The sequence below is a fragment of the Dasypus novemcinctus genome, chromosome 12 (assembly GCF_030445035.2).
Source record: "Dasypus novemcinctus isolate mDasNov1 chromosome 12, mDasNov1.1.hap2, whole genome shotgun sequence".
NCBI classification, from domain to species: Eukaryota; Metazoa; Chordata; class Mammalia; order Cingulata; family Dasypodidae; genus Dasypus; species Dasypus novemcinctus.
The window spans coordinates 46,520,278-46,664,456 of NC_080684.1; the positions used below are offsets into that span (position 1 = coordinate 46,520,278).

At 38.5% G+C, this 144,179-nt stretch overlaps 1 protein-coding gene and 1 pseudogene across 1 annotated transcript; one reads left to right on the top strand and one right to left on the bottom strand.

Moving 5' to 3' along the window:
• Positions 1-40,747: 40,747 nt before the first annotated feature.
• Positions 40,748-105,461, bottom strand: WIF1 (WNT inhibitory factor 1). The gene is made up of 10 exons (XM_004449535.5): positions 104,915-105,461; positions 104,279-104,418; positions 67,385-67,493; positions 58,138-58,278; positions 54,131-54,226; positions 53,090-53,185; positions 50,735-50,830; positions 45,296-45,391; positions 44,665-44,760; positions 40,748-41,600 (listed from the first exon to the last, which is right to left on the bottom strand). The coding sequence occupies exons 1-10, from the start codon at positions 105,060-105,062 to the stop codon at positions 41,479-41,481; spliced, it is 1,140 nt and encodes a 379-aa protein (XP_004449592.2). The 5' UTR covers positions 105,063-105,461; the 3' UTR covers positions 40,748-41,478.
• Positions 84,710-84,809, top strand: LOC111760409 (U6 spliceosomal RNA; annotated as a pseudogene).
• Positions 105,462-144,179: the final 38,718 nt, after the last annotated feature.

A 144,179-nucleotide genomic window follows, 5' to 3' on the forward strand; every position in this document is an offset into this window, starting at 1 on the left:
GATTCATGCAACAATATGGAGGAACCTCGAAGACATTATGTTGAATAAATAATCCAAACTCTAAGGACAAATATTGTATGATTTCACTGCTCTAAAGCAATTAGAACAGGCGAACTCATAAGGTCAGAAACTATAATATATAGGACAAGGGTGGGGGTAGTGAATGGGAAATTAATGCTTAATTGGTACAGAGTTTCTTGTTGGGGTGATGGAAAAGTTTTGGTAATGGATGGTGGTGATGGTAGCACAACATTGTGAATATAATTAGCACCTCTGAATTGAATATTAATATTTGAATATGGTCAAAAAGAGAGATTTTAGGTTGTATATATATTACTAGAGTAAAAAATTAAAAAAAAAACAATCATAGAACTGTACAACCCTGTGAACCCTAATGTAAACTGTGAACTATAGTTAATAATATAATTATAATAATATTTCATCAGTTGTAATACAGTTTCCATCTAATGCAAAGTGTTAATAATAGGGAAAACTACATGAAAGGGGGTTATATGGGAATACTGTATTTTCTGTAAACCTAATACTCTCTAATAAAGAAATAAAACACTGATCAGACTGTAACAATCATTATTTGATGGGAAAGGAAACATTTTACAGGTTTGGTCTTAGTCCAAATATAAAGCACCTAGGTGATTAAAAATTTTTTTCAGGCACATTTAATCCATGGGAAGAAGAGAAAATTAATTTCTATATGGAGAAAGAGTGGCTTTTTATAAAAAGTCTAATGCAATTCTCAGTTGAACTCTAAAATTTAGTTTTATGAGGGCATGATTACAGGATTCAGGCTTAAGTCTGAAATTTAAATGTGAAATAAGCAGTCAACATTGGAAACTGCTTTTCCTGAGCTCTTTGGAGAGCAGAGCCACTTTGGGTAGTGTTCACCTTGCCAAGAGTGGTGGTTCTTGCCAAGGTCCACCCCAGGAGTCAGCCCATGGCCTACTCCTACTCCTAGATACTGCCCATGAGGTGCTGATGGGGTACCCCCGACCTGGGTAGGTGAGCCCTGCTCACACTTTTCTAAGGAGTATACTGTGCTAGCTTTAGAAAGAGGACGAATTGTATCCCATATCCCCTTGAACCCAACTTCCAAAAGCCATTTGGAATCATTCATGGAGAAGGTCCTTGGAGGAATTTTAGGGTCACTGTGTTTCTGGAATTGTAAGCTTACTAAATAGTGGTGTAGTGCTGTGAATCCTTCTGTGTTTATGTAGGTCACATTCCCTTAGCTTCTTCACATCAAATAAAATCTGACTCAGAAGCAACCTCTCCCCATCCCCACTGCCCCAATACCCTGGGCTGGCAGGAAATTTAGGATCAGCCAAGACTCCCACACAACTGCCCCAAGGCTGTACAAGAATTTGTGGATTTATGTGGTGCTCAGGAAATAGAAGACATTTTCCTAATCTTCAGTCTGGTGTTGCTACTGATGTCCTCACCCTGATGACCCCTTGAACATGATGACCCCTATGGCTATGGTACTGCTCTCCAGTGGCCATGCAGTCTTTTTTCTAGACCTTGTTTTCTCCTTGGGGCACCCTTGTGTGGAGGGTGCCCCTTATCACTCACCAGGCTGGCTGACCTCCCTTCTAACCATTCTCCCTTGAGACTCAGAGTCATGGAAATTGGGCCATGTCCTTAGAATGGGGATGTTCTAGTTTGGTAAGGCTCCTGATGCAAAAATACCAGAAATGGGCTGGCTTTTATAATGGGAACTTTATTTGGGGTAAAAGCTCAAAATTCTGAGGCTATGACAATGTCCAAATCAAGGCATCATCAGAGACGCCTTTTCACCAAAAGTCCGCTGCTGGTTGGATCCTGGACCCCTGCCATGGAGCAAGGCAGAACAGCAGGTCTCCATTTGGGTCTCTGCCCCCTCCTCCAGGTGGCTTCCTCTCTGAGCTCAGCTGTGGGCAATCAAGTACGTGCATGGCTTGTCTCTTCAGCTTTGAGTTGCTCTGTAGGTCTAGCTTCTTGGGGACCTCTTTCCATGCCCCTGTCCTCTGCTGATTAAGAGCATACACAGCCTCTGGCCCGTGGACCTCTCTCAGGCTCTCGAAGCTTCTTTGTCTTTCTGCGACTGCAGGTGATCCTCTCTTTCACATGGCGGGGTCAAAATGTTGATTGTTTTTCTTTGTGTGTTTCTGCTTTCAGTTCTCCACTTATATAAGACCCCAGCAAGAGGGCAGATTCCAATCGGGGTGTAGTCCAATCAAAGACCCTAAGGCGATGTAATCAAAGTGATCTTATTAAAGTTCCCTTAACTGAGTCTAATAAATAAAGGTCCCATCTACACTGAGTTTACAGACACAGGAATAGATTAGCTTAAGAACATAATTTTCTGGGGTTCACAAAAGATAAACCAACAAAGGCTATGGAAAAAAATGAAGGCAACAAAATACAAATTAGTATTCCAATAAGTTTTCCTGCCACAACTGGATGGATGAAGAAATGGAATCACTGTCTACCTTACCTGGTACTCCTGTTCTAAGTACTGTGCATGCATGAACTCATTTCAACCCTCACAAGAACTCTTTACAAAGTAGGTCTGTTAATATCATCTCCTCTTTGTATACGAGGAAAGGGATTCATAGAGAGGTTAAGTCTTGTCCAAGATTACACAGCTGGTAAGTGGCAGATGAAGGATCTGAATTAAAGCAGTTTGACCCCAGAGACCATATGGAATAAATTAGTTGATTCATTCTTTAAATTAACCACTTATCCAATCAACAAGGGTATCTGTCATCCACCACATTGCAGGTACTGTGCTAGATGCTAGAAGTACAACAGTGAACAAAATAGATACGGGTCTTTTATTTGTGGTGCTCGAAGTATGGCTGCAGAGAGAGACATAAGCAAATGCAGAATGGTTGAAATTTACACTTCACAACTCAAATGTGCAAAAATGAATTGAGTTTCCTTTATTTTTTATGATAGGTCTCATTCCTGCTTTATGGCGGAATAAAATTCCCTTAAAATTATCAGAAAAAGGAATTCATTCTTTAATGGTTTAAAATAACTACCTTTGGATTAACTCTGTCTCTTTTGAATGCTTGCATCATATTTCAGAGTTTCTCACTCCTTCCCTTTCTGCTTCCTTCCTGGCTGGAACAGAGGGAGCCCAAGAAGCATTGTGCGGCAGGGAGGGTAATTTCCCTGAGCTTTACCATTAGAATTGCCCTGGGATTTCTCTACCAGCCTTGCCGGGGTTCCTTTGGCCCTCAATTCCCTCTTTGCTGGGGTGTAAGCTGCTGAAAGAGAGCCAGGTCCTCCAGGCTGACCGCTTTGCCTTGTTTCCTTTCTTTCCCTCCACAGCTTTCCCCAGCACTGGAGGAGCTTATACTTTCTCTTGTTGGAAGAGACCTTCTAAGTCATATTCTCCCCTACTCTATTGTCATCCTTGACATGGCCTTCTCCTTCCTGGAACAGTTTATTTATTCAACAGATTTTATGGAACACCTACCACGTACCAGGCTCTATTCTACACACTTGAGACATACCAGGGAGCAAAACACACAGAGTCCTGCCTTTATGAAGTTTACTTTCTAGTGGGGGGAAGGAAAAAAGGACAATAGGCACAAATAAGTAAGAAATCACATGCTACGCATCTTAGTTTGCCAGGCTGCTATGCCAAATACCATGCAGGGGATTGGCTTAAATAGTGGGAATTTATTGGTTCACAGATTTGACGATAGGGGAAGTCCAGGACCAAGGTGTCAGCAAGGCTGTGCTTTCCCCCCCAAGCTGGTGACATTCTGGTGCTGGCTTCCAGCAGTCTGGGCTCCTTGGCTTCTGTAGTCCTGCCACGTGTCACATGGATGTATCCTCTATTCTCTTCTGGGTTCTGTTAACTTCCGGCTCCCGGCGTCCTGGCTTCTCCCTGGGGCTACCAGTGACTATTCTGCTTATAAAGGACTCCAGTATCGGGATTAAGGCCCATCCTCATTCTGCTGGGCCACATCTTAATCAAAAATAACATCTTCAAGAGACCCTATTTACAATGGATTCACACCCACAGGAATGTGGATTAAGATTAAGAACATGCCTTAAATTGGGGTATGTAATTCACCCTGCTACAGTAGGTTAGATCATAAATGTTAGCAAAAAAGAAAAATTTGAGCAGCGAAAGTCGGGTGGAGAGCTGGGGCTGGAAGTCATGTTACAAATTTAAATTGAGTGGTCAGGGTAATAAGGTTGAGATTGAACGGAGATTTGAAGCCAGGGTTTTGGACATGAGAGGGGTGAGGGGGACAGATGGGAGAGCAATTGCCCTAAAATGGGAGCATGACTGGCACACAGCAAAGGATCAACAAGGCTGGAACAGAGTGATACCGGGGATGGGAGTTAGGGGGTAAAGGAGAAAGGTAGAGGAATGAGGGGAGTAGTAGCAACTGCAGAAAGTAAGCTTATAGAAATGGAGCAGGATCATTTAATAGTACCATAATTGCTTTATTGAGCTCTTTTCCCCATCAAATTATTAGCTCGTTTAGTCAAGTTGGGTTTAATACTTCTTTACTTTTTTTTTCTTGCTGGGATGAAGGCACTTAATTACCAATTCATTTTCTTAAAATAAAATAAAAAATTGAGGGATTATTTGAGCATGGTTCTACCTAGGAACAAAGTGATGAGCTAAACTCTCTTTTGCATTTCCACATATCTGTAAATTCCCGACGAGTGTTACAATTAGTCCTGTGTTGTGGTGAAAGCTTTCTAGTTTATATTCAGGTCTACGCTTGTCCTGTTGGCAGAGCGTCAGTCGGTCAGGTTGGAGAAAGAAGATACCCATGCAACAGTGTGCCCTGATTCAATAAGACATTCGGGGGTAAATTTCCAGGGGAGAAAAAGATAGCAGGCTTACCAATGGCACTTAGCTCAGGAGCATAAAGGCACAGAGTTAACAGATGTTTTTGCCTAAAAAGAGACACTTTTAATTAATATTTAGGTAAAGTCACAGTGGTAAATGGTCATCCCTGGAAATTCATCCCAGGAATTTGGCTCGTCTGCCCTGTGGGGTCCCTTCAGTTCAGTAATATTTATCTTATTAACTTTGAAACTGAAGTTTTTGTCGTGACTCTCACAAGGCAAAACTTAACAGGTGCCACTCCTGCCCGATCAGTTAAAAATCCTCCGGCCACAAATGCCATATCATGTAGACTTTATTCAAGTAGAGATGACATGTTTTCTGAAGAGGAGTTGGATAAGAATGCAGGAGCTCGGCATCTAATAAGTTTCTTTTCTTGGTTTGAACAACTGAAGAAATGTGAGGAGCATGTTGGGAAAAGAGAGATTGTTCTTCAGTGTCTGTTAAGAATTAGCTATGTGTCTTTGTACTGCACACAAGTAAAATCTGTAAAATATCACATTCCTAGAAGGTGGATTAATGAAATTCCGAAACCATCTAAATATGATACACCTCTTGGACCATCTCACATATGTTAAAAATTGTTATAGCCATTTCCCCATCACTGCAACCCCAATTTGTGTGTGTGTGTGTGTGGAAAAAAAGAGAAAAAGAATTCATGAAATTAAAGTAAGTATTTCTCAACATGTGGCAAATCCATCACATACGTGATAAATCTTTTTCAGAGTGGCACTCAGAACAAGACTGCCTATTCTCCTGGGCTCTAATAACTCATTAGTCCAGTGTATAATTGAACTTTGCATCCGAACAAAGTTCCAAAGACCCCTAGTGAGCAGTTTGTTTCTTGCTGAGCACATTTTAAGGTGGCATTTTGGGTTGTTTGCTTTTCCTCTCCTTGAATGCCATGAAGCAGTTTACTAGAGCAGAATTGCTTTTATGTGTCCTTTTTCCTTTCATGTCCATTTCTGGCTGGCTCTTCAATAGTGCAGCCATTGGCACAAGCTGTAATGCTCCGGTAACTGGGCAAGCAATTAGTGGAGCCAGACAAATCTTCCTTCTTGCAGCAAGGCTTTCTTTGGCCTCTCCAAACACAGCAGGCCAAACAATGAAGACCATGAGAGGAGACCAAACAGCAAGTCCCTTTTTTTAAAAAAAAAATAAAAGAAACAAACTCAAAACATTATTAATAGTTACCATTTTGGAACTGAGGTCAAGATGCTTTTTGGGAACGTTGCTATGAGGATAATGGAGAAGGGATGGCTGGATGCCATTCTCACCCGGCTTTTTCTGTGCTTACCATCTTGTGTTTCCCTCCCTGCCTTGTAACACATCACCTTAGGGGCAAAGATTCAGATCCCAGATCAAAGCATGGCGAAGAGAAGAAGCCTGTGGAAATCTCTGACATGCAGAGAGCCCAGTTTGAGGGGTAAGAACTGAATGAGACACCTCTTCAAACAGCTTGGAAACAAATGACAGATTAGGGCTGGAGCTGTAATTGGAGCTTGAAACGAGATTTCTTCCATCCTGAAAACTAAACAAACTAGAGAAAAGAGAAACAAAACATCTAAATATAATTTATAGACACAAAGGAGCAATTGAATTAGGAAGAATAGGCAAGAGCTCAAAGGTAAATCTGAGCATGCATTTTGTAGGCACGGGATCAGAAGAAATATATTTTTTAAGCCGTTCAAAATTCTGAATCCTTCAGCTTTTGAAAAGCAGTTGAAGAAATGGAAAAGACGTGGCTGGAAGCACTATTGAAACCAGGGGTGTAGAAATTCTTAGGTCTAGCAGACTGAGCTCATCTCAGGGACAGGGAATGAGGGGCAAAAGGAGTTGTGTTCCCATATCGTCCCTGTGGAGTACACAAGAGCTGTAGTCCCTCCCTTCATCTTGGTAGACACCATATGGGATCAATCTTGGTGATGATGATAAGTCCTTGGTGACTGTGATATTTCCCTTTGAGATCCTTCAGACTTGACATGGAACTGGGGTGGGGTGGGAGGGTGGAGAAGGGGGAGGGAGAGCAAGGGATCTTAAGGGATAAAAGAGGATAATGAATTTCAAACAAACCACAAGGAGACAAAAAAGATTGGACTCCTCAGAGAAGTTTCAACACTTCCCAAACAAACGAGTTAGGGAAACTTTACTAAATGTGCTGCCTGTAATTTAAGGTAGTAAAGGAGAGGATTCCTTTGCATCATGCTTTTTGAAGGCTGGAATAAGTTCTGATGGATGCTCTTGCAAATTATACTGCAATTCCTAATTTCCCAACGTGCTACAGCTTGTCACTTAAGCAGGACACCTAGGATGAAGTTGGTTTGGGTGTTTTTTCAATTTGTAAAAACAATCAGGAGTGCTATATTGGGAGTGGGCAGATGTGGGTTCCTGGCTCCCCCCACCCCCCACCCCAGACACACTACTTTTGTTACCTTAAGCAAATCAGATAGTGTCTTCAGACCTGCATTCTAATGTGTAAAGTGAGGGGATTGGGTCAGATGACCTTTCAGAACCCTCTAAGAGCTGGAAATGCTCTCCATTTTTAACATTCTTTAGCTTTAAGTTTATCTTATTACTATCCCCATGGAAATAACTCAGAATCCTATCTTCTGGCAACTTCCTTTAAAATGCTCTCTAAAAGGAAAACTTCATAGAAAAGGTTTCCTTTGTAGCAATGTGTGTGTCTAGTTTTTATTTGCTAAAGGCATATAGTTTTCACTGCCATCCACACCAGCTTCTCCTCTTCTTTGCCGGTCTTCTCCTGTTCTTTCTGCTCCTCATCTGACTGTGAATGATGAGACCCAAGTGGAAACCTTAAAAACAGGAATAGAGCAAGAGGAGGAGGGAAGGAGGGAAAGGAGAAGAAAAGTGAGAGGACAGTCTAGCCAAAAGGAGAGGGCAATGAGAAGGGCGTGCGGAAAGAATGAGGGGTAGCCTTTCCTGGGTAGCCCTCAGGATGATTGGGTTTTGACAGTTCTGGGTTTAACAGCCCTTCAATGGCTCCAAATTTCTAACAAGAACTAGGAATGTTTGAGCTGGCTAGCTGAGACTATACATCTCCTTCCTCTTGAGATCACCGGGCTCTGTGCTACACTGATAACAGGGTAGTTTGGTCAGACATCCTGGGGCGGAAGTAGGATCTACAAGCATATAAACATTCCCAAGGGAATTCGGGGAAGCATTGAAAAGGTCTACTATTAAAGAAGCAGAGGCTGAACTCCTTTTGGGACACCTATGAATCATGCAAGCCCATGAATTGCCATCTGATCCACTGATAGAGCTCACTGCTCCTCTCCACTCATGTTTCCAACCCAAACTGTTCTCACATTCAGGGTTACCACTAGGCCTCCGTGTGAGATGGACACATTCTTTTGTCATGTTGCATCCGGTCTGACAAAAGGTGTCGGGCTGGATGTCAGCCCCTACTTGTCCTTACATCCGGGCACCCTGGAGCGGGGCCCTCTGGCTGGCAAACATATGCGTCAGCCTGCTCAACCTCATACGGGAATTGCTTCCAGGTCCATAGACCAGGCAAAGCTCCAATTGCCACCCATTAATCAGCACCTCCTAGCACCACAGAGAGGCAGAATTAGGTAACTACATAGGGAAATGATGGTAGTGCTGTGTGATCCTGGTGCCCCAGGAGGAGGTCAGTTCTGGAAAAGCCAGTACTTTAGTTTTTCTCCTTTAAGACTCCTTGAAAGGTGAACTGCTTTCAGCAAAACCAAACTTCGTAGTTAAAAGTCAGGAGAGTGGGGAAGCGGCTGTGGCTCAATCAGTTGGTCTCCCGTCTACCATATGGGAGGCCCTGGGTTCGCGTCCTGGGGTCTCCTTGTGAAGGCAGGCTCGCCCACAAGTGCCGCGGAGAGCCGCCCAGCCCACCAGTGCCTCAGAGAGTCAACTCACCAAGGTGATGCAACAGAAAAAGGAGACAAACAAACAAACAAACAAAAGAGCGCGCAGTGATTGGACACAGAGAGCAGACAACAAGCATGCCATGGGGGGGGGAGGGGAGATTAAATAAAATAAATACAGACACAGAAGAATACACAGTGAATGGACACAGAGAGCAGACAGCAAACAAAAAAGTCACAAAGGTGGGGGAGAAAAAAAAAGAAGAGAAAAAAAAGTCAGGAGAGTGGTTAACCTTGGCTGGGGGTCAGGGGTGGACGTGACAGGAAAGAACCATAGAGGGACTTTGGGTGCTGATAACATCCTCTTTCTTGATTTGTGTAGTGGTCACACAGGTGTACTTGGTTTATGAAAAGTCACTGTGTGGTACAATTAGGATTTGTATACTTTTGTGTATCTATATTATAGTTCAATAAAGAATGTTTCCTTAAAATATGCTCTTCTTGAGGAAAGAGATTGTGTTTTTCTTAATGACTCTTATCTCCTACATCAAAAACAATGTCTGGTTCATAACAAGTACACAATAAGTAGTTGTTGAATGAAAAAAAGGAGGGGAAGTGTTTTCCTCTAGTGTCCCAGCATCAACCATCTATCTGCCTTTCTTCAGAAGCTCTGACTATGGCAACCACACAGTTTACAGATGTCGGCTGGGGCAACATCTCAGAGCTACCCAGCAAGGAACTTGACAGACGGATGCCTGGTCTTCTGTGCTCAAGTTCTCTCAAGCATAGAATGGATTTTCAAGCCTGAAGAAACAATGCTAATAACAGATGCAAATCATTTGAAGCAAGAACTCCATGACAAAGAGAAAATTAGAACTTCAAATGGAAAGGTCAAAAGACCTGTTCCAGGAGGTTCTTTCTGACCTACTGTGGATAGAGAAACCAGACACCCTGAAATTTTCAGAAAAATCTTGAAGTTGGGTATTTCATTGTCATCATCGGACATATTTGTCCTGATTTTTAAAAAATGCTTAGGGAAGCAGATGTGGCTCAAGCTATTGAGCTCCCATCCACCACGTGGGAGGTCCAGGTTTGGTTCCCGGTGCTTCCAAAAGAAGATGAGCAAGACAGCGAGCTGACATGATGGGCTGGCACGGTGAGCTGATGCAACAAGATAACCCGAGAGACACATGGAGGAAAACATAATGAGAGACCCAACAAAGCAGGGTAGGGAGGTGGCTCAAGTGATTAGGTATCTCCCTCCCTTATGGGAGGTCCCAGTTTCGGTTCCTGGTGCCTCCTAAAAAAACAAACAAACAAAGGGAAGACCAGCACAGCAAATGTAAACAACAATCAATGAAGGTGAAGGAAGGGGTGAGGAGAAATAAATAAAAATAAATCTTATACAAAAATGCTTAACAATTTTTTCCAAGTAATCGCAAACCTATAGAATAGTTCAAGTATGATATAAAAACTTTTTTCCTGAACCTTTTGAGAGTAAGTTGCTGACCTGATGTCCCCTCATCCCTGGATACTTCACTGTGTATTGAGGACGTTAAGGAGATTCTCCTACGTAGTCATAGTAAAATCATCAAATTCAGGAAATTAACAGGGGCAAAACACTGCCACTTGAAACACAGGCTCCATTAAAGTTTCTTCACTGGTACCAATAATGCCCTTTTTGGCAACAAGGTGTAGTTCAGAATCATGCACTGCATTTAGTTGTCATGTCTCTTTGGTTTCTTTTAGTCTTCAACAGTTTTTAGCCTTTCCTTGACGTTTATGGCCTTAATTCTTTAAAAAATTACAGGGCAGTTATTTAGTTGAATGTTTGTCAGTTTGGGTTTCTCCACTGTTTCTTCGTGATTCAATTTTGGTTATTCAACTTAGGCAGGGATGTCACAGAAGTGAGGCTGTGTTCCTCTCATCAGGTGGCACATGGCTTTGATTTGTCCTGTTACTGCTAATGTTTGCTTTGATCACTTGATTAAGGCAGTGTGTGTGTCTGTTTTCTCCAGTGTGCAGCTACTCTTTTCCCCTTAAAATTATAAGTATTTTTTGGACAGGTACTTTGAAACTATGTAAATATACCATTCATCATCAAAATTTCAATTTATTCATTTGCTAATTCAGCCTTAATAGAATCATGGTTTTTCCTATTTTATTCATTGGGCTATAATTCATTGCCATCATTATTACTTTTTTTTTTTTTTAATTTTTTTATTTTTTATTGACTTTGTAATAATATTACATTAAAAATATATATGTGAGGTCCCATTCAACCCCATCCCCCCACTCCCCCTCTCCCCCCCCCAACAACACTCGTTCCCATCATCATGACACATCCATTGGATTTGGTAAGTACATCTTTGGGCACCTCTGCACCTCATATACATTGGTTCACATCATAGCCCATACTCTCCTCCATTCCATCCAGTGGGCCCTGTGAGGATTTACAATGTCCGGTGATTGCTTCTGAAGTACCATCCAGGGCAGCTCCATGTCCCAAAGATGCCTCCACCTGTCATCTCTTCCTGCCTTTCCCCATACCCTTCGTCCACTATGTCCACTTTTCCCATTCCAATGCCACCTCTTCTATGTGGACATTGGATTGGTTGTGTCCGTTGCACCTCTATGTCAAGAGGAGGCTCAGATTCCACATGGTTACTGGATGCAATCCTCCTGCTTTCAGTTGTAGGCACTCTAGGCTCCATGGTGTGGTGGTTGTCCTTCTTCAACTCCATCTTAGCTGAGTGAGGTGAGTCCAATAAATCAGATTGTAGGAGCTGGAGTCTGTTGAGGCTCAGGGCCTGGCTATCATATTGTCAGTAGAAAGATTCAATCCCCTAAATATATCTTAAACCCCAACATTAACTGTACCTCCAGCACATTGGCATGAAAGTCTTATGAAGGGAGATCCCATCTGAGTCCAGATTCATCACACATAAACACCATTTCCAAAGAGGGGCCATCTGCCCTGGTAGTTAACCCCATCGGCCATGACCATAACTCCCGATGGTCTCTTTAGCCCTCAAAGGAACCAATATCTGGGGGTTGTATCTGCTTTATCTGTCTCTCTGACTCTGCTCAGTTGTGCATGAGGGCAAACCTTCTGCCAGCCTCCAGACTCTTTTTTAGAAACTCGTAGCCATATAAACTCATTTCTCCTTTCCATTTCCCCCTTACTTTAGGTCAAACAGCATTTTAAAGTCATGGTATTTTATGTAGACATGGATATTCTGCTGATCCGCATTGAACCTTCCATATAAGGTCATTTTCCAGTTGCATCATCAGTTGGTAGTTGATAGTGGTCCCTCGTTGCCAGGGAGGCTCATCCCCGGGTGTCATGTCCCATGCTGGGGGGAAGGCATTGCATTTACATGCTGAGTTTGGCTTCGAGACTGGCCACATTTGAGTAACATGAAGGCTGACAGGAGGAAATTCCCAGGCACAAAGTTGTTCTAGGCCTTGTTCTTATTTTGGGTTTATCAGCTCACAAGCATAGTCATTAGCATCAGGGGCTCACTGTTGAACCCTCACTCCCTCCCGGTCCCCGTCACTGTACCTGGAAGACTGTCGCTGCTCCCCTAGGGACCACGACAGAGCACCACTGGCCAGGAACCCAGTATCCCCCCTACTGTGGTTTTTAATTGTTGCCACTATGAGTATATCCAAACATTACCATGCACCCTGGACATATGTTCTGTACAGCTCCCTGTCAGCCATATATCACCTGTCATTGGTACCCCATACCAGTATCCCTCCATTGCCATTGTTGAAACACTCTGTGATCCAGAACTCCCCGAAATTTGAAGCCCAATATAATTTCATGGTCCCTTGCTAGGGAATGGCATATAGCGATGAGCTTAAAGGATAGATAAAGAACTTGGATAAAGTTAGATAAAGAACTTAGATAAAGAATGTTGGCTTGAAAAAATTCCACATCCTATCTTTTTCTTTCCCCCCCCCCCCCCCAATTATTCAGCTTTTCTTCACAGGAGTCCTAGACCACAGCAATGTATATATATAATATACAGCACTCCCACACATCCACCAGAAAACCTTTTCCCTTCCACAGTGATACTCTTACGCCCTATTCATATCATATTTACTTAAAGTGATGTACAGAGTCTGAGACATTAGCTTTCTAACAAGGTGACATCTGTACTTACATTGTGGTGCATACTTTAGGATACACAGTTCTTTACATTTTTAGTTATCCTATGTTTTACATTATGGTTTACATTATCAGTCTGTCATCTCCTATATGTTATAGTGTAATATTACATGTTTTATATCCATCCTTGTGTACTCTCAAGAAACTCCTCTCTTACCCCCCATTTACTTTGGTTCCACACATTTAACGTCCATTTTCCCTTCCACCTTGGTGTCCTCAGTGATAGCCAACCTCCGTTTCCTGAGGAGCCACTTCCAGAGATAGATGGAATAGTGTTCAGGTCCTAACTTACTCAACTGCCCCAATGCCCTGGGAGCCACCCTTTCTCTCGAGGGATACAGTTCCCTCTATTTGATGGCATTAGTCCTCCCCAGGATGTGGGTCCACCCCCACTCTCACTACTTGGGTTTCTACCCCATGGTGTCACCCACTCTGGCAGAATGAGCATTTAGGCATTCCCCAGGAGCCCGTCCTGCATCAGACCCTCCCCTCCGAGCATTCTAAACAGGTAACCCTCTTTATTATATTTTGATATGATTTTCTCGGCATTTTACTCTCCACCAACACCTGACCCTCTCCTGGTTCGTATGCTACCCCTCCCTCCCCCCACTTTTGGGCAACGTTACCCATCCACCCTCAAACCCCAGCCACCCTCAAACCCGCAAAGCCCCAAGCAAAGGCAACCCCTTGCCCCCCTTTTATCTCTTCTTTGTGTTCATACTTACCACCATCTCGTCTTAAATTCGACCCCTGCAGACATCGGCTCATATCCTTCCTCCACCCTCCGATTTCCTGTAAGCCTATCGTTCAGTCTCTTGCTATCTAGGGCAGCTTGTTTATTTCATATCATTGAGGTCATGTAGTATTTGTCCTTCAATGTCTGGGTTGCTTCACTCAACATAAGGTTCTCAAGATTCATCCATGTTATCACATGTGTTTGTAGTGTGTTTGTTCTTACAGCCGAGTAGTATTCCATTGTGTGTATATACCACATTTTATTGATCCACTCATCTGTTGATGGGCATTTGGGTTGATTCCAACTTTTGGCAATAGTGAACAATGCTGCTATGAACATTGGTGTACATATATCGGTTTGTGTTCTTGTTTTCAGTTCTGCTGGGTATATACCCAGCAGTGGTATTGCTGGGTCATATGGCAAATCTATGGCTAGTTTTTTGAGAAACCGCCATACTGTCCTCCAGAATGGTTGGATCCTTCTGCATTCCCACCAGCAGTGGATGAGTGTTCCCCTTCCTTCACATCCTCTCCAGCACTTGTATTCTTCTGTTTTTTTCATAGCTGCCAATCTTATGGGTGTAAGATGGTATCTCATTGTAGTTTTGATTTGCATTTCCCTGATAGCTAGAGATTTGGAACATTTTTTCATGTGCTTTCTTGCCATTTGTATTTCTTCTTCGGAGAAGTGTCTGTTTAAGTCTTTTTCCCATTTTTTAAATGGGTTGTTTATCTTTTTATTTTCAAGATATAGGAGTTCTTTATATATGCAAGTTATAAGTTTCTTATCAGATATATGGTTGCCAAATATTTTCTCCCACTGTGTGGGCTCCCTTTTTACTTTCTTGATAAACTCCTTTGAGGTGCAGAAGGCTTTAATTTTGAGGAAGTCCCATTTATCTATTAGTTCTTTTGCTGCTCGTGCTTTTGGTGAGATATTCATAAATCCATTTCCTATTACAAGGTCCTGTAGATGTTTCCCTACACCGCTTTCTAAGATTTTTATGGTCTTGGCTCTTATATTTAGGTCTTTGATCCATCTTGAGTTGATCTTTGTATAAGGTGTGAGATGGTAATCCTCTTTCATTCTTCTACATATGGCTATCCAGTTCTCCAGACACCATTTGTTGAATAGGCCACTCTCTCCCAGTTGAGAGGGTTTGGTGGCTTTATCGAATATTATGTGGTTGTATATGTGAGGTTCTATATCAGAGCTTTCAATTCGATTCCATTGGTCTATATGTCTCTCCTTATGCCAATACCATGCTGTTTTCACCACCGTAGCTTTATAGTATGTTTTGAAGTCAGGTAGTGTGATTCCTCCAATTTCGTTTTTCTTTTTCAGTATGTCTTTGGCTATTCGGGGTCTCTTTCCTTTCCAAATAAATTTCATAGTTAGTTTTTCTAGTTCCTTAAAGAAGGCTGCATTGATTTTTATTGGGATTGCATTGAATGTGTAGATCAGTTTTGGTAGGATAGACATCTTAATAATGTTCAGTCTTCCTATCCATGAACAAGGAATAGTCTTCCATTTATTTAGGTCTTCTTTGATTTCCTTGAACAATCTTGTATAGTTCTCGGTGTATAAGTTCTTTACCTCTTTAGTTAAATTTATTCCTAAGTATTTGATTTTTTTATTTACTATTGTGAATGGTATTTGTTTCTTGATTTCCTCCTGATCTTGCTCATTATTGGTGTACAGAAATGCTACTGATTTTTGCGCATTGATCTTATAACCTGCGACTTTACTAAACTCATTTATGAGTTCTAGAATCTTCGTTGTAGATCTCTCAGGGTTTTCTATGTATAGGATCATGTCATCTGCAAATAATGAAATTTTGACTTCTTCCTTTCCAATTTGAATGCCTTTTATTTCTGGTTCTTGCCTCAGTGCTCGAGCAAGTACTTCTAAGACAATGTTAAATAGGAGCGGAGACAGTGGGCATCCTTGTCTTGTTCCTGAGTTTAGAGGGAAGGAGTCTAGGATTTCTCCATTGTAAACAATATTGGCTTTAGGTTTTTCATACATACTCTTTATCATGTTCAAAAATTTCCCTTGTATTCCAACCTTTTGGAGTGTTTTTATCAAGAAAGGGTGCTGTATTTTGTCAAATGCTTTTTCTGCATCAATAGATATAATCATGTGATTTTTTTCCTTCAATCTGTTTATATGGTGTATTACGTTGATTGATTTTCTTATGTTGAACCATCCTTGCATACCTGGGATGAATCCCACTTGGTCGTGGTGTATAATACGTTTAATGTGTTGTTGAATACGATTAGCAAGTATTTTGTTAAGTATTTTTGTGTCTAGGTTCATTAGAGAAATTGGTCTGTAATTTTCCTTTCTTGTGATGTCTTTGTTTGGCTTTGGTACTAGGGTAATGTTGGCATCATAGAAGGAGTTGGGTAACGTTCTTTCTGTTTCGATGTTTTGGAATAGTTTCAGCAGGATTGGTGTCAGTTCTTTCCGGAATGTTTTGTAGAATTCACCTGTGAAGCCATCTGGCCCTGGGCTCTTCTTAGTTGGGAGATTTTTAATAACTGATTCTATCTCTCTGCTTGTGATTGGTTTGTTAAGATCATCAATTTCTTCTTTTGTCAATATGGGCTGTTTATGTGTTTCTAGGAATTTGTCCATTTCCTCTAGATTGTCATTTTTGTTGGAATATAGTTTTTCAAAATATCCTCTTATGATAGTCTTTATTTCTGTGGGGTCAGTGGTGATATCGCCTTTCTCATTTCTTATTTTGTGTATTTGCATCTTCTCTCTTTTTTTCTTTGTTAGTGTTGCTAAAGGTTTGTCAATTTTGTTAATCTTCTCAAAAAACCAGCTCTTGGTCTTGTTTATCTGTTCAAGTGCTTTCTTATTTTCTATTTCATTTAGTTCTGCTCTTATCTTTGTTATTTCCTTCCTTCTTCTTCCTGTTGGATTGCTTTGTTATTGTTTTTCTAATTCCTTCAAATGTGCTGTTAGTTCTTCACTTTTTGCTCTTTCTTCTTTTTTGATATATGAATTTATGGCTATAAACTTCCCTCTCAGTACTGCTTTTGCTGCATCCCATAGATTTTGGTATGTTGTGTTATCATTATCATTTGTTTCAAGGTAGTCATTGATTTCTTTTGAGATTTCCTCTTTGACCCACTGTTTTTCTAAGAGTGTGCTGTTTAATTTCCAAATCGTGGTGTGAAATCTGGGCTTCTGTCCCTTGCAAATCTCCAGCTTGACTCCACTGTGGTCAGAGATAATGTTTTGTATGATTTCAATCTTTCTGAATTCGTTCAGCCTTTCTTTGTGGCCTAGCATATGATCTATCTTGGAGAATGATCCATGTGCACTTGAGAAAAATGTATATCCTGCTGTGTTTGGGTGTAGCGATCTATATATGTCTATTAGATCCAGCTCCTCTAATATACTATTCAGATGTTTTGTTTCTTTGGTGATTCTCTTTTGAGATGTTCTGTCCAGAGTTGATAGTGGTGTATTAAAATCCCCCACTATAATTGTAGATGTATCTATTCTTTCACTTAGTTTTTCCAGCGTTTGCCTGACGTATTTAGAGGCACCCTTGTTAGGGGCATAGATATTTATGATTGTTCGATCTTCTTGACAGATTTTCCCTTGGACTAAAATGTAGTATCCTTCTTTGTCTCTCACAATTGTTTCACATTTAAAGTCTATTTTGTCTGATATTAATATAGCTACTCCTGCCTTTTTTTGGTTATTGTTAGCTTGTATGATTGTTTTCCAGCCTTTCACTTTCAATCTCCATGCGTCTCTGGGTCTAAGATGTGTCTCTTGTAGACAGCATATGGATGGGTCATATTTCCTTATCCAATGTCCCAGTCTGAATCTTTTGATAGGTGAGTTTAATCCATTGACATTCAGTGTTATTACTATCAAGGAATTATTTGTGTTAGCCATACTTTGATTGGATTTGTGTTTGTCATATTTTGTTTGTATATTTTTTTTTGTCTTTTTTGTTGTTGTTGTTGGTCTTATACTCTCCTCCAACTTTGCCTTTCCTGTTTTTTCCTTTCTTCCTGCAGCACTCCCTTTAGAATTTCTTGAAGGGGAGGTTTCTTGTTGGTATACTCTTTCAGTTTCTGTTTGTCTGCGAATATTTTGAACTCTCCATCATATTTGAATGCTAGTTTAGCTGGATAAAGTATTCTTGGTTGGAAATTTCTTTCCTTTAGTACCTTGACTATATCATACCACTGTCTTCTTGCCTCCATGGTTTCAGAAGAGAAATCAGCACTTAATCTAATTGAGCTTCCCTTGTATGTGATGGTTTTCTTTTCTCTTGCTGCTTTTAGGATTTTCTCTTTGTCTTGAGCATTGGATAATTTGACAAGTATATGTCTTGGGGTGGGCCTGTTGGGGTTTATGACTTGTGGAGTGCGCTGTGCTTCTTGGATATGTACATCTGTCTCTTTCAGTATATTTGGGAAGTTTTCAGCCATTATTTCCTGCAACACTCTTTCTGACCCCTTTCCCTTCTCTTCACCTTCTGGAATGCCTATAATACGTATGTTTGAGTGTTTTGCATTGTCATTCAGGTCCCTAAATCCTAATTGGATTTTTTCTATCTTCTTATTGACCCCTTCTACTATCTGTTTGATTTCTGATGTACTGTCTTCCACATCACTAATTCTCTGCTCTGTCTCTTCTAGTCTGCTGATATTTGCTGCAAGTGTATTTTTGATTTCTTGAACTGTGGTGTTCATTCCCATCATATCTGTTATGTTTTTGCGTATGTCTGCAATTTCCCCTCCAAGTGATATCTTCATGTTGTTAACCTCTTTCATTACTGCATCAAATTTGTCAGTGATAAATGTTCTAAGATCTTTCATTGCTTGTGCCAAGTTTTGCTCCCCTTCGTGATTATTGGTTTGTTGATTGGATTCAGCCATGTTTTCCTGATTATTGGTTTGGTTTGTAGATTTTTGTTGCTTTCTGGTCATCTCTTTATTTTGACGAATTTAATCAGTTCCTTAGCTTCTTTGTCTGCTCTTGGAGGTTAATTAGTTGTTATTTTTGCATAGGTGTTATATCTTCTCTTTGTCAGATTTTTCTTCTTATTCTAGTTACTTGTTGTTGGTTAAGTTCACTTTAGAGGAAAGTATTAGTGTTGGGGAAAGGCAATTGTGTAAGCAAGGGAAAAGTGTAAAGTTGTATTGGTGATGTATGTTAACAAAGCAAGAATATGAGGTCTGGAAGGATGGAGGTTAGATTCATGTAGATTGTATAGAGTTATAGCTGTAGGTAGAGTACCTTTTATGAAGTAGATGACTGAATTTGGGAGGAATATGGTATGAACTACAAAGCTATTGTTTTCATGAGAGAGGGAGAAAGAAAGGAGAGGTAATAGTTTCAAGAGTGGATAATAGACAGAAAACAGAACAAAGGTATTAGAAATTAAGAGTTAGACACTTTGTGGATCAAAGAACGGGAGGTTGGGGGTGGAATATAGGAGAGATAGTAGATGATAGTGGATATCAAGATGCAGGGGAAGGGGGATAGTGTAGGTAGCCTAAATCAGTTCACACAGAAATGAGGCAGTGGAGGATTGGAAAACCCAGCAAATGTGAGGTGTTCCCTGTAGCACCTATTGTATACTTGAATTAAAATAAAAATAAGTGGAAGATGAGGGACAAGAGGGAAAGAGAAAACCGAAAAAAAAAAAACTAATTATAATAAAGAAAAAAGAAAGACAAGAAGAAAGGAAGAAAGAAAAAGAGGATGGGCAAACGGTGGGGAACGGATAGGGAGAAGAGAGATACAGGTATACACGTGTCACAATTGCAACACTATCTAAAAGAACAACTTCCCCCCGCTTTGCCCTAAAACCCCCCGTCTGTCTGCCCAAATGGGTCTGCAAGCACCTCCCTTCCCACAAACCCCCAATAGGCCGCCCAGGGCCCACGAACTCCCCAGTACTGCAGATGCTCCAAAAAAAAAATAAAATAAAATAAAATAAAGTAAAATAAATTAAAAAAAAAAAAAAAAAAAAAAAGAACAGAAACCCCTCCACAGGCCCGGCTCCGCCCGCCACCGCGGCCTGGACCGGCCCCGCCCGGCTCCGTAACCGCCGCGGCCTGACCCGGCTCCACCTGGCTCCGCTCTCTACAGCGGCCCGGCCCAGCTCCGGTGTCCGCCTCTCGCCACCGCGGCCTGCACCGGCCCCGCCTGGCTCCCCATTATTACTTTAGATGCACAAATTATCCCCAACTTGGTCAGTGGATTCCCTTCAGATTGGCTTCTGTCTCCTTTTGGAACATCGTCATTACTCTTTGAGCACTCCTTTGCTTTCTGGCATATGATATTCATCTTGTACTTTCTCTGTCTCTGTCCAAGGAGAAACATATGTTGAAAACCACGAGTCCACACCGATACTGATGATTCTAAGTTGACACCAGCCCAATGGAGTTTGTGTTTGTACCTTCCTTGTCTTTGCTCCCATTATCCCTGCATGATTTCTCTTCTCCACTGCCATCTCTCCCCCTGTATGGTCACCCTCCACACACTGCTTGCTCCTGTACTCCATATTGAGTCACCCCTTTGCATATCTTTTCCTTACCCTGTTGTGGCTATGAAATCCATGCTGGGCCTCTGCACATTGGCCCCCTCCCCTCCCCTGCCCCCCCTCTGCTGCTCGTCCCTTTCGTTGCTACCCTCCTCACCCTGCTTGGGCTCTGACACCCTGTTCTGGACCCTTGCAGCTCCCTCCCCTCTCCCTCTGCCAGTGTGGAAGCCCACCTTGGTCTGCCCCAGAGAATGGTTTCAGAACCGAATTCTTCAGGAAGCAAAGTGAAGGAAAGGGAAGAATTAGGAAGGGAAGAAAAAGGAAGGGGAAGGGGAAGACTGAAACTCTACCTGCCTACTCTTGTCCCTTGAAACTTTGGCATTCACTGTTATTTACTTCTAACCCCATCTTATCGTCTGCTTCTCAGAGAACCAGATGAGTGGTGAATCCCCTTTGCTAAAAAAAATTATGTAAATACAGTACTTAGAAAAACTATATCCAAAGTAGTTGAGTAATTATATTACTTACAATCAGGGTTGTACCAGAAAATTAGGAAGTACAATCACCCTATTTATGTTTTTCTCTGAAACTTCTCCCAAGGATAGACTGCAAATCTGATCATCCTTATCCCAATAGGAAGATATGAGACTGGGGTATAGAGCAGGTTGGAACTTGAGGATCAAGGCTTTGCCCTTGAAGTAAAGAAGAGAAAAGGGTGAAGGAGAGCTTTCTCCTAAATTTTAACCCAGAAAAATGTGTTCACAATAAATTGTTTTAAGACCTTTTATTCTGTTTAGATGGTTCACCCAAATCTATTGGTTTATGATTGAGAAAGAAGTAACCCTTTCAGGCCAGTAAGGAGAAATATCTGATTCTTTTTATTGTGGTTTCCAGAAAAATGTTTGCTACAACTTACTATGTAAGTCTTATTACTATTTCAAGTAACCCTGGCCAGTCCCGCTTGGTGAAAGATGATTAAAGATGTAACGATTGCAGTGATAACAGCAGAAGACCCTGCCTTTGATTCATAGCTCCCAACCGGGAGAAACATGGGGACTCTAATTTACTACCCTGCCTTTTTACAAAAGGGATCCTGTTCACACCCAAGAACTTGTCCTCATTGCTGCTGTGGGAATGAAGTTCTATCTCCCTAAATCCTCTCACTTCCTGCTTCTCCCAGGGTCTTTGATCTTTTCTTTTTTTTAAAAAGATTTATTTATTTATTTAATCCTCCCCCCCCCCCCCCGGTTGTCTGTTCTCTGTGTCTATTTGCTGTGTCTTGTTTCTTTGTCCACTTCTGTTGTCATCAGTGGCAGCAGGCTGCACTTTCTTTCGCGCTGGGCGGCTCTCCTCACGGGTGCACTCCTTGCACGTGGGGCTCCCCTACGCGGGGGACACCCCTGCGTGGCAGGACACTCCTTGCGCGCATCAGCACTGCGCATGGCCAGCTCCACACGGGTCAAGGAGGCCCGGGGTTTGAACCGCGGACCTCCCATGTGGTAGATGGACGCCCTAACCACTGGGCCAAGTCTGTTTCCCTCTTTGATCTTTTCTGATCTCAGAAACACCCTATCCACCTGAAAGCAGTCCCCAGGAGTTTGGGGTTAGCTTCTGAACTGCTCTCTATATTTGAGATGTTTAATCCAGTGTCCTAACACCAAACATCAGTTTCAATGTCATTACCAACACTTCTTCCAGAGGTCTTTCATGCCCACAGTTCTCCTCAAGCCTTGTCCTGGTAAGCCAGAGGATCCAGCTAACCCTCTGAAATCTTCCTTACACATAAAATCATTGGTAATATAAATCCTGGTTTTAAAAGATTTAGAAGCAATACAGCAAGGCATCTATTAAAAGTGATGGAAGAACACAGATAGTATAATAAGTTTATAGCTATGACCTGACCAGTATTTATTGGTTTCTTCCCCTTGCAAGTCTAGACATAAATAAAAATGGGATTCCTAACCATTTTTCTGGACTCCACTTAAACAATGCTGTGCATTGCCCTGTCAACAAGTTTAGACCGGGTCGATCACCTGGACTTTTGATTTGTAAAGCTTTACTCTGTTCATTGGTGAATTAGTCAGGCTCATTCCCCACTGTAACCACAGGACCTAGCTCAGAGTCTCGCACATAATCAATGATTTGTTGAATGAAGGAATAGTCTAATAATTTTGAGGCACCCATTATGATGTTATCAATCCTACACTGTTTAGTCCCCCAACAACCACTCTTATGGATTGGAAGAAAGACTCTGAGAAACTATGTAACCTATGCAAGGGTGCATGGATTGGAAAGGGTGGGCCCTGGATTCAAACCCATTTAGAAAAAGAATGACCTGTAGCAGATAAGAGCATGGGCTCCGAAGCCAGGCTGCCGAGATTCGGCAGTTTTATGGGCCACTGGAAGGACCAAACAAGTTCATGCAAGTAAAGCACCTATAACAGAGCCTGGCATGGAATCAGCACTCAGGAAACATCAGGGACTCATGTCCTTTATGCCCCACACCATCCTGTCACTAATCAACAGACCCTCTCATGCTCAAGTTCCCACTCATTAGCTAAGTGACTCATCAAACCCAGTAGACTTTAGCCTGTGAAAGAAAAACATATCAAAGTCTAAAGGCAAAGCCAAAAGGTGGAAGGAGCCTGGGTCCTTGAATCACCGTGTGGAGGAAAAGCACCCACCCATGAAGAACATTTGCCTTGGACTTCCATGTAAGTGAGAAATGAACTTCTTTTGGGTTAAGCTTCTAAACTTGCAAATTTGTTACAGCAGCTAGTCATATCCTGAATGATACATCTTTTTTGACTAAATAGCTGGGTGGTTCCACTAGCCACTGGGTGGCTTTGTAGATTGCTGTTTTCTGTCTGTTTCTCTCTCTCTCACTTTTTGTCACTCTATTCTTTGATTCTGTTTCTTTCTCCTAGAAATCACACTCGAACATTATTAGAGTTTGGAGACAACAGAAATAAAGCAGAAGATCCTATTTAAGCTTCCAAGTCTAAGCAATCCCTTTATCGAGATATCAGGGACTAGCATAGATTTTAATAAAATGGGCTTTTTATTTCAGTTTATCTATTATTTCTTACAAGTATAGTTTCATTGGAAATTTTGTGATGAGGAAGCTGGTGACCAGGGAAGGATTTGGCATTCATGGATCTCTAGCTGTAGTAGGGTTTTAATAGCACCAAAACTCACCTCTAATAAACCAAAAAAGATTTAAAAAAAAAAAAAAAACAAGGAAAAAAACCCTCACCTCTAATCTCTGCAGGAAGAAAATCTGTTGCTGTTTTGTTCAAAAAAGTGAATTTAATTAAAAGTTTGCCGCTTTCTATTTTAATTAGTTGCACCTATAAGATTCCTGGCTGCTTGAAAAAATAGTAAGATGATCATGTTTTCAGGATGGAAACCCAGATTAAGGCCTTTGTAGTTAAAGACTTATTACCTCAAACCAGTGGAACGCAAGAACCTCATGCCTAGCGTGCATTACCTTTATAATTAGAGGGAAAAACCACTTTCATAAAAGCAAAATAGCAATAACAGTAAAATCCAGCAGCAGCAGGCTTAGTTTCGGAATGTTTTATGTCAGCCACTACTAAAACTACCCTTATTGTTCCTTTCTCCACCTGTCTACTTGATTAGAAATTAACTTGAAGCAATTAGTGTAGAGCGGGAACTTGACCACTTCCCCCCACACCAGCTCAGGCGGGACTCAAATGCCTCTTCAATGTGTTCCCATACCACCCTCTACACACATGTGTCCCACGTATGCTAATGAGTTGTCTGCTTTCCCCCACACTATTCACTCCTTGATGCAGGAATTTATTCATCTTTACATTTGGCATATGGTAATAACTCAATAGATATCTCTTATGTGATTAAATAAACGAGCAGCAATTTAATTCTGCAGCCACCTTTGCTAAGTAAGACTTCGGATTTGGAAGATAGAATTGTACAAGAGAATCGCAGCTCCTCAGGAAATAGTGCACTTAGAACTTTCCCTTTAGGAAGGAAAAGCACGTTTCTGGGAGCTCTTCAGGTTCCTGGGTATCCATTTTGGCTTCCCTTAGGACTCTTTCGGTTCTCATCACACTCTATGCCTCATTGGGCCAAATTGCTACATTGTTCGGTAGTTCAACCTATTCCTGGTTACAGAAGGCTGAGATCCTGCTACAGATCAAGCCTTGCCAGAACGTAGAAGGAAATACTTCTCACCAGAAACCTGTCTTCCGGCATGTTTAAGTGAGACTCAGGCATTTGAAGACATAGGACCCAGACACCAAAGTGAAATTATTCAGAAGGAACTCCTAGGAGGGGATCAGGAGCCTCAGGTTCAAATGAGTGGTCAGGTGAGTCCAAGGAGGGTGCTAATGAGCTCTTTTACACAGTTCTGGCAAGCTTATCCTGCACCCATAAGTTTCCTCAAGGTATCGTTAAAATCAGATGATTCCCTTATTTTGGGTATCCATTTACACTGTAATTATTTCGGTCTTTTGTAGTGACTTTCGTGGTTAAATTAGGCAATTCTTCTCCTGCCTGTTGTAGATAATGTAATGACTTTTTAATCATTTGTTTTCTACTGGCCAAATTGTTTCCATGATCCCATTAGAAATTCTTCTGTAGTGATTCCAGTGAATTTATTGAAGTGCTGGTGACAGCCATACTGATGAACTGCAGGCTGCCTGCTGCTATATTCAGCAAATAAATATCAAATACCTTTCATTTTCCCTGGAACCCAGAAAGAAGCTAATAATTTTGATTGATGGACATATTTCCTAATATTCACAGTAGAAATCATAAAAAATACCATGTAGTTATGGTCGTTTTTTCATTGCATTTATTGTTTTGGACTAATTATAAAAGAAATACATTATTAATATACATATTCAGAAAAAATATGAAGAATACCATAATTAACACCTATAATTTCAACACTTACTTAAAACCATTTGGTGGGAAGCGGATGTGGTTCAAGTGGCTGGGCTCCCACCTAACACATGATAGCCCCTGGGTTTGGTTTCCAGTGCCTCCTAAAAAAAAAAAGATGAGCAAACAATGGGGGTAGTGGGGGGAAGAAATAAAATAATCTTTGGGAAAAAAACATTTAGTATCTGATGGCATTTCATTTTTTAATCTATTTCTCTTTATATTATCTATCTACCTATCCATTTATCTATCTATCATCTATCATCTATCATCTATCTATATCTACCTACCTACCTGTCAGTCTATCCAAAACTGGGGCCATAACTTACAATTTTGGAACAAGATTCTTTTCATTTACTATATACAATGAACATTTACCATATCACTGAATATTCATTGAAAGTTATAACTTTCAATGTTGCATAATATTCCATTGCATTCATTCATTCTCTAAATATTTTCTGAGATTCTACTATGAACAAGCACAGGACCTACTGTAATTTATATTGTTTTGGAACATTTAGGTCCTATAAATAGTCATATCATGTCACTCCTCTGCCCCAAATTCTGTAAGGACTTCTCATTTCCCTAAGAGTAAAAGTTTAAGTCTTTAATTTGGGCTTTGAGATCCTTCATGGTTGCCCCCAACCCTTAAATCTCTGTCTTCATCTCCTGCTCCTCCCTGCTGCTCACCACTCCATCCACAATGATTGCCTCACTGGTTTTCTAATTGCTAGACACATGAGTGACTCTGAGCCTTTGCCCCAGCTCTTCCTTCTGCCTAGAAGGCCCAAGGACCCCTACCAGATAGCTCACCTCCTTCAAATCTTTGATCACATCACCTTCTTAATGAAACAAACCGTTCCTCCACCTCAAACCTCCTGCCATTCCTGATCTCCCTTATCTTGCCCTGATTTTTCTTTTTTTGAAAGCATCTGTTACTTTCTCATGTACTATTTACTAAGTTTATTATTTACTTCCTCCATGATAACGTGAGTTCCATAAAAGAGGTTTCTGCCAGTTTTGTTGACCGAAGTATTGCCGGTACCCAGAACATGGCATGGCACATTCTAGGTACTCAATAAATATTTGCAGAATTAGTGGAGAAGAGTTTCTCATTTTGGGCTGTTCTGAATAATACTGTATTAATCTTAATCTTTGACTCAATCTCATTATTATATTAGGGTAGATTCTTAGGAGTGGAATTACTGAGTCAAAGGAACAAATTTTGAGGCTTTTTGATATCTATTGTTGAATAGCTTTTTAAAAAGTTTTTCTGATTTACGCTTCTACCAGCAGAGATTAAGTGTCCATCTCATTGTCTTAATACATGCATTAAGTTTTATTTTTAAAATATCTTTGCCAATTTGACTGATGAAAAATGCTGTCTAATTTTTTTTTTAATTTTTTTATTTTTTATTGACTTTGTAATAATATTACATTAAAAATATATATGTGAGGTCCCATTCAACCCCACCCCCCCACCCCCCCTCTCCCCCCCCCCCCAACAACACTCGTTCCCATCATCATGACACATCCATTGGATTTGGTAAGTACATCTTTGGGCACCTCTGCACCTCATATACATTGGTTCACATCATGGCCCATACTCTCCTCTATTCCATCAAGTGGGCCCTGTGAGGATTTACAATGTCCGGTGATTACCTCTGAAGCACCATCCAGGGCAGCTCCATGTCCCGAAGACGCCTCCACCTCTCATCTCTTCCTGCCTTTCCCCATACCCTTTGTCCATTATGTCCACTTTTCCCAATCCAATGCCACCTCTTCTATGTGGACATTGGATTGGTTGTGTCCATTGCACCTCAATGTCAAGAGGAGGCTCAGATTCCACCTGGATGCTGGATGCAATCCTCCCATTTTTCAGTTGTAATCACTCTAGGCTCCATGGTGTGGTGGTTGTCCTTCTTCAACTCCATCTTAGCTGAGTGTGGTAAGTCCAATAAATCAGATTGTAGGTGCTGGAGTCTGTTGAGGCTCAGGATCTGGCTATCACATTGTCAGTCCAGAGATTCAAATCCCCTAAATATATCTTAAACCCCAACATTAACTGCACCTCCAGCACATTAGCATGAAAGTCTTATGAAGGGAGATCCCATCTGAGTCCAGATTCATCACACATAAACACCAGTTCCAAAGAGGGGCCATCTGACCTGGTAGTTAACCCCATCGGCCATGACCATAACTCCCATGGGTCTCTTTAGCCCTCAAAGGAACCAATATCTGGGGGTTGTATCTGCTTTATCTGTCTCTCTGACTCTGCTCAGTTGTGCATGAGGGCAAACCTTCTGCCAGCCTCCAGACTCTTTTTTAGAAACTCGTAGCCATATAAACTCATTTCTCCTTTCCATTTCCCCCTTACTTTAGGTCAAACATGCTGTCTAATTTTTTTAAAATTTACACTGAAAAATTTCATAATTATTTGATTACTAGTAAAGTTGAAGATTTTAAAATCAGTTTATTAATCATTGATATTTCTTCCTTTAGAAATGAACTGATCACAAGTTCCTGATTTTTCTGTTTTGGGCATTAGGATTTTTTCCATTTTTATTTGGAATAATTGGCACATACAAGAATGTACATATATATAGAGAGAGCTAGAAAGAGAGAGAGAAAGAGAAATGAAGTGAACACCCATGAACCCACCATCCTGTTGAGAAACAAGACATTGCTGATTCTTGAAACCCCTGAATGAGCTCATTCCTCAGCATCCTGACAAAGAAACCACCATTTTTCTATGTGTCCCCAAATAGCATATTGCTTATTTTTGCTTGTTTTGATTTCTATAAAAATGCAATCATACTACACGTGGTCTTCTGCACTGTGTTTCTAGAATGCACCACTGATTTCCATAGTTGCAGTTCATTTGTTTTTACTGCTGTATAGTATTCTATCATGTATATGTATCACCATTTATTTACCTGGTATCCTGTTGATGTACAAGTGGGCTGGTTTCTAGCTTCTTGGTATTATAAAACACATGCAGCTAAGACACTTGCTCATGATTCCTGGGGCGTTATATACAAAAGTCTCTCTAGGCCAGGGGTTCTTAACCTTTTTTGTTCCACAGAATGCTTTGCCAGTCAGGGGAAATCCATGGGCCCCTTCCTAAGTCCACACTATACAGTGTGTTTATTTAATAACTATATCACACCTGCACCAACATGTCCCCACAAGAATAATGTTTTTTTGCATTCCAATTCAGGCTCATGGACCCCTGGTTAAGAATCCCTGCTCTATCTAGGCTATGTACCTGGGAATGGAATTGCTGCATCATTGAGGATGTACATGTAAAAATTTAAATAATGCCAGACTACTTTCCAAATTAGTTGTATCAATTTATACTCGCACCAGCAGTGAATCGGTGTTCCTTTTGTTTCATATTTTTTCCACTGTATTGGAGAGGCTGAAAAATGATATCCCATTGTCGACTGAGTTTGCAGTTATCTGATTACTAATGAGATTGAGTGTCCTTTCAGATGATCATTTGTCTTCCCTCTTCTTTTTTTTCCCTCTTCTTTTTGTAAATATCTAAAGAGTAACAATCATCATTATTATTATCATTTATTGGGTACCACTTTCTGTGTGCCTGCCCCTGAACATTGCATGCTGCCCCTCATCAACCTTATGAAGTAGTGAAGTAGTCACCATCATATTTTGTGGACTCCAGAGAGGTTATTATCAGAGCATATGTTAGAAACTATATTTCACCAAATGATGGCCTTCACATCTTTATAACATGGGACTTGAGACCCATACCTAGCCTGTAATCTTGTTAGACTGCAATTTCTGACAGTGTCTAATTTTTTAAAAAGATTTATTTATTATTTATTTCCACCACCACCCCTTGCAGCTTGCTTGCTGTCTGCTCTCTGTCCACTGACTGCATGTTCTTCTGTGTCTGTTTGTCTCCCTTTGTTGGGTCATCTTGATGCGCCAGCTCTCAACGGGCACATGGGCCGTCTGCTCTCCATAGGCACGGGCCAGAGCTACCTTCACAAGGAGGCCCTGGTATGCGAACCCAAGGCCTCCCATATGGTAGACGGGAGCCCAATGGATTGAGCCACAGCTGCTTCCTGACAGTGTCTTCTTTATAAAGTCTGTCCTAAGACCTTTCAGAGATTAAAAAAAAATACTAATAGTGTATGAAAGAAAAATTTCTAGAGTTTATCTCCTTGTTAGTTTAGCAGAAAGGCCAAAGTCACTGGCATTTTTGCTTATGTCTAGAGTGATATAAAAAAAATCCCTACTATGTGAAAGTCCCAGAGGAGCAAGGTAGACCCTTCCTCTCAGAGAGGCCGTCTCCTGAAGGAAGCTGATGTGATTTGTTCAATGAGTGATTCTTTATGTTTGACTCCCAAAAATGAGTTGGCTGGTGATTATTTGAATCTAGAATTTTAGAGCAAGGAAATGTGGTTACTGGTTCTTTCGAATCAATCCAACAAGCATTTATTTTGCATCTTCAGTGTATAAGACTATGACAGAGCTGGGAGAGAACGAGAAGCCATTATGCCTATCCTCACTGAGTTTCCTGTTTGGTTGGACAGTTTCAAGCTCTCAAGGATGGAGATTCAATCCTTTTTACTTGTCACAGCTAAATTTCCTGTCATTTATGTGTACTTATTGAGGTAAGGTTAGCGTGTCTGGTTGGCTCCTAAATACATGAAAAGCCATCATTTTGGGAAATATTTTCAAAAATGTTAATAGTACGTCAGAGCTAAACAACCAGTCCAGAGTGTTCTGTCAATCTCCTTGAAAGAAAAGCCATGGGAAAAATTGTGCACTGGACCTATAGGGTCATGGAGAGGTTTTATCACTCTGTTTTGCGGGGAAAGGATGACATTGTGGGACTCCCGACACCAGAGCAGAGCTGACCTTTCTGCATGCATCCCTGATGGGTCCTCCCTCCAACTGCACTTGTGTACCAGCCCAATAACACACTATGGCTGATGATTGTCTTTATTAGTCGAATTAAAATTATAGTATAATTTTAGATCTGACCAACACACACACATATATCGTCCCCTGAACCTTTGCCTGACTCACCCCTTAAAAGTAGCCTTGTGCTATTTACTTTTCCAAAAAAACAACTTTTATAGAGGTATAATTTGCATACTGCCTTAGTTTCCTAGGGCTGCTGTAACAAAGAACCACTACTGGGTGGCTTTAAACAACAGAAACATATTCTCTTCTGGTGCTAGAAGTCCAAAATCTAGGTATCAACAGGGCTACTGCCTCTAGGCCTCGGGAAGACCCCCTCCTTGCCTCCAGCCTTCATTGTGGCAGAGTAACTTCAGGCTCTGCCTCCATTTTCACATGACCATCTTCCCTCTGCGACTGTGTGCCTGTGTCTCTTCTTATACGGGAAACCTAGGAGATTGTATTAGGACACACCCTAGTCCAGTATTACCTAGTCTTGATGAATTGTATCTGCAAAGACCCTATTTCCAAACAAGGTCACATTCCTTGGTACTGGGGATTAGGACTTGAACACATCTTTCAGGGGGACACAATTCCACCCACAATACACAAGCTGAGACTCATTCACTCTTAGTGTACAATTCGATGAGTTTTAGTCAATTTACCAAATTGTGCACCATCACTAAAATCCAGTTCTGAAACATTTCCTTGCCCCAATAAGATTGCTCATGTCTGCTTGCAGCTGATCCCCACTTCCCACCCCCAGTCCCAGAAAATGCTAATCTGCTTTCTGTCTCTATAGATTTGTCTTTTCTGTGCACTTAATAAAATGGAGTCATAGAATATGGAGCCTTTTGTACCTGGCTTCTTTCACTTCCGCTAAGGTTCATATATGTTGTAGCGCTAACCGGTATCTTGTTTCTTTTTATTGCTGAATAGTATTTCACTCTTTGGATTTTTCACATTTTGCTTATACATTCCTGAGGTGAATGGACATTTATGCTGTTTATACTTTTTGCCTATTATGAATAAGGCTGGTTATTATGAGCATGTGTCTCTGTTTCTCTTGGGTATATACATAGAAGTGGAATTGCTAGGTCATATGGTAAGTCTATGTTTAACAATTTAGAAGCTGCCAAACTTTTCCAAAGTGGCCATACCATTTTTTCCCCATTTTTCACTTTTATGCATGAGTTCTGTCTCCTTTTAGCCTGGAAGCTTCTGGAGGCAGCAATTCTAACCGCAGCCCAGTGTAACACTAAGTCTCAGCACAGAATAGGTTTGTGGTCATTGATGATAATTGCTAAATAAAGAAGCCAACTGGACCAAGAGCAAAAGCTGAGACATTGTGTATCCTGGAGGTGGTGAACATACTCCTGGACCCAGGAGAGAGAGTGTGTGTTCCATTTCCTTTGGGGAATGCCTTTCTTATGAATAAAGTGCATTGATTTTCTTATTTGTTCATTCATTTTAAACTGCTTAAGTCCTAGTGGCTCTTTTGACTGCCCTTATTATATTATGGACATGTTTTTCTTTCCATTTGGAAAGAACATATGTATCTGCCATTTCTTAGATAAAAACCTTATTATCTTTTGCATCCAAACCATTGTCAATGCTTGTAATCATCAGGAGTACAAGATTCTGGAACCAGACTGCCTCTGATCAAATACTAGTTCTGCCACTAACTAACTGCGTAGCTCTGGGCATGTCACTTAACTTTTTTTGTGGATGAACCCCCTCATCTGTGTAAAAAATATTTGTACACAACTAGTTGTTGTGAGGATTAAACAGTGGTGTGCTGGTAAAGGTTTAACAACCAGTTGTCTGAAAAAAGATTTTAAAAAGAGCCTTGATTTGAAGCATTTGCTGGTTTCTGTGGTGTAAATAATTTTTCCTGTCATTGATGATTTCAGGCTATCAATGTAGCATCACTGGATGCAGAGTTGGGACACTCTGTAATATTTCCTCTATATAGAGACAGCAGATATAAATAACTCAAAAACATAGATAGTGGTAAAATGTCGTAAAATAACTAGGGAGAGATTAGTTTCGAGTATTTGTTATCCTTGTTTTTAATATAATTTATTTAACTGCCAACTTGTATATTTTACTCTTTAATAATGGCCAAGCTTAAAAATCAGCTCACAAATTTCCTAAAAATTTAACAATTGATTCTAATGAGCAGATATAAGCAGGCTCCAGCAAGTCTAAATTAATGAATGTGGAGTGCTTTGAACTTAGCCTAGCATACAGCGAATGCTATATAAGTATTAGCTAATTACCACTGCTACTCCTATTATTTTGACTAGTGAGCTCTATAAAGGCTGAAATTAGATATATTCCTTATTATCCAAGAAAAGCTCTGGCACTATCCTAGGACCACCTTGACTTGTCCCCAGGGATGATTAATCATTGTAAGAAGAGATCTGAATTGAAGGCTGTAGGCACCAAAGAACAGCAATAAATGGGTAGCAAAATGAAGAAAATGATAGCTTCTCCATCTCTTTACTGAAGTGCTTGATGAGTTCAGACCACTGTGGACTTGGAAGCCAATTATTAGGAATGAAGAAAGGGGCCAGAGATGAGGACATTTAGGACAACATCTGGCTTAAGATGTTCCATTCTGGGGATCTTGGGTAAGAACCATCATCTAGGGAGTTTAAGAATTGAAACTTGTATCTTCGGTCCCAGTCTACTTTCTTCCTGGTATGCCATGTTCCCTGTTAGTCCTTAAATATTGTCCTTTTGCTCTCTGCCAATCACCTCCATTTCTGATTTAAAGTTGAGTAATAGCGAAGAAGCAATGTGGAGATCAGGAATTGGTGAAATCTCCAAAAAAACAATCCAAAGGCAGCTGATTTAAAGAAATGCCTTAGCCTGATGAATCATATGGACTTCCTAAATATTGGATATTACTTAAATACCTAGAGAGTTTATTCATTATAAGGATAATTTATCCTTGTGTTGAAACTAATTTCATATTATTTAAACTTTTAGCTAAAGGTTAAAAACACTTTCAATAACTGAAATCTTTTTCAGTGTTCCTAGAAATGAGTTAAGCAAGAAGGAAGCAGATAAATTTATTCTGGAATATGGAGAGGAACAAAAAAAAAGTTATCTAAAACTAACTCATTTACAATCTAAACCAGAAGTTCTTTGTGTTATGAGCTACAAGTTACAGTTATTCTTGAATTAGCTTCAAATCCTTAGCATTAAAAATGCTGAGAAAAAAATAGAATAAAGACCCAACTTCAGGAACTTTAAAGTACTTCTTTCCATGGCTGTGCTTCCCAAAGTTTGCTGTGTGGTATTTTATTACTGGGAAAAGACCTAGAGAAAAAAGATGGTAAATGCTGCATGTCAGTCTGCTCTTAGAGATGTACAAGGCACAGTAGCCTTGTAAAGGCTCTGAGAAGCACTTCAGTAAAAAGCCCCTCCTGCCCTCCATCTCCTAGATTCATTTGACTCTGGAATCCTGTTTCCGTATTACTCCTTTTAACATCCTGATCAACCAGTGATCTCCAGGATGCAATTCAGAAGTTCTTGCACTAGGGTTATTGCACTATTAAGGGTTGTTGCACTAGGGATGTACAATTAAGGAATTGTTGCACTAGTTGCACTAGAGTTCTTATTCCTAAATTGTTTTGTGTTCTTTAGCAAACATTAAGCCTCTGTTTCTCCTCATAATTAATAACTCCCTTGCAGATATACTGTGAACTATAATTTCTCCGGAAAGTTTCTCTATAAAAGTTTGGAATGCTGTTTCTATGCTGGACTGGCACGCATTAGCGGAAAGCCACCGTATCAGTTCTCCTGTGACTCTGTTTTGCTAGGACTTGCAGCAACGCACAGCTGTGAAATGTCGGCTTCACAGTCTCTCACGTTGGCGCACATGCATGAGAAGCCATTGCTGTACACTTGGCAGAACCAATGAATCTACAACTTGCTTCAATTTCAACCTGATGGCCTGTTTCAAAGGTCATTTTGTTCTTCTAAAGGCGCAGCTGCCATAGTAATTTCCTTCGGTACATATTTAGCCACTTACATCGAGACAAGTTGTCATGGAATAACCTGTGTTCACATTGTCATTTCAAGGGTGACTTAAAAGTGGAGCCAGTGTGGCTGTGGCTTGAAGGCTCACCTTGGCTCGTTACTCTGAAGTTGACTCCTCTGTCTGGTTTTGGTTTAGAAGCAAGGTAGTGCCTAATCCAAATAAACAAGCCAGGGCAGTACATCCAAATGACGGAAAAGCAAAGCCGCTTGAAAACTTCAGTAGAATACTTGGGGTTTAGAGCTTGTGACACAATCTGAGTATTCATTATTCAACAAGATGCCGAGTGGACTTGGTGTCCATGACTGAGTTTGCTTCTAGAGGCAGTATTTACTTGTTCAGAAAATGTGTCGTGTTTTAGGCTCAAATGCGAAGGCTGAGCAGATACTCATCTTTACAAAGTAAAAAATCACAGATTTGCTCTTTTAGCTTTGGGCGTTTCCTTGAAGTGAAGCAAAATTGATTTGGACTGCAGGGGCATTTGTCTTTTGGGTTTCTGGAGAGTGTTACATGGCTCTTCATTGAATCAAGCTTCCATGGGTGGGGACGAATTTAATTTGTGTCACAAGGCTTAAGATCCCAGCTCCAGCCAGGTTTCTGTCTTTCTGTCTTCTAATAAAGAAAAGCAGTTATAAGTGGTAATAACCCAAGATTATCCTTTTGGTTAAAATGGAATGTTTACAGAATTCTGCAAAACATCTTCCCTTTGTGAGCTATAAATGTAAGGCTGCAAATACTTTTTTTTTTTTTTTCTTTAAGAAGGAACTAAAGTTCAAAGAACTTGCCTGGAACTGGATGAAATGTAAAACAGTAAATTTTTGTCCGCTTAATTTGTCCTCTACTTTCTTCCCTAATTTTGTGTTTGTAGTATTAATATGGAAGAGAGTCTGTAAATAAGTTCTGGCTTTACTGGTCTGATGGCTCATGACTCTTCCACTCTCAAACTTGGGTTCTAGCAGCCAGCCATGAAGCTGAGGTTGAGGTGGGGAGAGAGGGTACGAGGTGGGCAAGAGAAGCACTCACTTGGCCAATTCCAAAGGAGAGGAAGATAGTTTGCATTTTACTTCAACTTCTTCATACATGGGCTGTGGACCTGAGCACTTGCTTCTGGTCAGGACTGGTTTCATGGGTGTGTGGCCTGTGCAATTGCACAGGGCCCTACACTAAAAAGGGCCCCAGGCTTGATCTGAGGTTCTGCTGTCATCATCTTGAAATTCCGAATGTTTTTTGAATAAGGGGGCCCCACATTTTCATCTTGCTCTGGACCTCTCAAATTATGTAGCCGGTCCTGCTCCTGGAATACAGCTAGTTAAGGCTCTCTTCTCTCCTCTTGCTCTACTCCCAGCCACAGCTCTAGGTCCAACCTCAGAACCACAGTTGAGGCTGGACTGCCCATCGTCACATCTACTGGAAAAGGAAGCCAAGCATTCATCTTACGCTGAGTCAACTCACAATGATTCTCATGTGGATTTTATGAGACACTTATCTGAGTAGTTTTCTTCTATCACCCAGTGGACCCCAGTTAGTTTGGAGGCTTGCAAGAAATGCCACCCTGTCAATGAGACTTATCTTGGAATAGATGATAACCTATCCTTCCATTGTATCAGAGTTGGACTCACTTATAATTTTCCTGCTCATGGTTCTTATGCCCCTTTTATTTGAACCTATAATTAGCACTATATCCATTAAATATGTGTCCCAGAGACTTAAATCTTCCGGTTGTTCATATGCCAGTGAAGCCCCAACTCTCAGCAGAGTTGCAACCAACACTCATACTCTCTAGTTCGTCGAATTCATCCAAAACAACTGACAAAAGGATAATGATGAACAACGCCCATCCCAAAAAACAGAGTATCTACAACTGCAAACAAGACAGTTCCATTCCCCTGCCCCACGGGATCTAAGCCCTCTCTCAATCAGAAGCAGACTGGGCATCACCATTCCCAAATCCTCAAGACTGAGGAATGAACAAACATAAGGGGGGAATGCAACTATAGACTAAAGTAGACTTATTGTTATTCTAGTAATGGAAGAACTAACAATGATATAAAGGCAGTGGTCACCAGAGGTTCCCAGGGGAGGTAGAGGAAGAATAGGTGTAACATGGGGCATTTTTAGGGACATTGGAATTGTCCTGCATGACAGGCCATTACACATTTTGCCCAAACCTAAAAAATTGTGCAATACAAAGTATAAGCATAATGTAAACTTTAGACCACAGTTAGTAGCAATACTTCAATGTGTTCATCAATTGCAAAAACTGTACCACACTAATGAAAGAAGTTGTTAATGGGGAAAAGTGTGTGTGTGGGGTGGGGTATATGGAAATCCTTATATTTTCAATGTAATGTTTATGTAATCTAAAGCTTCTTTTAAAGTAAAATAAAAACTAGGAAAAAAAAACAAAAAACAAAACAAAATAAGATATGCAAGGTATTTTCAACAGTTGTAGAACCTAAACTTGATTAGGAAGGGAAATGTGTTGTTAAGAAAAATTCTGCAAAATGAATGAAATTATTTTTTGTTTGTAATTTTTATATCCTTATTGACAAATCAGTAAACAGGTGCAAAATCAATTTACATTTGGAATTTACATTAGAATTGATAAAAAATCTTACTGACCACCTGAAAACTTTGTTTTATGATGTCAGTTTCCTGTATATGGTTTCCATTTTTTATGTTGAGCCATATGGAGGACATTTATTCAATATGTTTATTAAATTTTTATATTTCTACCACTTGCATCAACTCCCCAAAAATTATGGTGATGAAACTCCTGTCTTTGGATAGTCAGTGGCTTTCTTTCCCTCTCTCCATCCCTCCCTCCCTTCATTCTTTCTACCCCTCCTTCCTTTCTTATTGCCTTAGGAAATTCTTCTGAAATGGCAACATTTCTCTTTTACCCTATTTAAAAATTGCTCACGTTACTATATCTGCTTCCTCCTTACCCTACCCATCCCTTGTTAGAAATGCTTTTATTAAACTATTCTTTATTGTGATGCTTTTATGCTTTCTTGAGGAACAAGGAAAGAAACACTCTGTTTATTATGCTGTTCAAATTATTGAGAGCATTCTATAGTACATGACACTCTGACCTCTTCACGAGAACTCATAGGAGACGTTTCTCTCTGCTCTCAATTAGAGTTGGCTTAAGGCATAGTTTATCTGGAGCTGTGCATGGTGTATCAAACTAAAATTGTTTTGTAAGGATCACTGGATATGGAATGAGATGGGGAAAACAAATCTAGTTACCAAAATCTGTGGGAGTAGTACTGTATGTGGCCGAAAGGAAACCCTTTGAGAATTCACCACTGGGGTGGTAGTAATTTTGAAGAACATGCTCACAGAAAAATTTGCTCAATAAACTTCCGTCAGAGTAGATTGGCTGGTCTTAATTGGAGACCTGTGTTTGGTGGGTGGGGTGTAGAATTTTAGCACGAGAGATAAACTGCCTAGTGGACGAGGAAGCTGAACGCTGCCAGCTGCCCTGCCTTTGCATCTCTTTTTCATGTAGCTCATTGGTAAATAAATGTGGAAGAGATATCTTAAAGACTGTTAGTTTGAAGGGATGTCCAAAATGAGCTTGCCCACAGACCTACATACATGTCTTGAGACAGCCTTACTCCAAGTACCCTTTGTAGTTTGCTTCTCTTGAAGTTTTATGTTTTTCTTTGAAAACTAGTTTTGTTGCTGTTGTTGTTTATGATCGTTGGAACTCTTATAACCAGCCATGTTTTCCTCCTGAAGTGGCTGGAGGAGCCCTTGGAGCTCAGGTGGCCCACCTCTCACATGTGCACAGGAGCTCATGCTGGCCTTTCGTCTTGACCCCGCTCCTGCACTATTTTGTTGTCTAATCTTTAGTTCCTTTTGCCTCCTTTGTCCTACTTATTTTTTATTTATCTTGCCAAACGGTCTACATATTCTTAGACTGCTTACTCCTTACTCCTTTCAAGTTTTAAACTATTGTTTAGAGGCATTGTACATAGATACTATTCTCCTCTTCCTCTACTCCTCCTACTCCTCCTACTCCTCCTACTCCTCCTACTCCTTTTTTTTTACAATTTTATGGTAATTTCCTAAGAGCAACAACAATTATTTCATAGCCCATAAAATAATAATTATTGGCTTTGGTTTCAAGAACTGGCCTCATTGTGGTCCTACATAAATTAACAAAGTAACCAAGGGTACATTTTAGTGAAGGCCCATAATACATATTGGGGTGTGTGTGTCTCATTTAATTTGTCAAATAGTAAAGATCATACTGGTATATAAATGAACATATACATAGATAGGTTGCAACATTAAATGTATATAGGACCTGAAAATACAACAAAGTGAAAGTGAGTCATAATGTACCTCATTAAATAAAGCTATGTGTTTTTATTAAAAGAAATTCAATATATAATTAGTATTATTCATTTGCAATTTGACTAATAATGAACAAATTATTGGCCTAAACTCCTAGCAGTATTTCCAAGTGCCCACCTGGCATTTCCACCAATATTTATCAAAGGTACTTTATGTTCATCACCTTCAAAGCTGAACTCCACATCTCTCACTCTTCTCCTGCCCCACACTTGCTCCTTGTTTCCCTGTCTTAAGGAATCCCTACATTTAATTGGTCATCTAGTCCCCTGCTTAGATCTGAAATCCCTCTTGAGTCCAAACTCTCCTCTCTGACCCTAAAGCCATTTCAGATCCTATCATTTCTCCCTTTGACATGAGCACTCCTATGGGGTATATGTGCACTTTAGGGCATACATAAAACTTTCCTATGGGTAAATAAAGAAAATATTATGAATTTTATTACATTTTATCTACTGCTTTTAACATTTATGGCTTTGTGCATATTTTATAATGCATATATATGTGTACACTAATCCATGCTGTGACAGTTTAAAGCTTCTTGTGAGTCCCGGAAAAGATAATGTTCTTGGCGTTAATCCATTCCTGTGGCTGTGAGACCCTTTGGGCTGAATTCAGTTGGAGGCCTTTGATGGGAGTACTTCAGTGAGGCCTGACCCAGGGTGGGTCTTGACCCTCTTGCTAGAGTCCTATATAAAGAGGTAAACATGCAGAGACACAGAGAGAGAGACACCATTCTATCCTATCAGGTGAGAGAGAACACCAGGATTGCCTGCAGGCCTGAGGTTGAGAGAAAGAGAGAGGGTCCAAAAGGCAGAGAGGAGTCAAACGCCAGACCGGCCACAATGGAGCTCAGGGAGAAAGTGAGCTTGACTGCATTTTGCCTTGCCACATGGCAGGAGTCCAGGATCACCTGCAGCCAACCTTTGGTAAGACAGCATCTCTTGATGGTACCTTGATTTGGACATTTTCACATCCTCAGCACTATAAGATTTTACTCTGATAAATTCCCATTATAAACGCTAATCTAGTTCTGGTATTTTTTATTGGCATCCCTTGGCAAATGAAAACAATGCAAATAAACAAATATAGGACTATGTGCTCAAAAATCTCTCACGAGCTATGTGCTAAAATGGTTCAGAGTTGACTGACCCTGTTCATATAGCTGTTTTTCACCCTGCCTTTATTCTAACTTCTCTGTCATTCTATTTTTCATCCATGAATGAATACAAGTGCTTAGAATAAATTAAGCACTATGTAAATGTCAGCTGTTATTATTATCCTACCACCAGACTTAACTTTCTGCAACCATCCTAGATCCTCATTATCATGCATCTGGACTTTTACTTTAAAATCTTAAGTAAATGAGTTCGTTCTCATTTTAGGATTCCAATGTTGACCCCCTGGCTCCTGGTCTGCTTTGCTAAGTCTGAGTGAACAGGAGGCTGACACCCTGGGCTCTGGTCAGTTAGAGGAGAAAGGATGCTTTGGTCCAGTACAGCAACCAAAGAGGCATTCATTCTGCTTCTAGCCTCTCTCTTGATCATTTCCCATAACACACTGTTCACCTCCCCAAATCATCTATCTGATCATGCTACTCTGCAAGCTAAGAAAACCTGCAGAGACTTTAGATTATTTATAGAATAAAGTTCACATTTCTTTGGGAGAATGATGAGGATAAAATATGCCAGAGCATTGCTACCTACGATTTGTGGAATTTTGTGTTCTGTTGTGTTGGCTGAGAAAAAGGAAGGCGGAAGAACAGCTTAGTGTTACGGCCTTGGAGTCAGACGACATGAGTTCAAACCCTGTCCCGATCATGTGTGTGATCTTGGGCAAATTACTTAATAACTCCAAGCCTTGGTTTTCTTACCTGTAAAAGGTAATAATACCCATCCCATAGGACTGTAAGATAAGACATATAAAGTACATAGGAAACAACAGATTTTTAATAAATGGTGGTTCTTTTCATTTGTAACATCTGGCAATTTGACACTTATTAAGTCTTCTGCTAATGGGATATTTAGTTTGAAAAGACTTCTTGAAAGAAAGGACCAGTAAGCTGAGACTTGATTTAAATAGGAGTGATCCTGGCAGTGACAACAGAGTGTAGAGTGATAATGCAAGAGCAGACAGAGAGCTGGGAGGGAGGGATGAGCCTGGAGAGCTAAGCAGGTCACAGAAGGGACGATCATCTTTTTCTATGTTACTGCAAAGTATTACCTACTACTGACAGGCTTTACTTTATTTCTCTAAGATACCACATGCAAAGACCACTCTGTACAACACTCAGAAAACTAAATCAGCACCTTTATTTTATACATACAAACAGTTAAAAATGTTTATTAGGTAAGAACTGTGTTCTGTTTACAATATATTATATTGCTTCAAGCCAATGCAAAAAGTCCATTCATTATATTCCCTATTTTATTGTGTTTACAATATATTATATTGTTTCAATGCCACTTCCACAGTGGATTTTTTGGGGGTATTTTTAATGCTGAATTCTCAGGAGTAATGTTAAGGTCAGGATAAATGTATTGAGAGTTAAAAAAAGAAGGACAATTAAAAATATGACAAACATCTAATACAATGACAATAAAATTTGAAACAGTATAATTTTAGCACTATTAACTGCTTCACGCAAACCCTCATGATTTATGCATTTTTGTTGCATTCATCCTCTGATGTTCCCCAGCCTGTCAACACCATGAATGCATTGTAATTTTGAAAATTATCTGCCAGCTACACACTGAAAAGGCAAAATTTTAACCTGATCGACTGACATAATATGAAATCTGCCTCAAAGCCGTGAAACAAGAAAAATCTATACCATCATGCTACATACGTACTTAGAAAACTTAAAAGGAAGAGTAAATATTAGCTCAGTGATTTATAATGAAGCTAATAAAATTCAGGCCAGTATTCTTAACTGTAATGAACATTATTTGAACATTCAACACATGAAAGGTTAACAAAGGCTATGAACTTGGTGTAACTTAAAACGTTTCAGATGTCGGAGTTCACCAGATATAATTGGATTCAGGTGGATCCTGCCGCTCCTCCGCCTTTTTAACTGAAGGTGTGTGCTGCCTCAGCCGGGCGCCTGCTGGCCTCAGGGCGGGCATGAGGCTGGCTCCGTACCCTACAAAATTATTCACAGCTTAAAAGAAAAGAAACTACAAAAACAGGCTCTTCAGATTCATTATTAACCATTCAACTGAAACCCATTTTCCCTTTCAACTCATGGTGAAAAACCAGTGACCACAAAACTGTACCTGAATGAAGAGATGTTACAGGATCAAGATCTCTGTTAAAAGAAACCCATTACACGACCTCCAAAAATGACTTCCACCAAGTCTCTGACTCTATGTAGTTCGGTCACGCAGAAACTCTGGAGGCAAAGTTTGGGTGAAAGTGATTGAACGGAGGGATATTTTTCAACCAAGGCTGGAAAGACTCTAGCATTAAGGTCTTGAATACAGTGGTACTTTTGCAGAGAATTTGATCATTGATCCTTTTCTCTGCATTGTAAACCCAACTTAGATATACCAATCCTGTTCAATATAACAATCCCCATTCTGCATATAGATCACACAGTCAAGTGTGGCTATGCACTTAGAGAAAATAGGAATTTTATAAGAATGAAGGCCAGCCATTGTACTTGTTTGAGAAAGGGTTATGATTTGAATTAACTCCTTATCAATGGGGATTTGTGTGTTTTGGTCAAGTTGGGCATCTATCTGTTTCCAGCTGGTTGTAAGTGGAGTATAACACGGATTTATACAATTTGAGGGCCACCGAAGACTCTTTTCCTCCTACTTGTGAACTTTTGAAGGTGCTTGGGGCACTAATTCAATTCTACTGATCCTAAAACTGATCGAAAACAGCAAATACATTCTAAAAGTTTGCCTCTATCTTCTTGTGCAAGAATGAGTCAATTTTGGCATTTCATTTGTTCCTTGTGGTTTTAAAATGCAAGCATGCCATTAACAGCTACTGGGAACAGAATACTTTGTCCCTGAATGTATTCCTTTGAATTGTCAGTATGTAGGCTAGCAGCTCCATGGAATGGCCCAAATGTGAGCCAACAGTGCACTGCAGTAAATCCCGGCCCTGTTGCTCTCTCTGCCACACATGAAGCCCAAACCTCCCTGCTGGCAAGGGTGAGCCTGAGCTGGGAAGTCTGTCTCCAGTATCTTCCTCCCCGCCAACGGGCCTGGATGTGGGATCTCCCAAAGTGTCAGTCCCACTGGGAGTCTGTTCTTAGAACTTTGTGCTTCACAGTTTCCTTGTCATCTCCTTCTAGTCAAAATAAACCCATTCAGTCAGCTTGATTCTCTCTCTAATGTGCAAAATGACTGAGTGGACCCTCCCAGAAAACAAATTTGCATTTTAATTAAACACTAGGGCATATTCTTGACATGAAATGCCTCGATCTGAAGGAGGTACACTGATGACAAAAGGTTTCAGTAGCAGTCTTTAAGGGGGGTGCTAGTTGGGCACTGGCAGATCTGTCAGAATTCTCATCTATACTGCACAAGGGCCCCCTACTTGCCTCTTTCCTGGAAGGGTGACTGGAGGCATCAGCAGTAACAGTATCGCTTACGCACCACTCACATCACTCTTGGTAGTCCCCAGGCCCCAAATGTGAGTTCCGGAAGACCACTGCATGGGATGTACTTTTGTCTGACCTCCGGTCATGCCCAGCCCAGAGGTCTTCTGGAAAGTTAGGCTGATTCAGAAATAAACATATGGGTTTGTATCCAGTTGAGAGTGGTGCAAATTATTTGGTTTACTCTTTTCCAAAATGACTCAAGAAATGGTTAGTCTCCAATGGAATTTTAAATCTAAAGACGGCGTCCCCCTAAGTGAGTCCTGAGGGAGATGGTGGTGCTAGTCAACCACTGCCCCCTGGGTAAAGAGCCAGTCTCCAGCTGGGTCCACTGAAGCCAATTCAATCAAATAGTCAGTTCAGTGTGGGGAGAAGAATCACATCAATGGCTTAGTGTAGCCTAGATCAGACACGAATCTATCTTAACATGAACAAATAAAATTCATGCTTACATATCAATTTATTATATATAAATGTATTACTGGAGTAATATAATGTGACCATTGTAAAACATGCACAAAAATGGGAAATTAGAAAGATGGAGACAAATAAATATAAATACTATACATTAAGTATATACAAATATTGTATTACAACGATTTCAAAACCAACATTTCACCTCAATACCCCAACTAATAGTTTCCATACCCACTGGGGTACATACCACCCTTTATCCAGAAAAACATCTGACATGTAAGAGACTTTTTCCATTTTTGTCCTTTATTTTGGAGTACGATAGACACAATCTTGGCTTTTGTTGTTAAAAGAGTGTTGAATGATTGAAGCCTTCCTTTCCTCAAAGGAAAGTGGGCAGTGGGCTTAGGAGACTGAGTTCTAGTGTCAGATCTATTGAAATGCACTGTTTACTTTGTTCACATGTTAACTGACTGCCCTTCCTACTAAAACCTGCACTCCTAAAGGAGGGGTCTTTTCTCTTGTTTACTATTGTGCCCCCCCAAACCTAGATTCAAGCTTTGCACAGAACAGGCATGAATCAATACTGAACAACTGAATTTAACAAATTTCATTTTGGGTGTGAAATAAGCCAGTTTACTCATACAGTTAGTCAGTTAATTTGAAAATAATGCAACTCAATTATAACATTCCTCTCATAAAAGTCTTCATAGATTGTTTCTTTTGCTCTAAAGAGCTCATTTAAAACATCCTGTAGCCAATGTAATGTAAAGATTTTAAAAAGCAAACCCTTCATGTTTTACATGCTAGGTTATACATCTTGAATGATAAAATCGGATCCAAGTAGCTACTGATTCTACATTTAATTAACAATCTTAATTTTACTTATCCTCTCTGTATTACCGAATCAACCTCTCTTACCAATTTAAACTAGACAATGTCTGGGATGATATTTTACACCATATCTGTGGTGATATCTTACAGTGATGAATTACTCTTTACACTCTAACACTTAGACTCTAAAACTTAGAGAGGTGGAGTGAGGGGAGATGAGAAAGAGAGGGAAAAAATGGTTTTAGTGGAATGGAAGGCAAGGCTGAGTTATGGGTTGTTTATTAACTTTTGGAGCCAAGAAAACAGAAATGGGAAAGATTGGCTCCCTCCATGGGCCCGTACTCACTTTTATTGCAGTGCCTTCCATGCCAGCCCTCTTGACATTGGCATTTGCTGGGTTCATGGCAGACTCCATGTACACCGCAGCCAGGCTCGCAGACAGCTACAATCAAAGGAGACAAAAGAATGCTTTCTGAGCTTCCATTTCTCAACAGAATTGTACAGCTGCTTTTCTTGCTGTTCATCAGGACATGTTAGTTTTAGCATCTCCCCAACCTACCTCCACTCACTGCCTTTTTTTTTTTTTTTTTTTCCCTTAGTTAATCTCTGGCTATAAGTTACTTTTGAACTTTTGGGAAAAACCCTGACGTGTTCTCAAACTAAGCATGATGTTTCACATGCACAGAAGAGGCTCAGTAGGGTTTTGAAACTGCTGGTCAATGGAAGTTTATTTCCCTTAAAGAAATTCCTACTGGTTAAACATTTTGAGTGTGGTGTGTGTGTGTGTGTGTGGGGGGGGAGGTGGTTTACATGCATGGATTTCATACACCTCCTTTGTATGAAACATATATGTCAGAGAAGAAAGGTTAACTGTGATGCCTGGCAACATTCGGTAGGCAAGGAGGTTATATAATAAAAGACTACTGCCAGTTTAATTATCCTGTAACCAAGATTGATCATGTGCACGGGGTACTTACGCTTTGAACAGAGGTCTCCTTGGTAACCCTTGGAACACTTACATTTGCTTTTACCAATGCATTTACCTCCATTTCGACAGGGTTGTGGGCATTTGCCTGAAATAGAAAAGAATGCAAATAAGCAAGGACTCAGTGCTTCATTCAGAAGTAATTACATATTTCAAAAGAATTTTAAGGGTTTGAGAAGATGTATGCTTTAAAATAGCAGTGATTTCCATTTATTTCAGATCTACTTGAGTTTTTATACTGAGTTACTTTTTGGAGGACAAAACAGGTTATCATTTTTGCTCATGGTTTTGGATATTTATCTTTTTCTATAATAAATGTGTTACTGATCCCTGTATTTATAGAGACAGACTAATTTAACTGATCTGTAAGTGCTCATAATCTAAAACATATCTTGCAAAAAGGTTAAGAAATGAAGGACTCTCTAACTGATCTTTTCTCAGGGTTCTGTTTTTTTAATGTCTCTTTTTCTTAAAGCAGGCCTACACTGTACCTGTGGGCATCTGTCTTAGCTTAAGAGTCTCCAGAAAGTAGGATTTGCATGCAGATAGTTTATTTGCGGAAGTGATCCAGGAAACGAGAATGGGGAGGGGGTGCTGGCAAGAGTGAAAGAGGGAAGAAAGAAAGCCAACATATATGTGTGTTTGTGGGTTGACATCACTATGGGCAACTGAGCTTGGTTCTGCTGGGCCCTTCCAAGGAGCCAGGAAGACTGCACCTTGGAATTGTCTGTCTGAGGGAAGGGAGAGGGCAGGATTTACTCATCAGCACCTGTCTCCCACTGGGCAAGGGTTGCCCCATGGGTTAACTCCCTGGTGCTTCCTAGCTGCGGTTATGTGAATGCAGGATGCATTTTTTTCAAGACTTAGTGAAGCCTCTGGGTGGAAGGCAAGAGAAGATGAGGTACCATCTGTGCATAAAGGGTTGCAGTAGTAATGGCTAGAGAGAAGGGCTGAAAAGATGTAAAGTGAGGCACATCTGGAATATCTTAGATCCTAATAATACACCTTTAAAAGAGGAATTTATTCTTTTTGTGCCAAATGAGTTTTGCTTTTGTTTTCACAGATCTTTAAATCACAGGATTTCATAGCTAGAAGGGGCTTCAAATTAATAATTTTCTTCTTTCTTACTCCAGAGTCTATTTATTCTCCATCTGCAGTCTAGAATTTGCCATCCTATGGCAGAAGTTTTCAAGGCAAAAGTGGATGATATAATACTGCTCATCTAGAACTAAAACCACATCCTGTGACTGGCATAATAGTACTTCAAAGAGAAAAAACAGCCATTCAGTTTTGGAGTGGAGAACACTGGATTTTTCTTTTTGCTGTCATGGTTGTTTTTTTTTTTCCCTCTTTAACAGAACACTCATTACAAAAGTTTCTGGGTTTATAAGGGGGAGAAATGGAATCTTTATGTTAAGCCAACCCAGCTTTCTTCTCTGAGCCCTTCTTTTTATGGCCAAAGGAAATGTTGAAAGACAGAAACTACTAAATATTTTAGCAACAAGCATAATTTCTGGCAAATATTAAGTCAATTCCAAAACAAAAATGATTTTACTAAAAATGCTTAACTTCCATTTTAACGGACCCAAAAGGACTCTCTTTTTATATAAATTGACCAAAGCAGCATTTAGTCATCGAGACAATATAGACCTAACATTATTGGAATGTGAGGGTCTCTCATTCCTGGAATGCCATTAACCTTTAGGTTTGTTTTGTTTTGCTTTGTTTTAGAATTGAACCCAGGACCTTGTACATGGGAAGCAGGCATTCAACCACTGAGCTACCCCTGCTCCCCAAACTTTAGGTTTTTCTGATGCGGGTGATGTTTCAGAAAAAGGTATTAAAACAAAAGAATTCCACCTTTTTATTGGCCATTAAAAACTAAAAGGGCCCCTTTTGCTAGGTTTGTATACAAAGAATAATCACTTGCTATTGAGTTCTTAAATAGTCAAGATGTCAACTCTCATCTAAAGGAAAGGAATATCTAGCTTCTTATTTCTATTTTTATCAGATAAACATCTTACCCCATCTTGTGCATAAAATTAAGTCATATCACAGTACTCTGCAATGCTCTAAGTTTTTTTCAAGTCACCAAGAGGTAGTATGATAATTATACAGCAGAAAAGACAGAGTGTTTATTGTGAAATACTTGGTGAGCTTGAATTTTCCCATGTTCTCTGAGGGGCTGAACTTTGTAACCGGGGATAATGCAGGAGTGATTGATGGAGAGAACCTTTTCATTGACTCCATGCGTGCTTTGGTTTTCTTGGCAAGAGGAAATGAGAACACTTAGGTTCATCAAGCCAGGAAGGAGGACTCTCTCTCCTGGTTATCACACAGGAGAAATGGTGGCTGCAGGTGACGAGTAGAGGCTATTGCTAGCTCAAGACAATGGAGATCTGATTATTTTTAAATTCAGAATCAAATGTGTCTTTATCACAACCAAACTTTAACCACTGGACAGTGGAAAACTGAGTCAACCTGAGAGACTGCACATTTTTTACCAACAAAGCAAAACAGTTTAGTTTTTACAGTTAACTTTATTTTTTTAAATTATAACCAGTAATTTCTTTGTCAATAAAGAAATTATACTTCCTCTGCACATCTGATTGTGGAAAAGCTGAAATTTGTGACTCTGGTTCACGTAGGAAAAAAAGATAGGGTTTGAAACAAATGCCAAAAACTGTCATCTCTGGGTTTTAGGATTTTGGATGATTTTATTTTTTATCCAATATTCTAAATTTTCTACAGATAACATGTATAATGGAGTTGCATAATAAAAATAACTCACATTTATTTTTAAAAACCTATTTGTAATACAGTATAAGTTTGTGTGGTCTTTTTAACTGAAAGCTCGTTATAGATTCTTGGGAAATCTATAACAAGATGAATGTATACACCATCCATCCAGATATCTCTAACTAGGATTTATTTGTTAACATCTGTAAGCACAACTCACAATCAACTCAAACTGAAGTTTGAGAAAGTATTAGTCCTGATAGTGGCCAGAAGAAATGAAAGAGCATATTTCGTTTTAAAAAAAAGAGTAACAAGTGTTGGCGAGAAGGTGGAGAAATTGGAACCCTTATACATATATTGCTGGCAAGAAAATAATTGGTGCGGCTACTTTGGAAAACAGTCTGGCAGTTCCAAGAAAAGTTAAATATAGAGTTACATTTGATCCAGCAATTCCACTTCTAGGTATGTATACAAGAGAAATGAAAACATATGCTCACACAAAAATGTGTACATGAATGTTCATAATAGCTCCAAAGTAGAAACAACCTAAATGTCCATCAGCTGAGGAATGGATAAAGAAAATGTTGCCTATCCATACAATGGAATATTATCTGAAAATAAAAAGGAATGAAGAACTGATACATGCTACAACATGGATGAACCTTCAACACATTATGATAAGTAAAAGAAGCCAGACACAACAGGACACATATTATATGATTTCATTTACACGAAATGTCCAGAATAGGCAAATTCATAGGACAGAAAGTAGATAAGTGGTTGTTGGGGATTGGAGGGTGTAGGGAATGATTCTTAATGGATACAGAGTATCTTTAGGGGGTGATGGAAATGTTCTGGAATTAAATAGTGGTGATTGTTGCACAACTTTGTGAATTTAGAATTGTATGCTTTAAAATGGTGAATTTTGTGGTATGTGAATTATATCTCAATTTTAAAAATACATAGTTCTACTTGTCTCTGATGGAAAAAATATAGGCACTTTTCAACTCAAGACCTATTTCCATATTTTCCTGGTGGTGTACGTTCTTTAATAGAAAAAGGAAATTTCCTAAAAGGATTTGAGGTATAGCTTTTGGTAGGGTCAATCAACAGCTTTTGAAGACCCACATATTTTGTGCAGTTAGGGAAAAAAAACCACATAGGAATAGAAAAGATTGTGCCTGCCAACAGAAAGTTCATAAAACTCAGGACATGAGAGGACATACTTAGAAGAAGAGAAATGAGCCCAAGAACAAAGATTCATAAACAACCAACTAGGTATGCAAAGTTCAAGAACAAGTACAGGAGAAAATTGAGGGGTGCTAGTTCAGCGATATCTTTATCAGGGAAGGGTAATTAATAAGAATAGAAACCACATTGCAAAATAATTGCATGGTTCTTCGGAAACCTCAGAGGTATTTCATTTGCACTCCATATAAAAAATGGTTACTTCATCTACTACTCATTAAAGTGTAAAAGCCCACAAATAAATTAGAGGTTGAAAGTTAACGTAAGAGGAAGTCAGAATTATTCCATTTTGAACCTCTACAATTTCAGAAACTATGACTGTACCAAACATAGTGGTGTTTCACTAGATACAATCCAGCTGGAAATGAGAACACTGACTAACAAATTCCCTTAAGACACATCCAAAAAGACAGGGTCACAGCACCCACAGCCCTCTCAATTTCCTTCTACCTCTTAGGCAGGGGCTTTAGAGACATCTGTCTTCTGGGTCATAAACCAATCTGGGATGGGGTTGGCTCATTTCCGAGTTTGATAGAGAGGTTAAATGACTTGCTGAGGGCTGCACAGCTGGTAGGTAGCAGCGCCAGGACACAAGAAGTCTGAGATCTTGGTTCCCAAAACAATGATTATCCACACATTCCACCCTTAAAATTCAAGTGAAGGTTTAAAGTGCACCAATCTTAAGTGTACAGCTCAACATTTTCTTTTAAAAAAACACCCATAAACACTCATGTGACACTTGTCTAATCAAGAGATGGGACATTTACAGCACCCTGAAAGTTTCATACCTTCAATCACTCTTCTAATTTCTACTGTTATCGATCAGTTTTACCTACTCTTGAACTTCATAAATATTGGAATGTGCAGTATGTACTCATTTGGGCCTGGCTCCTTTCACTCAAAAGAACATCTGTGGGGTTCATTCATGAATCTTCATTTTTATTGCCTCCACCACATGCCCTTTCATTCTCCTTTTTCTTGGGGTTGTCTTTATCTCTTAAATGGGTTTTTAAACTGTCTAACCTAGGATATCTGACAGCGAGTGGCAGGGGGAAAACCTTCTATGCCCACAGGTAGATAAACCACTTCTAAGGTTGAAACTTGGGCACTGCAACTGCATAGTGAAAATGGGACAAAAATGACTAAGGAGAAATAATGTAGCATGCAGAATATCCGGACCCAGATATAACTGAGTAAGAAAGTATTGCTCCAAGTCATCAGAGATGAGCCAGGTCACTCTTTTTCATAATCTTCAGTCAAAATGAGTGACAGTTGAATCTTATGAAAAGAATGCATTGGCTTAAGTGCTTAGACACAATTTTCATTCTTGGGTTCAGATTCTTCATTGACAATATGAATGGTTTAGCTGAAGTTTCTAAGGCCCCATTAAACCTGAACACTGTGTCTCCATGAAATAAGGGGGACACAGAAAGCCAATACTCACTAATTTCACACTGTTCTCCCTCTAATCCTGGAGGGCAAATACACTTTCCAGGGTAGAAGCAGGTCCCTCCATTAAAGCAGGTGGTTGAGCAGTTCACTGTAGGAATGAATAACAGAGTATTACATTAGACAGTCGATTAATAACAACCTCACTTAAAGTTAGGTAATACTCTTTAGATATCTGCTACTTGCTCATTTATAATAAAGTAAGATGCTTTACTGATATAAGAATTGTAACCAATTGCTTGTTCACTTGCAGATTCCAACAACATAATACAGGATCCCACACACATTATATAATTCGCACCCCTAGGAGTTTACATTTTTGTAAAACAAGGCAGGGTGTAAAAAAAAAGTGTCTTTTAAATTTTCTTTCATATGTCTATGCCTTTGAAAGAAGAACGTAATAAACACAGACAAGATATATTTTTAACATAAGGCTGGAAGAAGAAGGTAGAGCAAAAAGGAGAAAACTTACTTTGGATAGGTAAAAGGAGAGAAGCCATAAGTATCAGGATCCAACAGAGGAGAAAGCAGCTTTCTTTCAAAATAAGGTGAAAGAGATAGGAATTTTTTACAAAAGAAACTTTTATAAAGCAAGAATTCTCATTGTAAGAAGTCAAATAATTCAGAGAAAAAAAAAAGAAAAATGTAATAACCCTTCTTTCAACTCCATTTTCTTGCTGCTGAGATAACATACATCTTTCTCTAGATCATACAAAAATATGCATATATATGTACATACATACATGTATATTTTTATATGGAATATAAAAATGTAGCTCATACATAGATACATATGTGGGGTTTTAGTTTTCCATTTGTTAAACCTATTATTCTGTAATTTGTTCTTTCCACTTAACAATATATCATGGTCATGAATATTGTTTCCAAGGTCAATAATATAGATTTAATTTATTCTTTTTAATCATATCACTCTGTATATGATTTCACCTATGAATGAACATTCAATTGCCCCAGTTTTTTAGCCTCTATAAACAGTGTTGCAAAATTTCTTTTTTGCACAATAAATAAACAAACAAAATTTTATGACATTTGGAGGAAGAAGTATTTTATTCAGGAAAGACAGACCATGGACCTCCTGAGATCCCACAGGCAGGGTGTGGTGGCTGCAAGAGCTAGAGGGGTAAATTTCACTACTTATTGGTTCCTAAAATAGAGAAGTCAGAGGAATGGGGATAGGGGGAGCAAATATCCAAAATTAGACAATATGGCTCATTCTGTAAAGGAGATTAAAATTAGAGCTTGGATTTTCAGCAATTCCAATTATATGGCCTATTTGTTCTCGTTCTACTGATACCATTCTTTTTTAAGTTACAAGCTCTATGTTTAAAATTGTAAATATCTCCCAGCTCAAGGCAATACTGTGCTCACCATGTCAAAATCAAGACTCTTGACATAGAAGGCGGTATCTGCCTTTGGATTATAAGAACCAGCTCTCTGGCCTCCTCCTTGCTACTTGCTGCTAGTATTGCTAGGGCTGGACAGTTGTTTTCATGAGTGTGTCCTGTCTTCCCACTTGCTCCTTTTTCTCCTGGGAATAATAAGATGATATGGGAAAAGGCTGGGATAAGTGTTTGCTTGACCGGTGCCCTATGTACTCCTTCCCTCATTGATGTGAGGATTGAAATGAACCCAGTATCTTTACTCAAAGTGAGACAATTTGAAAAAGCTGGTTATATAATTTGACCAGACTCTCAGAACTTGTATAACATTTTGGGATCCTGACCAAGTTTCTCTATGTTTCTGCTGTGCAGTGATTCTTGATGAGGAAAATGAGCCAGAGACACCAAGTAACTTTAATGGGTGGAGAATGCATTAGGCCAGGGCTTAATTACCCAAGCCTTAAAGTTATGACCCAAGAGCCAATGAGAGTGATTCGTTAACGTTTCCTCAAATGTGTAGTGCTGAAGTCTAACTCCATGCCAGTAATTAAACCATTTTTCAGAAGCCCAATACTCCCTCCTGGATAATAAAAGCATCCTTTTGTTGAGATAGTGAAGAACATTATTTTTTTTTTTAATGTTCCCGGATTTCCAGTGAGACCAAGTGAAATTTCAACAGACTTTCCAAAAGAATTTTTTAAAAATTAATGGACTGTAATAACAGGAACATCTTTCATCTAAAAGACAAAGTATTTCAAAACATGAAAAGTACTGTGTCAAGTTACACTAAAATTGGGGGTTACAGTTATTACAGCAGCCAGCTATACCCTAAGTCATGCACCCTATTTACAGAGCTGTTGCGTGGAGAGATGATATATTAACTAGACTTAGTTTAATCAACATTTTAAAAAGTAAAAAGAACTTTGACCTTAAAGAAAAGAAACTGTTACCTTTATCACAATTGACTCCATAGAATCCAGGGGGGCAGATACAGAATCCAGGAGTAACACAAAGTCCACCATTCATACACCGTGGTGTGCAAAGAGCTGACAGGGAGAGAGAACCATGATAAAGGCCCAACAGGGTTGTGGAGGGGACCATTTTGGAAATGTCAGTAATACAACTGGTCTATATTTTCAAGCCTCACAGCTGACTCCAAAATGATCATTCTTCAGAGATCTAAGTTTGCCATCATAAAAATATTTTAATGGTGTATTTAGGCTATTTTTTTTTTACCTTGACCTCAGCTGATTGCACAGAAGAAAATTTTGGAATTGTTCCACTTGAATGCCTAATTAAATTTTGTCCAGAATCATTATTTTTACTGAAATGTGGTCTTCTTAAAACTGTGACTACTTGGCTCTCCTTTATTTCCTTGATCTTTCCATTCCAAAACAAATGCAAATAAGAAAATATTCTTATTTCTCGAAGATGAAAAACACTGTACTTTGGCCAAATAAGCTCATAGTGTTTAAACTTCTGATTCATACTCATTTTTTTGTTTACACTTTTTTTTTTCATAGAAATCTCTTAATAGAGATTTCCCTGAAATGGATGGCTTTATTATACAAATGATTTTCATCCTTTCCTTTGCCACATAACAACTTCATAACTAAAGTTTAGACTTCATAATTGTGAATCAAGCTACTTTTTATTGGAAAAGGTAATTTCATCAAATCACTAGGAATAATAGCTTTTTAAACCCACCTTAAGTAGGGCAAAAACCTCAAAATTGTCATGAGTATGCCAAAGTACAGTGTGTATAATAGTGAAATGGGGGGGGAGGCTGACTGTAAAGATTGTAGACCCTGCACCAAAGTTCTCCGCCCCTGTCACTTTTTAGAAATCCTAAAATATGTTTCAACAAGCCTTTTGTGGATTTTAAAAAGTTCACCAATCTTTATAACAACCAGAAAAAAATGTTCAGAGAATGTGTTTAAAATATAAGTGGAGCTCCATTTCACAGCCCCTGTGTGACACCCCGTACTCACCTTTCTCACAGTGAGGCCCATAGAATCCATCAGGACACTCGCAGACACGCCTGTCATTACAGAAGCCTCCATTTCGGCATCCTCCCGGGCATTCGGCTTTACCAAAGAGAAATAAATTACACTTGTTGGATGAATTACAGGTAATGTGAAGAGGCTAGTGGTCATTCTTTTTCCAGTGTACCAATTATCATATCATTTAATATTGATATTTTGACCTTTCCCTGTTGAATTCTCATTTCATTCCCTCTACCACTTGTACTTCCAAAAATCTTCTTCAAAGTAGAATGTTGCCTCCCTCAATCCAACTTCCAACAGTAGGGGCTCAGGGAAGAAGGCAAAGCGGGTTTCATGCTGCCTTCAGCCTTAATTAGTCTACTGTCCCTCTTTAAATTCACACTGTAATAGAATGAATGATATTGCCTGCAGTATTCACTTTCAGAGGAGTGCATGACTTTAGGCACATCTTTAGAGCTCTAAAAGCCTCCAGAGCTTAAATTCTGTGCTGGAGAAGCTTATTTCAGGATGGGGGTGGAGCCAGGTCTTCGTGTTTAAATGGGATCCGAGGTATGGCAGTGACGGGCTGCAGCCTTTGCCCAACAGGAATCCGTGGCATGTTGGTGGCACCCTGCCCTCCATGGAAGTCAGCAGCACTAACCTTTTGGCAGCAGATATAGGCAGCATTGCCTGTGGTGTCTGAAAGATGCTAGTGTGATGAGTAACCTTGCAATGAAGAATCAGAGCAAGAAAGGGCAGGAAATTCATGACTGTAGGTGAGATATCCCAGGGGACCCCCAAATATTGTATTGGGGGCAGGGAAGGAAAGAAGAAGGAGAGAGAACATTTTGAAGGAGTGTTAGCCTTCCTAAAATTACAAGTGAGATCAAAGCCAGAGATAGTCTGTCTTAGTATTCCTACTAAACCCTATGTTTTCCACCCCTCCCACTGGAGTAGTTACCGTTATACCACCTAACCACCAAAATACATGTATGTGTGTGTTTCTATATATGTATACGGAACCTTGAAATCACTCATTTATATGGGGTGAAATTAGCAGAAAAAATATGAGGATATTGATACAGCTTGTAGAAACTCCAGAAAACTAAAAATTACTACTCTGGGGGAAACAGCATTGAAACCTGGCCCTTCACCTTATACTCTTCCTGTGGCCATGCCCAGCACCCCAGTCCTCATCTCTTTTGTGTACAGCTTTTTGGTCTCTGCCATTTATTCATTCATGACAAATGTGTACTGATGCCACCACACATGAGGCTCAGTTCTAGTTCCTGGGTGAGCAAGGAAGGAAGACCTAGTCTCTGTCCTCATAGAGCTTAGGAGGAGCTCTCACAGAAAAGGCAGATATTAATCAAATAAATATGCAAATATATTCACAGTCAATGTGACATTGAAAAGACCATATTTAACCAAGCTTTATGTAGTTCTGGGTCTCCAGTAGATGGTAGGATTAACTTTTAGATTAGTTACTTTCTGGTGATATAAACTTTCATCAGCAAAGTTCTCTTGTATGATAGGTGTTTTCTAGAACTTCCAGAAAAGTTAATCCCATCCATACTATATGGCATATCAAGGTCTGGGGGCAACACTTACTGTCCTTGTCTCTTGGATTTACATGTTCCACTTGCCATTTCCCCTTGTTCAGCAAAGCTGTGAAAAGAACTCTGCTTTGTTGCCTTCTACAAGGTTGCAGATAATATAAGCAAAGCCCTGGCTTCTAGCTCAGCTGTGAGTTAGAATCCAACACCCTGCATGACATATTGGGATTTGTAATTCTTGTCATCATATATGTGCTAGTTTCAGACTGTATGTACCCCAGAAAAGATCATGCCCTTAGAAAGAATCCATTCCTGTGGGCGAGAACCTATTGTAGGTGGGACCTTTTGATTAAATCATTTTGGTTAAGAACCTTTGATAGAATTAGTTCAGTAAGGAATGACCCAGGATGGGATGTAATCCTCTTACTGTAGTCCTTTACAAGTGGGATGAATATGAAGACACACAAACAAAAAAGACTCAGTAGTTCAGAGAGAAACCCCCAGAAGCTGAGAGAGAAAGCCCCAGAAGCCAGAAGTTGAAATCAATAGAACCTGGGAGAGAGATAACCACAGGGGCAGAAAGAAAGCTGGAGGAAGCCAGAAGTTGAAAGCAATGAGACCTGGAGGAGAAGGGAGAGACAGCAGATGCTGCCATTGTGCCCTGCCACGTGACAGGAGTCCAGGATCACTTGTAGCCATCTCTTCCTGGAAAGAGCTTTGCCCGATGCCTTGCTTTGCACATTTTTCTCAGCCTCGGAACTGTAAGCTTATAAATTAATAAATTTCCATTGTAAATGCCAACCCATTTCTGGTATATTGCCTTAGCAGCCTTTAGTTAACTAAAGCATGTTTTAGAAATATAAGTTCAGAGATTGTTTTGGAGCTCTGACACTGACATCTCCCTATTTTCTTCCCATAAAATGTTTTTGTATACAAAAGAATGCTGTAGGATGGGACCTGGGCCTATGACTCCCAACAGTGTCTAGGTAACAGCTCCTATGGCACTTAGAGCAAAAGTGTGTGGAGGGGCTGAAGGTAAAGACTGAAAACTGCATTCATGCCTATGTATATATACTGTATTCTACTATATAGTTGTAAATCACATTTATAAGACTGAGGCAGAAGTGCACCAGATAAAGTGATGTGGTTACCAGCAATATCCAGATTATGTACAAAACTTCTCCAGCTGCATGTGTATAAGGCTGCTCTTAGAAGGACATGTTAACTTTCCAGAAAGTCTGATATGATCCTTCCTTATTCCGATTTTATCATGTCACTAATTTGTGTCTACTAGTGAAGATCTTGGGGTCTGGAAACTTGTATCTTTGCCTGTCCTGGGGAATAATGCCGATCTCTGCTATGTTTCTTGATAAAATTGACTGCCTTCTGTATCCTTTAGATAACTAAACCTTACTTGATTTACCCTAGACATACCTGTGTTTGGCCTTTTCATCTGTCTGAGTCGACTCTTAACATTTGTCAACAATAGTGCTCATGGACGTGAGCACTTCCGTGACGTGAGCTGGTGGCTCTGGTAATAGCTACCACATGATTTCCATGCCATCATGGAAGGCATAACACAATCTCAAAAATTTTAATCTTCCAGGAGTTTGAAAGACTCTAACTCTAAATTCTAAATCTAATCTAACTCTAAATCTATTTTTTTTTACAGAGGGAGTGGGGAAAGAGAAAGGGATTGATTCTATTCACCTGTTTTAATGGCTAAAGATTTAAATTTTAGATCCTTTACAAAAAAGCATTATTTGTTATTGAGTCAGGTTTCACACCAAAGGGAACACTTAAAATTTTTTTTTTTAATTGCGTGTTCAGAAGCACTATACATTAGCAACTAAAAGCTACTCTTTTGGGGTCAGATTGGCCTAGTTTGCATCTCAGCTTCCCTACTTACCAGCTGTGTGACCTTGGATAAGTTATTTCACCTCATCTGTAAACTAGAGTTGTTAATAGTAATATGTAACTTATAGGATTGCTGAGGAGAATGAAATGAGATGATGCATGTAAAGAGTATTGGTGGTGACTAGCACAAAGCTAGCGCTCAATGATTGTTAACTATTATGAAGTCAGTCAGTGGCAGAGATTTGACTGGGACACCTAACATTTCATTTAGTGAAAGCTGATAGAAAGGACTGAATAATATATTTAACACAGATGTGTTGAGCTCTTACTACGTGCCAAGCACTGTCCTAAGAGAATGTTACCTAAGATGCTACAAACGAGATGGGCAAGAGGATACGATTCCTGTTAATTGATTGGATTCATGGATTTCAGATAACTTAGAACATAAAACTCCTTAAAGAGAAAGTAAGTGACTATAGCTGCCTGGGCAAACCTAAAAATAATACCAATATGTGATACGAAGGGCATCCAGCTTCAGCTTTGCCCAAATCACACGTGGTAGCCTTATAAGTCTTTGCTTGGGTCACCATCCATGATTACCTTGTTGACATGTTTTAAAGAAGATAGCATTTTGAGGTGTATGGAGGATAGTGTTGCCTTCAGAATTCATTACAATCACATTCACTTCAAAAGCTGCCACTCCATCTTGTTTTCCAAGACATGGGAAGCCAACTTGAACAACTAAAAGAAAAAGAAAGTATAGAGAAACAGTTTATCTATTTTATTCTAGTTTTACAGGAATCTTGTGAAGAGAGGCAAAATACAAACCAAAAATGCTCACATTTTATTATGTGACATAAGAAAGATCTCTCCTGGAGTAGGTACTGTATTTTGATTGTCCAGGCATTCTCCACAGAACTTTACACATGTTGCTGGGTGGAAAAATAATGAGTGACTCTCATTAATTTGTACCCTGCTAATATGGAACTGGAAATACTTTGCTCTAGTCTGGGCTTGTACTATTTAAAAAAAGAAAAACACCTTTCCTCTAAAAGTGAAATGTGCAAATAGATGCAAAGACTGATTAATTTGGAGGAGAAACTTTCTGAGCACTTTCATTAGTCTCCATACAGTCCAAAGGAAGAGCTAAGAATCAACATTTTGTAACTTAGTAAATAAAGTTCTATGAGCAATATCCCAGTAGAGAGTTTATTTTGCCTTGTGTTCTTCAAAGTGACAAAATATATTCTTTGAAAATATTCTACAATTCAAACTTAATTCACACTGAACTCCAAACATGGATCGAGTTAATTAAGTTAATATTTCTTCAGGCTCTTTGTTAATATGAAGAAGTGTACATATTTTAGGAATCTAAGAGCATTTGACGTGATGAAATAATCTTGGGGAAAGGCTTAAAGAAGTGGTTTGGTTTTCTAAAAAGCAGCCACTTCTTTCTCGTAAGCCTAATAATCACTTGGTGTGTGGAGGGGTTGACAATGAAGCCACTGAGCAGGGAGTGGGGACTAAGGATGTTGCAGTACAGAGAGGGTGAGGCGGCCACCCAGGGTGAAATACTCATTTATGGGGTGAAAATGGGGCAAACCAGATGTGACTATTGGCCAAGAGACTGGTTATGTAAACTGCCAAGATCCACTGGATTACCATAATGGATCTACTGGGGAAGACTGATCTAGTTGGTTCACGAGACTCTAGTTTCTCCTATATTGCTAAGGGGTATATATGTGAAAGTTTGCAGGCTATGGTTTACTGCCAGGCTTGGGCAAATCATCAAGCCAAGACAAATCCTTTCCTTTTAGGGTTTTCACAAGCCCTTTTTACTTAAGTTTATAAAAAGAAATGAGCTGGAAATCAGTTTGCACTTTTCCATCAGGCATTGCACACAAGCTGGTCATACAACTGTCTTAACGTGTTTGGCAACTGAAAAACCCCTCTCAAGGCTTTGGCATCCTCAATGTTCATTACTGGGCCATTCCCAAAATAACATGGATTTCTAGTTCCCCTGAATCTAGAGATCTGAGCAGAGCAAATAGCCGACTAAATGTTTTGAAAAGAAAGAGGGTATTTTAACAGGAAAAAAAGAGGGGGAAATCAAAATTGTGTTTGAAGTTCCAAAATGAAATTTCCCCCATTGGAAACCTTGCGTTAAGGAAACCATATATATGAAAATTTCAATTTACAAAACAAAAAAATTCCATTGATAGAGAATTATTTTCAGAAGAAAGCAAAGCGGTTGACATTTAATTTCTTAAATTGTTAGCTCTCCCACTGCATTTACACTTTGATCAGTTATAATAGTTTATACCCATTCTTATGAATCTTTTGCATGGATGGACAGGTCAAAAATTGCCCTAAAGCATAAAAAGTGGAAGAATATTAAAAGATACTTAAATATAGAACTTTTAGAACGTTTTTCACCACATGCCATTATCCAAACTTTATTATTTTCAAGGTGTATCTTTTTTCCCTGTCCTTATTCAGTTTCCATTTGTAGTCACTTTTTTTTTTTAAAAAGCACTTCAGTTTTATTATAGCTTTCAGATACTTGGTATGGAAGAAAAGATGCTTACAAGTCAACTCCTCTCATTTCTGTTTAGCAGCATTGTTAAATTTGGAAACATTTCCTGAATGTCAAACATCAAAAAATGTTTCACTCTATAAGTGGGAAATTAAGTTCGGAGCAATTATTAGGTCCTACACCTCTTCAGATGTGCTAAAAACAGAACATATAGTTAAATTATGACTACATGTTCATGTGCTCCGTCATCAGGACGTGCTTCTAGAGAGTTTGGAGTGCTGTGTGCACACCCAGAAGAGTGTGATTTGCTAATATGATCTCTAGGCCAAGGGAAGTAAAGGCATGCCCAGAGATACTCTAGCCTTGTGATGATGCTAAAAGGTACGGCTTCAAGGATACACAACCCAATAGAAATTTCAACGAGGAAAAAATCTCATGAGTCATTTTCTTTAGTTTTCCAAGTGAACCTTTCCCTTTAAATGGCTACGTACAAATCTGAGTCAAGATATAAAGTTCACTCATTCAGTAAATATTGAGTGCTTACTACTTGCCTGTCACTGTTCTGAGCACTAGCGATGCTTTAGTGAAGAAATGAAATGAAAATGCCAGCCCTTGTGGAGCCTAAGTTTTAGCGAGGTACTTTGAAGATACTCTGTGATAGTTAAATATATTAACCATGCAAATATCTAGAAAAACAAAGTAAAAACTGATACATTTTAAAAGCCACAAATGAAAATTAAAAATTAAATTTGTTTTGGATCTGCAGTGACTGGGTTCTTTGCATTTTGCCTTTTATAATCTCTCTGCATCCACTTTGCCTATATAAATCTGGGAATACTGTCTCAGGTTTAGAACAAGGAAAATGTAGAGAATACATGACTTTGGGTAGTTTAGCTAAACTCTCTGGGGGTCAGTTTCCTCATTTGACCAGAGACTATTAACACTAATAAAAGATTTTTTAGCAAATTTATCTTAAAATTCGTTTTATCTGAAAGTTTATAGAAAGTTGTAATGTCATTTTCCATCAGATGTGTCATTCGTGTCAAAAAATTTTTTTTAATCAAAACAGTCACACATACAACCTAGTTATACCAAATTGTACTAAATGCAGGAGATAAACAGAGAGAAACACTTTTTAAAATTTTTGAATAGAAAAATTGCAAGCAATCTTGGCAGGTAACTAAAGATGAAGTATCTCCAATAAGTGAACCAATAGAAAAGATATCACTAAGAATTATTTTATTAATCTACACTAGTGTCACAATTACTGTTAATATGAAATATTTCCCTTCTTCCTTTCCCTTTTAAAGATCTAAAACACTCTTGGTATTTTATTTATATAGAATAATTTCAAACTGACAAATTCAGGTTCAGGTTAAAAATGAGCACATTAAAAATCCCTTCAACTCAGGTGGAACAGTTTTACCTATACATATCCATCTGTTTTGGAACAGGAGGCATGTAAGCCCTTCTATGATTTGAAAAGAACTAGGAAATACAAGTTTAGAAGTTAAGAGGTACCTAGTTTGTGAGTTTTAATGAATTAATTTTTAATGTAAAAGTAGAAATTAATGATGGATGTGTCAATTACATTAATAACATTTATCCATTTTTCAATTTTAATACATGAAGTAGAAATTTGACTTCCTCTTCTTACTCTCTTTTTTTTTCCAAGTGAAATAGTGACATTTATTTGGTATACAGGGAAATACAAAAGGAGACATAAGACGTGATTTTACTAATTCACACATGAGTTGCTAATGGGTGGACTAGAATGTCCTTCGAGGTCTCTTTGTCACAGGTCTTTGCCAGTGATACCTTCTTGATCTGCAGCAATATTTTAGGATGGTGACCTTGGAGGAAACTGATCTGTCATAGAAAGTGCACTCCCTTCTCCATAGTGAGGACCGGGTTCCCTATGAAATAGGTCACATTTCTTTTAGAATTTTAGTCCTCCATGATAGACATCTGCATATGACACAGGCCATTTCCTTCCGGTATTTATCTCAGAGGTAGTGCCAAATGCTGTCCTTGCCAGGTCCGTCCACTGAATCCCAGGCTCTTGTCCTCCTTTTCTCCCTACCTAAAATTTATCCTTAAGACCATTAAAATCACAAGAATTATAATTCCACACCTTTTACAAGTTTTCAAAATCTTTTACTTTAAAAAACCCTGACCTTGGGAAGTGGCTGTGGCTCATCAATTGGGCTCCTGTCTACCATACAGGAGGCCCTGGGTTCACGTCCCACGCCTCCTTGTGAAGGCAGGCTGGCCCACGTGCCATGGAGACCCGCACCGCGGAGAGCTGACGCAGCAAGATGATGCAACAAAGGGAGACGAGCAGACACATAAGAAAAACAACAACAATGCAGCAAATGGACACAGAGAACAGACAGCAAAAACAAGCCACCGGGGGTGAGGGGGTGGGGGGGGGTTAATAAATAAATAAATAAATCTTTTTTAAAACAACCAAACCCTGACCTCAGCCTCATCTCTAGTAACTGTCCTTTGTGAAATCCTGGGTCTCTCAGTTCCCCAAACCTTGGGTGTGTGTCCACAGTGCCGTGACTCTGCACACCCACTGTGACGCCAGGCATGGCCTTTCCCTCATTTCTGCCCAGTGCCCTCCCACTTACCCAAGACCAAAATTAAATGGCACTTTCTCCTGTAGTCTTCCCTAACACACCCTGCCCAAATCATTTCACTACATTTTACCTCTAGATATGATTTCATTGTACTGTCATGATTTAATTATGGCTCTGCATCCTTTGCTAAGGGTAAGATTTTCAAAGGCAAGGGCCCCATTTTATTTATTTTTGTGTCCTCAGCACTTAGCAGGGTGCCTGCTACAAATGAGACACTCCCATTAATCTGACAGACACAAAGATATACACTGTGGGAGACACCCACACACACTTGCACGTGCACACACACGTACGCATACACGAAAAGAGACAAATTCATCAGAGACAGCAGGCGACAAAGAAAACACCCCCAAAATTAACAATAGGCACTCAGAAATACACTTGCACAAAGAAAGAGATGTGGAAGGCAGAAAAAGCAGAGACTTTCTACTTCCAAAGAATAATAGAAATAAGTCATGTGCTTGTGTAAAAATAAGCATATGAAGGGAAAGCCACATTCACCAGATGTTTTGAATTTCAGTGCTTGTCTAGGTTGTATAATCTAAACCGAGGTGGATTAAACTAACTCAGAAAAACTCAAGCAGATTGAACATAATTCATGTGGAGTTCAAATACACACTTATGTACAAGTGCTTGCACATAAACTCTTAGGTAGTAATAAGTGAGCTCATTCTGATTGGATAGCCCTCCACGCTGAGGTGGGCAAGGTGCTCATACAGCCTCAGCTTGGGAGCACGGGCGGCACTGCTCCTACAACTAGGGAGAAGGAAGGCAGGTGAGAGTTCATCCTCAACGCCACATGATGATATATTTCTACAGGATCATAAATCATCCAACACAAATGGGCATCTATGTTCCACACTGCACTGACAGCCAATCATTTCCTCAGCAAATACTTACCGAGCACCTACTCTGGGTGTCACACATTGCGCTAAGAACTGGGGTCTCCAAGAAGAAAGTTGTCCCTCCAGCATTAGTACCTATTTAAAAATTTCTAGACACTGGATTCCTCAAAGTCTTAGTTAAGAAACAGCACTACTCTGTTGGTTTCATTGTATGACGAGACAGAGTGTTCAAAGAGGCAAAGCCTTCACTTGATGGAAAACTGTTTTTTGTTATACAACTCGGTAATTTCACTGAAACCACCCTGCAGTTTGTATTTCCTGTTTTTGTTCTCTTCAGATGCCAGAAGGCAGGCACTTCATAACTGTTAAAGATCAAGAGTATTTTTTTTTTTATTCATGCAATGTTTAGACATATAGGAGTCTGTGAGATAAAAGAACAGCTTAGCTGCTTGGGGGTATAAAATATCCCAGTAGAATAATGAAAGCTACCTGGATGCTTAGGAGCACAGACACACTGATTTGGTTACTTTTTAATAATTTGAAAAATTACACATGCTCCTACTGTGGGGATTGGGCTAATGAGGCTAATGAATAACTGCCCTGCAATGGGCTAACATTCCCATAAACTTTTTGCACCTGCATCTCCACGAACAAATTCTACATCTGCCTCCAAAAAGGGATGTATGTGGGGGTGGGGGAAGGAGTTTTATGTGTCAAGTGTGTGCATGTGTGTGTGTGCATGTGTGTACAAATACCTTAGCCCAGAGGAAAGCTTGTCCTTTTTATCTCACCTTGTTCAAAGCATCATCCACTTTTTCCTCTAAATTTCATTAGTAATAGAGATTCTAAAATATTAGAAAAAAATGTTTTCTAAACATGCTTTAGTAAAATATTCTCACCTCATATGTTCAAAATCTTACTTTCAATACCCTAAGAAATAGAATTTCAATAAAGTTTTCTATACTAGACGCATAAAGTGAATAAAGATGGGAAGCCTTAGAATGCAAACATTAAATTAGATATCCAAAGTTCTGCAGCCAAGCAGGTCTAACTGTGGAATTAATTTAATAAGTATATTAAATGGGTGACAATGAGCATGCATTCCTTTAATAATCAGAAAAAAGGGAAAAATCGAAAATACATAAAATGGGAATAGTCATGTATTTATTCCTGTGGACCATTGCTAAAAAAGAAGAGCAAAAAAAAACAAGAGAATTTTTATAGTATGTGATCTTTCACTACAAAGGAACACCATGTGAAGTGGCATGAGACTGAGTAATGACCGCAACCCAAGAACTGGTGGCCTGAGTGTCTTTCTTGTTATCTCCATGATGGTATAAAGCCCAGAGATACCATCCGAGTAGAATCAGGACCCCATGACTTTCTCGGGGCCACAAATTTCAGGCTGATTTATTCTCAGAAACCAAGGCTTCATTCCTTCACAGGAGCTTCTAAGAATCCCAAACCCTTCTAGATCAGAGGCCAATCTTCCCAGATAGCTGTTGTTCACACCTGCAGCACTGGGATGACCCAAGAGGAACCAAAATTCACACTCCCCCAATCTACATCCACATGGGTATTATGCCAGGAAATCAGAGAAGCTCTGTGCTTATAGGGTCCCCAAATCTACCAATGCTGGGAAATGATGACACAGGTCCATTAGAAGTGGTAGATAACCACAACCTGAAAATTGTCTTTGTAAATGTGCTAGTTTTCCTGATTATTTTATAGTTGTAAATGAGCTCCTTCTGGAACTGTCATTTGACATCTGACAAAATTATTTAGCATTCCTCTAGAAGAATGAGACCAAAAATTATAGAGAGCGTGAGAGGGAGAGAGTCATGCCACCAATTATTTTAAAACACTATAAAACTAAATATTAAAATAGTAGAACAAACAAAGCTTTAAAAAGAAAAAAAACCCTGCTATGTATAGAAGAATTTAAGGGAAACAAAGGACTTATCTTGAATCATTGAGGAAGGAGAACTAATTCAACGTCTCATATCAGAAAAATTGATGACTTGGAAGAAAATATCAGGTTAGAGCCCCACCCTCATACTATTGCCAAAACAAATTTTTATGACACATACTAGAATCATGTGTAAATTATCACTTAACTGTTCTCTGGAATAGAAATTTCCAAACATAAAAGCAATGGAAAAAAATTACAAAAGCAAAGACAGTTTTGACCATATAAAATTTTTAAATTTCTATGTGTCTAAAATAAATTAAAATGTAAGTGATGGCTTGAAAAACCTCTCAATGAACAGTAAATATACTTAATTTATACAGAGCTTTGAAAATCAATTAGAAGAGCACTATCATCTCAATATAAAAATGAGCATAGGACACTGACATTTTACACTGGCTAAGAGATACATGAAAATATGTTCTGCCTCAATGAAAAAAAACATGAATTAAAAGTGAAAAGTGCAACCAATTTCCACTTTTAATTTAGCAAGGCAGTAAACATGATTAATATTCTATGTTGAAGTTACAGTAAGCCAGGCTCTCTCCCACACAGCTGATCAAACAAACCAGCATAACCTTCATGGAATGTAATTTGGCATTTGGGCATTTTGTTCTAAGAGCCTTTAAAAAGTTCATAGTTCATGTCCTTTGACAGAATAACTCCACTTCTAAGAATCTATGTTGACAAAATAATGGAATGAGCACAAAGATATTGGTACAGACATTAATCCAACAAGTACTATCTAAGTATCTGTCTGGTGCTGGGTTCTGTGTTGGAGGCCATGGTGGATAAGTCAAAATGGCTCCTGCCCTCGTGGACGTTACCATCTATTCGTTTAAAAATGATGTTTAGTGTGTATTTCTAATACGCAAACTTTAAAAACAATCTAAATAACAAATGATAGAGAATGGGTAAATTACGTACGGTATATTCAAGAGGGAATTACAACTTCAGGAAAAATCTGTAATAAATGGGAAAATACCCATGTACAAATGTGAAAAGTAAAAAAAAAAAAGGTGCAAAATCAAATAAACAATTTTATCCCAATTATGTAAATATTATTCATAGAAGAAAAGACTAGAAGGAAATACGCGAACATTTTAATGCAGGTAATCTCTATTTATTTTTCTAAAAGTCAGTAAACCTGGGTTCTAGTTTTGGCTTCATCACTTATTACTAATATGTGGCTTTGGGCAAGTCAGTTAAACCTCATAATGTCAATATTACCTTTCTGGTACGTGAAAGGGAGCTGTAATTCTGGCCTTGCCCTCCTCCCAGTATTCAAACTAGATAATGCATGAGCAAGGAGTTTGTAAGCTGAAAGCTCTAAACAAATATCAAATATCAAATACTATTATTTTCTTAGCAAAGAAGGATGATTAGACCTGAAAGGCTGAAACTCTATCACTTTTCCAGGTCCCTTCTCTTCCTCATATTCCAATTTAATACAGTAGTCATTTGGGGGAAGATTTTCTCGACTGACCCCTTCTGCCCCAATCACTCACTCTGCATATTTGCCACATATATTTACTCTACTCTAATTTGTGCTTATTGGATAGATATATCTCACCTAACTTAAAAACAAAAACTGGAATCATTACTTACTGGATATAGGTTTGGGCTAACTTGAGTTTTTAGGAAATTATGAAACTTTCATTTCTTCACTCCCATCATAATCCTTTGCCTGAAGAATTTACAGTGGTAACAACTCGGCGGGCCCTAAAACCAACTGACATATTCAGGAAAACTTTCTATAATCCCTCTGATGGGTGACATCTGGATCTTTAATATTATTTCACAACCATTACATGTTATGTGTAAACCTTTTGCCCAAGTGGAGACCACCCACCTGATGCCTTATGAGGCACTGTTCCCAGCAGAGGGACGTTGACAGTTGGATCTGCCATGATGCCTTTATCCAGAGAGCGCAATGACAGGAATTCATAGAAGTATTCTGCCTACAACAAAAGGCATGGGCAATTAAAACCATGGAAACCACAGAGAAAGAGAAGGCATTTCTCAGCTCGTCATATGTCTGATGGAGGAGTGACATTTTTCACTCTGGAGCCCATGACGTCTAAGGTACTATGTATGCATAAATCACTCTCCTGGATTTTAGAACTATTAGAATGAGAGTCTCTGCTCAAGGGAAGTGACCCCTTAAAAACATTAATAGCATATATCAAAAATATGGACAGGGAAGTGGACTTGGCCCAGGGTTAGGGCGTCCGTCTACCACATGGGAGGTCCGCGGTTCAAACCCTGGGCCTCCTTGACCCGAGTGGAGCTGGCCCATGCGCAGTGCTGATGTGCGCAAGGAGTGCCCTGCTACACAGGGGTGTCCCCCGCGTAGGGGAGCCCCACGCGCAAGGAGTGCACCCATAAGGAGAGCCGCCCAGCACGAAGGAGGGAGCAGCCTGCCCAGGAATGGTGCCGCCCACACTTCCCGTGCTGCTGACGACAACAGAAGCGGACAAAGAAACAAGACGCAGCAAAAAGACACAGAAAACAGACAACCGGGGGAGGGGAGGGGAATTAAATAAATAAAAATAAATCTTTAAAAAAAAAATAAAATAAAATAAAGTCTAAAATGTAATGATTTTTGCTGTTAACATTTATTTTCCAGTCTCATTCACTTTGAAAGGTTTATATTTAAGGTCTCGATTTAATTATGGACAGAAACGTCTAAAAATGCAAAAACCACTCCTGCAATATGACAAGTCATAAAACTTTACATTGTAAATGTTTTCATTTTCCCACTTGATCTCTAGTTGAGAAAATGATATCTTCTACTCAAACAGCTATGAAATACAGAAAGTAGTATTATATTCTCCCACTCTAGAGTTTTGATGCTTAACTGATTCCCAACTACAATATTAAAAGGGTTTATGATGGAGACAACATGTTCTTGTTTTTTTTAAAAAAAAGTACAATCAATAAATAGTGCAAATGCTAAAATGAATGGTTTTGCAGAGATCTGGAGAGATATGAGTTTAAATATTTTCCCTAAAGTTATGGTAAATGGATGATGAAATAAAAGATAGATTTAGAATGTCACAATCCAACTTCTAGACAGGACTTTCTGTTTTTACTCTACTTAAAATGTAATAAAATATCCTTAGACCCAAATCTCTCCATTGGAAAAACTTATTTGGGGGCAAATAAAACTTTAAATTCTATGCCAAAAAGAACAGAGAGCTAGCTTTACAGTTTGAGAACAAGTTACACAAATGGTAGAGTTATTACTTAGATAAAAGAACTCAGAGCATGAAATGTAATAGGGAAGTGGTATATTGGAGAGCATGAGACCCTATTAAGAAAAAGTACATTTTGTTTCATTAAGTGACATTAGTGGAAACTCAGGTGGAGGCAAGTAAAGTGCTTATTTGGGAAACACATGAAAGGACTGCCCTGTATTCAAACAAAGAATGGGTCTATTCAGGAGAATAATTTACTTCTAAATTAAATTGCTGAAAAATTTTGTTGGCCTGGTTTGTCATGCAGTAAATTTTCTTTTCATAGACAAGCATAAAAGACACTCAAATATTATCTAGAGAAGAATGCAAGAGGCTTCCAAGTGTCTTGACTGAATATTAGGGCTGTTCCTTCCAGAAGAGATGAAGACATCATTTAAACAGTAAAGTAGGACAGCTTGTAAAAGGCCTGTGCTCTGGCACTTTTCTCTGGGTAGATCTGGAGAAAGAAAGCTGAGAATTGCATTAACCACTGGTAGGAATGGAAAGAATACAGTATTTTATTTTATTTTATACCTTTGACATTCTGGGTTTATCGTGTATACTTAATCTAATAAGCACAATAATTGCAAGAATCTCTGAGTTGAGAATCAAAGGTCTTCATAAAACCATAGCTCCAAACCTCTTTTCACTTGACATACCATGATGCTGACCTAAGTGATCACAGGAGAATACCAAAAAAATAAATAAGGGCATCTTCTTTGCCCCAAAGAAAATTTCAGGCATTTTATCGATACAAAATATACAGGAGTCATAAGATTTTAAAATGTACAAATAATATTTGTTGAGTGTTTACTATACTCTGGTTCATTTAATTCTCATAACAATCTAGTCTTTTATAATTGACAGTTTTAATAATTTATTCTTCAACCAATTGCTGACATCCTTCACCTAATTTTGAGCTAACTTCTATTTTATAGATGTCAATATATCCTATTTTATTTATTTTTACAAGCTTCTATTAAGACAGCACGCTAGTAAATGCAGATTAACGGGATACTGAATAGGAGAGGTACTAAAGGGATTTAAAATAGCTCTTACACTCCTTGTGAAGAGCAAGAAGAAATCTACTAAAATAAGCAAGAAGGCGAAAGAGTTCAAAGCTAAAGCCCGACAAGACAGTCATCTTAATGCTTCAATATCTAGACTCCAAATTTCCAGATCTCATTTCTTCTTCAGATTTCTTCTCATCATTTCTCTGCAAATTCCATTCTTCAAACTTAAAACTGCGTGTCCTTGGGTTCTGTGACACTCTGCTGCTTCTCCTCCCACTTCTCGATTTTCCTGTTTCCTCAGTGGCTTTATTCTCTCACCTCATAATAGTACAGAATCACTAAGGCGCTGTTCTCAGCTCCTATCTCTTTATTCTCTTTTAGAACACTCATGTTCTCATACAGGCTGAACTATTTCCTTTTAGGAAATGATGCTCAGCGTGGACCATTCACACCCTTGTCCCAAAGTGATGACTCCCTTCACCGTCTGCCACCTGGGAAGGCAAGCACGGATGGTCCAATGTGCCTTTATGTGGAGCCTCATTCATCATCTTCCAAAACTAGCTTCTCCCCATGGTTTCTTTGTATCTGTCAATGGTAGTATCATTTTCCCAGTACCAAAGTCATTATTGTTTCTTGACTCTATCTCATCGCCCCATGGCCAGACACCAAAATCTTATCCTTTCTCCTCTTATATTTTTACCCCGTCTCTTCCTTTTCTTTCCATTGCTTTCATCCTAACTCAGTTTTTATTTTCTCATAGTTGCATTATTATAACCATCTGAGAAATATCCTTCTTGTCTTACTCTCTAAAATATATGCCAAAATATAAGCCAATAATACGTCACTCTCCCCTTATCTCCTAGATGAGTTCTTTAGCCTGTTCCACATCCTCCACAGTCTTCCTTACCTCTTGTTACTCCCAACAGGGATCCTCTTCTGGATTTCAATTGGCCTAATCTATACATACCATAGCCATGTCTATGTTCCAATGATTTCACCTATACTGAACTTCTATAGGACTTAAACCAGATTGGTCTTTATATATTTACTACCATGTAACGTTAGCTTTTCACATGTGAATAGTGTATATTCTCATCTTATTTTTAGATGGGGTTATATACATATATCTATACACACACACACATACATATATAGATGCACTCTAGAGACTCACTCAGTATTGTGCACCAGCAAGACATTTAATAAATGTTTGCTGAATGAATGAATGACCCACTGAGAAGCATCTGGATGTTTAAATCCAGTGCAATGCAGAACACATTGTTGTGGTGAAGTGGCATTAGCCTCTGATTCCACTGACAGGCAGCAGTTTTTCTGTTTTGGCAATTGCTAAATTACTCTTATGGGTCAAAGGCTCTCTTTTACCTTGCTGTGTGGCTGGTTACCACAGCCCACATAGAGAACAGAGAAAACTTTTTTTTTTAAAGAGTAATCAAATGAACATTGACATTTGATATCCAGCCAATCTGTGTGTAGTTTGTAACTTTTTTATCCTAGCTCTGGGACAAAACTTTGGCAATGAGCTTCCCAGAAAGAATGTAAGCAGATAATGTAAACAAGGACCAGTTCTGAAACCTGACTTTGTCCAATGCTCTTCTGGTTCATATTTCCTACTTGGATCTCCAATCAGTTTGCCTTCTATAATCATAATATGCAACTGTAGTATCACTGGAAAGCTGTGAAAAATCAATGATTTTTCCCCTGCCTTCTTTTGGAACTGGCTCTAAGAAGAACTTGCTTCCAAAACAAAAAGAAAAAGCACTTTCTCAGGCAGAGTAGCTATTTAGTTATTTCACTGGCCTTGGGTTTAAATTAATGTTGCTTAAAGTGGGACTATCAATCCACTTCTGTTCTAGAAATGTTTTTTATATACACTAGACTATACCACAGTCAGTGAGCAGGGTTGAGGGAGTAAAGTAATTGGAATATAATGGTAAATATTACAGCTTAAAGTTTAAGTAAACACGTCCAGGTCCATGAGAGTTTTGTAAACTAAAACTGGCAAGAGATCACACGGTTTGGCTTCACATGAATCTGAACTTTTAAAGACATTTTCCTGTTTTTCCCTCCAAGGGTTTGGTCTCACCACTGCTCATACAAACCAGTAACAGACCTGGGTACCAGACAAATCATTGGCTATCCACTTGTTTTTAAGATTCCTAAAGATAGGAAAGCAATAGAGCACTATTATGCTATTTTGTATTAAAGCCCGAAGTATAGGTTTTCTATTTTTATTTTTTGAGTGAGGGGTAACAAGGGAGTAGGAAAGCAAAACATTGGGGAATGGAAAAGATTTTATTCAGTTCTACCAAATAAGCTAGGAAAAAAAAAAGGGTACAGGTATTAATAAAGTAGGCTCTAAATCAAATGTCCAGGGCACTACCTTTGCCGCAGATTGTCAACATTTCCAATGGGGAGGGCAAAGGGGGCTTTGCTTAGGAACATCACTGAAAGCTTCTATTCTCCTCTATCTCTCAGGGCTTCCAGGAGAAGTAACTCCTCCATAGAGTAGGCCAGCTCTGATTTAAGCCCTTGTGAAGTTTCGGGTAGATGCCAACCTGAAAACTGGGCACTGGGAGAAAGGACAGCATTGGGCAATAATGGATGGAGTAATGTAAGGAAGGGAAGAAAGAAAACTTTGTTACAAGAGGTGCAGTTGGCACTTTGGGAACCAAGGACAGCCCAAAGAGGTGTGGAAAAAGAAACAGTGTGGAGGAATTTGGGAGCATAGATACGAGTTTCTTCTAGATGCCAAGACAGAACAGTTGACTGTGACTACAACAGGGCTAATAAAGCAGCAGCATGACTGTCAGTGTTTTGGAGGAGGTGAGAGAGGGAGACGTGAGATCTGAAAAAGGGAATGGAGTCCCTTTCCGCCTGTGTGTGTGTGTGTGTGTGTTGTTTGTTGTGTGTTTCCCTCTTATCTCAAGACTTGGGTTTGAATTTTTTTCCTTAAAGCTTCAGAAGGAGTCATTATGTATTCACTGACATAGAAGAAGAAAAAGAGAATTGTACAAAAACTATTTCTTCAGTTTAAATAAAGAGCAATTACCCTTACACTTCATGCTGCACATTTATTCTTCATCAGTATATTGGTCCATTGTTTTCTCTTCTTTCATGGATTTCAAATGGCAGTGCATTTCAGCAATGTGATAATATTTCTTAGGATAGAATGACATTTACAAAATGTACAAATAAACTTGGATAGCACATATAAGTAGCTCAAAAAAAGGAAAAATGTTAATATTTTATTTCTTTCAGAGTTCTCTATGCCATATATTTATTTCATTTTGTTTATGAAAAAGTAGATGCCTGAAAAATTTTAACTGGTTCAGAAATGCTGGAAGATATTCTCAGTGATGGCCTTCAAAATATTTAATACTAGGTCACATTTTTCTTAGTTTTAGCTTCAGGTGGTTTTCTCAAATTATTATATATAGATGTATATATGGATAATATTTATTGAATCCTCATGGACAGTATTAACTTACTTCTTTGATAAAATTCAGAAGAAAACAAACTTTACCTCCTAGCTTAATGTTTGCCCTGGGGAGCAGATGTGGATAGGAGGTCCCGGGTTCAGTTCCCAGTGCCTCCTTAAAACAAAAACAAAAACAAACAAGAAGCAAACAAATGAACAAACCAACTCAGGGGAGCCGGTGTGGCTCAGTGGTTGAGTGCTGGCTTCCCACATACAAGGTCCCGGGTTCAATCCCTGACTCTGGTACCTCAACAAAAAAAAAAAAAAGAAAAGAAAAGAAAAAGATTACATTGCACTACTTTAGTAAATGTTATGCAATGTGCCTTAATTTGAATTTTCTCATGTGATTCCTACTTCGTATATTAGAATACTGTATTACAAAGTATCTTCCAAAGACCAGTTTGTTCTCTTCTCGTCTAAGAGCAAAAAAGAAAAAAAAAAGTTTAAAACTTCATTGTCACAGATTTTTTTTTTAAAGATTTATTTATTTATTTAATCCCCCGCCCCCCGGTTGTCTGTTCTCTGTGTCTATTTGCTGCATCTTGTTTCTTTGTCCGCTTCTGTTGTTGTCAGCGGCACAGGAAGTGTGGGCAGCGCCATTCCTGGGCAGGCTGCTCTTTCTTTTGCGCTGGGCGGCTTTCCTCACGGGCACACTCCTTGCGCGTGGGGCTCCCCTACGCGGGGGACACCCCTGTGTGGCACGGCACTCCTTGCGCGCATCAGCACTGCGCATGGCCAGCTCCACACGGGTCAAGGAGGCCCGGGGCTTGAACCGCGGACCTCCCATGTGGTAGACGGACGCCCTAACCACTGGGCCAAGTCCGTTTCCCTGTCACAGATTTTTAAGTCAAAAATTTAGGGGGCTAGTCTTACTAGCAGAAGATTCAAATAGTCAAGATTTTTGTGTATTTCAGAAAAAGCCATTGCCTAGAAGATACAATGTACTTTAATCTTCTAAGCTCCTCTAGACATTTGCTATTTTATTTGTTACTCTTTATGCATCGCTGGTCTCCTTTAAGAAAAAGAAACTGAAGCAGAACTGAAGTGATTCCCTGAGCAACTCTGATGATGAAAATTCACAATCTGAAAACTGTCTGAATGTATGTGGCCAACTTCACTTGCCCCCAACAATCTACAGCAATTCTTTTTTTTTTTTTTTAAAGATTTATTTATTTATTTAATTCCCCCCCCTCCCCTGGTTGTCTCTTCTTGGTGTCCATTTGCTGCGTCTTGTTTCTTTGTCCGCTTCTGTTGTCGTTAGCGGTGCGGGAAGTGTGGGCGGCGCCATTCCTGGGCAGGCTGCACTTTCTTTTTTCACGCTGGGCGGCTTTCCTCACGGGCGCACTCCTTGGGGGACACCCCCACGCGGGGGACACCCTTGCGTGGCGCGGCACTCCTTGCGCGCATCAGCACTGCGCATGGCCAGCTCCACACGGGTCAAGGAGGTCCGGGGTTTGAACCGCGGACCTCCCATGTGGTAGACGGACGCCCTAACCACTGGGCCAAAGTCCGTTTCCCCAGCAATTCTTTTTAAACATTTGTAGTCTCTTCCTTTTCCTACACACAATTACCATAGTTTGCCCAAAGTCCTCTGCCCCATTCCTGCCACTTCATTCAACTGATGACAAAGAAAACAGAAATGACCAACTACAAATTCTCTCATCTTTTCCCTCTGTCCACTATATATAGTCCATCCATTCCCAACCCTGCTTCCCTTCCATATGCCCTTGAGACAAACTCCACCAATGATCTCATCTTTCCTCATGTATATTAATGTGAAGAAGTAGTTAAAAACCCAACCCTGACTCTATGAGACTATCTTTCTTCCTTTGTCATTACACCGCTTCCAAAGGAGTCTACATTCACGGCCTCAGTTTTCTTGCCCATCAGTCCTCAGCTCACTATAGTATGATGTTGCCCCTTCATGGCTATTAAAATGTTCTCACAAAAGGTCACTGATGACTTCCAAGTTGTCAAATCCACTGAGCAATCTATCTTTATCCCTCTTGTCTTCTCTGAAATTTTTTATTGCAGTCCACTTCTCCTCTTCTTTTTTGACTTATATCAAGCTCTTTGACTTTTCCTTCCCCTTCTCTGATCACTTTTTTTTGAATCACCTTCACATGCTTCTCTCTCTAACTACACCTTAAAAAAGAATTCTGAATGTGATGTCAGGCAGTCTTAGAGAATGCGTAGTTTTTGTGTTTAAATGCAAATGACTATTTTTTTAAGGAGAAGAGACCCTAACTTTTATCACAATCTTAAAGGAGTCCATAACTCAAAAAAAGTTAAGAACCACTGCCTTAAATGTTGATGTTTCCAGGGAACAATTGATGGTCTGCTCTTTTTGTTCTGCTTTCTTCTTGGAGTATCTCATCCATTTTCATGACTTCAATTTATCCCTACATATCAGTTGGCCTCTAAATTTTTATCTTAGTTTCAACCTCTTTTCTGAGGTCTAGATTCAAGCTGACAACTGTCTATCAGACATCGGCCCTTGAACCAAGGGAACCATCTTGGAACCAAACTCATTATCCTCCCAACAAATGTGTTCATTGTATTTCTTAAGATAGCACCACATGCCTGATTACCTGAGATATAAACTTAGCAGTCTTTCTAGACAACTCACTTTTCTCTTACCAACCATCTCCACAAAGTTCCATTGATTTCTCAAATCTCTTCACTGTTTTTCCATGCCCCATCACTACCAAAATTCAGGCTCTTATCATTTCTCACCTATGCTCCTGCAATCACCCACTAATCTATATTCCTACCTTCAGGACTTTTTGCCTCCAATTTACACCATTATCCAGTTTCCTTACTAAAATGCCAATTGGATCACATCACTACACCACTTAAAATCTTAAATTCCTAAACCGATGGAAGAGTTTGGCCCATTTTATATCTGCCCCTGCCCATCCTTCCAGCCTCTGCTCCCACATCTCCCCTCACAAGTCTTTTGATCCAGTAGTAGCAAGCTTTGTGCCCACTGACCTGCCATGTTCTCTCAGGAACACACTGGTCTCTATGTCTGGAATGTACACTCCCTGCCCTTACCTGTTAGGCAAACTTTGACTGAGCTCTCAAGGCTCAGATGAAATGTCACCTCTTTGGTAAAATTTTCCCCGACCCAGATGTTCTCTCCCTGTACTCTCTTTCTCTTATCTTTACTACTGTACTGACTATAACAGTCTGTTTATTTGTCTTCCCCATTAAGCCATAAGTTCCTCTATGGAAAGGACTTTGTCTAGTATCATTTGAATCCCCAGGGACTAATGTATTTTTTGGTGACTCAGAAACTGTTTGGAAAAAATAAGAATGCAAACTCCGATTCAAATTAGTCATATCCTAAAAAAATAAGTAAATTACTTTTTACCATTTCCATCTGTGATGGTTTGAAGCTGTATGTACCACCGGAAAAATCCGTTCCTAAATCGAATCCACTCCTGTGTATGTGAACCCATCGTAAGTAGGACATTTTAATGAGGTTACTTCAGTTAAGGTGTGGCCCACCTCAATCAGGATGGTTCTTAATCCTATTACTGGAGTCGGTTACAAGTGGAGTGAAATTCAGACAGGCAGAGAAAAAGTCACAGGAAGCAAGAGGCTGGACGTTGATGGAATCCAGAAGAGAAGAGAGAGACCAAGAAAGAATGCCACGTGCTTTGCCATGTGACAGAGGAGCCAAAAGGATTGCCCGAAGTCAGCCCCAGAACACCATGGTCTTCGGGAAGAAGTATCGCCTTGATGTGCCTTGATTTGGATTCTCTTTTATCCTCAAAACTGTAAGCTAAGCAGTTCCCATTGTTTAAGCCAACCCATTTCATGGTATTTCCTTGAGAAGCCTAGGTAACTGAAACACATCCAAAATTATGAAATACTTAACTTGAAATGAGACAGAAACCCACATATGCTTGGGAAGCCATGACTGACTGAAAGAGGCAGAAACTAAGATCCTGATGACAAGTCAGCAGGGAATGGGCAATAAGATGAAACCAAGCACAAGGAGTCTAAGCTGGTCAGGGGCTGGCTCTCCAAGGGAGACAGCTGGTAATCCAAATAACAATATCCACGAGGCTGGGTGAAATCTGGGCTACAGTCAGGCCAACTTGGCTTGATTTCTAATCCCAGTATTTACTGGCTGGCCTTCAGCACAAGGCTTAGCCTCTCGTTCATTCAACACATATGTATTGAGTGTGCCAGGTACTAGGCATTCTGCATGCCTAGGAGGCCAAGGAAGGCTAAAAACAGACATAGGAGTTGTCCTTACAGAGCTTGCAATCTGGAAGGAAGTTAGTCATTAATCCAGTAAACCAAATAATCTTAGTAAAGCAAAACTAAGCCTGTGACAAAGGGCTTCAAAGGAGAGTTATGTAGTGCTTTGAGAATAGGTTGTCTTTGACTTAGCTTGAGGGTCAAGGAAGACTTGCCTGAGAAAGGATGACAGAAATGAGTGGAGGTTAAACAGATGAGGGAGAGAGCAGCATTGTCTTCAGAGGAAGCTGACGTGCATAAAGTCTGTCAGGAGGAAGTCTGGCAAGCTTGAAGGACCAAAAGGAGGTCAGGACTTACTTTACAGAGTTTTGCAAGGATTAAAATAATTAATGCTTGCAAAGTGGGTAGCACAATGTTGGCACATTGTAAGCACTCAGCAAATGTCAACCATTATTAATAGGACCAATATGTAAACTGCTTATTGGTGGGACAAGGCAGCAAGAATTTCCAGACATGGCAGTTCCAATAGATAGAAAGGGACAGTTTGGGGTTTCTGAGTGCTCGGGGCTGGGGGAGTGTGACTAAGGAGGTTCTCTCCAGTCCGGAAGCATATCAGTCATGTGTTTAAGGGCTGTGAAAATAGTCTAAAATAATCTTTTCCTTCGCTTACCCAAATGTGGTTTACAGTTTGGCTTCACATATAGAGGCAAATTTGAAATTATCTTACTTCTTTAGCTTTAAAATACACTAGAAATATTTTACCAAATTATCAACTTATAGGAAATTCAGAGAATAGACAACATGTTAAACTACACCACAAAGACCATGGAAAACTCTATAGGGCAAAAACTTATTATTCAACAAAAATTCAAAAGAATGAAAAAAGAGAGATTGATGGGACACCTATAGATTAAAAGAGGCCTATGGAAGCGGACTTGGCCAGTGGTTAGGGTGTCCGTCTACCACATGGGAGGTCCGCGGTTCAAACCCCGGGCCTCCTTGACCTGTGTGGAGCTGGCCCATGCGCAGTGCTCATGCGCGCAAGGAGTGCGGTGCCGCACAGGGGTGTCCCCCGCATAGGGGAGCCCCACGCGCAAGAGTGCGCCCTGTAAGGGGAGCCGCCCAACGCAAAAGAAAGACAGCCTGCCCAAGAATGGCACCACACACACGGAGAGCTGACACAGCAAGATGACACAACAAAAAGAAACACAGATTCCCGGTGCCGCTGATAAGGATAGAAACAGTCACAGAAGAACACAGCGAATGGACGCAGAGAGCAGACAACTGGGGGTGTGTGTGGGAGGGGGTTGGTGTGTGGGGGGAATAAATTAAGAAAAAAAGAATTGCATTCCTTTAAAAAAAAATAAAAAGACTCATCGACCACCATGCAAACCCTATTTGAATATCATTCTAACAAATAAATCTTTAAAAATGTATTACTTTCATGAGAAAGTTGGAACATTGAACACTTACTCTATATTTGATATATTAGGGAATTATTTTTTTTAACAGTGTTGAGGTTTTGTTTTTGAAGTTATCTTTTAGAGATACATATTGAAATATTTATGGATGAAATGATACTATATCTGAGATTGTTTCAAAATAATATGGGAGGGGAGAAATGGGTGGGAAGTAGAAAGGACTCAAGACTGACCAAGAATTAATAATTCTTGCATTTGGGTAATGGATAAATAAGGGTTTATTTTTCTACTCTGTCTACCTTTGTATATGTTTGAAATCTTCCATAATAAAAAGTTTTTTAAAAAATAAAAATGTCTCATATTGGCATCATTGTGAAATCAATAAGCTTCAATTCCTAAAGAATTTCACATCCCAAGTTATTTGATATTTCTAAGTTATTTACAAGTTTTCTAATTCTCATATTCACTTTCCTGTACTTATCTAATGGTAAAAAAAAATTTTTTTTTAATCCTTGGTTAAGTCAGTTGTATTAATTGCCTATTTTGTCTAACAGAATGGAACCAAAGGAAGGACAGTACAAAGCAAGGCAGGAACTACAGAAGAAGTCTTGGTCTGTCTTTGAGAAACTGTGATAACAATTGCACTCACATGAACTTAATTAAGGAATTAAGCATATTAGCTACTGTTAAAATGGAATTCATTGTTTTACCTCATTGTTTTAGTTAGCTAAAGACTGCCAAAGCAATATAGTAGAAATGGGTTGGGTTTTACAATGGAGATTTATAAATTTACAAGCTTACAGTTCTGAGGCTGTAAAAGTGTCCACATCAAGGTATCATAAGGAGATGCTTTCTCCACAAGCTGCAGCTGTGGGCAGTTGGGCACATGTCAGCATCTGCCAGTCTCAGCCTTTTCCTCCAGGCTCTACTGCTTTCAGCTTCTTGCTCTCACGGCTTTCTCTCTTAGCTTCTATGGGTTCCTCTCTGTCTCTGTGGTCTTTTCCTCTGTACATTCATACCTTTTTTGAAGGACTCCTGTATCAGGATTAAGACCTACCCTGGGCCACACTCTAGTGAAGTGATCTAATCAAAAGGAAGGTCCCACCTATGATAGGTTTATACTCACAGGAATGGATTAATTTAAGAACATAATTTTCTGGGGTCCACAAAAGACTCAAACTACCACGTCCATACAACCAATTTCTTGTATCACAGTTTGAATTGAATGGAAAGATATCATACCTGATTTCTTTATTGTGCTTACATTGTAATATGTTTATATTTCTTAAAATATATTCAATTTTAATAGATAAATTTCAGCTAATAGCTCTGATCATGGCAATGCTTTACTTCAATTAATAATAAAAACCTTTCCAAATTGAACCACAAACAAGAATAAGTCATCATATTTAGCTGGTCTTTCTTTCTTCATTCTTTCATTCATTAAATACTTATTGAGCACTTTTTGGTAGGCCAGGCATTCTTCTCTAGGTGCTGAGGATGCAGAGTGAACAAAAGAGGGCAAGACCTTATGGAGCTTACACTCCATGTGGTGGAGACATAAAATAAAAAATATGCTTAAATGGACATATAATATTTCAAGGGATGATAAGTACCATTGGAAAAATAAAGTGGGAAAGAGGATAGAGGATAAATGTGCGTGAGGGAAGGGTGAGATTGCTTTTTCAGAGAGAATAGACAGAGGGATGCTTAGATAAAGTGACCAGAATAAAGTAAGGGAGCAAGCTGTGTAGATACATGGGGAAAGAGCATCTTGGTGGAGGGAATAGTTAGCATCAAATCCCTCAGATGAGAATATACCTGGCATGCTCAGGGAACAACAAGGAGACCAGTGAGGCTACATCAGAGAGAGTGGGGCAAAGTGACTGTGAGCATCCAGCCTGAGGGGAAGCACGAAGGCATTACAAGTACAGCACAGTTTCTCCCACCTGGGGACTCCTTGAGAACTCAGGAATGATCCCATAACAAGGGGATCAACCCTTTATACACTCTGGGGCAGAAGAAACACTGGCAGGTGGAGTCACAACCCTGCCTCTTAGTTCTGGTCTCTCTTTTCCACGCCTACCACACTAGCTGCCCCCTTCCAATCCTGCATCTGGGGGAGGGGAGGAGCCTTAGCTTTGAACAAAGGTCAGAACTTCAACAATTACATGGTAGTCAATATTCTAATTACAGAAATGAGAATAATCTGGACACTAAAGTAATTGGAGGGTACTTTATTATCTCAGGGTGACAAGAGAAATTCCAGGATCTGCCTGAGGATTCATCAAAAAGCCCAGGAAGAAAGTAGCTGACATTTTAGGTCTGCAGGGACTGGTAGGAGAAAGGGTAGATTATATATGATGTTGTTTCATGTATTCATTGTAATCGTTTTAAGCTCTTAGATTCCTATATTCTGATTTTAAGAGCCAAAGAGGGGGCAGCAGATTTTCCATTTATAATATCAGTCAAACTCATAGTCTTTCTCTTTTGCCCACTTAAAATGTGCCAGAATACTGGGACAAATCTGAAACCAGCTTTATTACTTTCTACTTGCTAAGTCACACATTAGCTTTCTCACATCTCAGAATTATTTTCTGTAAATTCTTGCAATTCTTGTATTTGCAATTCTTGTTCACGGATGTATACCTAGTTCATGATAATCACTCTTTCCTAAAGGCATGGTGAATGTCACTGCTTTCCAGTTTTAAAAGAATGGTTATGAGGCAGGTGTGAACAGACACCATAGTTATTCAAGCTGATTCACTTTTTTAAAAAGGCACTTTAAAGCTGATTCAACTGTCATCTTTTAGTGATGACTGCTGATCTGATGTGATGAGAGAAAGTTCATGCACGTGGATAGGTTGATTCAGCTCCCGGATGGCCTGGGACATCGTTAACTCATACAGACTGATTCTGGCCCCGATTCAAACTTCTAAGCCTTTGTTCTTGGGGCTCCGAGGACGGCTTTGAAGTTCAGGATAAAGCTCCTCTAACACACCATTACCAAAGAATAACCTTTTGATTATGATCTCATGAAAGTATAATCAATAACTTACATAAGTTAAAACCGTGGCAAACAGTGAAGGTCCTGTAATTGGACCTTTATGAATTCCATATGTTACAATATCTGCATTAGCTAGCAGTCTGCATAATACATATAGTGCTTCCTCAAACATAGCCGTTGAACTTTCTTAAAAGGCTATGAAACTTTTCACACCTACTGTCAGTCTTGAACTCTTCAGGCCCCTAAGCTTGGATGTGGGTACCAAAAGGAAAGCTGAAAAGGGTAAATAACTATTTCCCCCAATTCCAATGGATAGTCATTTGGGTAAAGGATTTCAGTCAAAGCCAGAAATTTTCTACTTAATTGTATGGCTTGTGTGCTTTTAAAAATATATAGCAGGGGAAAAAAGGCTTTTCCAATAAATCAATGTTAAAAATATACGTGAAAAAAAAAATACTGTTTTAGCAAGGGCAAGCAATCTGTGAAGTTCTCAAATAACTGGAACTGGGCTAGGAAGCCAGTATGCCATTATCTACATTATTTATGATTTATATCTACTTTGTCTCCTTTTTGTTGTTAAGTTAAATTCCATTGTTATGAAATAAAAAATGTGAGTGTTTAGAAGAGCTTAATTGCCTTCACTTAGGGAGGAAAGGCAATAAGCACGCAAGAAAAGATTTGGGAAGAATAATAATTAACCCAGGGGCAGAGCAGGAAAAAATAAAACCAAGCGTGTTTTCTGATTTGTCTAAGAGAACATAGAACTCTGAACTGAAGAACACTTAAGGGCAGAGTAAAAGATACCCCAAAAAAGATTAGTCCCATCTTTTTGGATTAATTATCAGATTTTAAAGAAAGGTGAGTATGTGTAAAACTAAAGGCAATAAATAAAGAGGGGACACAGCAAAGGAGTTCCTTTGCATCTTGAACTCCTCCCCCACAATAACTATTACTCCCTCCCCTCCCCACCCCACAGTCACTTTATTCAGTTTTGTTATCAGTTATTATGCCCTCCCCCCTTTTGGGGAATATATTTGAAAGTTGCAAAACCTAATTTCAAGCAAATCTGTATACCTCTAGATTCCTCAGTTTGAAATACCACCACTAAAGTAATCTTTGTGACTCTCCTGCCACTATACAGACGTTCCCCACTTGTGAATATGTTATTAGATTTCAAAATAAATTTGAATTACTGACCCACAATGAATTCCCATGTACTCATTTATATAGAAATGTGATATTTGGCTCCATATCTCCTCTATTTGAGTACAATTTCCAGGGCAGGAGCTATAACTCCTTGCTAATCTATTTTCTATTGTCCAGTTTTATTTTCTAAAGTAATTTCAAATGTCTTGCACAAAAAAAAGAAAGGATGATCAAGGAAGACCGGTAATAACAAAGGGAAAAAGGATCAGGCTTTTAGTATCTTCAGCTTGACAGTTTTTAAAGAAAATATCATAGAGTAGAAAAAAAAAAAAGAAAGAAAATATCAGTGAGCTGGTTTGATGTGACAGAAGGATAACAGGCCACAGAAAGAGGAAAAAAAGAGACCAGTAGAAAAGCTGGATGTATTCAAACCAGCAGGCTGATATACTTTGAGCCAAGGTTTATGTGGATGCATAGAAACTAAAAGATTCTGAGAAACTAGGTCTCTTGTATTCACCTTTTCCATTATTTTTTAAAGGGATGGTCCTAGAAATTATAGATGGGTCGGCATCCATACCTGTTATTGCTCTTTGAGTACCTAGAAGAACAACCTAGAAATCAACAGAAAGTCACAAGGGGCAAACAGTGCCATACTAAACTCCTTCCTCAAAAGAAAGGACAGGAAGTGATAGAGCTTACCTCTATTTCCAAATGTCTATTGATTTCTTTTGACAAGGCACACTTACTGAACAAAATGGGAAGTCTATCCTTCTTACCATTCTATGAGATTAAACAATTGACTTAAACCATGCCCAAAACATGAACCTATGTCAGCTTGGTGTACATTCTGGGTGGTGTTTCATTCAGGTTAGTTTTGAAAACCAATAAGCTAAATATTTGATTAGTGCCTTTGATGAATGAAATATGAAGGAGCTTGCAAAAGCTACAGACTCTCTAAAATTAAGTAGGTTTTAAGACTGTAGAAGGCAGAAGTATCCAAATGTTCTTGACCAATTAAAATACGACACCATTAAAACTAGAATAAAATCTGCTGTGATAAGAAGACTGTGGTATACATAGGGACAAAAAGCCAGGCACTGAAGTATAATGGAGCAACTTGAACTAGGCAAATCAGAGTTAGAAAATCATAGTTTACCACAAACTGAACATGAATTAAGAATTTTATGCTATGTGGAAAAAGTCCAACTTGATTATGAAACTTATCATGTATAAAATTTGGAACAAAATTCTTCCTTCATGCTATGAATTAGATACAATACCAGTATCCATATTAAGTGAAATGATAATCAGAAGGATTCAGAAAAGCAAATAAAAAGAAAAGTTAAATATTGAAATATTGACATATATTGATTACTTTTTTCAAGTTAATAGCTGTTTCTACCTTCTGATGGGCTTCTTTTTTGTACATATGAATCTTGAAACAAGTCTTACTTTATATAAACAAATTTCTGTGAAATGGCTATTATTCTTACGTCCTTAATGATACAACAAAAAGAAATGAGATTTAATTGTAGTAAGGAAAATCATGGATGGACATAATGTGTGGGCCATGATGGGAGGTGAGAGAACCAAAGATGATGGTTGAGTTTGTACAGAAAGTAAAGATCTGCCCCTCTCTGCTCGCTCCGGCAGCAAGTATACTGAAATTGGAACAATACGAAGAAGATTAGCATGTGAAAGGATGACCCACAAATTCGCGAAGTGTTCCATATTTTCAAATGTTATTTTAATAATCCCTTAAATTTCATCTGCTGCTATTACCTCTTGAAATATGATTTATTTAGGTTGTTAATCCCACTCATTCAGGAAATGCCAGGAGATGTTCTATGAACAATTTACTGTGTAAATTTTCTTCTTTACCTTTGCAAATATTATTGCAGAATTTTTCTTATCCCTTTTGAGGCAGTTGTTGCCTGAGTTCTTCATCCTTACAATCCTGCCCTATGGTATTTAATATTAAAAAAGATCTTCCCGTACGCGTCCTGTCAGAGGCTGAGATTCCTTGCAGCTCCATGGCTGACTTTAAAAGACTTGCATTTACAAGTCGGCCTCTTGCTCAACATGGTCAATATACCTTCCCCACTCCTGCTCTAACCAGATAAAACGCCTGCTTCTTTTTTCTACTTTGAGCACTTCCAAGTCTTTTCATTTGTTCATGCTCTTATATATTATCTCGCTTCCAAAGAGTTAATCTTTCCACAGAATGCTTCCTGTTGGCCTTTTTAAGAATCATCTTGGCATTATCTCTTATTTATTAGTTTTTAGTGTTTTCCCTCAATTGTCTTTGGTTTTGCCATATCACTTTGGATGATATTATTATGGAAATTAACATAATAGCCATTCTAGTATCATGTCTGTGGTAGTTTGAATTGAAACTGTATGTACCCCAGAAAAATCATGTTCTTAAAACGCTAATCCATTTCCCCAGTTGAAAACCAATTGTAAATAAGACCTTTTGAAGAGGTTACTTAAGCTATGGTGTGGCTCAGGGTGGGTCTTAATCTTCTTGCTGGAGTCCTTCATAAATGGGATGAATACAGAGAGATAAAGTCATGGAAGTAAGAAGCTGAAAGCAATGAATCCTGGAAGAGAAGGGAGAGCGCGGCACATGCTGCCATGTGCCTTGCCACGTGGCAGAGAAGCCCAGGATCACAGGCAGCCAGTCTTTGGGAAGAAAGCATTGCCTTGATGATGCCTTGATTTGGACATACTTAAACTTGTGGAGCTAATAAATTCCCCTTGCTAAAAGCCAACCCCTTCTATGGTACTGCTTTGAGCAGCTTAGCAAACTAAAATAATGGGATGGGAGAAGGATGTGTCTGCTGAACTCAAGCAGGAAGAAAATAGAGGAGAGATAAGTGGAATCTGGGGGAAAGAACTCATGTCCAAGAAAGAGCTAAAATCTAAAACAAATTAAGAGGAAAACAAAAAAACATAAGGGTCAGTACAAATTGTGCTAACATAACATCTTTCTCCATAGACAGTGGATAAAAGACAAAGCCTATCTATGAAAACAGGCTTTTGGAAACAGATTAGCACATCAGGCCAACTTTTCAAAGACACGTAAAAACAGTGCTATTTTTCAAGATATATATTATCTGACTATTAAACACATTTCGACCCTGGTTGAAAAATTTGTATCTTTTGATGTTGTTGGAATTTCCACAAAAAGGGATCTCAGAGAACTCTGTAAACAAGTCAGCCTTCACAAAGTCCCTCTGAGGTAAAATTGCAGAACACAACATTTTCGAGCTGAAAAATCCTAGGAAATCATGTGGGTCATGATTTCACACATAGGGAAACTAAAGGCCAGGGAGGTTAACTTATATTTCCAAGGCCCATCCAGTCAGGTCTGGCTCAGCATGCTCTTCATGATACCATACTTCCTCCCTACCAACCATTTCCATTATGCCAATTTTGAAATTAAAGGGGAAAAAACAATACTGACATTATTCCCAGATTTGGGACACTACCACTGTTAAATACCTACCAGGTTCTGGGCACTACAAGGGAAAAATGTATCATGATCAGAACCAAATAATGCCTATAACCAACCCAGCCAACCATTGCCACACAATTGGACACTTCTTTTTTTTTTGTCTTTATTAGAATGAATAACAGAAACAGAAGAAGTAAATTCCCCATACTCCATGCTGAGAAAAAAACTGAGGTAATTTTTTATGGGACCCTTAACCTCTGATGTGATGACATCTCATTTTCTCACAGCCTAAAGTTTCAGACTGCAACAAGGGGGAAGTTTTGCTCTGCCTGTCAGAAGATGTGTGCTCTTGCGCCAGCCCTGGTGCTAACTCTGTGTGCTCCTAGGAAAGTCGGTTATCCTCTCTGGATATTGGTTTCTTCACCTGAAAAATAAGGTGGTTGAACTAATAATCTAAGATCCTTCCCTTCCAAGAGTTTCTGATCATAAGTGGAGGCAGCCCTCGACAAATTCTTCCCAGGTTTGACATAGATTCCTGAACATTTGGGAATGATATGGTTCATTCTGCATGATATCTAGATAGAGATTTGATAGGTTCAAATAAAGGGTTACTTCTTTATGTTAACACAAAGTCTCAGTGTACCCCAGTTGTGTGCTCTTAATCTAAGATCAAACAAGTAACCCTCCCAGAAGCACATGCAAACCTGGAAATTTGATGCATAAATATCCTTAGAGGCAGTCTTTTGCCTTTATTGATTTCTGACGTTTTCAAAATGTAAAGATACAGCTTGATAACCAATTGATGAGATTATTTAGAGTGACTAAGAATGATTTTCCTCCATCAGACTTCCTCATTTCCTTTCTGTCTGTCCCGGGTTCACTGCAGGGGCTTGTGCGTAGAGAAGCACACGACGGCTCCTGCCTTTGAAGTGGCTCCAGAAGGTATTCTGGAGCAAAGAGAAGTCAGCAGTTTATAAACAAGAATTCTTGTCTACCCACCGAGCTTTTCAGCCCTTCATGGAGAGCAAACTCAGCAGAAGTTAACAGACACTCCAAAACATAAAATGCAGAGTATTTACTGGGATACCGATTTGCTGACTGAAGTGAAACTAACTCTTTGGGTGCCTGAGTAATATCTCTAAAGGACCCCCTTTCCTGTTTTTCCCTCTTTCTCTCCTCATTCCTCTTTTTCCTCTTGGACATATAGCTTCAGAGCTCTGATTAGCAAATTAATTTGTCTTCCCTTTTATGGAATACCTATTTAATTCCTCAAGAGTTCTCTCATTTTAATAAAATGTAGCAAATATACCACTCCTTTTAGAAAATGTTCTAGCCACTGATGATAACAACTCTCCAGACTCTGAAGTTGATCATCCTCTGCCTTGACCTTATGAAAATGTTGGGAGAATAAATTACTTCATATATATATTTTTAAAGTACTTTAAATTGTATATATGCAAAGATAAATGTGTCAATGTTATTTCCTAATATTCATGGATATATGTACGTACATATGCATATGAACATGCAGAAAGAAACTCATATAAATGCTTGCTCATACGCATTTAAAATTAGTAGAAAATGAGCTTCCTTGCTATGTTAAAAATGAATGACCTGTTTTTACCTTTAGAAATCACCCATAGTTTGGCATTTGTAGACAAGAAATATAATTTTAATTTGATATCTATCTGAAAGGTCCCATGTTCATGATTAACAATCATCCTAGCAGAGCCTTTTACCTTGATGTACCTTATCAGCCTTGAGGTACATTGTCACTTACTGATCCCCCACTGCCACCTACAGTATGAAATTTCCACTGATATTTCTTTGTCCTAATTGAACAAAATGCAGGCACAAATCAACAACCCTTAACATCACTTGAAAAGTTTCATTTGAAGATTAAAAGAAAAAGTCACAGAAGAATACTAAAAAGGACATTCTTGTACAAGTATGGAAGTATGGAGTAACCATTCCAAAGCTATTTGGCAATAACATATGTGCCAATAACTTCACAACGATATGGCACTTTAACTCAGAAATTCCACTTCTGAAACTCAGTCATGAGGAAATAATCCTAATATGGAAAAATTTTTATGTGTGAAGTTGCTCTTTGTAGTGTTGCTTATAGTAGTAAAAAAAGAAATAATCTACATAAGAGAATGTTTAAAATAAATCAAAGAATATTGTAGACCCATTTAAAAATCATGTTTACAGAATATGTAATAACAGGGGAAACTGTCCCACTGTCCTTAAGGGAAAAAAAAGACACAAAATTGAAAAACACTGGATGGAAAAAACACCAAAATATTAATACTTTTTTAAGTGAGATAACTGTAAAGACCCCTGCTCCCCATCCCCACCCATTCTCTTTTTTTTCTTTTCTGTATTTTCCAAAAATTTTTAGAGAGTGTGCTAGTTTATGGTGGAAAAAAGTAATGAACTGAAAATAAAGCTCTGTAAGACTCCATAGGGTATATTTAATTCCTCAAGAGTTCTGTAAGGATTCATTAAAAAAAAGTTATACCAAGGAAATTAAGTACTGTAAACTCTATTGAAGTCCTGTGTATGTTCCTGAATGAATAATGGATTTTGAAAGTTATAATTACTACAAAAAACAACTCGAATGTAAAATTTTCAATCTGTCACAGAGAAACAAACTTTCAGGGTTGATTTCTCAGTTCTTTTCTTTAAAAAGCCACATCTGGAATAGATGTTATAAATATCATAAAAGGAGTTACCATTTGAATAAGATCTTAGTAAATATGAGATAGATAGCTGTCATATCTGCTTCAGTTTAACATTAAAATCAGTTAATTAATCAAATTGAATGAACCAAAACCAAGCTAATAGGAAAATCAGATAAAAATTGCTTAAAATCGATTTTGGTAGATTTTCCTAGCATTATTCAGGTAAGCAACATTTTGAAAAGTTAAGTCTGCTCAAAGAGTGTTTTATTTTTGTTACAATTAATCATATCAGCCAAGCTATTTTTCTTACTGTGATGTGAATTCAAAGGGAAAACTAAGAACAATGTGGCAATGATAATGACTAATAATAAATCACAGCCATTTTAGACCTGAATGGAACCCCTTTATTTTACATATGAGAAAGAAAATGAAATACTTGTCTGGGGTCCCAGATAGTTGGTGTGGGAGGCAGGCCGGAAGCCAGGTCTCCTGAGGCCAGCTCAGTGTGACACTCTGAGTTCAGAGAGTGGGACCCCACTACGGGGAGTGGAATTTGGGCACTCTGCCAACACACTTCCCAGCTCTGGGTCTGGCGGAGTCCCTTTCTTTGGCCTCATGACTCCCCCTAGCACTAACAGCTCATTAATACAAAGAGAAGAAAAGATCCTCCTTTTTCAGTGTCTACTATGTGTCAACTATTGTGTACACATTATGCAGCCCCATTCTGCTGCTACTGTAAAAGGTAAATTATTTCCTTTTGGTATTTGAAGAAACCAAGGGTCCAACCGTTGAAGTTGATCCAGATTTGACCCATGTTGCATTTGGCTGTCTTTCAGAGTAACTTGTCCCACTCTTAGGCAACTAAGAGAACACATGGTGATCTCTCCATTACACTTGGAGTACAGCATTTTGGGAAGCACTACCCCCTAGGCTCGCACAAGAACCCTGGGCCCCTCGCTTGCCTTATCCTGGTCCTGGCTCTGTGTCCCACACAAAAGGGTAGATACAATCACCTGTCTTAATCTGAAAAGTTTCATATCAGGGAAGCAACTTTCTACAATCATGTAAATTACCATTCCAGAAAAGCCTTGATGTGCAGAGTTTCTAAAAGAATTGATAGCTCCAATAAGAGAGAAAGAGTGTTATTTATAATTTTTTTCATCTTACTGCAAAAAAAAAAAAATCTGAAATACCAGGTATGCAAACAGATGAAGATGAATTGTTTCTATGTTTACTATGGAATGGAATAAAAATCCGCTTATATTATCCATTGAAAATGTTTCATTATCATTCCAATAACATTAATTGAATGGGTTCTTATTTACTTTAATTGAAAGGCAAAAGCATTTCTATAAAATCACAAACATGCAAATCTTTTGTGCATTATAGAAAAATGCATGGCTATTAAAGATCAGGCTTAAATTAATTTACTTTTAGCCAAAGGCAACTTCCCACAAATAATCATAGTTATTTCTTATATTTAGTCATCTAGTTTCATTAAGCATGCTTTTTCACAGTTATTGGGAGGACTCAGTGAACCTTATGAAATAATATAAATGAAAGCACTTTATACACTAATAAGTGCAAAATAAATGAAAGGTGTTGCTCCTATTAGGAGAACAGTAGAACTGCCCCTTGCCTCAATTCAGGACAGCTATACCAATTTACACATTTCCCCTCAGTTTATGAGTGAATGCTTCCTCAAACTCTAGACAAAACAAGACATGCAATGATAACTCTCCAAACACAATCCTGCAGATATCCAGGAAATCAAATAAGTCTAATGCACAGTCTTTAGAAATCAAAGACTTTCAGGCTATCTGAAGCCAAGTTGATTTTGTACTAGTCTATTGGTGCTGACTTCCAAACTAGATCTTGACTTATTTTATAGTTGCCTTGGAAAGGAGGAATCTCCAAATGAAACTGCCTCTTTCAAAAGCTGTTAATGAAAATTTCTTAGTACAATGACAGGCATATAAAACACACTTAAGAAATGCCAGGGAAGGAGATATGGCTCAAGTGATAGAGCTTCCACCTACCATATGGGAGGGCCTGGGTTTGATCCCTGGGGCCTCCTGGTGAAAGGAAGAAAAGAAAGCATGCCGGCACAGCAAGCCAGTGCCTGGGCGAGTGCCCACGTGGTAGCCAGTGCCTATGCAAGTGAATCACACAGCAAGATGATGACGCATCAAAAGAGAGACAATGGGAGAGTCAAGGTGAAGCACAGTAGAAACCAGGAACTGAGGTGGCACAAATGACAGGGAATCTCTCTCTCTATCAGAGGTCTCCAGGATCGAATCCTGGTGAATTCTAGAGGAGAGAAAATGAGAAGAGAAGAAAACACAAACATCAGGGCAAGAGGAGGGAAAGGGAGGGAAATAGATAAATAAATCTTTAAAAAAAAAAAAAGAAATGCCAGCTACTTTCTTTTTCCTCCTCCTCCTCCTTTTACTCTCTTTCTGTCCTCTTCCTTTTTCTTCTTTAGTTTATAGCACAAGGTTTATAGACCAAAAGATGATTTCACAATTCTATAAGTAAGAATGTTAATCTTCAGTTCTAGCAATGAACTCTTTTCTCATCAGAGTTTAAAGAGCAGACTACCAGTAGATTGCACCTGTGAAGATATTACACTTCTGGTAAGTATTTAGGACTCAGGTTTGAGAGTTTACCTCTGGAGCATTGGCTCTTTTAGAAAGAAGATCCAGAATGGTGGACAAATGCAAAACTGCTTATGTGATGTAGCTGAAGAAATTGGGGATGTTTGGCATGGAGAAAAGAAGAATGGAGGAGCGCTGAGCTGTCCTCAAATGACAGCTGTTTCCAGAGGTCAGGAAAAGGATTAAGGCGAGGAATTATGATATGATCAGGTATCCCAGTGGAGCCTCAATTGGGATGTGGAGTTCTGCTCTCTGGTGGCTGTGGTACTCTCTAGCAGACATGGAATTCAGGGAACCTGTTAGTGGGGAGTTTGTTTATATAGTTGCCTGGAGAATAAGGTGCCTGGGAAGTAGAGGCACACAATGAATTGTACACAAATATTCTAAGTTCTGACCCTAAAAACCAGGTGTAACTTCTATGGGACCAAGAGATGCAGGAAATTAACAGTGGACTTCAGTTGGGGTCAGCGTGTTAAGACATGCTGTTCTACATCCCAAGAGACAAAGCTCAATTTTGAACTGAGGAAAAGGGTAGAATTCCCATTTCTGGACAAAACACCAAGTTGCTCCAAGGCCTTAAGGCCTGTGAAAAATAACACCCAATTATGGCTCCTTGAGTGTTTATAGCACAGGGAGCAGGGAGGGGCTGCACCTGGACCTGAAAAGCAGTCTTCTCACCAGGGCTACTACGGTAGCAGCAGACGTTAAGACAAGGCTCCTTCCAGCATGGCATGCCCCTCCTAGGAACTCACACAAATTTTCCAATGAAAGGGAATAGTTAGCAAACTTTAGGGTCCATAGACTGGCAGCATCTGGGGATACCCAAGTTACACAGAGAAGGCAGGTTTTGGAACATTATGAAGAACAACTTTCTATAATCAACACAATCTAAAAAATGCAAAAGAATGCCTTAATGGGTCCCTGCCTCTGGGCATATTCAACCAGAGGCTGGGAGATCTCAGTTCAAGGTAGTTTTGGGGAAGATGGACCTGGATGAGCTCTGGGATCTCTTCAACTCTGCTCTTCTGTGACTTCTGAAAATGCAGCCAGGGAAGGCAAAGAAGAAACTGGATGACTGTGGAGAGACAGCCCATAACTTCACTCCTGCCTGAATTTGAGTAACTGTTTAAAAGGAAGAAATATGCAATCAGTGTATAAGGAAATGATAGACAAATTTATATTGTTTAGGATGAGTTCTCAAATTCATGAGTTTTAATGCATTCAGTGGCACTGGATTTGAGTTTATTTCATAACTTTCTGAATATATTAATAGCTTATTGAAAATGAATTAAAAACAAAGATCACAGGATCCTCACAAATGGTGCCTATGTTAGAGAATATCTGCAGTCTTAAAAAATGCTGGGGTGGAAAATTTCCCAAAAAAGCAACCTTTACATTGCCATCTGCTGGCTATTACTGTAAGTGACGGCAATACAAAAAAGAAAATCTCAAGTCCTAATCAAGTGTCATTTGCAAAAAGGAATATTGATTGAACTTTCAAATGACGGAAATCAAGCAATTTCACTAAGAACTCAAAAGTCAAATAGCAGAGTAATACTGCAAGCCGTTTGGGGGCTCCAGCTGTTACTGTCTTAAATAAGAGATGTCCTGCACTGACCTGACTTCAGATATAAGCCCTCCCACTGGCACAACTAAATGTGATACTGAAATAGACCTTGGAAACAACGCATCCTACCAAGACCTACAGAGTAAATGTATTCAGGGCCATTTTCAGTGCCCACTACTCCTCAAGAGTAGTTCTAGAATTTTCTTTTGGGAGAGCTTACTTGCTCTTTGGTGATATTTGTCATATACATTTCCAAAAAAACGAATGGCAAGTATAAGCATTAATACAGTTGGCCCAAGTATCTCAAGTACATAAAAGTCTTCCCTTCAAGTCAAGCAGAGCAAAGGTGGTTCCAAATGTGTATATCTTAGTTTTGCAGGTCTCATGGCATGCCCTGAAAATACCAGGAACTCTATGCAGATACTTCACTCTTCTCCCAACAGAGTTGAAGTTCCCCCATCAGTCCTGTGTTCGTACTGCAGTTATAACACATTTAATAGTGTGTTAAGGTTGTTTTGGTTATCTTTACCCATATTAGACTGTGATTTCCTTGAGGGCAAGGTTTACATTTGTCTTTTCAGCATTCAGCTTAAGCTCTGGCTTTTGGGGTCAAAAAAGGAAGAAAGGGAGAGATCCAAAGTCTCCTAAATCAATATCTCTATTCTGTACTTCATATATTAACAACAAACTCAAATTTTCAACTGTTTACCAGACTTTGCCATCTCGGTGTTCAGCAGAAACTTGTGTTCAGCAAGTTCCAAATGGAACCCACTGTCTTTGTACCCCAAACTCTTCTACTCTTGCTCACATAATTAATTTCTCAGTTGAGACATCATTACCCACCCTCACATCTCAGAGTCATCCTCTATTCCCCAATTTCAGTTAGCACCCACATTCAGTAAGACTGAGAGATCTCTCTGGAGTCTGCACCTTCCTCTCTCTCCCCACTGCCTGTTTTGGTTCAGGACATCCTCACCTCTTGTGGTACCTTAAAGAAATTCCTAATTGGCTTCTAGTATTATTATCAGTCCTATTATGCTATTATCTATTTTTGAACTTTCACCGGCTCCCCATTATCTATAAGACAAAGCACACTATGGCATACATAGATCATCATAATCTTTCCCAAACTTACTTTTTTAGACCCATATTCCTCTGTTTTGTTTCATAAGCCCTAACCATTTAGAACTAATTATTGTTTACCTATACCAATGATTCTCAATCCTGTGCACCTCCCTATGGGCTACTCTACATACCAGAATGCCCCTTGGCCACTCTCTGCCTCCTGAACAGCTTTCATGACCCACCTTCAATGTTACCTTTTCTGTGATGTCTTCTCTGGCACATAGTAATTGCAAATTTACCTTATCAAAGGAAAATCCCCTGGCTTTATGCTCCCATAGCATTTTCTTAGGGCATTTATGGAGGCCACAGCTAGCCCCTATGAAATCCTTGTGGTAAAAGTTCCCCTCTGGGCAGAAGCAGCTCTGTGTCAGGGTATAAGACTTGATTAGTGAAGCATGGGCTGATTTCAGCTCCCACTTGCCCCTTTGGTCAGGTTTCCATGTGCAATGAAAAATATTATACAAACTTTACATGTTGGCTCTGAGAAGTTATCACAATTATTGTGATTGCCTTATTGATGGAGCAGTCTTTTCTCTTAGCTGGTCACTTCCTAGGAGGCAGTTAGGTCAATTAAAATTTGTATTTAAGACGTAGTAAGCATTGATAAATTGTTACTTTTTTTTTTTGAATGAGTAGATATTCCAAACATTAACAAAGCAGGTCTGAGGAAAATCTCTGAAATACATAAATGTTCTTACCTGTGAGGTCTTGGGCAAGTAACTTTCCTATGCCCTAGTTTCCTCATCTATAAAGTGGTGATAATAATAATGCCTGCCTTGGGGGTTTTGTGAGAATTCAGTGAGATAATATCTGTACAAGGTGTAGAAGAGCCACCACAGAGTAAGTGCTATGCAAGTGTTGGCTATTATTATTAACGGGATAAATAAGGGGTATTCTGAGGTGGATGTGTTTATAATTTCACAACAGGTAAGACAATTTTGGAGAAAAGAATCTTGTTGTCCTGGTTTTTTATTTATTTATTTATTTATTTTAGAGGTACCAGGACCGGCGATTGAACCCCAGACCTTGTATGTGGGAAGCTGGTGCTCAACCACTGAGCCACATCAAGTCCCCTGAGTTGTTCTTTTCATTTGTTTGCTCATTACTTGTTTCCCAGACCCCACTTTTACAACACCTTTGCCTTTGTCTGTGAAATCCCCTCCTCCCATCTCAGCTGGCTGAACAGTTTGTTTGTCGCATCTTCTCCTCTAGGGCCTTCCCCAACTCCCCCAGACGAAATTAGCTGCTTCCTCCTCTGTGTACCCACAGCACTGAGCTCATCCTTCTAGCGAGCGTGGATCAGAGTGAGGGCTCTGCATCCTGACTGTGTAGGTTCAAATCCCAGCTCTGCCACTTACTAGCTGTACAACCTTTGCTCCTCTGTGCCTGGATGGCCTTATCTGTGAAATGGGAATGAGAATGGGACCTGCCTTATTTACTCATTCATGCAACTAATATTTATCAACTGCCTGCTATGTGTCAGGAGCTGTTCCAGGACCTGGAGATATGTGGGTGGATGGGACAAAGTCCTTGCTCTCATGAGCCTACATTCAAGTGCAAGAGTCAAGCAATTATAGCCAAATATAATGAGGTACTATCAATTTTTCCAAGTGCCAGTGAAGAAATATACAGCAGAGGAGATTTAGAGTGATGGGATAGGAAATGTCTATCTTAGAGAGGGAAATCAGGGAGGGCCTCTCAGAGGAAGTTTAATCAGAGACATGGAGGAAGCCCAGAAGTAAGCCACACAGGAATCCAGCAGCTGCGCCTTCTACACAGAGGCAATGGCCCCAAGACAGGAGGGAGCTTAGGGGAGGAGGAGCAGAAAGGCTAACAGGGCTATTGCCAAGTTAGTGAGGCAGAGAGGGGAGGAAATAAGAAACCCTTATTCTTACCACCAAGATTTTGTCTCCCAAACATTCTCTAACCCATATATCCCTCCCTCTTCAAACCTCATCTCCATTTTCATCATCCCTGATCTTTCTCCCTGCAGTTGAGTTCCCATCAAAGCTATGCGCCCCTCTGGTGACAGGATGACCTGAAAATGTAACTCTGATGTGTTGTCCTCTGCCTTACACCTTTCCACTGACCAACTCTCCATTGCCTACCGAATAAGTCTCAGATGTCTTACTGAGATGGACAAAGCCCTCTAGGATCTAGCCCCTGCCAACCTCTCCATTTCTCACCTTGCACAGTATACTCCAGCTACATCAAATTATTTCTTGTCTCTGTGCCTTGTCTCAAACTGCTTCCCATCTCGAAAAACCATCTTCTCTTCTACCTTTTGGCTTTGCTAACGCATAGTCAGACAACCGTGGAGTTACTCTCCTTTGAGCTTTCATTATAACTTGGGAATAACGAAGTACTCTACAATACCACTTATCGAAAATTATTAAAATGATCTGTTGATATGTGTGTCTCGACAGTTAGCTCCTAATTTTCTCAAGGGCAAGAATTAGTCTTTACTCATTTTTTACTCCCAGGGCATGATAAGAGTTCTGGCAAAGAGTAGCCAAGCAAGGGCTGTGTCCATCTCCTCTTTCATGTTGTCAGCTAAGAAGTCATTCCCTAAGCCATCCCTCTGTCCTATGCCCATAGGCATAGCTGCTATGCGAGATTTTGTTCAGGTAAAGGGTTTCCAAAAGAACAAACTGGCAATTTCTGAGATTCTTTTATCACTTATCCTAAAGTCTAAAAAGACAACAAAGTGTACAGCTGAGAACAGTAGATATCTAGATGTGTATCTGGGAAAAAGAGGGAACACAAACTGTTGTGTGATTTTAGAGTTTTAGCTAATAACATTTTAAAGAAAAGAAAATACTTGAAGAAGCAAGCTTATTTTAGACAAATACATTTCAAATATTCGGCCCTCATTATTTAAGGTAAAGATCGCCTGCCAAGTTTAATTTCCATACATTTATTGTTCTTTTTCTAATACTTAAAAAGGCATTTAGGAGTTGAGAAAAGATACTAAATCTAATCCTTTTAAAGTAGCATACTATGTTCCTCATCTAAGTGCCCTTTTACACTAAGTAAAAGATTCTAAATTCCATTAGAAAAGTAAGTTTTAACAGCTTTTTTTAGTTCTATGTACTCACAAAAAGGAATTTTTTTTTATAGTTTCATGTGCTAATCATCTAAAATAAAAACAACCCAGAACTGAGAATAACCATCTCGAACTCTCCAGAAGTTTAGTAAGAAAGAAGAACTGAGTGAAGGTTGTAGAAAAACTTCTGTCCACTCATCACATAACCAAAGATTCACCGAATGCATCCCTGGGACAAACCTGCAAGATTTTGAGTCCAATCTCTCCACAGAAGAGGAGAGAGACACGTCCCTGGGTTGTTTCTACCTTCTTTTCCTCCCCTGGAACTCTTCTCCACTATTTGACCCTGACCTCCCCGTCTTTGGGTTTCCATCACCTTCCAGATGAGATACCTCACAATCCCTCAAGGACCCTCCTGACCACCTAGACCAGGCCTTTCCCTCTAAGACTTCTATACTGAACATCCTGTGGGCTCTGGTCTGGTGAAAGCTTACTCCTCCTTCAAGACGTAATTCAAACATCACCTGCCCTGTGAGTTCAGTGAAGTCTTCCTGGCTCCTCCTTCCCCCAAACACAGAAAAGAGTGGCCTCCTTTATTCTCTCAGTCAATCCCGTACATTTAAACTCACTTGGATGAGTCTGATGAATATTTTAGCTGAGGACAGGAATCGTGTTTAGTCCTTTTTGAATGCTCAGTGTCTGTGATTGTTAATTGAGTACTTAAGTCAGAGAGAAAAGCTGAATGGGAGACCAACTCCTTATTCACCAAAGGCACATTCTCAGAGTGGTGAGTGTGTCAAGTTGGCTAAATTACTGTGGCAAGAGAAGCTCTGCTCTGACAAGGCCTCATTCAGACAGCTGGTTACAGGACACAGGACATTTTTTATTAAACTCTTAATCCCTAAAGTTTTCCCCTCCAACACCCACCATATTCATCAGGGACATTTAAGGTAACTGAGTTTAACCCAAAGCAAAATCTTTTATTGAATATCATTTTTCCCCTCTTCACCACAACAATTAATTTTTTTTTTTTTTGCACAAGCAATTTAAAGTCAAGAATAAACACAGAGGATACCAGAGAAGGGTGTGTTTACGCGCCTTTACACCACCATGTAAAGAAGACATGGTGGAGTTTACATTTATGCCATGTAAATCGCTATAGAACCAGATGTGGCTTACAAGGTGCCTTGTAACTCATCTCCTCTAAGCAATAAAGCCGCTTTATTTTCCTGGCAAAAGTTTGAGAAACTTACTGCTGTTTTCTATCAGCAGATACAACAGATGGCTGGCACATGCCTGCTTTGCTAAATGAAATGGGCTCTCTGCAGAATTACTCTTTGATCCCTAGTGGCATGTCCACAACACCACAACGCAAAGCTACCACAGCATAACAGAATCTAAACATGAAAGGTTTAAAGCTGTGCTTTTGATATGAGTACCTCCTTTAAAAAAAAAAAAAGCATGCCCACAGTATGTAAACATAGTCACATTCCCACTTTGAAATTATGGATCAGGGGTCAGAAAACGAGGCATTTCCTTCATTTGGTGACATAAAACCACCACAAAGGTATGGCTGTGGAACCCAGGAGTGCAAAGGTATGAAACTGCTTGGGTTGTAACTTCCAAAACAATCATAACTCCATTGGGAACAAATGTGGACGGTACACAATAAGGGATCTAAATAATAATAAGTGTTACCATACTTAGGGGTTGGAAGGCGTGTAAGGGGTTTGGCCCCTTTGAAGGGGGAGAGGAAGAACTTGAATTAAAATTCACCCCCTTGCTTTTCTCTGATTTTTGTCAAGAGGAAAAAGGAAGGAAAAAAAATCTAAGTTCAGGTCTTCTTAACTCAACCAGGAAATTTGAGACTGCAAACTGCAGCCAATTTAACGAGACCCGGTTTATGTAATATCAAACACCAGCTTGAAAAAACAAGCTATCTGGGGCTTTAGGGGCATTTTAATGATGAAATTGGATTATCCAGTTGATATTACAGAAACATGTCAGTAGACTGATTCTTTTTTTTTTTAATTAGCAAAAATGTGGGTTTGTTGTCAGGGAAATGGCCTGTTTCAGATTTCCCTTCTGTCCAATGGTACTGTCTTCACTTTAAAGCTGAATTTAAAGTGCTACTGATTGGAATCATTCACAAAGGCACGACTATCCCAGTGAAGTTCTCTAGCTTTGCACATACTTGTTATTATTATTTTTATTTTTTCTCGCATTTTTCAATAAATCAAGAAGTTTTCTTTTAATTACTAGGGAACTAAAAAGGGTTATGGACTCATTTATAATGACCATTACATGCTGGAAGATGTTTCCCTTGCTGTCCTGTATCTAGAGCATACCTAATATTTTCTGTCATATACAAAAAACATAAAGGAACATGTTTTTGTGGTTTAACCTGATAGTCAATTATTTCACAACAGACAATGATTTTCTACCTCCCACAGGGCAGCAGCCAAAATTTTTGTCATCCTTTCCGATATCCACAGCAACTCTTTAAGTTTTGTTTTCAAACATCTTGAAGTTGAGAAAAAGGAAGCTACACCACTGACTTCTAGTGGTTGTAAGAATTCTGCACACACTGAACCCAATAAAAAACTTACTCTAAGATTAGGACCCACTGGTACAGATGGCTAGAGCTTGCTTAGTAATCCAAGGGGTGGGTCTGACGCTAATACTGGCTGGTTATCTTCACCCAGTGACACAAATTTCACCCCAGTTCTTGCCAACCATCTCATAAATCCAGGCCTTTGGTCACAAGGAGGTTGGAAAACTAGTGCAGACAGTTTAGCATAAATCCATCACCATTGCTAAATGTCAACATAAGAAGAGATGGCCGATTAACTAGACACTTGATTCATAGAACCTTAGCTTCAACATTACTAAAGAAGTAATCTTGTAGTCATTAAGATTATGCCTATGTGATGGCAAGATATATAAATACAATGTTTTTAGCTGTTTAACAAATTGGTTCATATGGAAATCAGTAATGGTGTCCAATAGTTAAAATTTAGATTTAAATTTAAATTTAAAGCTTCTCATCAATTTTTTATTTGCAAGTCATTGCGTTTAGAAAGAGTTATTTTCCAAATAAAATGTATAATTGATGCCTAGTTTAGAAGGCCAAATGGTTGCTCATGGTCCCTGCCTAAATATAATACCTCAAGTTTAGGGAAAAATTAGAAGAAGACATGCCTCACTGGAAAATATCAACTATTAAAAAGCCGTAAACAATTATAAAGAGGGCTTTCCCTTAATTACAAAATATCCTTAAGTCTCTTTAGTTTTCTCTTTAGTGGAAACCCTTCTCACGTCTTAAAGTCTTGAAAAGGGGCATGTCGGAAAATGAGTATTTTACATTGCAAGATAAAGTGGAAGCAAGGTTTTCCAGGGAAAATAAGAACTGCAGGGCGAGAGAGGTCAGGAAAATTATTTCAGGCAGAAAAGCCTTCCAAAGCCAATTTTTGGAAACTGGTAAATGAGAATCAGATAAACAGTAGTGACTTCTTTGGGCACCATAGTTATGATAAGTCCATGAAAACCATTTGTTTTGCCATTTTGTTGAGTGAGGGGTAGTGTAAAAGTGATACCAGGTAATTAAATATATATATATATATAAAATATATAGAACATTACACAAATTTAAACTCTAAATAGAACATCACACAAATTTAAACTCTAAAGCACAATTTTTCACACATATTTAATGTAAATTAGTTTTTAAAATTACAAGTCAATATACATTCATTGGAGAAAGAGTAATACAAGCAGATGTCACTTATGTTAACACCTTAGTGGATATGTTATCAGATGTTTGTTCTATGTCTGCCTACATATTTTGCAATGGAATCAAACAGAATATACTATGTTATAATAGACTATTCTACTTAATTTGTCATGAGCATCTTTCCATGGCATAAAACCAATAGATGCCTATAAAATCCTTATTGCTGATTCTCCGTGTTCTAGTGTGTAAGTCACTATGGCTGGATCCCTATGTTGTATCCAGCTTTTTACTTTTATAATCATCACAATGAGGAACATTCTTATTCCTAAATTTTTATACATACCCATGATTATTTCCTTAGGATGAATTTCTGAAAATAAATTTCCCCCAAGGATCTACATCTAGCCTTTTTGCCATCAGAGTCAAATTGCCCTGCAAAAAGGGTGCATATGCACCAGCAGCATATAAACATGCATGTATGTCCACATACTGAAAACATTTTTTTTTAATTTGGCCAACTTAAAGTGAGGGAATGAATTTTGCTATAATTTTGATTTGCATTTGTTTGAAGTGGAATATGAAATGTATTTTAAACATGCCCCAAACACCTTGGGTTACTGGAGTAACCATTTATTAGAAGTAAGAGAACACCTTACTTTCCCCACTGGCTTTTTGATTCTAAAGTTATTTTGACTTTGTCCATGTGTTGCCAAAACATTTAAACGTAAAGTTCAAAATTTAATTAAGCAACAACATGTTTTGCTTAGGTACTGTTGAAACACCCAAATATTTGATATCATTTGGGTGAAATAACAGAATAATGGAATGAAATTTTCCATGTTTTGGTGTGGTTCAGTTTTAGCCATAGATGGCTTGCAAAATATTTAATTGATACTGAAGTCATTATTATTTCCAGCTTCAAAATTTCCATGCATTTTAAAAATTATGATGCTGCTGGAATCACATAACTCTATCGAGTTAAATTAATCACACTGAAATGATATTTAAAACATCTTGCTGTTTGGCATTATGTGATCCTCCTTTCTCCCCAACAAACAAGCAAACAAAAAGCAGACACCAGATTTTATGTCACTACCTTTGGAAACCTATCCAGAACAGACAGAGCTGAGAGAGAGCAAGGTATCTTAACTGAGGTGTTAACATTCCTCTGCATAATGAGATAATCGATATGGGTAACCAGAACCTAAGCAGGAGAGAAAAAGATGCTGAGTCTTCATTTCCATGGCAGTTCCACAATCTTCCCTAATCCCTTTAAAGAAATATCCCTGAGATTGTCTGATATATCAATCCATGTTGATGGTTAACAATATGCCAGTGCTTGTAAACATGCACCAAGCTATAAAGCAAACAGGAGAGATGAAATGGAATAAAGTGAAGGATATGTTTCAAATTCCAATCTCTAGAAAACACTCTAATACTTACATTTATATATGAGCTTTGACATTTCCCCTTCTACTACAGTCACCAAACTCTTTCAGCTAAGGGGTGCAATTCAAGCTAACGGTTCTTTCATAAGATCAAAAAGTTCTTTTTAAAAATACAGAATTATTACTGAGGCCATCTGACTAGTGGTCAAACCACAAGTAAATAAATTCAGGTGGAAAAAAAAGGAGGTAATAAATGGCTAATTAAATTATTTATTATTGATTCCAAACTCAACTTTACTTAAAGTGCCTAAGAATATACTTCATAGAGAAAAGGAATAAGCCTGCTATATACCAAGCAAAACCTCAGTAACTTACTTCTCTGTGAAATGGGGGTATTAGAATACATGCCCTTCCTTTTACAAACTTTGGTGGATCTAAAATGTTTCTTTTTTAATGACAAAGCAATGGAAATGTTTAAGCATCTATATCTGATCTATTTTAGAAGGGAATAAAAGAACACAGATGGGGGAAAAAAAAGATTGAGTTAAAATGACCATGCCCATTCTATAATAGGTAATTAGAGGGAACCAAAGTGGTTTCTCAATTCAAAATAGTTACTTTACATAAAGTATTTTCTGGACCACATTCTCCATGAATATAGCCAGTTAAGTAATTTTAGAATAAAAAGGGCCTTGTGAAAATGTGATTTTAATTATATTACAATGATTTTCATAGTAGACATATTTTATTGAACAGAAGAATTTATTACTTACCAGTTGTCCTCTAGAGTAATTTCTCCAATTGCACAAAAGAAATTAAACTCACACAAACATTTTGTTCTCCCTTTCTTTCCAAAATATCGGGCATTTATATTATACTGAAAGTATACAAAAGGTATCATAAAAAATGCTAGTGTGCTATGTGAAAATAGGAATGCTCTTTCATAAAAAGTAATTGCTATTTTCTTTTCCACATGAAAGTAGTTAAACTGGTACCTTTAAAATAATCAATAGCCTGCAATAGTTTACAAATTTTCTTTTGAGTATATGAAGTTCTACCAGACATATATAGTGTCACGTTTCAGTGAATAACATTCAATATACAAAAAAAGAAATTTTAATGCATAATGTCAAAAACACTTACGTAGTTTAAAATTTGTTGAAAAGTATAAATAATACCATAAGTCAGGAGTACACAGTATGGAAAGAGTCTTTTAAGCATTCTGTTAAATTTTAATGTCAGTGATCACAGAAACCAGTAAATTGGTATCTAAGGTCTTTATATTTCCTGCAGCCTGAAGACACTGAGTCTTAGCAAAATAGTGAGTTTAGGCACATTACTTAATCTTTTCTTTTGGCATCTTTAATTTATGTGACAACTCTAAATACATGGGAATTAATTCTTCATTTGCTTTGGAGATCAGATGAGAAATTATTCTTAAAAATGATAAAATGTACCAGACTACTCACGATGTTTTTACCTGCCACCAGCTGTGAAAATGTTAAAGACTAATTTCTCCACCTTTTCTGCTATCAGAACTTACCTGTCCTGCAGCTTGCCAGGTAAAATTCATAGAATGTATATTCACAGGAATAGCAGGCATTCTCTGTTGTGCTTTTCTGAAATCGTGTGTAAAAGGGGCCATTTTCCCCTCTGAAACAATCAGGATATCTTCTTCAAATCCTGTTTTTAAAAGTTAAACAAAATTGTCTAAATGAGTGAATTTGAGGATCCAAACCAGAAGTTGCACGTAAAAAGGGAAACCGAATAATTAACACGGGTCATTTCTTTTCACAAAGCACCTGCCTTTGGCACCAGAACTCTACTCAAGATTATTTTTCCTCTGCATGCGGTAAGAATGAGGCCGATAGACACATACTTTCAGGGGGAAAGGTAGACATGGAGTTAACTGATGCAAACAAATACTGGGTCCACCTAAAAAGGAAGGGTTGTAAAAACTAGAAACAACGTGATCAGAAAACTAGCTTAGAGTTAGTTTCTTGGAGAGAATTCTAGGTTTTCAGATGGAAAATATCTTATTGAAAGAAAATAAAAGTAATCTCCCTTGAAATTAAGTTTTAAAAGCATAACCAATGCATGCATCCCTCCTTCTTTACTGGAATAGCGGAGAGAGGGAAGACAGCGACAGGGAAGGCTGGGGGTGGGGACGGAGCCTTACCTATGAGCACTCTCGCCTGGTGAGCGTCAATCCACAGGTACAGGCTCTCCTCCTGCGGCTGCCCGGCCTCTGCCCGCAGCGCGAGCAGGCACGGGAGGATGCTCCAGAGCCGGAGCGCGGCTGCAGGGAGGGCGCTTCTCCAGGCCATGCTGCTCCGGACCTCCTCGCTGGCGGTGCGCGCCGCTGAAACGCCTTCTGTCGCACCTACCCAACCTGTGGCCGGTGTGTCCTCGGGCTCGGCTTCAGCTCCCTCAGCCCGAGCTGGTTCCCACTTAGACGGCGGGGCGAGTAGCCTCCCGGCGGGGATGGGGATGAGCCTGGGAGAGCCGAGGGGGGAGGGAAGAGGGAAGGATGAGCGGCCGCAAGCCGGGTAAGAGGAGGGGACGAGGGAGGGATACGGGAAGGCAATTACAGACGGCTGGCAAAGGCGAAAGCGAGACTGAGCAGGAAATGCCAGCACGAGCCGCGAGGCCAGAAGTCCGAGGGTTAAATACCGAGAGAGGAAGAGCGGGAAGGGCTGACCGGAGCCCGGGGAGACGGAAGGGGGCGCGCGAGGCCGAGCCGGGCGCCACTGGGAGGCGCTGTGGAGCCGCGCAGGGGCGGGGCCCGCGGCGACCGCGGGAGGCCGCGGACACCTCCCGCTGAGCGGGAGCCTCCAAGGGACCCCTGGGACGTCACTCACCTCCCACCTCCGGCCGGGGGAGGCGTGGGAGGAGAAAGATGTGGCGAAAGACAAAAGCAGGGCTTTTGAGTGATGATGATAGTGACGATGATGGTGATGATGTTGATAGTAATTCCTGTTTCGACGCCGGCGCTCACTGAAGCTCCTTTTCCTCTTTTCCAGTACCATTCCTCTTACTCTGCGAACAATACCCTGTCTGCTCCTCGCTCCAACTTTGTGCGTTCCCGTCCAGTTAAAACGAGCCTGCACGGTCCAGTGGTCTCCTAATCGCGGGCGCTGCGCTTGGCTCGCGGCGCGGGACTTTTAAACCTTTGCACCTGCCCGCGCGGTGCGGGCGGGTGCTTGAACACTGGGGGCCAGTCTCCCAGCTAAGCACACAGCTCCTGGAGGATTTCCCGGGGAGCTGGGGGACAGGCATACCTGAACCCCTGGAATCGTCGTATTTGCTAGTGTCTCAAGAAACTTGGAGGCGTGTCCAGGTATGAAATCACAGAGCGCTTGGGACTGAAACCAAGGACCTGCCCTTGTCTGTGTGGGAAGAGTATTTGGCTGGTAGGGAGTACAGAATAACCCATGCACCCAAACCCAACGAAAAGAAGTTAATCTTGTTTCCTTCCTAATTCCTTGGATGAACAAAGAAAACTGAAGCAAAAGATTTCTCAAAAATTTAGGAGTTTTCTGGTTCAGAAAGGTTTTGTTTACTTCTTTTTTATTCTTTATCACTAAACTCTGCGACAAAAGCCCCAGGGATCCCAGGGATCGAGGTCTGGGTTAGGCGTGGTGTTTCATTCAGCCCTTTGTGGACTAGCGGACACCTCAAGATGGAAAAATAAACAGAAAGCTGCACGTGTGCATTAAGTTAAATAAGTGTTAGGCCCTAAGCTGCTAGAAAGAACAGAATGTGTGTTTCTAATTATGAAATCTCTTCCGCTATAGAGACAATGATCTTTAGTAGGAATTAGAGAAGTCTGTTTAATTATGACTGATTCGAATTTGCAGTGTCTTCATTTTTCGTGTATTTTAAAGTACTTATTTAATCTTCACAACTATTTTAAGTAGATGCTATTATTATTTCCCATTTTACTGATGAGGAAACAAGACCCAAAAGGTCAAATAACTTGATGTGGGTACACAGCTACTAAGCTGCAGAGCTAAATGCCAGGCACTCTGATTTCAAAGCCCATTCTCTTAGTCAATATACCTCATACTGATAATGAAATCATAATTAAATCTGTTTGCATACAGCACTTAATAGCTACTCTTACTTTAAAACAAAAATGTTCACTTTTTTTCAAACATTTCATTATTTTATGTATTAAAAAATATTAAGCAAACGTTAAAGCACTTTGACATTGTATCCTCAGTTTTCCTCCGGTTAAAAAAATAATTTCATAACAGACATTTTTTCTGACTCCATAAGTGTGGCTTTAATTGAAGTTTTTTTTCCCCTTACTATTATTGAAACCTCTGTGGCTCTTGGTGCAAGGTCGCCCTCTATAGGTTGTTCAGATCAAATACTAGTTAAAAAATACTTAGATAAAATTTACTTTTTGATGAAGAGGAACTAAATTTCCTCCTAATTCAACTTCCTCAGAGTCAGGGTCTTCTGCCGCAGTTGAATTTGGTGTTGACAATAATGGTAATCTATGATGCTGGAAGGATAAATTTTTCCCCAGAATGGTTGTCTTTGGTTCACTTCTCACCAGCAGTAGACACTTAGAAAAATTGTATCTTATTCTATATAGAGAAAAATTCTATTATTTAGTATGACTACTGTTGAAAAAGATTTTCCATTTTCTGCCTCATAAAATTATGAGTGGCTTATTGTTATCTGCTATAATTCATTCCAATAAGATGTGAAGAATTCCCAAATAGGAATTTGATTATCCAGAAAGAATTATGGCTTAAATGGAAATTAAATAACTAGTCCAATAATTTATTTCATTCTTAGAGATTATTATGTCCAATAGAGCTGTAATCTAAAAATTAGAATTATGCTTTAAACATTTTCTATTATATTAGAATTATTATTTTTATTTATAAATATTTATTGCCATAATATCCATTTCTTAGAAATGATTATAGTAAATCTAACCTGGCCTCGCACTCTTTTTTAAAATTTGTAATTTCTTGCAATCTATTTTGCTATTTATTTTACAGCTTTATAATTAAGGTCTTTTAACAGCTAAAAAATAGGCAATTGATGATACACTTTCGATAGATCATATTGTATGTGAATATATCTCAGTAAAACTGATTAATAAACAAATAATTATGCAAGAATAGCCAGAAATAGTGGCTATGTACAGCAAGGGAAACAGTGATTGAGAGGGGAGAAATTTCCTTGTTTGTCTATTTTTTGTTTACCGATAGCATCCTTGGGATAAATTGTATGCTTTATTAATATGTATCAAGGAAATTGATTTGTTTTTTTTTAATTGGATGGATTGGGGGAAAATACACCAAATGTAAGATATGGACTATAGTTAGTAGTCATATTTTGACCATGCTCTTGCATAGTTTGTAATAAATGCATCACTACAATGCAAGGTGTTGGTGGAGGGGTCATGTATGGGACCCCTGTATAATGTTATGCATGTTTATTTTGTAAGTTCACAACTTTCACTATACATTTATTTTGTATGTATGTACATGTATGAATGATATACTTTAATAAAATATTTTTTAAAATCAGTAACACTTAGAAAAAATGTGTTTTATTATATAGAGAAAAATTCTATTAAAAAAACTTGTATTTGGACTCATTTTGTTTTTAAAGGAGAGAGCGAGAATACATTTTATTATATACCAGTCAGCTATTTTCAAGAGTATCTTTTGGGGAAAAGGTCCATTTAAGAGCTGAATCACACTTTATTCTCCTTTCTGTTGTTACAGACTAGTCAGAGTGGTTGTTTTCTAAATTTAGAATAGATCTTTTAAGAACATTTTCTACTCAAATGAAAATGTGCCAATATTTATTTGTACCTGATTTTAAAAGTTGGAAATAATGTGCTATAAAATAATAAGTCAACTTCATTTAGTTTGAAAAATCTGCCATTTATTTTCCAGTCCATTATGTATCCTTTCTCTGTGAGATTCACTCTTACCAATTACGTTTGCAGGCAACTTCATGTATTTGTTCATTCATCTATTCATTCAACAAAGATTTATTGCCACCTATTGTGTGCAAAACACTTTCTTAAAACTACAGGGAAAACAAGGTGGTTAAAAATATGAAGCAACATGGAAAACAAAAACATGATGCCAGTCCCCAAAGAGCATCGGAGCTATTAAAATGAGTAAGACAATATCACAAGTAACTGTAATAGAAAGGCAGAATATGACAATTGTTGACAAGACATAAAGACTGGAGATATGGGAAGGCTTTCAGAAGTAGGGGGTACTTGAGCAGTGTTGAAGGTCAAGGGCAAATTGAGCATGGAAGAGAGGAAGACCAGAAATGTCCATGCACAGAGCTGTAATAGCTAGGTCCAAGAGGCAAGAGAAAGAACGGCATGCTCCAGGATCTGCAGGTACTGATCTACAGTGGGATAAACCTGGAGAGGGAGAGGAAGGGAGCAGCTAGGGATGAAACCAAGAGTAGGCAGGAACTGGTTCTGGAAGAAGGTATTGTGGTTCCATCAGCACTGTTAAAATAAAATATCACCAACAAAAGAAATTTAGATAAATTGGAAATCATCAAAATAAAAAAAACTTTTGTGTTTCAAAGTGCCATCAAGAAAGTAGAATACAACCAACAGAGTGGGAGAAATTTTTTTGCACATAATACATTAATATCTGATAAAGGATATTATCAGATCTAGATATAAAAATTATTGTATACCTCAATAATAAAAAAGACAAGTAACTGAATTTTAAAATGGGCAAAAGATCCGAATAGACATTTCTCCAAAGAAGACATACAAATAGCCAATATGCATATGAAAAGATGCACAACACTATTAGCCATCATGGAAACACAAATCAAGACCACAATGAGATGTAGCTTCACACCTGCAAGGATAGCTATAACTAAAAAGACAGATAATAACACGTGTGGATGAGGATGGGTAGAAATCGGAATCCTCATATAGTACTACTCATAAACTGCTGGTAGGGATGTAAAAAGGTGAACTTTGGAAAACAGACTGACAGTTCCTCAAATGGTTAAACATAGAGTTACCATATGATCTAGCAATTCCACTCCTAGATAAATGCTCAAGAGAAATTGAAACAAATGATCACACAAAACTTGTACAAGAATGTTCATTGCAGCCTTATTCATAATAGCTCAAAAATGGAAATGATCCAAATGTCCATCAATGAATGAATGGATTAAAAAAATATGACATATCCATTCATTAGAATATTATTCAGCAATAAAAAGGAATGAAGAAGTGACATGGACTTCAATATGGGTGAACCTGGGAAACATTATGTTAAGTGAAAGAAGCCAAGTCAGCAAAACCACATATTTCATGATTCCATTTATATGAAATGTCCAGAATAGGCTACCTGTAGGGACAGAAAGTATACTAGTGATTGCCTAGGGCAGAGTGAATAGGGAGATAGAAAGTGATGGTTAAAGGTAGGGGGTTTCTTTTTGAGATGATGAAAATGTTTAAATATTGACTGTGGTAATGACTACAAAATTCTGTGAATATACTAAAAGCTATTGAATTGTACCCTTTAAATGTATGGTATATGAGTTATAGCTCAATAAAGTTGTTGAAAAATAAATAAGCTGCAACATATCAGAAAAAATATTAATACTATTGACCCAGTTTTTCTCCTCCCAGGAACCAAGGTAAACAAGAAGTTCATCATACAACCCCCAGATATTGGTTCCTTTGAGGGCTAAAGAGACCCATGGGAGTTATGGTCATGGCCGATGGGGTTAACTACCAGGGCAGATGGCCCCTCTTTGGAAATGGTGTTTATGTGTGATGAATCTGGACTCAGATGGGATCTCCCTTCATAAGACTTTCATGCTAATGTGCTGGAGGTGCAGTTAATGTTGGGGTTTAAGATATATTTAGGGGATTTGAATCTCTGGACTGACAATGTGATAGCCAGATCCTGAGCCTCAACAGACTCCAGCACCTACAATCTGATTTATTGGACTTACCACACTCAGCTAAGATGGAGGTGAAGAAGGACAACCACCACACCATGGAGCCTAGAGTGATTACAACTGAAAATGGGAGGATTGCATCCAGCATCCAGGTGGAATCTGAGCCTCCTCTTGACATAAAGGTGCAATGGACACAACCAATCCAGTGTCCACATAGAAGAGGTGGCATTGGATTGGGAAAAGTGGACATAATGGACAAAGGGTATGGGGAAAGGCAGGAAGAGATGAGAGGTGGAGGCGTCTTCGGGACATGGAGCTGCCCTGGATGGTGCTTCAGAGATAATCACCGGACATTGTAAATCCTCACAGGGCCTACATGATGGAATAGAGGAGAGTATGGGCCATGATGTGAACCAATGTATATGAGGTGCAGAGGTGCCCAAAGATGTACTTACCAAATCCAATGGATGTGTCATGATGATGGGAACGAGTGTTGTTGGGGGGGGGAGAGGGGGGGTGGGGGGGTGGGGTTGAATGGGACCTCACATATATATTTTTAATGTAATATTATTACAAAGTCAATAAAAAATAAAAAAATTAAAAAAAAAAAAAAGAAGTTCATCATATCGATCAAGCTGAGGACCTTGCAGCAATTAGTAGGTTTCCCATAGAGTTTAAATACCCCCACACAGTTTCAATGCGTTCTTGTATCTGCAGTTCATGCTACAATTCAACCGTCAGTGTCCCCTTATCAACGCTCACTGATCCGTTATTTTATAAATCAACTGCAGTTTTAGAGAAGATTTAGGTAACTGAAAAATTATATCAAAAGTATAAGGGATTCCCGTATAATCTACTCTCCCCCTCCCTCATTTTCCCCTATTAATAACATATTACACTAGTGTGATACATTTGTTACAATTGATGAACCCATACTGAAGCATTACTACTAGCCAAGGTATATAGTTTACATCATAATTTACACTTTGCACTGTACAGTTTTATAAGTTTTGATAAAAAGTTTAATATCCTGTATCCGCCATTGTAATACTATGCACAACAATGTCAATGCCCTAAAAATGCCCCATGTTCCACCTATTCTTCTCTCTTCCTCCCCTCAGAACTTCTGAGGCAAGAACATCTTTATATCAATGTTGCAAGTTCTTCCATTACTAGAATAATAATAAATCTATTTTGGTCAGTGGTTGCATTCCACCCTTATATTTGTTCATTCCTCAATTTTGAGGTTTTTGAGATGATATTGCCTACTCTGCTTCAGATTGGGAGGGATTTTAGATCTTATGGGACAGATGAGAGGAACTCTTTTGCTTGCAGTTGTAGATACATTTGTGTTTTTTTTGGATTGGAATTGTCCATTATCATCATTTTGTTAGTTGTCCTGGGTGAGTCTGATGGAGTAGGTATTGGCTGCAACTCTGATAAGATTCAGGGCTCAACTGGCATATGGTCAGACAGAAGGTTTATGTCTGTGGAACATTTATGTAATGGGTATAGTGCTAAGTACAGGTTCAAATAAAAGGAGTAAAAGAATCACAATATATATTGTGATATATATATATATATCCCCATATAGGGAAATTATAAATGAGTCTAACTCTCTTACAATGGGAAAACAGATTATTGTATATTCAAGAATAAAGCCCACAGATGCACTGCTGATTTCATGAGGCTGTGTGCTTTGACTGTAGTCAAATGTAGTCCAGATGTTTCTAGAACCTTCAGGAGCACCCCATTTGAGGTTTTGTTTACTTTGGCAGTTAGTGAAATCTGCCTGAGTCATACCATACAACTTCTGAAATGACCTCCCAACTCACTTTGAAATCTCTTAGCCATAAAAACTCTTTTGTATTTATTGTTTCCCCCTTTTGCTCAAGATCTTTGTCAAAATACATTGCTGGTTGATGCTTGGCAGTAATTCCACAGGGCCAGGAAGGCTCATCCCTGGCAGTTATGACCCATGTTGGGGGGAAGGTAGTAAGTTTATTTGCTGATTTTGGTTTAGAGAGAGGCCACATTTGAGTAACAAGGAGATTTTCATGAGGTAACTTTTACGCATTAGTTATTAAACTAAATTTCACTTTCACAAGATAAGTTTTATAAGGACAAGCATTACCCACTGATCCCTTATTGCCTACTTATAGGAGATTCTTGGGGAAATCTTTTGTTTGGCTTACAAATCTCTGATATCCTCATGTAACAATTTTTCCATTCTTATTGTAAACAGACAGGACTAACAAACCATGGTTAATTTCTAATTTTCTCATGTAAGTCATATGGAAAGCCATACATCTTTCTTAGAAAATAGTCTGACTTTATATTACAACAGGGACAATATATCTAATGCTTGGAAATCCCGTTTGCCTAAAAAATCAAGCTTTCTTTTCTTGGCAAACCTATAATGGTTTTGTTTAACACACATAATATTTGTAAATGAGCTGTCCATTAATTTTCTTTTCTGCACAGCCAGGCATTGGCTTTGGTGACTCTGATGACCAACTGGGCTGCTTTTTCCACTATAGCTTTGAGGTTCTTGGAAGAAACTTTGTGACCAATCTCTGCACAGTAAAATTTGTTACACATCAGCAAGACTTCCAGCTCCTGGACATTGTGGACCAGGAACTTTCAGAAGCCACTGGTCAGCGTGTGCTTTATTTTCTTGTTGTTCTCATAACCAGTGTTGGTCATTGAGATCTGGTCTTGATCTTCTCAGCACCCTGCTGTCAGTGCCTCTGGGTTTCTGCCAGTTATGCTTAATTTTGACATATGAGACTAACTGGTGCAGAAAGAACTTCTTGGTCCTCTCTTTTTTTTTTACCATCTCAGGCTTCTTGAGGAGTCTGAGGGCAGCCATGATGCTGGGTAGGAGATGGCTGCCACCTCCATAGACAGTAACAAGAAAGGGAGCTTGAGCTTGCTTTGTTAAGCTTCAATTAGAATTTAGAGAAAAGTGTGCCCATCACATTTCCATATTAGAAAGAGATATGATTGAATTTCACTACTGGTCACAATTTGTTAATATCCTCAAACAAAGGTTTTCAAATGAGCTTGAATGTTGCCCTGCTCTGTAATATTTGCCTGCCAGACCTCCTAAGACTTGCTGCAAGACTTGAGCACTTCTTAATCCTTCATCCCCAGATTAGGTTCTGGGATCCTTTGACCAACTGGACAATTGAAGAACTTCACCTTCAGAAGAAAATCTGGAAGCAGGGAATCATCTGGATATTGCATGTGTCTACTTTTGTTAGATAAAGATGGGCACAAACTTGGTGTCCTGATGTCTGTCTTAAACTACTGAAAAGACTTCAAGTATGTCCAGACCCTGAGAGGAGTCATTTCTATTTGGGGGCATCCTCAGACACCACCTCCTGAGCCCCTCCTCTGCAAGCCCTCAAACTCTTTCCCCTCCCTTTGTACCACCCACTTCCCAGCCTCAGTCTCCATCCAGTAGTCCCCCAGCCTACCTCTTCCCTAAAACACCTCCATCCTTACCTCAGCTGCTCTCATATGCCTCCTGTAGCCTACCTAGCCTCACATCCTTTGATATGATATGCTGGGAATGGCATTTTACTCCTGTAGTCTTCCTCTCCCAAGCCCATAGCCCCTGTTTAATTATGAGAAAAATATCAGAAAACCCTAAATGAGGGACTTTCTAAAAAATACTTGACAAATACTCCTAAAAATGTCAAGGTCATCAAAAACAGCATCTGAGAACAGCCAAGGGAGACCTACAGAGAAATGATGACTACATGGAATATAGTAGCTGCATGGAATCCTTGAGCAGAAAAAAGACATTAGGTAAAAACTAATAAGAAAACTAATAAAATATTAATTAGGTATGGACTTCAGTTAATAATCATATATTGATATCAATTCACCAATTATAACAAAAGGTACCTGTTATGGATTGAATTCTGTACCCCCACAAAAAGAAGTTCAAGTCTTAACCTCTGGTCCTATGGAGGTGAACCCATTTGTAAAGGCTCTTTAAAGATGTTATTAGTTATGGAGAGGCCAAACTGAATCAGGGTGAACCTTAATCCAATATGACTGGAGTCCTAATAAGTAGAGGAAATTTGAACACTGATGACTGTTGCAGAATCAGAGATAGCCATGTGATGGAGGCAGAGATTGAGTTTTATTATGGATTACTGGCAAGCTGCCACCAGAATCCTACAGACTTCAGAAAAAGGATGATCCTGCCAATATCTTGATTTTGGACTTCTAATCTCCAAAAATATGAAACAATAAATTCCTGTTGTTTAAGCCAACCAGACTGGGTATTGCCCTGCAAACTAGGACAGGATCAAACTATTGAAGGTATTAGTAATAGGGGAAATAGGTGTAGCATATATAGTAACTCTCTGTACAATCTTTGGCATTATTTTATAAGTCTAAACTTGTTCTAAAAATGGAATTTATTTTTAAAAGTAAAATAAAGGGTAAAGACCTAGACACATTTTTAAAAAGTTACCTGCCAGCATCTAGAAATCAGACTTTCAGTTTCTCTTGAAAATTTAGGGATCTGGCAATACTCTTTCTTACGAGGGGATAATCATGTGGGTAGTGGCTGCCCCTGAAGCAGGGCTGGCACTCTCTAGTTCTTAAAGTTTCATCACTCTTCTACCTAGCCAGCTTCACTCATTTGTCTGATCCACTGGGTCTATGTAGGCTTCCAGGTTTGCTTCCCATTGTCTGAAGGAGAGGCGACTGGATTGGGAGGGAGACCAGTCCTCATTTGGAAGGGCAGTTGTGTGAGAACAAGGGCAGAGACTTCTGTGATGGAGATCTTGTCAGTGCCCAGCAACCCACTCACCCCCGCATGCTGTCCATCTGCTGGCCTCTCTGCCTCGTGGTCTCAGCAAGAGTTGTCTTGGTGACAAAAGGTGTTGGGCCTGAGACTGGGGCTTATCAGCTGCACCCTGGGTGGTAGCAGGGAAAGTAGGGTAGCAGACACCTATGTAGCATACTGTGTATGGAAAAGTAGCCACAGGGTAGCAAGTGAAAAGAGCAAGTTGCCAAGCAGTATGTTTAAAGCAATCCTCTTTTTTAGAAGTGTGTCTGTGAGTTTGTGTGTGTGTGTGTAGAAGGAGGGAGAGGGAGAGGAAGAGGGAGACTAGACATACAAATGTCTAAAAGGCTACACACCAAAGTATTTTCAGTGATTATCTATGGGAGTGGAACTGGAGATAAGAAATGATTTCAACTTTCTACACATATATGCTCTGACTTTTCAAAAAAGGAGCAGACACCCATAATTTTTAAGAAGAGAAAAAGGTCATTTCCTTCCTGTTTCAGCTATATTTTCCCAGAGGAGGCAGCTGTCAACGACCTAGGCCAGCATCTCTTGCTACACTACTTACATATCTTATCGCTTACATACAGGTCACAGGACTGTGCATCACAGCATATCACAGCCCATTACTGAAACACAGCGCAGTACAAGTATTCCGAGTCATTCCAGGCGATATTCTTGTCCTTCTTTCCTCACATTCTGGCATTGCCAACCAACCTCCCATTCTTGTTTTCCACATACCACATATATTATTATCTGCTCATCCCATGGTATTTAACAAAAGCTGTTCTTTTTTATAATATGGGAAAAGGGAAAACAATTTATTGCCCAAACATTAGAGGAATAGAAAAACAAATTAGGATATGTCCATAAGATGAAATATTATTGAACTATTAAAATTGACATTCTAATATATATACACACATGAAGCTATCATAATCTAAAAAACTGGACTTTATCCATCCATAAACAAAAGTTTTATTTTCAGTTTGCTTTATGTCAACTTTATTTCATTAAACATGCTAAAATATTTAAATAAATGTAAAAAATTGGTGTTGCATCAGAACATTAAAAAACACTAACCTTAAAAGAAAAAAAAAGAGTAATTTGGGCTATATTAAAATTAAGAACTTCTTTATCAAATGATAGCATTGAGAATGAAAAGCCATAGAATGAGAGAATATATTTGCAATGTGCAGGACTAATGTAGAATATATTTAAAAATTTCTACAAATCAACAAGAAAAAGACAGACCATCCCATAGAAAAATAGGCAAAAGTCCTGAATAGGAACTTCACAAAAGAGCATACCTAAATGACCACTTAAATATGAAAAACTGATCAACTTCATTAGCCATCAGAGAAATGCAAATTTAAACCACACTGGGAAACTACTCCACATTCCTCAAAATGGGTGAAATGAAAAAGTAAGAATATATCAAGTTGGTGAGGATGTGAAACAATTGACACACATTGCTAGGGAGAGCATAAATTGGTACAACCATTTTGGAAGACTGGAAGTAACTACTAAACCTGAACCCAGCAATTCCACCCCTAGGTATAAGTCCAGAAAAAAATGTACACATATTCATCAAAAGATATGTTTATGGAAGCGCTATCCCCGATATCTGTCAACTGTGGAATGGATTAATAAATTGTTATATATTTATACAATGTTATGTATTTGTACAGCATGGATGACAGTCATAAATATCATGTTGAACTAAAGAAATCAGAAGAGTTACACAGTATGACAAATCTTTTATATCAGAAATCAAGATAGTGATTACTCTTGGAGGGCAGCAATGATTGGAAGGGGTTTCAGGGATGCTGGCAATGTTTTGTTTCTTAACATATACATTGGCTACATGAGAACATCTGTTTTTTAAATTTCACTAAGTTGTACACTTTTGTTTGTGCACTTTTCTTTATGTATGTTATATTTTAATAAAACATTTCCTAAAAATTTTATATTATATAAGAAACAAAATCATTAAAAAATCTAGAAGAAAATATGGGTGAATGTGTTTATAACCTTTGAAAGGGAAAGACCTTTCTAAGCAAGGCACTTGAAAGCTCTAACAGAAAACATATGCAAATTTGAAATATGAAAAAAATTTAAAGAGCTATGTAGCAAAAAACCTAAAACAAAATACTAGGAAAATATTGAAAAGATATGAAAAGATATACTTTCCTTAATTTCTAAAGTGCTTTCTTCAAACCAATATTATGTCGTCCAGTAAAAAAATGGACAAGAATATAGATGGTTCACAGAAATGGAAATGCAAAAGTCTAAAAGATACCTTCATAATGAAATAAATACAAATCAAAACAGTGAGATGCTATGTTTTACCAATCAGACTGTCAAAAAAACAAAATATTGATAAAATTTTGTATTGCCTAGAATATAGGAAAACAGATACTCTTGTATATTATTCATGAATTGTAAATTGTTTCATCCTCTTTGGAGAATAATTTCCCAATGTCCCTTCAAATTCCAAATATATATACCCTTTGATTCAATTTCACTGCTAAGAATTTATTCTATATATATTAGAAACCCACCAAAATACATTTGCAAAAATTTCCTTTGTGTTATTGTTTATTATAGCAAAGAAAAACAAACAAAAACTTGAGAAAACCTAAATAGCCACTGATAGGAAATGAATCAATTTATGGTACATGTAGGCAGTGAACATCAGGCAGCTATTACCCAGATGGTACTGATTATAAAAGTTCTCCAAGATTCACTATGAAGTAAAGAAGGCAAGGTGCAAAGCAGTGTGTACAGTCTGTGTTTTTTAATGTACATAAAAATGAATACATCTACATATAACATTGATAAACATGTACACACAGATACTTAAATATAATCATATACACACAGCCTCACACACACACAGCCACACACACACCATAAATTTATCTTCAAGAAAAATACATGGGAAACTTGATGTCAGTTTCCTTTGGAAGGAAGACCCTGGTTAGATACAGTTTGCGGAAAGAGGCTTTTCTTTTTTCTTTGCGATTTTTTAGCCATACACTTGGTTTCAACTTTGAGAAATGGTAATAGAAGTTACATGGGTAATTTGATTCTAAGGCATTTTTTCCTTCTCTTTGCTTGTCTGTTTTCAAAAATAATACCTTATTTAATAACATTTAAATAAATAACATTTAAAGTAATTTTGATAGCTCATAATATAATTTGAATAAAAAAGAAAAAAGAAAACACAATGTTTCTGTGTAATTGATTATATATAACATAAATACACGAAAATACTGCAATAAAAAGCCTTGAAGTATTCATGAGAAAACTGCCCCTCTGTAAGTACCAGAACTATGATGTATTTACGCAGTATAGACACAGACCAGATATACACATTTAGAATATTAGTGGGAAAACAATGAAAATTGAATAAATGAAGTTGTTGCAACTCGTTCCCACTTGAAAGAAAACTAGGTCTCTCTCTCATACCAGATTCCAAAATAATTGCTAGATATTGTTTACATAAGTTTAGATTATATATTTAAACATAAAATAGGAAACAAAATACGAGAAAAAAATGAGTTACCATTAACTTGAGACAAGGAAGAACCATTCAGGCATGACCGATAAAAGCAGAAAACAAAGAGATTTTCATTTAACTACAACATGTTCACTGCTACATTGAATATGAAAGTGAAAAGAAAAAAAAAACACCTAGAAGCAAACTGAATGCCCTAAAATCAATTACATAAAAGTAATAAAATTCTATGCAGCCTAAAGAATGAATATTAGAATATATAATCGTATAAAAAGGTCCATAATACATTATTGAGTTAAAAACATTATGTTACAGAGTATGTATTGTGGGAACCCATTTAAAACGTGTAAAAACACGCGACTGCTATAATAATACTTCAGAATGTTAATAGTAGCTATATCAAGATTGTTTTTATTTTTTCATCTTTTCTTATGTTTACTTTCTTCTTGTTATTTTTATTTTTTAAACAAATCAATTTTATAAGTAACACTTAAATCCATTCAAAGTGTACATCAATGGTATAATCACATAGTTGTGGATGCATCACTGCAATCATTTTAGATCATTTTCATTATTATTCCAATAATAACAATAAAAAACAAACAAAATAACTCATCATCTTGAATCTCTCTATGCTATCTCTGCTGTATATAACTGCTATTCTGTTTCTGTCTATCTAGTTTAATAGTATTTAACTTTGTAAAAACAGTCTTATATATGCAATATCACCCATATTTGTGTTTTACCTGAGGTTTCACTATGTTATACAATCCCATGCTATATTTTTTAGTTTTCCTTCTATTATTATACATGACCTTAGACTTACCCTTTCCACCATTGTCATACCCATAAATTGCTCTGCTAGTTACAAACGCTATGATGTGCTTTCATCATTTCCATTCATTTCCAAAGGTTTACAAACAACCTTTTTACCATTTCTGCACAGATAACTCTCAGATTTCCATTCTCTACCCATACTCTATATTCTGGTGATCTGTATTCTAATTACTGACTCCATGAGTTTACACAATATATTTAGTTTATAACAGCACAATCATAACAGTATTTGTACTTTTGTGTCTGGCTTGCTTCACTCAACATAATGTCCTCCAGGCTCATCCATGTTGTTATATGCTTTACAACTTTATTTCTTCTTACCTCTGCATATTATTCCATCATTTGCATACATTGCAATCTGTTCATTCATCAGTTGATGGACACCTGGGCTGTTTCCAACTTTTGGCAATCATGAATAATGCCACTATGAACATTAGTGTGCAGATGTCTGTTTGTATCACTGTTCTCAGTTCTTTTGGATTTATACCTAGTAATGGTATTGCCGGGTCATTTGGCAAACTTTATTCAACTTCCTTAGAAAATGCCAAATAGTCCTCCACAGTGGCTGTACTATTCTACATTCCCACCAACGTGAAATAGTGTTCCTCTCTCTCCATACCTTCTCCAACACAGTTTTCCAACTTTTTAATAGTAGGCAGTCTAATAGGTGTGAAATGGTACCTCTTTGTAGTTTTTTAAAAAATATTTATTCCCGCCCCCCCCACCCCCGTTAGTTTGCTCTTGATGTTGGCTCTCTGTCTTCTTTTAGGAGGCACCAGGAATCAAACCCAGTATCTCCCATGTGGGAAGGAGGCACCCAATCACTTGAGCCACCTCCATTCCCTGCTTATTGTGTCTCTCATTGTGTTTCCTCACTGTGTCTCTTGGTTGCTTCACCTCACTGCATCATCTTGATGTGCCAGCCCATCGTGTCAGCCCACTGTCTTGCTCGTCTTCTTTAGGAGGCACTGGGAACCAAACCCAAGACCTTCTGTGTTGTAAGTGGGCACCCAACTGGTTGAGCCACATCCACTTCTCTCATTGTAGTTTTGATTTGCATTTCCTTAATTGCTAGTGATGTTAAACATTTTTTCATGTATTTTTTTTTGCCACTTGTATTTCTTATTGGACAATTGTCTTGTGCCCATTTTTTAATTGGGTTACTTGTCTTTTCATTGTTGAATTGTATGATCTCTTTATATAGCATGTATATTAAACCCTTATCAGATGTGTGATTGCCAAACATTTTTTCCCACTGAGTCAGCTGCCTTTTCGGCCTTTTGACAAAGTCCTTTGAAGTCCAAGTGTTTAATTTTGAGGAGGTTTCATTTACCTATTTTTTCTTATATTGCTCATACTTTGGGTATAAGGTTTAAGAAACTGTCGCCTACCACGAGATCTTAAGATGTTTTCCTACATTTTCTTCTAGGAGTTTTATGGTTGTTGTTTTTATATTTAGGTTCTTGATTCATTTTGAGATAATTTTTGTATAAGGTGTGAGTTAGGGGTCTTCTTTATTTCTTTTGGATATAGTTATCCAGTTCTCCTGGAACCGTTTGTTGAATATACTGTGCTGGCCCAGCTGGGTGGGCTTGACAGCCTTGTCAAAAATGCTTGATGTACATGTGAGGGTCTACTTCAGAGTTCTCAATTTGGTTCCATTGGTCAATCTTTCTGTCCTTATGCCAGTATCATGCTCTGTTGTTGTTGTTGTTTTTATCACTGTAGCTAAGTAAAATTCTTTGAAGTCAGGAAGTAAGAGTCCTCCAACTCTTTCTTCATTTAAAGATATTTTTGGCTATTCAGGGTCCTTACCTCTCGAAATAAATTTGATAATTGGCTTTTCCATTTCTGCAAAAAAGGCTGTTGGGATTTTTATTGGGATTGCATTGAATCTGTAAATCAGTTTGGGTGGAATTGATACCTTAATAACATTTTAGTTTTCCAATCCATGAATACGGAATGTCCTGCCATTTATTTCATTCTTCTTCAGTTTCTTTTAGCAATGTTTTGTAGTTTTCTGAATACAGGTCCTTTATTTACTTGGTTAAATTTATTCCTAAATACTTGATTCTTTCAGTTGCTATTATTTTTTTCTTACTTCCTCCTCAGACTGCACATCAGTAATATATAGAAATGTTATTGATTTTTGCATATTAGTCTTGTATCTTGCTGAACTCGTCAATTAGTTCTAGTAGCTTTTTTGTGGATTTTTCAAGATTTTTCAGATATAGGATCATATCATCAGCAAATAGTGAAAGTTTTACTTCTTCCTTTCCTATTTGGGTGCTTTTTATTTCTTTGTCTAGCCTAATTGCTCTAGCTAGAACTTCTAGTACAATACTGAATAGCAGTGGTGACAGTGGGCATTCTTTTATTTTTCAGTACCTCAGCAGGAAAGCTTTCAGTTTTTCACCATTGAGTACAATATTAGCTGCAGGTTTTTCATATATGCACTTTACCATATTGTGAAAACTTCCTCTATTCCTATCTTTTGAGTGTTTTTTTTAATCAAGAAAGGGTGCTATATTTTGTGGAATGCCTTTTCTACATCAGTTGAGTGGGTCATGTGATTTATCTTCTTCAATTTATCAGTGTGGCTTATTACACTAATTGATTTTCTTGTGTTGAACAACCCTTGCATAACTGGGATAAAACCAACTTGATCATTGTGTATAATTCTTTTAGTGTGCTCTTGGATTTGGTTTGCAAGTATTTGCTGTGGATTTTACATTTATATTCATCAGGGATGTTTGTCTGTAATTTTCTTTTTTCATAGTATCTTTATCTGGTTTTGTTTTTGGGTGATGTTGATTTCATAGAATGAGTTTGGTAGCATTCTTTCCAGTTCAATTTTTTGGAAGAGCTTGAGCAACATTGGTATTAGATCATCTTTGGATGTTTAGTAGAATTCACCTGTGAAGCCATCTGGTTCTGGGCTTTTCATTTCGGGGAGTTGTTTGTTGACTATTTCAATCTCTGCTTGTGATTGGTTTGTTGAGGTCTTCTATTTCTTGTAGGGTCAGTGTAGATTGTTCATTTGTTCCTTGGAATTTTTCCATTTCATCTACATTGTACAGTTGTTCATAGTATCCTCTTATGATCTCTTTTATTTCTGCCAGGTCAGTGTAATATCCCCCTCTCATTTCTGATTTTATTAATTTGTATCTTCTCTCTTTTTTTTCTTTGTCAGTCTAGCTAAGGGTTTATTGATTTTGTTGATCTTCTCAAAGAACCAACTTTTGGTTTTGTTGATTCTATCGTTTTTTTTTGTCCTCGATTTCATTTATTTCTGCTCTGATCTTTACTATTTCTTTCCTTTGGCTTGGTTTGGATTATTTTGCTGTTCTTTTTTCTAATTCCTCCAGGTGTGCAATTAGGTCTTTGATTTTAGCCTTCTTTTTTTTAATGTAAGCATCCAGGGGTAAAAACTTCCTTCTCAGTACTGCCTTTGTGGTATCCCATAGGTTTTAATATGTTGTGTTCTGATTGTCATTCATCAAGATATTTGCTGACCTCTCTTGCAATTTCTTCTTTGATCCACTGATTATTTAAGAGTGTGTTCTTTAATCTCCATATATTATTGAATTTTCCCTTTTTCCATCCATTATTGATTTCCAGCTTCCTTCTGCTATGATCAGAAAAAGTATTTTGTATAATTTCAAACTTTCTAAATTTTTTGAGTCTTGTCTTGTGACCCAATATATGGTCTATCCTGTAGAAGGATCCATGAGTGCTTGAAAAGAATGTTTATCCTGCTGTTTTGGGGTACAATGCTCTATAGAGATGTCTGTTAGGTCTAGTTCATTCATCATGTCAGTCAAGCTATCTGTTTCATTATCCTCTGTTCAGATGTTTTATTCAATACTGAGAGCAGTATACTGAAGTCTCCAGTTTTGATTGTAGAAACATCTATTTCTCCCTTCAGTTTTGCCAGTGTGTGCCTCATGTGTCTTGGGGCATCAGGTTAGGTGCATAAATATTTAGTATAGTTATTTCTTCTTGATGAATTGCCCCTTTTACTAATATATAATGACCTTCTTCACCTCTTATAACAGTTCACATTTAAAATCCATTTTTTCCCCTGATATTAGTATCATTATTCCAGCTTTTTTTTTTTGGTTACTATTTGCATGGAATATCTTTTTCCAACCTTTCAATCTTAACCTGGTTGTATTCTTATATCTGAGGTGAGTTTCTTGTAGACAACTGATACATGACTCATATTTTTTAATCCATTCTATCAGTCTGTGTCTTTTGATTGGGGAGTTCAAGCCATTAACATTCATTGTTATTATTGTAAAACCATTACTTACTTCATCCATTTTGTCCTTTGACTTTCTGTTGTCATACCTTACTATTGTCTGTCTTTTTACCCTTTAATTTACCCTTCTTAGTAATCTTCATTTGTTTATTTTTCTCCAATTCTCTCATCCTTGTTTCTTCCTTTCAGGTTGCAGCATTCCCTTCAGTATCTCTTATAATTGTGATCTTCTGGTAACATACTCTATCAGTTTTGTGAAGACTTTGAACTCATCTTCATTTTTGAAGGACAGTTTTGCCAGATATAGAATTCTTGACTGACAGTTTTTCTTTTTCAGTATCTTAAATAGATCATACCACTTTATTCTCCCCTCCATGATTTCTGATGAGATGTCTGCACTTTCTCTTATTGAGGTTCCCTTGTATGTGATGCTTTGTTTTTCTCTTGCTGCTCTCAGAATCCTCTCTTTAACTCTGACATTTGTTATTCTGAATAGTAGATGTCTAGGGGTAGGTCTATTTTGATTTATTCCATTTGCGGTATGTTGTCCTTCTTGGGCATTTATATTTATGTCTTTCACAAGGGTTGGGAAGTTTTGGGTCATTATTTCCTCAATTATTCTTTCTGCCCCTTTTCCATTCTCTTCTCCTTCTGGGACATCATTAATGTGTATGTTTGTGCATTTCACATTGTCATTCAATTCCCTGAGACCTTGTTCCATTTTTTTCCCATTCTCTTCTCTTTCTATTCTCCTATATCTTCCAGTTTGGGTGTTCTGTCTTCAAAATCACTAATTCTGTCTTTGAGAAATTCAAATCTATTCTTATGTGCCTCTAATGTATTTTTAATCTCATCCATCATCCCTTTATTTCAATAAGCTCTGTTACTTTTCTTTGCAGTCTTCCAAATTTTTCTTAATGCTTACTCAGTGTATTTTTAATATCATTTATCTCTTTAGTTATATTTTCTTTGAATTTATTTAGCAGATTTGTGTGATAATCATGGATTAATTTTTCTTAAATCTTGTATCTCTTCAGGATATTGGGTTTGTTCCTTTGGCTGGGCCATCTCTTGTTTTTTTGTGGTATGACTTGTAATTTTTTGCTGATGTCTAGGCATCTGAATATGTTGGTGATTTTACTCTGATGGCCAATTTCTCTCTCTTGCCTCTTGTTTTATTTTCACAGCTCTTCTTTGATATTTGGTTTAACTTTTTCTAAGCCTTTAAAATTGCCCAGCTTAAGTTATCAAAATTGGGCCAGGGACTCACTAATGGAGTGCAGATTTTCTCCCAGGGGTTCACGTTAAAAGAAACCCAAAAGCAGTTTTTCTCTGTGCAATTTCCCAACTGGCCAGCAGATGATGCTCATCAGTGCACCTTTCCAAAGGGGTGTTTCTGTCAATCTCTGCTTTCCTGTGTTTTGATCTGGCCAGAGCAAAGATTCAAGCAGGCTCTGCTGGCCAAATTCATTTAAAAGAAGCCCCGGCTTCCCCCTCCTTTTTCTCTTGTAATAGCAGACAAGGAGGAAGTCATCTGTTCCCCTCTCAGTCAGCTGCAGTGAATCATGGATTTTATCCCTGCTTAATATCTTGGGGTTGGGGATGGGGGCCCTTCCAGTCACTGCAGGGCTTTGGTAACTCACGTTTGTTGTTTCAGGTTCTTCATCTCTCTGTCCCTCACCCTCCTGGGGATTGTGTAGTACTGTCCTGCTCTGCTGACCCCCAAAGCTGGTCCCTCATACAGTTGTTGGCCCTTTCTCCATTGCTTTTGTGAGAGAGTTAAGCCCTTCTGCCTACTCCAACATCATCTTCCCAGGATTCCATTTACTTTCATTTTATTTGCTTATTGTTGTTTTCTAACATGTCTATAAGAAAATGCATTGCTTAAAATATTTATTTACAGTTATTATTAAAATAATAGAAATGGACTCTTGTGGAAGGAACAAAGGACACTAACTGTGGTACTCTGAATTATATAATCCCAAGAAACACATGCTCTTATTCTTAATTAACATTCCTCTGGGTGTAAACTCATTTGTCAGCAGGACTCTTTGGAGATGTATTATCAGTTATGGTATGGCTTTGTGAATAGGATCTTTTAGGTATAGCCAAACTGAAGGAGGGTTGGCATTAATCTGTACTCCTGGAGGCCTCATTAAGTGAGTATTTAAGGATGCAGCCAGAGACTCCAGAAGCCAGAAGTCAGTAGAAACCAGAAGAGCAGATACAAAGGGAGAGCAATGGCTATGTGAGGGGAGGCAGAGATGCCAGCCAAGGAACCCCAAGGACTGCAGCAAATTGGTACCAGAGTGCTACAGACATCAGAGGGAAAGGAAGACCTTGCTGATGTCTTGATTTTGGAATTCTAGCTTTCAAAACTATGAGCCAATAAATTCCTGTTGTTAAGCCAACATGTATGATACTTGTCATAGCAGCCCTGACAAACTGACTCTTAGGTGTTGTGAGTAACCACTATATGTGAAGGAATTAATTCTATTAATTTTCTCTTCACAAAAGTTCTGTCAGGGAATCATTGTACATATTTTTTACCAAAGGTTCAATGAGGGTAGGTAACTTGTATAAGGTCACACAGCTAACACACAGAGACAAGGGACAACCTGAGGCAAGCTTAATTCCTAACTCCACATCCTTGTCACTACATAGCACTGCTAATGATTTATGTTCTATTTAAATTATTAAAGAGCCAGGCCCCAGTTAAATCTCTTGTTAAATTTTCTCTCAGTCTGGAAAAATATCCTCTGATGAGATATAAGAAATCCTGTCAAGAAGGAAGGCCTTGTGAAATGAAGGTAGCAGCTAGGAGTTTGACAGCAAGGTGGACAGGGGTAGGTCCATCTAGGGATGTGGTTCTCTCAGGAAGAGACAGGAGAGCTGGATAGGAACTCAGAATATAAATGTGCTTTTTAATTTAATAACTATAGGCAAGAGATATAAGAACTACAGAACTCAGAATGCAAATGTGTTGATTCAACAACTGAATAATTCATGTGAAAGCACTTTGTAAATTGCAAAGCGTCACTATTACCTGGCATTTCATGAGTCCTAGTACTGGTGGTCTGAATAGCTAAGACTGGGTGAGGCCTCAAAATTGAGCTTCCCCTTGGTCTGTAGGTCTGAGGCTATCCTCAGGACAGAAAAGTGGGAGGGCTTTCTTCTTAACTAATCTGAGTTCTAGTTTTCCATCCAGTATTAGTCAACCAAAGGGGTGTTGATGCAAAATACCAGAAATCTGTTGGCTTTTATAAAGGGTATTTATTTGGGGTAGAAGCTTACAGATACCAGACAATAAAGCATAAGTTGCTTCCCTCACCAAAGCCTATTGCCACATGTTGGGGCAAGATGGCTGCCGATATCTGCCAAGAGTTCAGGCTTCTTGGATTTCTCTCTTCCATTTCTCTCCAGGCTCAGATGCTGTGCTCTTTCCACAAGGCCAACTATAGACTATCAGGTAAACAGCTCTGTCTCTCTCCGCAGGGCTTTGGCCGTGTCTGAAGAGCCATCTCTATCCCTCTGTGTTCTTCTCCTGTTTGTTCACTTCCCAGGTTCCAGCTCAAAATTCCCAACTCTGTCCTTTGCCATGTCTTTTCTCTGTGAGTCCCTGCCCTCCAAGGGAGTGGGGACTCAATGTCTTACTGATGTGACCCCATCAAAGCCCTCATCATAATTTAATCATGCCCAGAGGAAAGACCAGTTTACAAACATAATCCAATATTTCTTTTCAGAATTCATCAATAATATATAACGGCAACACACCCCCTTCTTTCAGAATGTTATGTCTGAATGCTAGAATACAGACCCCTAAAGCACTGGGAAATTCCATGAATAATGAAAATACTCTATGAAGAAGCTTAATTCAGAATGAACCAGAAAAAGTTGGGCAAGTCAATTTTGATATATTGCTTTCATGAGGCCATTTTGCCTAGAGCAGAATTGGACACACCATTCTCATGTATCATTTTGACAGAGTTGTTTGGTGTCAATAGGAACATGACTGCCACCATCACAAAGTAACCTTCACTCCTTTGTCTGACTCTTTCTGTCTGGTGAGACTGAGGGGTGGCAAAAATTCGAGGGGTGTGGTGAAGACATCTAGTTTGTATATCATTTAGGGAAAAAATCCTGAAAGTGTGATGGCTTTTACACATTCAAAAAAATTTTAGGTGAGAAATTTGGCCATCTTTCTAAACAAAAATATCAAACCAGAAAAAACCATAAAAAAGTTAAAGGGCAGCAGAAAAAGACAAGAAACAGTATCTTGGGGGGAGAGACTATTGGGTGAAAAATCCCTAATGTAAGGCAATTCTTGCCAAAACTTAAAAAAAAAGAGATAAATATCCCAATAGAAAATTGGGCTAAGCTTCAGATATTCACAAGAAAAAATAAATGGAAAACTATGGTCAATTAACATTTTAAAAGATATTAAAATTAAAGCAATGATTTGTGATCTTTTACCTTTCATAAGCATTAAGATGAAAATATTACTAACACTCACTGTTGTTGACTGTATGAACTGGTGCAATCTTCCCAGAAAGCAATATAGCATTTTGTATCAACATTTTAGATGGACATACTCTTTAGCAAGAATTTTTTCTTCCGGGGAACCCATAAAGTAATTATATATGTATAAACTTTTTGAGATTAAGAATGTTTTTGGCAAAGTGTTTACAATGTTGAAGAACTAGAGACAAAGCTTATCAAGACTAAATAATTTAACGTGCAGTAATGCCATGCTGTAAGTTAAAATGGTGTCCAAATTTGCTGATATCAAAAGAGATTGCCATTATTTTGATTGAAAAAAGGAAAGTATAAAAAGGTTGGTGATTACAATGTGACCTTAAAATATATCTATATATGTTAATATATTTGGTGTAAATCTGGACACTGTTTATATTTAAAGTGATTAAATTTGGGTAGTTAAGTACTCGAGATTTTCACTCTCTTCCTCATATTTGGTTGCATTGACTGAGTTTTTTATAATAAACATGTATTAAGAAGAAAAAGTTATAAAGCTATTTCATTTTGCTTGAAAAATGTTATTGGTTTTCTTTTCAAGTGAAGAGAGGAATCAAAACTTCATGTACCCCAATGACAATGATTGTTTTGGATTCTGCAATAATATTATGAAAGTTCAGCTATCAATAAGCTTGACAAAGTTAAGTTTTACAAAGACTTTCCACATTTTTGCAAGAATACTAAGGACTTGAATGCTTTTTGGAGTCTTGCTGACAACATGTTTATAGAACCCACAAAATCTCACCATCTCTTTGTATTTTAGTACCATTTGGAACACAGTGTAGAGTAATGGAAAGAATACAGACTATGGGATTGATACAGCCTTCTCCCACCCCATCCAACCCCCAACTGAATATGTATTTGAGGACACTTTCTAAAATTAGCTCCTTCAGTTCAGCTTCAGTTTAAGAAATACTTTTAACATTAAAGTGCCTGAAATATAATAGGTACTTTCTGAGCTTCTGTTAAATATATATATTGAAAGAGTTAATGCAATGTTTGGATCCAAATGGTTTATTGTCGGTTACCTCTTGTAACTTACTAGCTTCTTCCAAATTACTACAGGAAGTCTGTGAAAATTTATTTACTACCCAAGCAGTTCTAATGGTATGAATGCCTTGGACATTTATCATTAACTTATATGTGCCCATATAACTTTTCCCAAAAAGCTTTTGGTCTGTCCTTTGGATATTATAATAGAAACCTTACCATCAACAAACAATGGACATATCTGCCTAGTTTCATCATCCCTGCAACCATAGCGGCATCAACTGGAATCTCAAGGAAGCAATGTGACTCCAGAAAGTTTACTCAATAATAAAAAAAATCACCTTTGTAATTTAAAAACTTTTACCTAGGACCTTATTATGAAATTTGCCTTATCAATTATTGATAACCACAATGAAAGTTGAATTCTTCCATCTTGCACTCATCGTTGAGAATACTCAAATTTATGAAGCATCTTGCCCTGGTCCACCTGAAGATGACGTATTTTCTTTCCCCTCATGAGAATAATCAAAACAAACAATACCAAATTATGTGACTGACTTCATTCAAATAAATGTCGACTAGCACTTGTGCCTGTAGTAATCTTTGTCTTATAAAATATGCAATCCTGAATTTTTGAAAGGACACAATCAAAATTTCATCAAGGGAGACCTGTTAATTGTGAAAGTAAGACCTATGGGGAAGACAATACCATGGCAGAGTTAACACAAAATCAAAGTCTCAGTTTTGTGGCCTCCAAGTTGATCATGATCTCAGAGATGGTTTCAGGCTAAACAAATCTAAAACAGAACTGGTATGAAACAAAAACATAAGTTTTTTTCTATAGGGTGAGAAATATATTTCTGGCGACTAGAATACAAATGTCAGCACTCTAAAACATCCCTTTCCTGGTATGAAGTTATGTGAGGAATTTAGTTGGTAACAGGGAGATTGGTGAACATTGAGCCATGATGACAGTTGTAGATGGCAAGAGAGATATTTTACCTTGGCCAGTGGTACTTTACCTATAGCCACCCACCAAGAGGCGAGAGGACCACCCATGAATTATCCTGTTTATACTCTTTTGATTACCCTATTGGACATTCATGTAGGTGAAATCATATTTACAATGCTCTGAGTCCTAACTCCATTTTACATATAAACACAGTTTTTAATGTACATGAATTTTCAAGAAATGCCAACTACTGTGAACAGTAAGGGAAGATTGTACTGGCTTTTATTTGAATGTTTGTGAGGAATTGTTCACATTTTGGAGAAATTACATTATCATACCTTTGCTTTTTTCATTTTTATGGACTTCCTGTGCAGAATAGTTTCTGATCTTACTTCCCTTAAAACCAGACTCTTAGTAAAGTAGATACAAGGATCTGATTATTTCATTAGGTCTGGAACAGCTGTGCTCAAACATTACCATTTTGAGATACATATTATTTTATTATATATTGCTCTTCTTTGGCTTCTCTTACATAAATTAGAGCACTACCTTACTTTTAAATGATATGTTTCAGAGTAGATTGTATTACTATGAATTCTGTTTCAACTTAGTAAAAGGAACATAACAAATATCTGTTGTAAAGCTGTGGTGTCGTGCTAATCCAGAAAGGTTACATTCTGTATGATTCCATTTATGCTATATTCTGGAAAAATCAACACTATAGGGACAGGGAACATATCAGTGATTGTCGGGGGGTAGGGATTTGGGGGAGGGTTTGATTACGAAGGGGTCTCATGAGGGAATTTTGGGGGGAGATGCTAACCGTTGTCAATCTCGATTGTGGTGGTGACTATCTGACTGCATGCATTTGTCAAGTCTTAGAGATTTGTACACTGAAAAAAAAGTGAATTTTATGGTATGTAAATTTTAAAATAAATTTGAAAATTTTTTTTAACTTGGGGAGGAAAGCCACAAATAAACCCATAAAATAAAACACACTTTGGGTCTTAGGGTTGAGAACCACTGAGTAGACTATGAAAATGAAACCCCTGATGACATTTTTGCCCCACAGTACAGTTCATGCTCCTAGTGACTGAACTACTCACTCCCATCAGGTGCAATTTTATTCTCCTGTGAAAAGTGTCAGATATGTGGAGAGAAAAAAAAATTTTTTTAAGGCTTCATGATGATGAGTAATCTAAAACCAGCAAGTTACTGGTAGTTAGGATTAAAACTGAGATCACCTAATTTTAGCGATCTTGTTACTACACCATACTGCTTACCAGTTTTGTGCTGAAATGGAAGAACACTGTGAATTCTCAAATTTTTCCATTCATTGCCATTATTACACTTATAAAGTAAAGTAACATAAAATGCTAATACCTGTATTATACTACCACCTGAGTTTACTAGAAAGCAAAAAAAAAAAAAAAATCATGTTCTTAATAACATCACCATTCACATTCCTAGAAGAAACGCATACTGTAATGTCACTTCCATTGACAGAAAATACAAGTCTCCTGTGTTTTTACACAGTGTTTACTATAGGTTAGTGTTTTGGCTAGTGTGTTAAAAGCTTTGTGCTATTTACAGTACTTTTTCTGTAGCCTTCTGAAACCACTTTGGGAAATTTTAACATGTAGAAATGTTTAGTTCAGTTATTGTAGGCAATTAAAATGGTCAAGGGAGGAGCATTAACTAATAAAAATGCCTTAATTTGGATAATATCCACATAACAGTTGTCAAAATGATCATTAGGTTTTTAAATTTTCTTACCAGACAGCTATTTAAAAAATTAGGCTACATGCAGAAGTAACAAAAACATAACCTCTAGATAATCATTAATTGATAACTACACTAAGAACCTATAATTCAAAACCGGTATATTGGGCTTTCTAAAAGAAGAACCAAATATATGTCACTTCAATAATGTTGCTTCACAATAACTTGGAGTTGAGTGTGAATTCCAATGACTTAAAAATATAAAACAAAATGTATTATTATTGACTATAAGCTAAACCATGGATTCCAAGTCAAGATGGAGGTATTGTTGGCCACACTACACATTCTAGCATCTGTGGCACAAAATCAACCTTCAGGTAATACTCCTATTCTAGTCACTCATACTTGAGTGCAAAATCATCCTGTCAGCTATCACTTAAAAGTTGGAAGTTTCTATGATATGATATTTAAGAAGGGGAGTAGTAGTGGAGTTATAAATGGAATAAAACTGGCCATGAGCTGATAAATATTGCAGCTGAAACTTCTGCTAGTTATGAGGAGAAACTGGTACTGGGTTTGTCCTTCTATTGCAAACAACTAGAAAACTGGATGAAATATAAGAAGCTTATTAGATCTGTTTTTAGACATTGGACAACAGGAAGTGCAAGATTGTAAACCATAGGAGAAAAGAAACAAATTAAGCCCAGTGATCATCCTGGTTTTCTCCCTGAAGGCACTTTTCCTTACTACGGAGCAGAAAGGAGTTCAAGCAAAAACAAGGCAGTCTCTGAGGAGACAGAGCTGAGACTGGGGAGACAGCATGAATTTATGGTTCAGAGGACTAAGAGCAGAGAGCTATGTAGAAAAAGTGTTCAGGATGTCTGCATAGGAATCCCCTTGAGTTTGTTTCTGAATACTAAACTGAAAGTCATAAGGGGAAATTCCACAAGGTTTGGTAAAAATATTGGGAAGCTGTAAGCTGAAAAATTCCCACAGCTCACACAGAGATAAGAGACACTTGAGTTCCAACCAGAAAATTGGAGAGACTTTTTGAACACCTTAAGTATGTGGTAGACACCCCAGAGGATAATCCTTCAGTGATAAGGTTAAAATAGCCCTAGAGTAAAGGTTACCTTAGACACCCTCCCCCCAACAAAGCTTAAAATCAAGATTCCAAAGGATCAAGCTAATCTACAAGTTAACTGCTTGTAAAAAAACAAGATTCAACACTTTTCACAGAAAAATTTAAAAATCCCAACACACAAAACTTAAAATTCGTAATGCCCAGGATCCAATAAAAAAATTACTAAACATATGAAGCAGAAAAAGGTAATATATAAACTACAAGACAAGTGAGTCGATAGAAAGAGACCAAGAAATGACAGTGCTGGTGGAATTTACAGAAAAAGACTTTCAAACACCTATCTAGATATATTTGAGGAATTAAAGGAAAACATGAATATAATGAAGAGAGCTGAGAAAGATATAAAAAGGATACACTTGGAACTGTGAGAGATGAAAAAGTTAATATCTTAAATGAAAAACTCACTGAATGGGCTTAAGAGCAGATTAGATGTTGTAGAATGAAAGATCAGTGAATATGAAGGCATAGCATTAGAAATGATCTTACAGAAGCAGAGAGAGAAAAAAGACTGAAAGAAAGAAAACAATAAATAGAAACTCAGCAATCTGTGGGACAATATCAAGTAGACATGTAATTGTTGTTCCTGAAAGGAAGAGAAGCCAAAAAAAATTTTTGGAAAAGAATGGCTGAAATATTTCCCAAATAGATGAAAACTATAAACCCATTGATCCCAGAAGCTCAACAAATCCCAAGCAGGATAAACAGAAAACTACACCAAAGTCCATCTATTCAAATTGCTAAAAACAAGTAATAAAGAGAAAAATCTTAGAAGAAGGCAAAGAATAAAAACACATTCTTTAGAGGGGAACAAACTTAAGAATGTCTGCTCACTTCTTTTTAGAAATCATTCAGGCAAGAAGAAAATAGATTTTATAGGGCTGAAAGGAAAATTGCCAGCCTAGAGTTCTTAATCAGTTAAAATATCCTTCAATAAATGAAAATGAAATAAAAACTTTTTCAAACAAAAACCGAGAGAATTATTCACCAGAAGACTTGCATTACAAGACATATGAAAGCAAGTTATGCAGACTGAAGGAAAATTTTACCAGATGAAAATCAGAAATGCTAAATATGTGGATAAATATAAAATATTTTTTTCTTTTTAAATTTTCTTTAAAAATAATTGACTCTTTTCAACAAAAATAATAACAATATATTATGAGGTTTACAGCACATCAACGTAAAATGTACGATGACAATAGCAGAAGAACAAGAGAAGGGGAGAATAGATATGTACTGTTATAAGGTTCTTCATTATATGTGAAGTGGCAGCATATTATTTGAAGGTAAATTGAGTTAAGTTAAAGGTATATATATGGGAAAGCCTAGAACAGCCTTCCCAAAATAAATAAAGCAATACAGTCAATAAGCCAATTTATGGAGATAAAATAAAATACTAAAATATAAACTCAATTAGTACAAAAGAGGGGGGGGAAGGAATATAAAACAGATATAACAAATAGAAAATAAATAGTAAAATGGTAGACTTAAGGCTAATGTTAATTACATTAAAAATAAAAAAATATCTAAACACGCCATGTAAAAAGAAGAGATTGTCAGATTGGGTTTTTAAAAAACTTTAAATAAAGATATTTAGATTACATAAATGTTACATAAAAGATATAGGGAATTCCCATATGCCCTGCTCCCCACACAATGCACATTTGCCCCCATTAACATCATCCTTCATCGGTGCGGTACATTCTTGCAATTGATGAACACGTTTTGGAGCATTGTCAGTAAGCATGGATTATAGTTTCCATTGTAGTCTACACTTTCTCCCATACAATTCTGCAGGTTATGGCAAGATATATAATGGCCTGTATCTGTCCTTGCATTGTCATTCAGGACAATTCCCAAGTCCTTAAAATGTCACTGTATTATACCTATTTTCCCTCTCTGACCTCAGATCTCCAGTAGCCACTGCCTCCACATCAATGATATAATTTCTTCCATTACTAGAATCACAATAAGTCTATAGTACAAAACCAGTAAGTCCACTCTAGTCCATAGTTCATTCCCCAATCCCGAGAATCTGGGATGGTGATGCCCACTCCACCTCTAATTGAGAAGGGGCTTCAGTACCATACAGCCAATGGATAGGACTCTTGTTTGTAGTTGTAGACTCTCTCAGTTCCTTGGTATGGTGCTTGTGTCAGACTGGGTTTTAAAAATCAAGACTCAACAAAGCTGTCAGGAAAAAAAATTATTTTAAATATGAAGGCTCAGATAAGCTAAAAGGAAAAAGATGGAAAAATACATATTGTGCAAATTTTTCATGAGAAAGTTGGAGTAGTTATATTAATATCAGACAAAGCTGACTTTGAGATAAGGATTATTAGATAGTTGTTGAAGCTGGGTGATGAGTACATGGATGTTCATTGAACTGTTCTACTTTTGTATGTGCTTGAGACTTTTCATAAGAAAACATTAAAAAATGAAAGGGGAGAAAATGCATATTAAACAAAGATTTTCTGTATAGACTGACTATATCTATCACTTATTTCAATTATGCACTTTGAAACAAAGATAGCTTTTACCATGGGTTTGCATGCCTTACACTAGGGAGGTCTACTTTTTCCTTTTCCTGTTATTCTAATTTCTCTTCTAATGATCATAATACTTACATTTCTGAAATAATGATATCTAGCTGTATTTGAGAAGGTTGCCAACTCTCTTGGTGAATATGGATATTGGGTTCTTGAAATCTATGGGTGGATTTCAGTTTTAGTGTTCCCAGTTACATATTTGAAACACTGTATTGCAACTCACATTTTACAATTATTTTTTCGAATGGCCATGAGCAGAAAAGAATGTTTCTCATTATTTATCAGAAAGCTTTTCTTTTCTTTTTTGCAAAAAAGAGAAGCAACTTGAAAACTGCCAGATTGAAAATGGCATATCATTTGCATGACAATAAAACACTTCACAAGGGAATTGCTATAAATGACGTTCAGCCCACTATAGAAAAGATGTTCACATTTAACTTTCTTTCTCTCCATTGTTTTTTATCATCCTTACAAGGGTTTCATACGTTTATCACAGCTGGGTATTATTTCTAATTTCAGACAAGGTTTCGAGGGTAAGCATTATGCTTTATTTTAATAGTCAAACATCAGAAACACAATCTGTCTATGCATAATATTCTTTAATTCATTAGATAGCACTCAATAAGTTTCCTTCATAAACTGAATAATATTAAACAGAATTTTGCTAAGCATAATACCTTAATCACATAGCATATAAAACACACATGGTTATCCACTAATGTTTTTTAGCAAATAATATCATGTTCCAGGGATTTTCATAGCACTAACATAGTTTTGTTTGTGTTAATTTATATCCTGACTTGTTTCAAGAGCATCCTAAAGTGGTTTAAAAAATACAACAAATATAATCAGATTACATACATTTTTCAAGCCAGGGACACTCTTAAAGTCTAGGTCAGAACATATCTCTCTCCTCTGTTCAAAATCCTCCAAGAGCATCTCTTCCCTCTCCAGAGAAAAAGCTTTTCAGTTGTTTCCATTGAGAACATTAGTGGTTCTCAATCTTGGCTGAATATTAGAATAACCTGGAAATCTTTTAAAAAATACCTGTGCTAAGATCCTATAAAATCAAGGGACATTGAGCAGGGGCTCTCCACGTGATTCTAATGTGCAGGGTTCAGAACCACTGCCCTCCCCTGCACCACCTGACTTTCTCCAGCACACCATCGTCCTGACATCTCTGACCTCTTCCCCACCACCAGCTCATTGCACTCAAGCCTTACTAGCTCCTAGTTGATCTTCAGCACATCAGGCCTTTGTCTTCCCTCCCTTTGAAACATTCTCCCAGATAACCACAGGGCTTGCTCCTTCACTTCCTGCAGGTCTGTGCTCAATTCATCTTTTCAGAGAGGGTTCCCTGTACCCTCCTATTTAAATCCATACCTCCCACCCCCGCCACGTGCTCTGGCACTCCCTATCTCCCTTCTCTGCTTAATTTTGATTGGAAATATATGTTACCATCTGATATATTATGGATTGAATTGTGCACCCCCCAAAAAAGGTATGGTCCAATCCTAACTTCCAGTCTCATTATTCTGATCCTATTTGGAAATAGGGTCTTTGAAGATGATATTAGTTAAGATGAGGCCAAACTGGTTTAGGTGGCCTCTAATCCAACGTGACTGTTATCTTTATCAGGAGAAGAAATTTGAATACAAAGAGAAAAGATACCCATGTGGTGGAGGCAGGGACCGAGCTATGCCACCAACCAAATAATGCCATGGATTGCTGGCAAGCCACCACCAGAACCCTACAGACTTCAGAGGAAGCATGGCCTTGCCACCACCTTGGTTTGGACTTCTAGCCTGCAAAACTGTGACACAATACATTTTGGTTATTTCAAGCCACCCTGTTTGTGGTATTTGGTTTCAGTAGCCCCAGCAGACTAAGACATGATATTTTATATTGTTTACTCTCCCTCAAATCTCTTCATCTCTCCACTTCCCCAAAGTAAGTTCTGTGAGCAGGGATTTTGTCTGTTCTGTTCACTGCTGTCCCCCTAGTACCTGGAACAGTGCCTGGCTTGTAGTTGGTATTCAGTGCATAGTTGTTGAATGAACCAATTAAGAGCAAAACTAACAAACCAGGGAAAGAACCCTCTATGGTTAATCTTGACTACAACACTAGGAAATAGGTATTCGTAATACCTTCCACAGCCTCCCACCTTCTAAGTACACCTCTATCTACCATGGAATGGAAGAGATGCATCTCTGGATACCATTCATCTTCTTACTTGTTACTGCCTGCAATTCCAAATCTGCAGTCGTTCTCATATGATGCTCTTTCTTCCACACAAGTACCAGGAAGAAGTAAGTATTGGGTAGGCTACACTTCACATCTGCTGGCTCTTTATTCCCATTCACCCCTTACATAAATGTATAGACATATCAGTCTTCAGTAAAGGCTTGCGGGGAGAAAATACAAGCACAGAATTTAATATTAGACATTGCTTTTCCTAAAAGTTCTTTATTCACCCTAAACTTCTCACTGGATATCTTTCTTCACAGAGCACAGGCTCCTGCCATGTTCCCTCACTCCCTTTTTCCTCTCTTCCCTCTCCCATTATCTCCTTCATCCCAACATTTCTATTTAAGCAAAGCGTAGCCATCTTTTTAGTTAAATTTTCTTCCTCCATTACATGTTCTTAGGGCTCCACTAGAACTTAACTGTTTGTTAAGATACTTTCCTCTATAAAATCAGCTCTCCCCAATCTTAAGAACAATGGAGCCACCTATAGAGATGTTTTTTCTCCATTAAATAAAAAATCTGTATATCAGTAAGGGAAAGAATGGTGTAAAGTAACCTAAGGTAAAATCCAGTAATCAGGGTTGAAAGCTAGATTTGTCTGACTGTGATACCTGTAAAGAGTCCTGGGTTAGATATAGATTAGTGCTGCCATTTCATGGAGGAAAATACCAGCACAGCATAGCAATGCTCGTTCAGCCTTGTGTATAAATGTGGGTCACCCGAGGACACTAGTTTTTCCATTACAACATACTATACTAGAAGCTATAATACCCTATTTTAAGAAACTATATGTTTAGTTAATAAAACTAATATAACTGTATTAGTGTAGCCAATATAATTATACTACCCTATTTTGAGACACTATAAGTTTAGGGAGACCTATAATGTAGCAACCAACAATTATATAGCACTTACCAGGTACCAACCACTCTTCTAAGTGTGCTACATGTACTAGAGTATATAATTCATATAATCTTTGTGTCATTACTATGAGGTGGGAATTATTATCTCCATTTACAGTCAAGCTCACATAGCTGGTAAATGGTAGAGCTAGGATTTTAGTCCAAGTAATCTAGCTGCAGAGTGCATGTTCTTAATCATTCTGCAATATAAAGAAATCACCCTAACCTTCATTCTGATCCTACCTATACATTTAAGGACTTACTATATACAAGACTATTATAAATGACTTACATATATTATCTCATTTGATCCTTACAAAATACTGGTGAGATAAGTAATATCACCTCTAGCAGTTTGATATTATTTATGAATTCCAAAAAAGGATATTGATTATGTTTTTAAACTGTCTGTTCCTCTGGGTGGGATATCCTTTGATTGTATTAAATTTAAAGGTTTTACATTTACTTGATTCAGTCAAGATTAGGGCTTTGGTTAGACCACATCAGTGGGGCGTGACTCAGGGCTGAGTCCCCACCCCCTTGGTGGGCTGATAGGAACAGACACACACAGAAGAAGATACACCAGGGAGAGGGAAGCTTCACTGATACCAGAGGAGAGAGCTTTGTCTACTTCGACCGTGCAGCCCCAGGAAGAGAGATGAGCCATTCACCTGATAGTTTATAGCTGACCTTGTAAAGAGAACAGAGCAGCTGAGCCCAGAGAGAGATGAGCCCTGTGCCTGCCTACAGCTGAGATCAGAAGAAGCTGAGCTCAGAGAGCCTTAAGAGGAAGAAGGAAGAAGAGACCAGGCAGAGGTTGCCTGCCATCTTGCTTCAACACATGGCAAAAGACTTTGGTGAAGAAGTAACCTCGAGTTGGACTATTTAGGGCCTTGTGACTGTAAGCTTTTACCCCAAATAAATACCCTTTATAAAAGCCAGCAGATTTCTGGGACTTTGCATCAGCAGTCCTTTGGCTGACTAATACATGACCCATATTTACAAATAATAAAACTGAGGATCAGAGAAGTTAAATTACTCATACAAGGTCATGGTAGAGACAAGATATGAATCTGTATTAATCCCAATACTATATTCTCTTTTTAGAATATATAGAGCATCTATCAACACAAACATATGTATATATATAAATATATAGATACACATACCTATACAAATACAAATGTAGCACATGTAATCAACATTCTCAATGAGTTTAATGTATGTTAAGAAAAACACAAGCTTTTGGTCTTATTTTTTATTTTTTAAATGTGACAAAAATCTTCCTAATCTTGTTTTCCCTTTGACCTTGAGGGCAAAGATGATGTACCATTTTCTTTATCTTCCCAACAACAAGCACAGTGACAATTTCTTACAGTAGCAACAGGAAACTAATACAGGGGCAATTTATCGATCATAATTATGGTCCAAATAAATAGTTTTAGAAGCGAGAAAGGCTGACTGTATTAGTCAGGGTTCTCCAGAGAAACAACCAGTAAGATAGATAAGTGGACCTATATCTATTTATCTGTCTGTCTTCTGTCTACCTATTATTTATTTATTTATTTATTTATTTATTTATTTTTGTTTATTTATTTCAAGGAATCGGCATATGCAATTGTGGGGACTGGCAAGTCCCAAATCTGTAGGGCAGGTCTGCAGGAGTCTTGAAGCAGAATTTCTTCTTCCTCAGGGAAACATGATTTTGCTTTTAAGTACTTTCAACTAATTGAATGAGGCCACATTATTGAGCGTAATCTCTTTTACTAAAATCAACTGGTTATAGACATTAACCAGATCTACAAAATTCTTCCATTGCAACACTCAGATTAGTATTTAACAAATAATGGGGTACCATAGCCTACCCAAGTTGACACATAAAACCTACCATCACAATGGCCAAGTAAAAGAATATATCACAAAGTATAAGAATAACAAATTTGACTATGTAAAACTTCCATACATCCAAAATAAAAGACAGGTGGCAAAAATGAGAAAAATGCCTGCAACAAATATGACAGAAAGAGAAGAAATAATTTTGGTGTATATAAAGAAAATTTCCAAATTAGGGAAAATCTACCATCCTAATAATGTAAAAGTAGGCAAAAGATATAGACAATACCTAGGAAAAATTTAAGTGGTTCGTAAGCATACACTATGAAAAAGTCATTTCATTTTAAATAAAGAAAGGCAAATTAAAACAAGACTGAGATGCCATTTTTAATTTACAAAACTGGTACAGATTTTTTAAAATCTTATTCTGAGAGCAGATGTGGCTCAAGCGGTTGAGCATCTGCTTCCCACATGTGAGTCATTGGTTCACTTCCTGGTGCCTCCTAAAACAACAAAGGAAGTTCTCAGAAAATGGCACCAAAGTAGTTAGGCAAAGTCTTAACCTCTCTCTCTCTCTCTTTCTCTCTCTCTCTCTCTCTCTCCCTCTCTCTCTCTCTCTCTCTCACACACACACACACACACACACACGAAGTGAAGAGAAGGCAGAGAGCTATCTAAAGGAGCTGCTTTGGAGATATATACAATGAGAGTTTGCTCTGAGTCATCTAAGAGGGTGCTGGAAGGATAAAGAAGCCAAAAGAAAGCCTGAGTTGCTTGTCCCTATGGCTAGAAGCAGCACACATACCCTGCTCTCAGGGCATATCTTAGAGGGATCCCCTGGCTCCCTGCTCCAAAAAAAGTGTGAGGGGGCATTCCCTGGGAGGAATAGGGGTCTGGGAAGGTGAAGAGTTGTTTCTTTGTGGTGAGTTTGGCCAGCTGAGCCCCCTTTGGATCTTGGAGGGGACCCCAACCCAATGGGGAGAGGGGAGGGAAGATCTCCTCAAGCAGGCCGTCACTCTCAGCTGCCCAGGTAGAAAGGTATTAGGGGATGGGGACAGACAGGTGCCTAATCAGCAGGACTCTGGCAAACTGCTAGGAATCTAACCTGCCCAAGGGAAAGGGGGTGGAAGGCTCTCTGAAAGGCTAGCTAACCTAAGGAGACAGTTTAGCTCAATGGAGGAGTTCCCACCTTGTATATATGAAGTCCCTGGTTTGATTCCTGGCTCCTCTTAGAAAAGTGATCCACCAGGTTATCAGGCATCTAGCTGATACTTTATGACAGGAAACTTACAGACATTATTTTTGTATCTCTAATATTTTTAAAAATAGCATTCCTTTTCTTCTCTCTTTATTTTATTCACTAAAACCTGGTTCAAAGTCTGCAGAGGACAGGTTGCAGGGTGATTGATTGATTGATGAACACTGGCAGCCTAAGAAGCTCCTTAAGGGCCTAAGAGGGAAGGCTCTTTTTCCTTGTTGTTGTTGTTTTCTTTTCATTATGTTTCGTGTTTTTCTCTTTTCAAAAATTAATTGCTACTATCTTTTTTCTTGTTTCTTGTGTTTACCCTTTGTTTCTCTTTTTTTCTTTTACCATTTTTTTCCACCTACACGCTTTCTTTTCTTTTTTTTTTAAGATTTATTTATTTATTTAATTCCCCGCCCCCCCTTCCCCGGTTGTCTGTTCTCTGTGTCTATTTTGCTGCATCTTGTTTTTTTGTCCGCTTCTGTTGTCGTCAGCGGCACGGGAAGTGTGGGCGGCGCCATTCCTGGGCAGGCTGCACTTTCTTTCGTGCTGGGCAGCTCTCCTTACGGGTGCACTCCTTGCGCGTGGGGCTCCCCTACATGGGGGACACCCCTGCGTGGCGCGGCACTCCTTGCGCGCATCAGCACTGCGCATGGGCCCGCTCCACACGGGTCAAGGAGGCCCGGGGTTTGAACCGTGGACCTCCCATGTGGAGGTCTGTTTCCCACTATTTCTTTTCTTTACTTCATTTTTCTATCTTGTTTTCTGTTGTTCTTTCATTCCAAGGCTTTTTGTTTGGTCTTTAATTTTTATTGCTCTCTTTTTCTGTGTTCTTTTTTTTAGTTGTTTTTCTTTTTTCTTTTCCTTCTCTTTTCATCATTCCAGCCTTTTAATTCATTATATATATTTTTAACTATTTTGATTCTCATTTCATTTTTCTATTCTATTTTTTTATTCTTATTCCTCTGTACTTCTTACTCATGTTAATTATTGTTTTCCTAGGTCTTGTACAGTTCCTCTTCTACCTTTTGTTACTACTACTACTACTACAACTGTTCTTTTTCTCTTTTTATCTCTTTACTCTGGTACAAAATTTTTTTCAAGGGAACATAGACAACAGCAAGGAAATACAATAAGAGGAATGAAATGTCAAAGCAAAACCTTACCACACACACAAAAACAACAACAAAATAAAACCTTAGAGTAGAAGGAGAAACTAATCAACTGAATAAACCCATCAAGATAAAAAGATGCCTAGACACCAACAAAAAATTACAATATATACTAAGAAACAGGAAGACATGGGCCAGTCCAGTGAGCAAACTAAAAAATGGGAAGAGATACAGAACATGAAACAACTAATCAGAGACATCCAAACAAATATAATGAATCAACTTAATGAAGTAAAGGAAGAGATTAAGAAGACATTGGGAGAACATACTGAAGAAAGTATAAAAATATATAAAAAGATAAGAGATAGGAAGGTGATGAATGGCATAACGCAAGAAATAAAAAATACACTGGAAGCACATAACACAGATTTGAACAGAGTAAAGAATCAGTGATGTGGAAGACAGTACAGCTGAAACCAGACAGATAGTAGAACAGATAGATGAAAAGACAGAAAAAATCCAGCAGGGACTTAGGGATTTGAATGACAACATAAAATGCACCAAAAATATGCATTATAGGCATTCCAGAGGGAGAAAAGAAGGGGAAGGGGGCAGAAGGAGTGTTAGAGGAAATAATGGCTATAAATTTCCCAGCTCTATTGAAGGACATGGATGTACATGTCTAGGAAGCACTAGCATACCCCAAACAGTATAAATCCTAACAGACCTACTCCAAGACTTATACTTGTCAAATTGTCCAATGCTCAAGACAAAGAGAAACTACTGAAAGCAGCAAGAGAAAAAAAGACCCATCACATACACGGGAATCTCAATAAGGTTAAGTA

Excerpts from the sequence above, each read along its gene's own strand:
- WIF1 (XM_004449535.5), bottom strand. The coding sequence starts at position 105,062 with ATGGCCTGGAGAAGCGCCCTCCCTGCAGCCGCGCTCCGGCTCTGGAGC. Across the intron at positions 53,186-54,130 it reads TGGGCCTCACTGTGAGAAAG|CTCTTTGCACACCACGGTGT; the intron begins GTGAGTACGGGG and ends TCTCCCTGTCAG. Across the intron at positions 50,831-53,089 it reads TGGAGTCAATTGTGATAAAG|TGAACTGCTCAACCACCTGC; the intron begins GTAACAGTTTCT and ends TCATTCCTACAG.